General features: G+C 40.0%; 1 protein-coding gene across 4 annotated transcripts; it reads right to left on the bottom strand.

Moving 5' to 3' along the window:
• Positions 1-67893: 67893 nt before the first annotated feature.
• BACH1 (BTB domain and CNC homolog 1) lies at positions 67894-111048 on the bottom strand. Of its 4 annotated transcripts, XM_077878932.1 has the most exons (7): positions 110928-111048; positions 109832-110049; positions 88890-88977; positions 87597-87890; positions 84403-85749; positions 82545-82751; positions 67894-71813 (listed from the first exon to the last, which is right to left on the bottom strand). In XM_077878932.1, the coding sequence occupies exons 4-7, from the start codon at positions 87828-87830 to the stop codon at positions 71352-71354; spliced, it is 2250 nt and encodes a 749-aa protein (XP_077735058.1). In that variant the 5' UTR covers positions 87831-87890; positions 88890-88977; positions 109832-110049; positions 110928-111048; the 3' UTR covers positions 67894-71351. The 4 variants fall into 4 exon arrangements, with proteins under 4 accessions (XP_077735058.1, XP_077735055.1, XP_077735056.1 ...); XM_077878929.1 differs by lacking the exon at positions 88890-88977; XM_077878930.1 differs by lacking the exons at positions 88890-88977; positions 110928-111048 and adding an exon at positions 110327-110483.
• Positions 111049-144179: the final 33131 nt, after the last annotated feature.

The following is a 144179-nucleotide window of genomic DNA, read 5'->3' as shown; positions in this document are numbered from 1 at the left end:
AGTGAAAATTGCCATCCAGGACAATACTGCATTTCCACTTTGCTAGAGGCAGCTGATTTTCCTTTTAAAGGTAAGCCATCTCCTATTTCTTGAAAACAACTTTTTTTTCCTTCACATTCAGCTTTCACATTTGCAGAAACCATTCTTAAGCGGGTTTTCCCCCCTCTCCAAGTCTATTAAGAGTCAATTCCTGAATACAGAGCATCCCCCAAATTGAGAAAAGGGGACGACTTGTATTCGTGGCCCTCAGAATCACCATTTAACCCTTACTGGCATTCTTCCTCTCAAGTCAGCCCATATCCTCTGAAATGGCTTTTTCAATATGTCAACTGAGCTAAGCTAAAGTTCCCAGTTATTCAATCCTACACTAATCTAGGTGCTGCTGTGTAAAGATTTTGTCGATTTAATGTAAGTCCCTACTCAGTTGACTTTAATTAAGGGAGATTATCCTGAATAATCTGGTGGGTCTGGCTTAATCAGTCAAAGAGCCTTAAATAGCAGGGTCCTCTGATAGAAAAAGGAAATTTCACCTGTGGACCACAGTTTTGGCCTGTATTATGGGGATCCATCCTGTCCATGACCCTCCCTCTCTACTAGTACCAATTCTGTTTGAACGCTGACAGATAAACCCTCACGTTATGCCATTCCTGTACCCACCTGGGAATGTCTTTCTGGTGGCTCCCTACTCTGGACCTTTCTTTCCCTCCACCTTTACTCAAATTTTATTTGTATGCCATAGTGATGGTGTTCCTTAAACAATAACAAAAATGGGACCCATGGCCTAACAACAGACTTTTGATTGTCTTGGGCAAGCGTTTAAAGGAAATAGCTTAATAGTTATTTTTAAATTCTGTTTAGTTATGCATATAACAACAAACAGGAATAAACACTACTTGAAATTGGTATATCTGGGATAACCGGGGCATATGATGACACCTATACCCAAACCAGCTCTCTTCCAATTAGAAATGATTATTATCCCATTTATGCTAAGGTGTCAGATATTTGGATCTTGGTTGTTTATGCCATATAAGCATAAGCACTTAAGTGCAATGCATCTCATGATTTATTTCTATTTTTACAGAACTCTTCCAAAGTTACTACATCACAGATCAGTTTTCCCAAAAGTGTGGTTCTCTGATCAGCAACAATAAGCAGCATTTGGGAACTTGTTAGAAATAGAAATACAAATTTTCATGTCCCACCCTAGACCTGCTGAATCAGAGCCTCCGCATGGGGAGGAGGATCCAGGCAATCTGTGTTTTAATAAACCCACCAGGGGGCTTCTGATGTTATCTAAAGTGGGAGAACCTTCATCAAAAATAAAGGAGCACTGGACTGGTAGCACATGGGATATTTCTGAAAGGCAGATTTGTGGGGAGCCAATTTGCTAATATATAAAAGAAATCAACTGGAAATCACTTGTAAAACAACCAACAAAAAAAGAATTTATCAGGAGAGTAGTGGCAATGACCAGTAACTAAGAGTTTAACAGTCAGCCTCGGATGCAGGGGACTGGGGCTCCAACAGCTTTCACCCCAGTGTCTAATACCTCCTTCTAGAGCACAGCCACTAGCAACTCACTTCTTGTCTTCCTGCAGTTATTATGTCTTAGTTCAAGCTATGGAATTCCAGGTATTCAGGAATGGAGAGGCACATGCTGAGTCAAGGGTTCACCCAGTAGACAGATTGGGTCACAGAGCAGCAACACCACCATGGAAACTTCATTCATGGGTCAAAAAACCTTCACTGATGAGAAAGGCAAAGGCTTCTGAGCTGACCAGCCACCAAGAGCAGACCTACTAGAAGCCATCCTTAGGTTGCCTAAGGATACACCGTGTGGACCATAGGTATACTTTCCTCCCTTGACATGACACCGGGCTATGCTCCTCTTACTCATCCTCCGTAGCCTATTTCAAATGTCATTTCCAGGAAGCCCTCCAGGACCTGTTAAGTTGGAATTAGCTGCCACTTCTCAGACTCTCACAGCACTGACCCTGAGCTCACATCAGCTCCTCTCCCTCCCACTCTGCTTCTACCTCCAATCTCTTGCTGTACTATTCTATCCCAGGCTCTGCTTCAGAGTTTCTAACAGCATGTTCACACTGAAAGCCTTGAACACATCAGTAGATTCTTTTTTTTTTTACTTTTTTATTTTTTTATTTTTTTAAATATTTTATTTATTATTTATTCATCAGAGACACAGAGAGAGAGGCAGAGACAAAGGCAGAAGGAGAAGCAGGCTCCCCATGGGGAGCACGATGTGGGACTCAATCCCAGGACCCCAGGATCATGCCCTGAGCCAAAGGCAGATGCTCAACCACTGAGCCACCCAGGTACCCCCACATCAGTAGATTCAATAAACAAAAGTTATACAAGCTTCCAATTCTCTCTGGACAGAATTGAAATGGATAAAGTATTTGAAAAATAGTGTAAAATTTAGCTCTGAATACATTTACCCTTTTTATCTCAAAATTAAGAACAATGTATATATGGTGGGCTATATCAGAAAGTATTCTCATATTGTCTCTACACCCATCCTGTCACATCCTCTTCATTCAGGCTGCTAGGCAGGAGGATTCCAAGGACCATGTGCCATATATGCATCATAGCAACTCACCCAGAGGGTCACAGTTTAGCTTTTAATTTTAGAAAAGTTCCTTTTCTCTGTTACTGTCACCCATGCCTCCAACCTCCATTCCTTGTCCTCAGAGTAGAGGAAAACCTCTCTGTCTGGAAGGAAAGGAGAAAAGATACAAACATCATCAACAAAAGGAGTTTTAGTCACAGAAGACAACCTGGGAGGGATGTAGACAATCATACTCCACAGTGAAGACAGAGAAAGAGAGGGGACAAGAAAGAGGGGACAGGAGAGAGAAGGAAAGAGGAATGGAGGCATGAAAGAAGAGAGAGATGAGAAGTAAGAAGACAAAGGGACAGACCTGAACCCCCTCTGGACCCTTATCTGGGGTCCCGCACTGCTGCCTGGGAGAGCCCTCCCACAGGGGACAAAAAGGGCCAGTAAAGGCAGATAAGCTTTTCAGCAACTCTCCCAGTTACAGCAGTTGCTCTGATGTCCAAATACTCTGAGCAATATGGAAAACTGGAGGGAAAAGGCCAAATTCGGACAATTTGTGAGAGCGCGTTGACCTCAGAATCATGACCTCATACTTGAGATTTATTTTGTTGTCAGATGACAACAAAAATTTGATTTCCCTCTTTGAAAGAATATTATCTCTAGCCACCCTTGGGTTGTCTGGAATTTCAAGGTGTCCAGCACTCATTTTGACCCCATAGACTTGACAACACTCTCTTTAAAGTGGTGGATCAAATATCAAAATACCATAAGTGTTCTTTGGATCTTTCCAGTCCATACCCCAGGTCCTCTCTTGTCTTTTTCCATCCTTTTCTTCTTGCCCACCTCAACTGCCCTTATCTTCTGCATTAGGCATAGTTCCTTATTTCAGCCACATCTGGGAAATTCACACTGTCTGGACTCACCTCTCACTGAGGTAAAAAACAGTCTCACCTATGTTTCTCTCTTCTTTGTATTGATGTTCTAGAATTTGCTGTCAGGCAATTCTGTTGCCCATTTTTTCTGTACCTTTAGGAAGAATGCAAGGATGGGACCATTAGAATCAGAATCAGGGGACTTACCATCTAGCCCTACACTTCTCTTCCCTATGTAACTGAGAAAATCGCTTAATTTTTAGTCATTACTCTCATCTGGAAAATGAATGACTTAAGATAAATTTCCACTAAAGTTCCTTCCAGTTACAAAATGCTATGATTCTCGGTAGAGAAAGACCCATATCTAAACTCACGTTATTCAGGGGAAAGGAATTCATTTTGTGCCACCCACCAGGAAAATATTATTCTGTGTTATGAGAAGAAAAATATAAAATGCTCATATTGGGTATTCGTTCAGAACCACTACAACTACAAATACATTTTTCCTTATTTTCTTGTCTCACTTTCTCACTTTCCTCTAGTGTATTAATTTGTCCTCTAATGGGATTTTTCAACACTTTCTTTCCCCTTCCTGGCTTGCAAATTAGAATACTGGTTCAGCTAATGTTCAAAACTTGTCTCCTCCACCACACTGCTAGAGCCTCATATTCTGCTTCTCTGAGACATCATTTCACACTGCTGGCTCTCCTCATTGCCTCTTCTCTCCTTCCCTCCTACTCATGTGGCCAAGTCCCTGTTCAATCCCTGTCTCTCCACTAGTTCCCATGTGAACTTCATATGAGCAAAGCAGTTTCTTATTGGCCTTTATGTCTCTGATCCCAGCAGGTGCGAGACACGGGCATGCATCTAATAACTAGTGATCAAATTAATTCATCACAGAAATTGAGCTGTCAAGCTACAAAGAGGCATCAGGGAAATTTATATGCATTTTGCTAAATAAAAGAAGCCATTCTAAAACGGCTACATACTGTAGGATTTCAACTACATGGAAATCTGGAGGAGATCCCCAGTGGCTCAGAGGTTTAGCACCTGCCTTCTGCCCAGGGTGTGATCCTGGAGTCCTGGGATCGAGTCCCACATCAGGTTCCCTGTACGGAGCCTGCTTCTCCCTCTACCTCTCTCTCTCTCTTTCTCTCTCTCTCTCTCTGTCTCAAATAAATAAATAAATAAATAAATAAATAACTTAAAGAAAGAAAGAAAGAAAGAAAGAAAGAAAGAAAGAAAGAAAGAAAGAAAAAATCTGGAAAAGGCAAACCTATGAAGACAGTAAAAAGTTCAGTGGATGCCAGGGGCTGGGAGGATAGAGGAAAGGGGAAACCGATGGAACATGGGATTTTCAAAACAATGAAACTAATTCTGTATGATACTATATGGTAGATACATGGCATTATACATCTGATAAAAACCCATAGAATGTACAACATTTAGTGAACTCTAATGTAAACTTTAATTAGTATTATTTAGTTAGTTTGTTAGTACTATTTAGTTAATAACAAAATACTGATATTGGTTCAATGATTGTGACAAATGTATCACATCATTACAAAATATTAATAAGGGAAACTGAGATGGGGAGAGAGGAAGTATATAGAAATTCTGTACTAACTTCTCATTTAAAAAAAGATCCTATGACTGCTCTAAAAACAAAGACTATTAATTTTTTTTCTTAAAGAATGATCCTACTTCCAGTCTAGAATGTAAGGAGCTTGGATGTCATCACTCTGTCCCAACAAATTAAAAGCTAAACCAACTGAAAAATCAACAACTCTTCTTGGATCCATGGGAGAAGTAAGGTCACAGGGAAAACTGTTGCTCCCTAAATTGGAGAGAACAATAGACGAATACAGAAAATCACAACTTGATGGAGCAGAAACCCACAATAGATGCCTTTGCAGAAACCAGTGTCAGGGTAGGAGAAGAGAATCTGTAATGGCAAATTGTAGGAGGCTTAATCTGGACAAGTCAGAGAGTTAAAAACTCCAAGATGACCCAGTCATGGGGGCCCAGGAAAGACAGACACTTTTATCAGTTTTACTAGGAGATTCTCACAGAGAATATAGGAGAAAAATAGTGAATATTCTCACTATAGAAGAATATATAGGAAAAAAATCTGCTTCCACTGGGAAAGGGGGAAAGTAACTGTTTTGAAATACATCAGAGCATTCTGTTCTTCCTAACAGGATTTGTTCCCCTCACCCCCTCAAAAAAAAATTTACCAGAGCCTGAACTACTGAGATTTTTTTGAGAGCCTAATCAATCTAGGGAAAGAGAAATACCAAATTGTGTGTGCTCTAGCCTTCTGTGTTGGGGAGGGAAATACCCAACTGCAGCCATTCTGTCCCACCACAGGAGGAGACTGGAAGCACAGGCCAAACACACAGCTTGACGAGAAAGAGCAAGCATCAGGAACAGACTGATTTGGTAGAGATATTAGAATTATGACACAAGAATTACAAAACAATTGTAATTAATATGCTAATGATTCTAATGAATAAAATAGACAGCATACAAGAATAAATGGGAAAGTAAGCAGAAAGATGAAAACTCCAAGAAAAAAATCAAAAAATAAATATTGAAGATCAACAACACTATCAGAGAAATGAAGAATGCCTTTGGTGGACTTATTAGTAGACTGGATGTAGTGGAGGAAAGAATCTCTGAGCTTGAAGACATGTCAGTAGAAACTTCCAAAACAAAAAGATGAATCAAAAAAAGATAGAAAAAAAAAATGAAATAGAATATACAAGAGCCATAGGACAATGACAAAAAAAAATTATAGCATATACTTAATGGGAAAACCAGGAGGAGAAGAAAGCGAGGAACAGAAGAAATATTTGAAGTATTAATGATTGAGATTGTCCCCCAAATTAGTATCTGCTATGGTCTAAATGTTTGCAGTCCCCAAAATTCATATGTTGCAACCCAATCCTCTGTGTGAATGTGTTTGGACATGAGATTTAGGGAGGTTCTTAGGTCATGAGAGCAGAGCCCTTATGAATGATATTAGAATGCCTTATAAGAGGTCCTGAGAAAGCTCCCTTGTTCATTTCTACCATGTGAAGTTACAGCTAAACGACGGCCTCTAGGAAATAGGCTTTCACTAGCACTGAATCCACTGGCACCATGATCACACTCCTTGGAATTTACCCAAAAGAGTTGAAACTCATGTCCACATAAAAACCTGCTCAAGGATGTTTATAGGAGCTTTAGTCACAATTACCAAAACCTGGAAGCAACCAAGATGTACTTCAGTAGGTGAATGGATAAATAAACTGTGGCATACCCAGATAATGAAATATTATTAAACACTAAGAGCAAATGATCTGTCAAACCATGAGAAGATATGAGAAAAATTAAATGCATATGGCTAAGTGAAAGAGGCCAATCTGAAAAGGTTATGTATGATTTGCTTTAACTGTGTGACTTTCTGGAAAAGGCAAAAGTATGAAGACAGTAAAAGGATTGTTGGTTACCAGAAGCTAAGGGAAAAGGAGGGATGAAGAAGTGAAGCACAGAGGATTTTTTAGGATAGTGAAACTACTCTGTATATTATAAAGGTAGATACATGTCATTGTACTTTTGTCAAAACCCATAGAAAGTACAAAACCAAGAGTGAGCCCTAATGTAAACTATGGATTTTGGACTGTATAGATGTATCAATGTGGGTTCATCAGTTGTGAAAAATGTATCACTCTGGTTTGGAATTTTGACAGTGGGAGGAGGTTGTTCATATGTAGGGGCGGGAATATAGGGGACATCTCTGTCCTTCTGTTCAACTTTGTAGTGGACCTAAATCTTCTTTAAAAAATAAAGTCTATTGAAGAAAAAAAAAAAGAATGAACCCACATCATACCCTCTAGGTCATTTGGATTTGTCCACATAACACTGAATGTGAGAAAGGAAAGGAGAGCTCTTCAGGCCCATACAATTCATGCTGGTATTAAAACTAGATCCTCGACCTCCTCCTTTAAGTCCTAGGGAGTTTTTCTATCGTTCTCTTGCTTTTCTTTCAGGTCTTATTTGCCTTGTACTTGGTGTCTTTATCCTATAGTTTTTACCCTTTTTTCATAGCTTTGCCTGCAAACTGGGCATTGTTTATATCATTTGCTTGTCTGTGTCACTAATTAGCAATTGATTTCTAAAAATTCAGCTCATCATCAATAAATGCTGTTACTAAGTAGTCAATTAGAAAGAATGTCTCCTGGGGATTTATGGTGTTATTAAGTCTCAGATCCAGCCTTGGTGAACTCCTACATTAAGACTTCATACCCAAGAGGATTATCTGCAGTGACAGCAACAAGAGGTGAACATGCTTAGCCCAGCTGAGGAGTTCAGGATCAGGCTGGTGAATCTATCTTCCCAGGACTGCATGCTGTCGCAGCCAGCAGACTTATGCTCTAATTATGTGGCCCTCTTTGCAGCCTTTACAGTTTGCAATGAGCATCACATTTTCTTCCTGTCTAATGACCATTTTTAAATTGTCGTGCCATTAGCTTTCAGGTTTGCAGGACTTGCTTCTTCCTAGGAAGGGAGTTTGGCAAAGATATCTATCAACCTGCTCTTGCCTGATGCATTAAGGAGAGCGCTTCTTCAATCTTGTCTTCCCACAAATGGAGTAGCACTTAGTTCCCTTGGAGAAACTCTTTTTATGGAACTGCATTAATCAGCTGCATAAACCGACCTCCTTGTGCATCCCAGCCCTCAGCCCTGTTCCTCCTCTCTGAAGCCCTCCCCAGGTGGCAATGAAGGTAATAATGACAATGAGCTGTGGCCTCTGGAAGGGCAAAGGCGACCCCTCAGCCATGCTCTGATGGATGATGACGAGGATTCATCGTGCAATGTAGTGAGGAACATTTATGTTGATATGATAACTGGGATTTAAAATGAGTCCAAGTGCTATACACCAGGCCAAACTCAACACAATTAGCTCACAGGTTGAGCAGCAGCATTAGGATATTTGTTTTAAATCAGGGCACACTCTGATCCCTCCTTCCCTCTTTCTGCAAGCCTGTGAGACAGTGGGTAAGACAAAGGTAAAATATGAATGACTTGTTTTAGATAAAAAAAAAAAAAAGAGAGAGAGAGAGAACCTGTAGGCTATTTTCCCTGGCGAGTTAATAGCTCAATAATTGAGTACAGTGAACAAAGAATTATTGAGGAAAGATCCTTTAACAGTCAATAACAATTATTGGCTATAGTGGTATAGAAAAAAATCACCTATGAAAGTCTCAAATAAATGCTGGGGGAAGATAACCCCAGCACAATCCTGAGAATTTACCCTGGAGAAATAAAAATGGGATCACAGAAAAACCTTCATATGATTGTTCATAGCAGCTATATTTATAGTAACAAACAACTGGAAACTACTCAGATACTCTTCAAAGCGTTGAATGGATTAACAAACTGTGGTACCCCCTGCCCCACCCCCAATGCTGCTCAGCATTAAAGAGAATTAAGCTATTGATATATATACAACTTGGATGGATTTCAAAGGCATTCTGCTGAGTGGAGAAAAAAGCCAATTTCAAAGGTCATATGCTGGATGATTATAAAATGATAATATTATAGAGATAGAGAACAAATTAGTGGTTAGCACAGTTGAGAGATGGTGGGAAACTAACTGGTGCGACAGAAGAGGGACAGCATGAGTGAGATCTTTATGGTGATGCAATAGTTTTGATGATGGATACACATATTGATAGTATTGATAGTTGTGATACAATGACATATACGCATTGTACCAATGTCCGTTCCCTGGCTCTGACATTGTACTGTAGTTATACAAGATGTAACCATTGGTAGAAGTTGGGGGAAGGACCATTGGGACATCTCTGTACTTCTATGAATACTTATTTCAACATAAAAAATATTTTAAGGAATATTTAATAGCATAAGAAAATGCTCACTATAAGCAGGATAACTAATATATATGCAGAAAAACCATGCATACTTACATCCTACCCTCAAAAAATGGCTGAAAAGAAAAACACCTCTGTTGTAGTAGTGATTGTTCCTGGGTAGCAGAATTTATATTTTGTTTCTTCTTTTTACACAGCTTCAATGCTGAACTCCTTTTAATTTTATAATCAGCTCCTAATTCTATTTCCTTGTGCTCCCCTAGAAGGACAGTCATTTAAAAATGGTAAGTTACATATGCTCTGCTAAAATTAATGAGCTAGAACTTGTTTCTGGAAGGAAGCTGTAGAAAGAAGTCTTCTTCCAAAAGGATCAACTAGTTCCCCTAAATAAAAATCGAGCAGGGATCCCTGGGTAGTGCAGTGGTTTGGCGCCTGCCTTTGGCCCAGGGCGCGATCCTGGAGACCTGGGATCGAATCCCACGTCGGGCTCCCCGTGCATGGAGCCTGCTTCTCCCTCTGCCTATGTCTCTGCCTCTCTCTCTCTCTCTGTGACTATCATAAATAAATAAAAAATAAAAAATATATATTTAAAAAAAATCGAGCAGAATACCATAAGGGGCTTTAATATTTATAAAATATAAAAGCTTTTATATTTATATATTTCTAAGCTAGTATAGACCCAAAATTAATAAGATAACCAAATATCATGTCTCTAACATTTAAACCAGTTACTCTAATTTGAAAACTATTAAGGCGATGGCGTTGAGTTAATTGTGCTGTACTTCCCTGCCTCAACAAGGTAATAATCAGAAAACATGTGCTACTCATTATGCTTAATATAAATCACTAGTTACAGCCACTAGGAAAAGATTGGTCATGTGGTATCTGGTAAATTAACCCGAGATAAACATAAATGTTAAGATCTTTATTGAAGTGTCTTATAGTTGGTGATTACCATGATGCTGTGCTCCATTTCATGCTTGCCTCGTGAGCTTCTCTGGTGCTCATATAGAACGAATAAATTATTCAGACTCTCTTTATCTAACACTTAATGATTTCTCTTTGGGTAATCTACATTTATGAACTTATTTTCATAAGTATTTCTAAAGTATACTCCACACATCCCCAGGATGAGTTTAATGACAGGAGATAACTGGGGTTTATGATTTTTCCCAGCTATTTATGAAAACAAAGAACAGCCTATTTATTATTCAGATGTAGAACCTCTATTCATCAAAACGGCATTGATTTCACATTTTCAACTGAAAGAATCCTGAATTATTTCAAGTCATGAAACAAATGCCATCCAAATTGGAATTTCAAGATAAGCTCACAATCAAAAGGAGTCTCATGGAGTTGAAATTCAAATAAATGTTTAGTTTCATCTCATTTTTTTTAACTCGAGTACCAGGAATGTGAAAGAGAAAAATACACACACACGTACCAAAAAGAAAAAAAAAAATCCCTTAAACCAACTGACATTCAGAAGAAAAGCCTGCCTGCTGTTGTGTCGAAAATAGAAACAGACATAAATGTGAGTATCTTAGTTGAAAGGATAAAGCAAACATACACATGGATACAGGTAGTGTGATGTACAGATGAAGGACCAAGGAGCACAGACTGAAGTCTTGCTCCCAGGATGCTCACAGCTGAACAATGATCAAGCTCAGGGCCAGACCAGAGAACTTATCCATTTCTGGTTACAGCCTCTGTGTAGAGCTGACCTCCTCCTCCCCCAGTCTGCCCTACCTCTCCCCAGAGCAGAGATACCCATTTTCCTGGTGCCATTCGCCACATGCCACACTCTCACCTTCAGAGTTCCACTGAATGGTGTGGACTTTTCAAAACTCCTGACTCACATTTGCACCCTCACTTGATTCCTCCTCACATCTCTGCAGTGAAGTCAGTGGTGGATCCCGAAGCTGGCAGTCATCATAAAAGTCTTCTCTTTCTACTCCTTCCCTGACTCCCTTCTAATACCTGCCTAAGAGAGGTAAGTGGCCGTGCAGCCTCTGCTAGGGTTCACAGGTAGGAAATAGTCCATCCTCACCCATTCATTCTCTACTCACCCCAAAACCAATCCTGGGGACCTCCTGGGACCACGCAGAAAAAGCTAAATTTCTATGCATCATCAACATCCCCATTATTACTAACCAGACATTTTGCTAAGAACTTTTTTTAAATTTTATTTATTTATTTATTTATTTATTTATTTATTTATTTGAGAGAAAGTGAGAGAGAGAAAGAGAGTGTACACAGTCCACAAAAGTGAAGGGAGAGGCAGAGGGAGGAGAGGGAGAAGCAGACTCCCTGCTGAGCATGGAGCCATACACGAGGCTTAATTCCAGGACTCTGGGATCATGACCTGAGCCAAAGGCATACACTCATGCGACTGAGCCACCAGGCACCCCTCTATTAAGAACTTCAAAGGTGTTGCCTCACTTTATCTATCAAACAGCTTCAATCAGCAGGTATTAATATTTTACTCCATTTTATAGAAGAAATCAAAGGTCAGAGCCATTGACTAATCAGCCCACAATCACAAAGCTAGTGAAGGACAGGGTAAGAATTTGAGCTCTTCACTCTTAACCATACATCACTCTCCACCTATTAGGCAACAGCTTTGTCTGCTTCCTGCGATGGCTTTCATGGAGCTAGAACATTCTGGTTTGCAAGGCAAGAAATCATCACACTCTGTCCAATGCAGTGACATAAGGACATTGCTCCAGAGATCTTAGCTGTGATGTGAACAGCTCATCAGAATAGCTGGTCAGATTTAGAATATGGTGAAAATAGCATAAAGAGTGGAACTGAAAGGACTTTCAAGTTTGCAGTGTCAGAACAGAAGTGAAGATAGGTATGTCAAACTACCTGCAGTCTCATTTCCCAAAATGCTCATGGTGCATGGTGCCCTCGCCATTCCTCCTTCTTCTGAACATTTCAAGAGTTATGGAAAACCCTCGAAAAAATACTCTGTTAATATCTATGACAATAAGCCTTTTTGGATCATAAGCTTCTCAGTTTGGAAACTCTGAGAATAGGGGCAGTATTTTTCTTTGCTTTGTGCCACATCTGCATGGTTTCTTGTTTTTTGTTTTTGTTTTTTTATGAAATAAAGGGGGAAAATCAGTTAGCAACAATCTATATAGAACTAAGAAAAACTCAGATGTCAACACTGCTTTAACCTCACAGCCAAAAGTTATCCCAGCCAACACCTCACTTGTCTTAGTTTGGGGTCCCTAAGAAGAAAACCTTGAGACAAAGAATTGGAGCCCATCGTTTATTCAGGAGTTGATGTCCAAAAACAGAAGTAAGAGAGTGGGAAAAGTAAAAAGGAAAGAGAGAAAGTCAGTAAATGGTACCTTCATGAATTGGATAACACTGCGGGCTTCCATGGCTCAGTCTGACTAAGGATGCTCTGGGCAACTGTGCGGAATGCTCCTTAGAGTTGTCACCAATGAAAGGCTGAGACATTGCCCACCTTAGAAGACCACCTCCAAAGGTGCTAAATCCCCTGAAGTCCTGGACTGCACCTGATCAAGGTCTTCTACAGTCTTCTACAGCTCTGGAGAAAGCAACTCTGAGACCCCCTGGCATGGACACTTGGGAAAGAACCTTGGCAGCAGTGCCTGAGGCAGCTCTCCTGCACTCAAGTGGGCATGTAGCATGGCACATCACAGCATCTGCTCTACCGTCTTCATCCAGCCCTTCTAAAAGAAGCTTGGAATAGAATGTCTCCTGTGGTCTCAGATCTTCAACTGAAGCTCTGAAGGTTAAGACAAGAGGAGGCGTCCTAGAAAGAAACCAGGAAACTGACAAACACTTCCCAATTTGTAGAAGTGAGGTGCCTGTTCAAAATGGAAATGGGGACCTATATTAGTTTGCTAGGGCTGCCATAACAAGTACCACAGACAGGCTAGCCTAAACAACAGAAATGGGTTTTCTCACAGTTCTGGAGTTCCCACTGTCAAGGTGTCAGCCGGGTTGGATTCTTCTGAGGCCTTGGCTTGTAGATGGCCGCCTTCTCTCCATGTCTGTTCACATGGTCTTCCCTCTGTGTGTATCTCTCCTAATCTCTTCTTATAAGGTCACCACTCGTTTAACTCATATTGTCCTAATTACCACATAAAGACTTATCCTAAAGTACAAACACATCTTGAGGTACACATTTCAGCCCATAACAATTTCTCTCTCCCCATTTGCAGGCTTGCTAAGCTACAAATATGCCTGGAGAAGAATATGGTGGGATTAATCTCTGAAGAGCCTGAAGTGAGTACACTAGAGTATAGGGATGTAAATGAACATAATGTCTAGTGCCTGTTTCCCATTGGAGATTGTAGAAGATGGGGATGGCGGTGGGGAAAAGGCAAAGAACAGCAAAGGAAGCCTGAGTTTGGAATGGCAAGGAGTTATGTGTTTCCCATGGGTTCAGTGAGCACTGGAAGGGAGCCAGCCTTGAGCCTTGTTAAAATGAGAGGGAAGAGGCTATGCTGTACAATGCAGGGCAGAAGGTGATAGAGTGAGGGTTTGGGAGAGGCCAACTGTAGAGTGAATCTCCTGCCACACCTTCCAGAGTCCACAGAGAAAACACAGCCAACTACACCACACTCATAAGGAAGCCAGAACTTGGAGGCCAACCACACAAATCATTAACGGCCAGGAGAAACTTACAAATAACATGAACGACTTAAGATCCCTTTCCCTTTTCACTTGCATCCTCCTTCCCTATGTACCAACCCAGGAGGACCCAGTAGTGGGAAGTGGAAGAAAGAACAAAAACTAGGAAGGAATAGCAGAAGCTAAGGCCACCGCACGTTCCCAGATGATGGATCTGACCTGAGCTGGGGGAAGGAGAGGAGAACTGAATGTGAGACAGAAGTTTTCCTTTAGACTGGATGGGAAAGTTTAATGCCTGACAGTAAAACAGGAAAAAGGACAAGAAAGCTACGAGAACTTCCCCAGATTTCATCCAGGGACAAGCAAAGGGAACTGGTCAGAGAATATTTAAACACAGTAGATGAAGAAAAATAAAATCGTGCCTTATTTCTATCCCTGTTGAGTTCAGCTCCATCAATCAACCAGTGGTATTGCGTGTTCTCAGGTATAGATTATCGAAAAAATATTCTGAACTGGCCACTTACCCAGAAATCCTTCAAATTATTTTGTATCCAAATTCATGTTCTTTTAGACACCACTTCTATTCCATTAGTCCTCTGTCCAAAATTTTGCATCTACTCTCTGGCCTAAAGGATAAAGCCCAGGGTTTTTTTTTTTTCTTTTTTTTTTTTTCTTTTTTTCTTTTTTTAAGCCCAGGGTTTTCAATTTGACCCTAAAAGCCCTTCCCACCAATCCTTACCTCCAAATGTCTGATGATTCCTCCTTCCCAAGGAAAACTACATTCCAATCGTAAAGGTTGGAAGGGCTACCGCATCAGTTTCCTGGGGATCCTCCCATCGTGCCCTGAAAACATGCTAAGATGAAGATTGTTCTCAATGACATAGATCAGGGAACCCAAAGCATCCACCCCTGACTCAGCTATCCACAGCCAGGTTTGGCTGCCATGTGTCAGGAGTCTATGGCTCTCCTCGTTCCAACTTCCTTGCAGAGTCCACGTGACCAGTAAATGGTGCCCCATTATCTTCATCTCTGCCATTTCCCATTTTGCAAAATTGTCCATCAGGACCCGATCGTGAGTTCTATTTTATATATTTGGACCTTACGGAGGAGCCTAAAATCTATTTCTTTACATTTTCCTTAGTCTTTGGTACAAAGGTGAGGCAAAAGAAAAAGAACAAGATAAAGACTTTTTAAAAATGACCCTGAATTCCAAAGAGAACCCAAATAATCAAACAATTTAAAGGGCAGTAGATCTCCTTCTTCATTGCTCAAGAAAATACATTTTCAAAAATCTAGACTACAGTCTGGAATTCAGAAAAATTCAACATTTTTCTTTCTGGTCCTTTTATTTATTTCTTTAAAATCATTTTATCGTTACCACGCAAACCTGTGCTGGAATTAAAGCTTTTAATAAAAGTAGTGACAGGTTTATTTCTCTGATGCCTCACGACCATATTAACCTCTCCTCAGTGGAGTTATTAATTGCACGATCTGCCCACACTCCTCTTGGTGTGGCTTCCGAGGACAGAGAGTCAGAAAGCTTCTCTCCAAGGGAAGGACATGTTTATAGCCAGCCTCGTGGGAGCGTTTGCATAATTACCGGGATGATTAAGGAGGTGTTTTCTAAAATAGACAAGTGTACTAAGTTTTAATATGTTTCGTGACAATGCATAAGACGAGTGCATGTTGTACCTGATATAGGACCCTGCAGGTCGCCAAAATAAATAACTCTGGGTAGAGGCCCTGGGATGGATTTAGTCATGGGTATAAACAGAAACTTCAAGAGGAAATGAGCTTTGATTCTTGATGAGAGAACTGTTTGTGATCTGAATGAGGACAGCTGCCTAGGAAAGGTAACACAGAGCCCGGGGACATAAGTCTGAGATGGTTCACCCTAATCCCATGCTGTAAAGACAGCTTAATGCGGGGGAGGAGGGGTGACAAGGGGGGGGGCTTTGATGAATTCTGAGATTGGAGTTAAACCTTTTCTAATTTGACTCACCGATATTTAATCGTGTAACTGTGCATCCTTAATCAAAACTCAGAGGGAATCTCTAATCTTGTGTCTATAAAACAGAAGACGATTAGGGGCCTTTGACTCGCCTGTGCTTTCCAGCTGTTTTCCACTTTTTTATTTGCTAGGCACTTCTACTACTCCCCGTATTCCCTCAGTAGCCCCAGTTTTAGCAAAATGGTATTCTAAAGTTTTAGGAGAATGAAAATGTAATAGTCAATGTTCCATGTTCTTTTTTTTTTTTCTTTAAGATTCTATTTGTTTATTCATGAGAGACACAGAGAGGCAGAAACCAGGCAGACAGAGAAGCAGGCTCCCTGCAGGGAGCCCAATGTGGGCCTCGATCCTGGGACTCCAGGATCACGCCCTGAGCCCAAGGCAGACACTCAACCACTGAGCCACCCAGGCATCCCATGTTCCATGTTCAATCTGTCATCTATTTGTTCACTAATTCTTTCATTCTTTCAATGGTTAAACAGCATCTATCATGCGGCAGGCATGAATGTCCCTGCGTGGAGCCTGCTTCTCCCTCTGCCTACGTCTCTGCCTCTCTCTCTCTGTGTATCTCTCATGAATAAATAAATAAAATCTTTAAAAAAAAAAAAAGAAAACATACAGCACAATACAAAAACTGTGAAGGGCTACATATAGGCAGAACAAAAGCATAAATAAACTATTAGAAAAGGCAAAACCTAAATTCAGGACAATGATTACCATTAAGGGTGAAGGGAAGGTTATAATTTGGATGGGTAAACAGAAGGCATCAAATATAATGGATTTATGCTATTTTGTTTCTTAAACTAAGTAGTTTGTGCATAGGTATCTGTATTCTTATTTTTCTTTCTATGTTTTAAATATTGCCAAAATACTTTTTTAAAAAGATTTTATTTATTTATGAGAGAGAGAGAGAGAGAGGGAGAGAGAGAGAATGGGAAGAGGGGAGGAGCAGAGGGAGAGGGAGAAACAGGCTCCATGCTGAGCAGGGAGCCTGATGCAGTACTCGATCCCAGGACTGTGGGATCATGATCTGAGCCACCAGGGGCCCCAAAATACTTTTTTTTTTTAAGATAGAGATTGCAAGCTGCAAATTGCTTACTGAAGAAATTCGGTCATATGTCTGATAAAATGTTTAGATGCAATTAGAAGATTGATAACCAGGTGATAAAATTTGTCATTAGAGCATCACAGGATTTTAATAACCACACAAAGGCTTTAAATGTGCCTGATGTTTTGGTATGCACAATAAACAGAACTCCAGGGGTAAGCCCCCCACCCATGCCCCATCCTGAACACAGCTTTTATAAAGAAATGTCCCTGGGGACAACAAGAATGGTACTCACACTGCACCTGTCCCTTGACCCAAATCCTACCACATCCAGGCAATACCTGCCTCCTATTACCACTTTAGAAAGCTATGCATTTTAACAATGTTATTAAAACCTTTCAATTCTTCAGCATTCAAATTCCATTTCAGTCATGCAATCAAATTTGAATAACCAACAACTGATAAAAAACAAAGAAACAAAACATCTCCACAACAATGAAAGATACTACCATCCTGGGGAAGTATTTCCCTGTCACTAGGACCAAAGTAATAATTAGAAAATAAATAACAGATTTTCAGGGGAGAGAAAACATGTTTTCAGTTTTTGAAAGAATTTTCTAGGTTGGATCTTTCTACGTTTGCATAAACCAAGGAATGGTAAGCTGTTCTGCTTTCATTCCTTCCCTGGTCCTTCTTAATAGTAATAATGTTAATAATTAACTTTAGTAATGAGTCTGATATGCAAGATGGTGTAAGAGGGCAGCATTATTGGAATAAGACAAAAAAGTAGTAATCTGCACACAGATTTATTCTCTCCACTATACTACAATACTTGGGCAAAACTCACTGCAGCAAAGTATTAACTTTCAACACCCACAACCAAAATGATCTCCTCTGTTGACACTGGTGTATGGAAGAGCATAAGCAATAGCAAGATTGTTTATCAACTTGAGTGAAAAAAAACCTCCTCTTTTCAGCTGTTCTTTTTGGTTGAGACCAAATAGATTCCCAGAGATGTGCTATAAGCCACTCCAGAGGCACCAGACACCAGGCTCTTGATTCTTATTTATTGCTTGTCTAGAAGACCCTTCGGTTGCATAGAGGGGGAATATTAGCTGCATGTCAGTCACACTTTATTTGTGAGAGAATTTGCTCACTAAGAACACGTTAATAAAAAGCACACTAGAAAACATTAAATCAAAAATAGCTTGTCAAACACAAAAAAGACTAGAAACCACAGCAACCCGGCAAAAAAAAAAAAAAAAGAAGTACTCACTCTGAAAAGATATTTGCCTTGCCCAAATAGTACCCTACCCCAAACGGGAGGAAGTGAAAGGAGACATAGAATCTCAGACTGGGGAAGAAGAAAGATCCTTATGGCATCTCTTTTTCCACCATGGTTCCAGAATACAAGGGGAGTGAAAGAAAGCCAGAAGAAGCAAAGGTTGTGGCCATCTCCAGCCTTTTCTGATCTGTAGCCCCAACATTTGACATTCAGATGACTTGATTGCTTCTCACAGCTCTCAGTAGCTGCCAAACAATCTCTTCCTATCTTAAAAAATAAATGTATTTTGGGGTCCCTGGGTGGCTCAGATCATGATCCCACAGTCCTGGGATCGAGTATCGCATCAGACTCGCTGCTCAGCATGGAGTCTGTTTCTCCCTCTCCTTCTGCTCCTCCCCTCTTCCCATTCTCTCTCTCTCTCTCTCTCTCTCATAAATAAATAAATAAATAAATAAATAAATAAATAAATAAATAAATAAAATCTTTTTAAAAAAGTATTTTGGCAATATTTAAGACATAGAAAGAAAAATAAGAATACAGATACCTATGCACAAACTACTTAGTTTAAGAAACAAAATAGCATAAATCCATTATATTTGATGCCTTCCGTTTACCCATCCAAATTATAACCTTCCCTTCACCCTCAATGGTAATCATTGTCCTGAATTTAGGTTTTGCCTTTTCTAATAGTTTACTTATGCTTTTATTCTGCCTATATGTAGCCCTTCACAATTTTTTTTATTGTGCTGTATGTTTTTTTTAAGATTTTATTTATTTATTCATGAAAGATACACAGAGAGAGAGAGGCAGAGACACAGGCAGAGGGAGAAGCAGGCTCCACGCAGGGAGCCCGACGCAGGACTGGATCCCAGGTCTCCGGGATCACGCCCTGGGCCGAAGGTGGTGCTAAACTGCCGAGCCACCCAGGCTGCCCCATGCTGTATGTTTTAAACTTTAATATATTCTTTTATTTTTTTTGGCCTTTATGGAGTCTTCTTTTATTTTTAGACTTTTATATAGTCCTGTTTATATGTTTTTAACTTTTAGACATTCTCTGTGACTTGCTTTTTTCTGGCAACATTATGTTTAGGAGATCCTTTGGTGAATGTCGTTTGGCTCCAGCCTATTACTGTTCGGTGCTGCATAGTATTCCATTATATGAGTATACACTACATGTTTAACCCACTTTTCTGTTGATGGGCACTGAGGTTGTTTCCAAGTGATTGCTATTCAAATAATTTTGCTATGAACACATCTCTGTCTCCTTGACAAAACAGGCAAGTCTCCCCAGGGTATATTCCTGTGGATTGCTGAACGATAGGGCACAAGAATCTTTAACTTTACTAAATAGTCTCCAACTTTACTAAAATTGGTCTGCAAAGTGGCTACACCAATCTACATTCCACACCCCCCCCCAGCCGCCACATATATAGGAATTGCTATTGCTTTATATCCTTTTCACTATTTAGTGTTGTCAGATTTTTAAATCTTTGCCAAGATAACAGGGACACAGTTGTCATCTTTTTGTATAAGTATTAGTCATTTATGTTTCTTTATCTGTGACATTCCACGTTCTGTTTCTTAAGCCCATGTTTTGATTGTATTATTTCTCCTTTTCTTACTGATGTGCCAAATTTCTTATACACACCACAATTTAATCCTTGGTTAATTATACACGCCGCAAATATCTCTCTCTTTTTCACTCTTATTGTGATGTCTTTTAATGAGCAAAATTTTTACGGTAGAAAAAGCCATCAATGTTTCTTTTTTTTAATAATTTGCATTTTTCTCATTTTATCTGTTCCCTGCCCTGAAGTCTTGAAGAAACTCTCCTTTGTTTTCTTTTAAATTTTTGAGTTTTGATTTTCACAGTTGAGTTTTTAATGTACCTTGAACTGATTTCTGTATGGCGTGTAAAGCAGTACAGCATAATAATTAAAAGCATAGAGCCTTGAGCCAGAATGCCTGGGTGCACATCTCAACTTCACCACAATTTTACCCAATCACTTTACCTCGGTGTACCCCAGTTTCCTAATCTGTAAGATGGGTGTAATAATAATAGTACCTACTGATAGGGAAGTGTGAAGTCGCAACTAGGAAATGCAAAAACCCCCTAGAGCAGCACTACTAAATGCAATGGAAGTGAGGACTTTGTCATTATTATTATTACTGTATGAAGTGGGAATCTAATTTTATTTTTACATATTGACAGCCACATTTCTCACTCCTTTATATTAACTAATTTACCTCTTTCTCACTGATCTAATAATGCCATTTCTCTCAGACATCAGCTCTCTTATAGATGTGCACATTTTTTAGGTTCCCTATTCTTCCATTGGTTTATTTGTCTATACTCAAAGCAGATTTCAAGCCTATATTTAAAATTTCCTTAGTTCTACGAGTCCCCAAAGTTATCACTCTTGGCTCTTCTTCTTTTATGGATATTGCTACCTCAATAATGTCATTTTAGTCATTTGGTAAACAACTGAAGGAAAAGGGCCCTATTGCTTTCTCAGTGCTGCCATAACAAAGGATCATAAACCAGGTGACTTAACAGAAACTTACTTCTCTTGCTTCTGGAGGCTTGAAGTCCATAATCAAGGTGTTGGCAGGACCATGCTCCTTCTGAAAGCTGTAATGTTTCCTCTGGTGGTGGGTTGCTAGCAATCTGGTGGGTTGCTGGCAATCTCTGGCATTCCTTGGCTTGGACATGCCTCATTCCAATCCTCCATCCTCACATAGCAGTCTCCCTATATCTTTGTTTTCATGTGGAAATTTCTTTTTGTAAGGACATTAATCATATTGGTTAGTGACATACACTACCCCCGTATGTCCTCATCTTAACTAATTATATCTGCAACAACTCTGTTTACAAACCAGGTCCCATTCTGAGATATTTAATGTTGGCACTTTATTGTAGTGATACAGTTCAGAGATACAATTCAACCCATAACAATCATCACTCAAAACACTAATCCTGGGCTTCACTCGAAGCCTCTAACCCTCACCTGGACATCTCAAGCCACCTGCTGAGGATTTTGCCTTCACTTACAGTGATTTAATCCTCCTAGATCCAGTTGTCCTAACAGATTTTAAAGCAAATAATTTCAAACATCAAATAACCAACCACCTCAAAAGTTTGGAAAGAATGAAGATTTCAGAATCCTACCCCAGAGATTCTGACTCAGTGGTTCAAGTTGACTAATGTTAAAACAGGTAGTCAAGAGACCATACTTTGAAACACTGATTTAGATGATGGTGTTAAATGACACGTCCCTAAGGAAGAGGCAATTAGTAGAATAGCCAGTCTCATCACTCAACATTCAGGCAGCGGCCCATCAACCCAAAGGTCTTAGAAGAGGCTGTTGGCAGAGAACTGGAGTTTTCTTGATAAATACTCTGAAAAGTTAAATTAATACTACTTCACAGTTTAAATCCCATTTTTAGAGGATCATAGAATTGAACTGGTTCCAATTCTAAATTAGCAATTCAATTGTGTCTTCAATTTTCACAGGCTGCAGATTCCCCCAAGGCCCAAAGTAGGACACTGCAGGAATCTATTCCACATTAATGAAGCTTGGACTAGGGGTTACTTCTTCATTTTGAAAAATAAAATAAAAAGACAACAGCTGGTATTTGTTGAAATCCTACTATTTGCCAGCATTCTTCTGGGCACTAGTGATACAGCCTTGAACAAAATAGACAAAATCCTTATAATCACGGAGCTTTTATTCTAGTGGATGGATGAGGAGCAAGATAAATTAGTAAAACGTGTAAACTCCATGATGATAGAGATTTTCAACTATTTCACTTCATGCAGTATCCCAAGTGCCTGGAACAGTCATTGGCACATAGTCGAGTGTCAAGAAATATGTATAGATTACTAAATGAGGATGAGTAAAATGCCAGAATCAGGGTAGTGAAACGGAAGGAGTGGGAAGGGTGCATTTTTAAGTCCCTCTTCATTCTTTTAAACCAAGAATCAAGGAAAGTCCCATAGAGAAAGGATCCTCAGAATAAAGATCTGAAGGAAGTATGGTTAACTCCGTTATGTATCTGAGAAAGAAGGGGCTGAGAACAGCTGTGCCAAGGGAGCAAACTTGGTGTGTTCAAGGAATAGCATGGAGAGAAGGAAAAAAGGGAGAGTGGTAGAAAGGTGGGGATGGCCAGATCAGGGAGGGCCAAATGTGCCACTATACTGACCTCTGAGAAAGGAAGCCACTGAGAGTTTTAAACAGTAGTGATAGAAACTGCTTATCTTTAACAGGCTTATTTTAGCTGCTGTGTTTTGAAAACACTGAAGGGAAACAAGGGCTCAAGCAGGAAGCTATTGTAAATATCCAAATAGAGATGAAAGTACCTTGGACCAAAATGGTAGCAGTAATATGATGAGAAGGAATGGGATTTTAGGTGTATGTTGACAGTTTGGGGAACAGGATTTGCTGATGGATGGGATTTCAGATGTGAGAAAAAGAGAGCAGTTGAAGCTTTAGCCAGGCAAAGATTTGAGTAACTGGAACTGTTACAGTGGGAATATAAAATGGCACCACCACCCTGGAAAAGTGTGCCAGTTTCTTTAAATGTTACCCAACATACCTACCAAACCAACTGGACCTTCTACCCTTAAGTGATTTACTCAAGAAAACTGAAATCACGTGTCTACACTAAGACCTCTCTCTACTAAATATTCAAAGCAGCTTTATTCATAATAGACAAAAACTGGACACAACCCAAATGCCCATTATTTGGTGAAAGCATAAACAAATTGAGGTGTATACATATAATGGAATATTAATCACAACAAAAAGAAATGAACTACCATCACACACAACATGAATGAATCCCAAAATCTATATTCTATGTGAAAGATACAGACACAAAAGTATATATTTATTGTTTAATTCCATTTATATACAATTCTAGAAAATGTAAGCTAGTCTGATAGTGACAAAAAGAAGATCTGTGTTCTCCAGATGAAGAGAGGCGTGAGTGGCAAAGAGAGATGGAAATATTCTGTATACTGATTGTGGCTGTGCTTTCCATGGGTCAGTCAGAACTCATTGAATCATATACTGCAAATGGATAGAGTCTACAGGACATAAATTATATCTCCAAAAGTTGATTTAAAACAATTTTTAAAGAGGATGAAGCCAGAGTGTTTAGCCTGAATGACTGGGAAAATGGAGTTGCAATTTACATAAATGAGAAAGACTCTGAGAGAAGCCAATTTTGTTGATAGGGAAATATCAGAACCTCCGTTGCAGACAGGCTAAGTTTGAGATGCCTACTGGAGCTCAAAGTTGAGATGTCAAGTGGACAATCAGATATAAAAATCTGAAGTTTAGGAAAAGGGCCAGGCTGGAGAAAGTCCTAACACATAGATAAAGCCAGAAGGCTTTATCAGACCATTACAAGAATGAATATGGATTGAAAATAGAAGCACTCCAAGGACTAATCCCTATGACCCTCCACGATTAAGAGCCAGCAAAGAAGGAACAGGCAGGAATCAAAAGAGAAGCAGCAGTGATTAAAGAGGAAAAGACATAAAGCCTTCTAAAGGAAAGTAGAAGGAAGAAGAGAAGATGTAGTAGAAGAAACAGGAGTACCCAAGAAAGCAAGTGAAAGCAGGGTTTTGTGGCAAGGGAATAATCCTGTGGCACATGCTGCTGATAAATCAGCATAGATGAGGACTGAGAACAGGGCCCTGGAGGCCATTACTGACTTTGATGGGGGAGGGTAAAGAAAGAATGAGAAGATGAGGTTGGAGTTAGCCCGCCATAGCTCATGCATTCATGGATATCTGCAAGAAATGGGGAGTAAGCGATAAGTAGAGGAGAAAGTGGAGTCAAGGGAGAGATTTAAAGGTGATGGGACAATTATTAGAGCAATGTTCCTGAGTAAGTGGGAGGCCATGGGATCTAGCGCACAAAGAGAGGAGCTGGCCTTCATCAAGAGCCCAGAGAGCTCCTGTAAACAGAGACAAAGGAGAGAATGTGGGCCTGATGAAGAAAAGGGTGGCAGGGGAGCTGGAGCTAGGTCTTTTCCAATTACCTCTATTTTCACAGTGAGAAAAAAAGCAATCTCCTCATTGAGAGGGGGCATGAGTGACAAGCTGTTAGAGACTGGAGAATAGAGAAGAAACTACATGGTAGTCAACCAGCACAGGGGTTGGCATACTCCAGACCACTGGCCCACCCACTTTTGAATGGCCTGCAAGCCAAGAATGGCTTTTACATTGTTTTCAGCCTATGGACTCAGGCCCCACAGCATGACATGCCAGGCAAAGGAGAGCAATGGGCAGGAGCCTGACAGAGTGTCAATCCACTTAATCCTCATGTGAGGGCAGCCCCCATGGCCCAGCAGTTTGGCGCCGCCTTCAGACCCTGGAGACCCGGGATCAAGTCCTGTGTCAGGCTCCTGCATGGAGCCTGCTTCTCCCTCTGCCTGTGTCTCTGCCTCTGTGCCTGTCATGAATAAATAAATAAAATTGTAAAAAAAATCCTCACGTGAGTACTGCAAATTAAATATTAATAACCCAATTTTAGAGATGAGCTAATTGGTTTCAGGGAGGTTCGGTAATGCTCTCAAGGTCATACGAATAGTAAGCAGTAGGATAAAGACTTAGTTAGCAAATATACATGTACCTCAAATTCCTATTTCCTTTCCATTCTGCCACACTGTGTTGCAAAAGACTGTGGCCTCTTTGTCTTTACCTTAAATCCTGGCATCTGCAGCTGCGAGGTGATGCATATGGAAGCAGCATGTGAAGCAAATGAGCCACCTTCAAGCCAGACAGATGTGAGTATGGACCTCAGTGGGCTCTGGCTGGCTTTGTGGTCATAAATGAGATATGTAACCTGACCAAGTCTTTAATTTTCTCATCTATAAAATCAGGTTAATAATAATCAAACCATTTGAAATTGCTGATATTCAACTATTTTTGTCCTATAAAAAGACAATTTCGTATGGTTCAAACTAATACCTACTATCCAAAGGTATTGTGTGGATTAAAGTTAATATACATGCAGAACAAGTACTTTGCAGATATTTAATGGTAGTTATCCTGTGGACAATAATAATTGAGGCAAACTTATGCCTAAAGAAGTCTTTATTTTGAGAGAACAGGGACTGGAATGATCTCAGTTCTATGCATGTAACCCAGAGCCACAAGGGGGACATGTAGACACTCAGTGTCAAGTCCCAGGAACCCTAAATGTAAAGCATCTTAATAACATTTGGCCTGAAGGAGCCCTGAGAGCCCCTTGATGGCCAAATTCCATTACAGAATGTCCAGAAGACATTTTTTTTTAAGATTTATATATTTATTCATGATAGACACAGAGAGAGAGAGAGAGAGGCAGAGACACAGGCAGAGGGAGAAGCAGGCTCCATGCCGGAAGCCCGACACAGGACTCGATTCCGGGACTCCAGGATCCCACCCTGGGCCAAAGGCAGGTGCTCAACCGCTGAGCCACCCAGGGTTCCCCTACCCAGAAGACTCTAATGGGGAGGACAGTTTCATTTCACTCTGTTTGGCTGCAGAGGATAGAAGCAGGTCTAGAGGGTAGAAGTTATACAGAGAGAGATTTATATAGCATTAAGCTAAAACTTTCTGATAATTAGAATTATTAACCATAAATGAGCTGTAGCAGGGAGCAGGGAGTTCAAGGGGAAAGTAGGAAAAGTATTCGGTAACATATGATAAAAGGAATCACCTAATGGGTAAGTTCACCACACAGTGAACTAAGTGACCTCTGAGACCCTTCCCAACTCTAAAACATTATGAGCTGGTAGGCACTGGCTCTGGGCCAGTAGTGATCCTGAGCTAGACCAGCTAGTTAAGCATCTCATATAGTGCCCAGCACAGAGCAGGCATTCAGGGCACGTTTGCCGCCCTCCTTCATGGCTCCTCTGCCCCAAAATGCACGAAGTCCTATGAAATTGTCCCATTGCCAGCAACTGTGCTATACCTCCCCTTTACCTCATTCATTCTGATTGATCATCTGTCTACTAAGAAAGACATAGAGGAGGAAAGAGCTAGTTTTAAAAGTAACAAGTAAAAATTCAAATTTGAATCCAAGGGTATTCTCGTGAAACTATTATCAGATCAGAGTCAGTATTTTTATGCTTAAATTGGTTTTTCCAAGAATAGATCATGGGGATTTATATGGCTAATGGGGGAAGAAATTGTTTTCAGAGAAGACAAGATTAAAAATAAGCAGTTGGCATTTGAGAACGATTCAGATCCCTTCCCTCACAGGTGGATGGAATAGAAATGCTACCTACTTTGGTTAGACTGGCCAGAAAAAGGCATCAACTTGACAGTATTTAAGCCGATTTCCAACAGATAAGTCACACATGACAACAGTGAAGAGAAAAAGGCAGAGTAAGTAGCGTTTATGAGACTCTTGAGAGAGGAAAGACTTGGGTCTTTCTGAAAAAGAATGACTTTGGTATAGTGTGAGAGTAACACCCTTGAGTTTAGAGAGACCAACAGAGGCTGATCATGTAGATCCATATAGCCGCCTAGTCCTTGTAAGGAGTCTGGATTTATTACAAATATATTGAAAAGCCACTGAAAATTTTTAAGGAAGGTTTTATTTGTGTGTTCTAGAAGATGATCCCTCTTGTTTATAATGTGGAATATAGATTATAGAGGACTAGATGGGAATTAGACCATTAAGAAGATGTTAACATAATCCACAAAGGATGGGCCACCCTAGAGAGTTAGCTGTGGAGATGGAAAAAATTTGGCAGTCAAGATAATATTTGGGGAGGGGAGAGCTATCGATGCTTTTGTTATAGGGTTTATGGGAAGGGAAAATCAGGACTGACTCTTGGTTTCTGGATTGAGCAATTGGAGGACAGTGGTGCCATTTACTGTGATAGGACAGATGGGGGAGGGGCTCATTTGTAGAGAGGAAATGAGAAGTTTTGTCTTGGATAAATATGCTTTGAAATGTCTGTCAGACACCAGGGTTGAGCTGTCAGGTAAGCAGAGTTGGACATGGTGCTCAGAAAAATTGTCTGGGTTGGACGTGTAAACTTTGAAGTCTTGAGTCATAATGACTTTCAAAAGGCCAGAATGAATAAGATCACCCAGGAATAAAGAGTAAAATGAGAAAAGAAAGGGATTGAGGACTTAAACCGGAAGAATGCCAACATTTAGGGAACAACAGGAGCCAGCTAGAAAAGGAAACCAAACGGAAAAGCCAGTGAGTTTGAAAAGCTAGGAAACAACAGCACTATGATAGTCAAGAGAAGAGAGTGTTTCAAAAAGTGAATGGCAAATTCTCTCAAAAGCTCAAAGGAAGAATAAGAAAAGGACAGAGAAGTGCACATTACATATGGCTGCCTGGGGATCACCAGTGATCCTAAGACAAGAAATTTCAGTAGAGAAGGGGGCATGGGGTTGGAGGCCATATGGGAATGAATGAAAGAAGAGTTAAAGACATGAAAACAATATAGTTAGCAACTCTTGAGAACTTCAGTTATCCAGGGAAATGGAGAAATGGGTAAAACCTTCAGGCAGATATGGAACCAAGGAAGTGATTGTTGTTGGTATTGTTTTAAGATAGAGTTGGAGGGGGGCCTCGGTGGCTCAGTCAGTTAGATGTCCGACTCTTGGTTTTAGCTCAGGTCATAATCTCATGAGTTGTGAGACTGAGCCCCACATCTGATTCTGTGCTCAGCAGAGAGTTGGCTTGAGGATCCTTTCTCCCTGCCCACCCCCACTCTCTCTCTCAAATAAGTCTTTAAAAAAAATAATAAGAGTTGGAAAATTAGGATATGGTTACAGAGGAGCACCTGGGTGGCACAGTCAGTTAAGTGTGTGATTCTTGGTTTCAGCTCAGGTCATGATCTCAGGGTCATGAAATTGAGCCCCACATCAGGCCCAGCATGGAATCTGCTTGAGATTCTCTCCCTCTCCCTCTGCCCCTCCCACTCCTCCTCTCTCTTTCTAAAATAAGTAAATAGGGATGCCTGGGTGGCTCAGTGGTTGAGTGTCTGCCTTTGGCTCAGGTCATGATCCTGGGGTCCTGGCATTGAGTCCTGCATCAGGCTCCTTTGGAGGAGCCTGCTTCTCCCTCTGCCTTTGTCTCTGCTTCTGTATGTGTGTCTCTCATTAATAAATAAATAAAATCTTTTAAAAAATAAGTAAATAAATATTTTTAAAAAAAGAATATGGTTACAGAAAGGATCCAGTAAAAAAAAAAAAAAAAAAAAAAGGAAAAAAGTCGATACAAGGAGAGAAGATAATCAATGTAAAGTGTTTTAAAAGGTCTGAGAGTACTGGATCCAGAGGACTAGAGGACTAGAGTTGACTAGGGTGACAGAAGGGAAAAGTGAAAACTGCTGCAGATGAGGATGGTCTTTGTTAAGTCTGCATTCAGAATTTTAGAGTTATCATCTGAAGGCTTTATTTCACTTAAATAGAAAGCAAGGTCAATAGCTGATGGAGGGACAAAGAGCTAGGAGCTGTGGGTGGTCTGAGGAGAACATATGAAATCATTCTGGGAAACAGGTGGGTTTCTGAGTCACAATAGGTGCACAGTAGGCTTTAGGTCATCAAATTAAGGAGACATCAGTTCAATTAGATATTCTCTAGTCAGCTGCTCAGACACAGGTGCAGAGAAGATGGAGGGCTGAGATTTTGCCAGACACATGTGAGGAAGGTGAGGGGTAGAGGCGCAGAAAGCACCTGAGGGAAAGATTATAATGATGGACCATAGATATTGAATGACGTGCTGCATAAATGCAGAATGAAAGAAATTCAACAAAGCATTTAAAGGGGATATTTCTGAATGGGGAAAATACAGGTGATTTTCATGTTCATCTCAACAAAGACATGAGTCTTTATTCTCTAAATTTTCTACCATAAGCATATTTTAGTTCTAAGTACAGTTATAAAAAATAACCAAAATGATATGGAAGTAGTTAGGTACTGAGTTTAAGAATAATCCTCTTAGGGGATCCCTGGGTGGCGCAGCAGTTTGGCGCCTGCCTTTGGCCCAGGGCGCGATCCTGGAGACCCGGGATTGAATCCCACGTCGGGCTCCCAGTGCATGGAGCCTGCTTCTCCCTCTGCCTGTGTCTCTGCCTCTCTCTCTCTCTCTCTCTCTCTGTGACTATCATAAATAAATAAAAATTAAAAAAATAATAATAATAATCCTCTTAAAATTAAGACAGAAACAAGTTGAGCATCCATTACAAACCATTGTAATGGGTTGACATATATAAAATAGTAATTAAATACTTCAAATACATAAAATCTTTAATATATGCACTTATAAAATATAGACATCTATAACATTTCAAAGTTCCTAATGATATTTTGAAAAATGAAAACCTCATTGGTCACATTTGGAGTTGTTGGGCTCATCCTTCTGAATTAGATAAAGGTACAGAATCAAGCGTTTATCTTGCTTCCCCTTTATAAACTGTGTTTCACGTTAACCAAATAAAAGCCCAACTATTCAAAAAGAACGACTAACTTAGAAAAAATGTCATTTCACAACTCCAGTTAAATAATGAACTTAGTGATAATCATCAATGGCTGCTAAGATCATTGAGTAAAAGGTTGACAACACCTCTAACCACACATCGATCTTAACACCATCAAATGTGGGGCAAATAGACATTATATTCCTCCTGATGTGATGCAATAGTAAGTGCCCAACACTGGCCTATGAAATGCTCTTGCCCCCCCGCAAAAAAATAACTAAGCCTAGATTTAATCATGTGTTTAGATTTCACTACCAGTTAAGAAATACAGGGCCTATAGAAACAAGCTAAACAATACCACAAAGACGCAACTAAGCCAGTTCCAGATGTGGGAAGTTCAACAGGAAAAATGACTCATCCCTTCAAAAAATAAATGACTGAGGGAAAAAAAGGGAGAGGAACAATAATAAGTACATAAGAGATATAGCAGTCAAATTCTATTAAAAAAAAAAAAAACTTGTGGGTTCTGATTTAACAAACAGGACTACTAACAAAAAAAATGTTTGAGACAATCAATTTGAACATGGCCTGGAATAATATTTCAAATAATTTTGTTAGGTGTGATAATACTATTGTGGTTATATTATTTTAAAACCCTTATCTAGGGATCCCTGGGTGGCTCAGTGGTTTAGTGCCTGCCTTCGGCCCAGGGCCTGATCCTGGAGACCCGGGATCAACTCCCACATCGGTCTCCCTGCTTCTCCCTCTGCCTGTGTCTTTGCCTGTCTCTCATGAATAAATAAAATAAAAAAAAAAAACCTTATCTATTAGAAATTAATACTGAACTATTTACAAATAAAATTAATGTGGCCCAGGAAAGCAGACCGATTAAACATGATCAGCAAACTACCGATAATTATGAAGGCTGGATGACAGTACCATCAACATTCATTGTACTATTTTCTCTAATGGTGGCTATGTTTGAAATTTCATAATAGAATATTTAAAACAGTTGAAATGGAAAAGACAATGTGCCATTAAAGCCTAGGAGAGTGTTGAGACTTGAGGCTTATAAAGCCCTTTGAGAACCTGAAATCACCTGCAATTTTGTATCACGCAACAATGATCCAAATATCAATGAGTACCGTTATTCTGTTAAACTGACATTTGCCTGTTTGCAATGTCTATAAGAATGTATAATAACTGGAACCATCTAGCAACCTGTGAAGAGCTTCTTGTCTTTACTACTTGGCAGAAAAAGAAACAGGTTACAGACTCGCTAAAGCACCCGCCCACCCCAGTCTTTAAGCAGGTGAATGACCATGAAGATAGGATTAAAATTCACAGCCAATTACCTCATAGGCAGCAATTTAACTGACTCACAGATTCCTGGAGACAGAACAGAACAAGGAAACATAAGTCGTAGCTGTGTGCAGTCAAATGCGCAAATATTTATCTAACTTACTCTGCCAGTGCACAGAGTTTTAATATGTAGTCTGAGAGCATAAAATGCAGATACCAATACTGTATGTGAGTCTGAGATGTGACAATTTAGCAGCCCCTCTGGGGAGCTCAAACTATCTAGGAGTTTCATTTCAGTGAAATCCAAACAGGAGAAGCATCCAGCTATTAGGAACACATCAGGTTTTCTTTATCTCCCCTTCCCCCTCACTTACACCTTTGGGACCTGGGCTCATTTCAGAACCTCTGCAGCTATCTCACCATCAATTCCACCTGCAAGCTCTCCTGTCTCCAGGTCCTTCCCTGGTCAAACCCACCCCTACCACCTCTGCCGCCAATGTGCAGTGTGCACCATACACACAGGGATTCCTATTTTGCGCACAAGGCACTGTAGCAGTAGATCTCAAAACATGGTCCTGAGACCTGCAGCACCAGCCTCACCTGGGAACTTGCTAGGCACATACATTGCTGCGACACGCTCCAGACCTATGGAATCAGAAACACTGGAGTGGCCCCAGGATCCCAAGTCTTTGATAAGTTCTTAGGTGACTCCTGTGCGCCTAAAAAGTAGAGGAGAATCACGGCCCCAAAGGAGGGGTGGACTCGGGGAAACATTGCAGCTCCTATTCTAAGTCTTAAAAACTTAGGGCTAGGTGAGTATAGGGCATTTTTATTCTACACAGGAGAAAAAGGGAATAAGAAATCAAAATAGGGACGCCTGGGTGGCTCAGTGGTTGAGCGTCTACCTTTGGTTTAGGGTGTGATCCTGGGGTCCTGGGATGGTGTCCCACATCTGGCTCCCCACAGGGAGCCTACTTCTCCCTCTGCCTATGTCTCTGCCTCTCTCTGTCTATCATGAATAAATAAATAAAATCTTAAAAAAAAAAAAAGAAATCAGAAGATATATATAGTTGATGTGAATTAATTGTAGAAAATATGGGAGGGGCGAAATAGGCCAGATAATGCAAATCGAGTGTTAACGAGGTAAGTGTTAAACAATCATCATTGTTCCAGCGCATCTTCCAAATTGAGGTTAGTTTAAAATTGGTTTGCATTGAATCAATTTGCCAACCAGTGTTAATTGAACACCTTTGATGTCCATTTCCTCAAAATACACCAACTGATATAGATAACCAGAGAGTATTTGGGGAACTCTCTGAAGGATTTACTTTTTTTTAAGATTTTTTATTTATTTATTCATGGAAGACAGAGAGAGAGAGAGAGAGAGAGGCAGAGACACAGGCAGAGGGAGAAGCAGGCTCCATGCAGGGAGCCCGACATGGGACTCGATCCCGGGTCTCCAGGATCATGCCCTGGGCTGAAGGTGGCACTAAACCGCTGAGCCACCCGGGCTGCCCGGATTTACAACTTTAAAAGCATATTATGAGCCATGTGTATGTCATAGTGTTGTAAACTCTACAGTGATTCCTAGAAAGTTAGAAAACACAACAGAGCCTCAAGAGTAGTCACTCCTCTGACTCTGTCAACAATATAGAAGAAAAATCTACATTTTTAGAGGAACAAATACGAAGGAAGCAAAATCCAACAACTATGAATTTCTATTCTATGCACAGAATAGAATTTCTATTTCTATTCTATGCATCTCAATCCAAACGTGAAGTAAATTGTTGCTAAATTTGGATTATGAGATGTGCCTCATATTGAGCTTTATGTTTGCGAGGTCCTGTAGAGATGCAGGCCTATGGGATCCACTTTTTTGGACAATCTCCAGGGAAAGAATGTCTACAATGAGGATTCTGAAGTGTGAATATGTTGGTAATGTTTCTAATTTCCCAGAATGCGTATGATTTCTCATAATTAAAATGCCCAGGGATTTTCTTTTACTTTGATTTTTATTAGGTTATAAAACTGGTGGAATAATTATTCATGTTAAAAAGAATTATTTTCACGTTTTAAGCTATCACCATATTTCAAACTCTTTTCATTTTATCTTAATTATGGTGAGACTGTATTTATCAATGTAGAATAAAGTCACCCAGATGATAATATTTCAAATACTCCCTGCATTCTTTTTAATTAATAAACCCAGAAGCCATCTTTTTGCAGAAATAACTGCCTGAAGCTTCAAAAAAGTTTTCAGCTTAAAAGTAACAAAGTTCGACATTTAAAGTGGGCTGTTTTATTACAAATTTCTGTAGTGGCAGGAAAACTCAGAAAATTGAATCAAGAGGCAATTCAAAATGTCCTAAAAGAAAGATCCCCGCCCTGAGTTAAACTTTTATAGAATACAAAAAAAAAAAATCTTATTTTTCCTTTCTACTGCATTTTGTCATTTTAATGAAGGCCTTATTATTATTTTGATTTTGATTATCTAAGTAGTTAGAATTGAATTTACTTCTGTGGCTATAAGTGGAGACCAACCAAGTGAGAACAATCAAAGGCTATTTATTAGGAATTAGGAGAAGTGAGTCAGCTATAGTCACTTGCATTTTGGCAAAGACTCAAAAGCAGGCAGGGTAGTGAGAATGCTTTAGAAGTGAGAAAGGAAGACTTTTGGTGTGCTCTGACTGTGGCTGTGGGCACAGGGAAGCTGGAAGACAGCAAACTGGGTAGCAAAGTATCTTCTGTGACTGATGACGGATTGAGATTTGGCTTTCTCTGCTTAGTCCTCAGTTGGAAGCAGGGACAAAAATTCAAGAAACTGTCAGTTGTTAATCCAGTCCTGGCCATTTGTGGCCAATTTTTACACACGTTTTTTTCAGGCTCCTAGATCACTAGAGATAATAGTCTGACTTACAGCAGGTTGGCTTCCTGGGCTATTTATTGTAGATAAAGGGGATTGGTTTCCTGGGAAGGTTGCTGCAGGTTGTGGGTCAGAGTTGTATTTCTATATATGGTTTTCCCATTGTCTTTTTGTACATTTAGTCTCACATTTCCAAGTCAGAAATAATTTAATGGGCAGTTGAAATATTAGTGTAATTCAGATGCTCAGTGGCATGCCTGCCCCACTGGAAATTTAGACCCAAGTTGAGGAGGCTTTGTGTAATTCCACTTGGATGAGGACTCATCTATGTGGAGACAAGCTGGGAAGACACACAAAGAGATAAACCAGAGCTATTAGCTATTAGCCCCTGGACAGAGATTGGACCCCAAGGAAAAGTTTGAGGAGAGTCTGGCACAAACCGATGCTTTTCAGGAAGTCAGGGTAACAGATATTAGCAAAGCTAGCAAGCTCTAAGACCTGGAACAAGAGGGGAAACTGGGAATGAGAGAGTGTGTGCCCAGCTTAAAGGCTCAGAAACGGATTTCAAAATCATTCTGGATATTGAACAAAGATAACGTACTGGCAATGAGGCCCAGGGGCTTGCCTGTCTGGGACCCCTGCCCAAGCTGATATTCAACCAGTATGCACTGGTTTGGCCATACTGACTGGTCAGTGCTTGGTTCCATCATGGTGCCCAAGCCAACTGGTCATTAAATACACCTGTTAAATATTATCCCTCTTGGAAGTGAAGCAGTTGGAGTCTGCCCTCAACTGGTGGTTGCCAAGAACAAACAATTGGGGATGTAGTTTCGCAGGTACGGTCTTTTCTTACAGTCCAGGTGCTAGCTAGGTAACTTGCGTCAAGCTTTCAAGCTTTATCTGAGTTGGGAAGGCACAGGAATCTGAAAGAAGGAATCAAAGAAAAGTATCCCTGGTTGAGAAGTGGATACTCTCCCCTTGATTGGTGAGAGCCACAAGGAAGCTGTGAATCTTGAAATCACACACTTATGTCACCTGGGCAGACTGGAAGGCAAATCACTGGGTCCTGTAGCCGTGGCAGGAATTATGTCAACATGGCTGTTGAAGCCACTCCAGGAGCTGCAGGAATGGAAAGCCTAGGACAAAGCAGAGGACAGAGAGGATAAAAAAAAGAATATTAATTCTGATAGTTTCAGCAAGAGAACTGCTAACCCCACTGGTAATGTGAGAGTTACCTCCCATGACTCAGCCAAGAGGCCATGGGGATGGAGTTTCCAGAGGCTTTTCTGGGGGGTGCTCAGAGCAGAGACAATCCTTACCACTTCATGTTAATTTGCCTCTGAATCCTTCCTAGGTAACAACTGCTTCAAGCTAAAAGAAGGTGGGAAGAGGGGTAGCATTTAATTTACCATTTTTACCACTTGAATTGTTCATAATAGCTAAGCCTACTTCTGTGATGGTAAATTAAGATGCTATTTGGGGGAAAAACATATCAAAAAATTCACATTGCCATACCACAAATATTTATTATTTACTATCACAAACTATTTACTAAAATGACCAAATACTATAGAGGCACTTTTAAATGACTTTTTTTTTTTTTCTGGTCAAGTTTAGAAATCCCATAAATTCTGTAGTTTCTGAAAATAAAAGTTTACTGAGAGTAAATGTGACACGAATTTTTTTCTAGTTACTTCTCTTTAGTGGAAATGCGTCATAAACCAACATATCTTTGCTCATTCTGGAAAAGAGAGATTCCTCCTCTCTCTTTCTGCATTTTTAATATTTCTCATTTTGATTCTGAAAAATATCTGCTGGGGGACTATGTTGCAGCTATAACATAGATGAGGTCCACCCGCTAGTCCACGGGGCTTTGTCCAATTGGATAGGCTTTTCTTGAGACACCATCTCTTGGTAGTGTGCTCAGGCACATTTACAGACATTTCAAATCCTTAATCTCAGAGCCTTCTAACTTAACCTTTTCAAGTATGGATAGAGTAAGTGATATGGATCTCTTGTTCCACAGGCCACGGGGTGTTGATGGTATTATTTCTCTTGTCTCAAGATTGGTGACCAAGACCTGGGGCAGAAGGCAAAGACACCTCAAGAACTCACGTTCTAAAGAGAGCTGCCACACCCGGAGGCTATGAACCTCTCCAGAATGTTCTAATAAGCTGGACCTCAGCAACCCTACCACTCCTAGTCATCCCCCGGCCCCCCTAAGGCCCCCACCCCAAATACGCAGAAGGTTGAGAAGAGCAGAGGAAGGAGGGATTGCTAGTTGTGAGTCATCCATGGAGAGTAGAGAGTTCTGATGGTTTTCATAAATACAGGGGAGCATTCACAGACACTGGAGGTGTCAGAAACAAGTGGGAATGGTCATCTTGATCTACAGGGGTACATTGGCTTATGAAACAGACGTTGGTGATCTGCCCACTCTCAGAACCTCTCTGAGCCAGACAGAGCATCCTTTTCCATCTCCTCTCTGAAGGAAAGGAGAAAGGTGCCAACAGAGGGAGGCCAACCAAGCCTTCTCCCTACTCTGAGTCACCATGAGAAGCATGGCCAGTGCTGGGAGGAGGGGAGGAGATGGATAGCATCGGATTGGATCTGAAATGAGTATTTTATTTTATTTTTTTTAAGATTTTATTTATTTATTCATGAGAGGCACAGAGAGAGAAAGAGAGAGGCAGAGACACAGGCAGAGGGAGAAGCAGGCTCCATGCAGGGAGCCCGATGTGGGACTTGATCCCAGGTCTCCAGGATCACACCCTGGGCTGAAGGTGACACTAAACCGCTGGACCACCGGGGCTGCCCTGAAATGAGTATTTTAAACTGACTGGCCTTTTTTTTTTTTTTTAAATAGAAGCAAATAAGAATGTATAGAACTCTGTGAGGACCAGATAGAATTTTCCCTCCAGAAAATGAATAAATATTTGCAGATTTAAAATTGGAAGAAGAGCCCTTCTTTGGTGAGAGATGTAGCCCTGAGGTCAGGGAATCACTACGATAAACCAGAAGCATCTAGGAAGTGACCTCTGCACAGGATCTAAATTCCAGAATGCTCTTTCCTTGGACTTCAAGAAAAGCAAAATTAAGCACCAAGGTTTCAATGATTTCTCTCCTAGTTTCTAGAGCTTGTTGATAAAAAAATCTGGCACAAGTATATCAAACTTTATCAAGTTTGAAATAAGTGAGGGGCTGGGCCATAGAAGCAAAAGGAAGGGAAGCAGATTGCCTCCAGGCTCCATCTTCACCTACAGGGTTTTGCAAAGGCAGCCACACTGTATCCGAGAGGGGCATGAGCTCCAGCCGGGCCCGCTAAAAGGGCAGCAACCAGATGCCCAAAAGCTGGGGAGGGAAAGGCACCTGCAGAATAAGTAATCGAGAGGACCCTGCCTGCGCAGACACAAGAGAACTTCATACCTCAGTGAACACAGCAGAGCAGTGACTTTCAAATCCTTGTACCAAGACCCACGGTAAAAAAAATACGTTTTCCATCATGACCCTGTACACGTGTACATGCACGACCAATTAAAGTTTTATAAAACAATATTTACTCCCCATGTGCAATGGACACTGATATTTTATGTTCTGTTTTTTTAAATGCTGGTCACAGCCCATGTAAATTGATTTCTGGACACTTGCAGTCTATGGCCAGCAGTATAAATAACTCTCAGCAGAGGGAGATGACCCTTAAGCGGGAGAGAAAGTTAAGGGCATGCAAGCATGGACAACATCATTTGTTCTCTCTGAAATACACCTGGTGTTTCCACAGTTTCCCTTCTTTACCACCAGACTGGAATCACGTATTCCTGATAACCTAGTTTCCAGAAAGATCTCTCCTCCAAAGATCGTATCTTTCTACTGCTCTTTTGATGTCTTTCTAGCTCTACTCATTATATGTGGATTGGACCTCTCAGGACTATCTCCACAAATGAAATACTTTCCAAGCCCTCACTACCCATCAGATACAAATCATCCCCAGAACCCTTTTGACACACATGTCTAAGCAATAATGATAACAAGCTACCTTTGTATAATGCAAGGATGTGTTGATCATTGCTCTCAGCTTTACCTACCTATATGTGTCTATCTGTAATCCTTAATAACCAACCCATAAACAAGGAAACAAAGGCCCAGAAAGGTTAAGTAAGGTCACAAAACTGTTATTGTCATGAGATAAACCTCCTTTGAATATAGGTGTTTTTGGAAAACTTGCAGGTCATAGAGAAACATTAACACAAAGGCTAAGTGTGACCTTCCAATGAGGGGAAGATGGTCAGGAGACATGGACCACTCATGAGTCTTAGGCAGGGCCTCTTCAGGGCTCTCTTCTAGATCAAAGGGTTCAAATCAAGAGACATCTTGCTGTCTCACCAAGACACACATTTATTCATTGAACTTCCCCATTGAGTGACTGGGCTTCCTATAGACCCTGAGGGATGAGAAACTTTTGAGGGGCTCTTGTTTCTAAATATAGGAGCAGATGAGAGATTGGAAAACATCTGGCACTCCTGGCTGCCTCGTCCTATAGACAAGAGGGATCATTTAATAAGTGCCCGAATATCTGTCTGAAGGTTTCAGTCATGACCCCTACTTTGTAAGTGAAATCTTAAAAAATTTTATTCCCACAAAACAGAGAAGGAAGGTTCACATCATGATAGCATTTGGATATGTTAACCATGTTCTCCCATTTTCACTTGTTTTGAGAACTTTAGGTCTTGGGTCACTTGGAGTACTACCTAGGAAAAAACTTTCTCAAAGGCAGGCCTCACAGAGATCAGGTCCTCATAGGTCCGGGACTGGTCCTCAGGTTTTCTGGCTTAGTGATGAGAGGAGTACTTTCTAGGGGGGCTCAAATCTTGTATAAACAACAATCCTAGATCATTCATTAAGATGGATGGTATTCTTTTCCACTCCTCCAGGGGGCACCATTTACATAGACTTCAATAGGAATTGGGTTCACAGGGATTATGCAAAGCAGTAGTCCTGAAAAATAGTCCTACTTGCAAACTATCCTTCAGGTATCAGATACGGGAAAAACAAAACAAATTAATCAAATAAGTTAATCAAAATCATGTTCATAAGATTCAAAACTGACCCTTTTGTCACTTCTTTCTTCCTGGAAACTGTCAGATATATTTCCTGCCCCATGATAAATGCTCTTATTCTGACCACCTGTGATAGACATATTTTCTTTAGAAAGTATTAATTTTATCATTGGGACTCATTTTCAACCTTCTCTCTATGCTGATTGTGCAGATTTCTGATTTCATTCCCATTAATGTCAGTTTTCATATCAAACTTGGCTCTTTGAGTTCACCTGAATGCAGTGGAAGTTCTCCAGTATGGCCCCAGACCCCAGCATCAGCATCACTTGGGAACTTGTTAGAAGTACAAATTCTTGGACCCCAACTCAGGCCTGAATCCGACCCTCTAGATAAGGTGCCAGACATCTATGTGTTTATAAGCCTTATAGGAGAGCCTAATGTATGCAAAACTTTAAGAGCCAGAACCTAATGTACAGTTTCTAACCCCACTGATACTAGAAACAGCCATGGAGCTTTTTACAAATATAGGTGCCCTGGATTCTCCCACAGTCACTGAAAGAGTGGGAAGAACTTTAGAATCAAAAGGATCTGGGTTCAAATTTAGTTTGTCATTCAACAATTGTGTGCCTGGTTGTGATTCCATTTTCTCACGTCTAACATGAAGGTAGTAGGACCTCCCCTGATTAAAGGGTGTTGGGGATGAGATGTAGCAGATGCCTCATAAACAGATTCATCCTGCCATAACAACTGGATTTGCTTTGCCTGTGAGGATGCAGTTCTCATCTTATTCCAGAATCACAAAACAAGTAAGAGTCACTAGAAGCTGCTTTCCAAAGTTTCACAAATAGCCTAACATTTTCACAGCAGTTATTGGGGTTTTGCCGTGAATCAGTGGGAACAACACAGCCCTGAGATCTCACAGAGCTATTTCAAACTCTAGATTGATGAGTAGTGGAGTTCCTGGGAAGCAATATTTACCAACTGAGAGCATTATAATTGTCAGAGTAGCTCTTGTGAGCCAGCTCGCATTCCCGCTGGCAACAGGGAGGCAGAGAATTAAAATGGTTGCCTAGAAAATTTAGTGGAAGTTCCCCAAGTTACCTGCCACACACAGGTTTGTTTTTCCTTAATTACCTGGGTAATTGCTTTGGTTCATCTATTTGCCCTCACCAAGAGATACCTGGGCAGAAGAGCAAGTGTTTATGGGGGTCGCCTGTTGAGTAGGCTTCAGGCTGCTCATCCTGGTGCAGTAGCTCCCCGGTTGCCAGTGGAATGTTCCTATCAACTCTCCCTGTACTGGAACTAATGAGGCCTTTCTAATTAATCTAGGTCTTTGCTCCTCTGGAATTGCATGGATTGCTTTTAATGTATTTGAAATTATCAGCTTAAAATCAATTCATTTCATCTAAAAACATAATACTCTGATGGATATCCTAGTATACAAATTTGAAGGACAGTTAAGACAGAGACCCTCAGGTTTTGTCCAGGGTCCAATAGTTTTCTCAAATATAGTTCTTGACAATTCTGTACAAATCAAAGCAAAGTTTATCAAACACTCTCTCTGAATTAGTTTAAGTACAGTGCTAACTAAACAGCTATTACTAGAGTCCCTGGACATTATATAATGGGAAAAAATTAAGGGGAAAAGTTGAGATAGACTCTGGTGAGAAAGTTAACCAGTATGCCACTTAGGTAGGAGACGAGACATTTTGGAGTAAAAATATATTCCTTGCCCTGAATGTGAAAATTCAAGTGCAAATCAAAGAGTCAACCAAAAAGCTCATAGGTCTCCAATCTGCACATACGACATAATCCAGAACAACACTCCCTACTGGATGGCAACGGAAGTTCAGTCTTTCATATTCTACTGCCTTTGTGTTTATGAAAAATCCCCATGTATGCATCAAGATGGAATAAATTTTGTTGCAGTAACAAATAATCCCAAAGCCTCACTGGCTGATAGCTATAAATGTTTACTTTTTTCTCAATGTATTAGGGTTCTCCAGGGAAACAGAGTAACTTGTAGACAGATAGATGGATAGAGAGATGGATGATAGATGATAGATGATAGATTAGATAGATAGATAGATGATGATGATAGATGATAGATAGATAGATAGATAATAGATAGATGATAGATAGACGATAGATGATAGATGATAGATAGATAGATGATAGATAGATGGTAAGATAGATAGACAGATATATAATAAATTGTATCAAGTGACTATGGAGTCTGAGAAGCCCCATGTTCTATAAGCTGGAGATGCAGGAAAACTGGTGGTATAATTCAGCCTGAGTCTGAAGACCTAAGTACCAGGACAGCTGATGGTATAAATCCCTCTCCAAAGAGAGGATAAGATGAGACAAGATGTTTCAACTGACACAAAAAAAGAGGAGATCTTCATTCCTCCTCCTTTTGTCCATCCAGGCCCTCAACAGTTTGGATGATACCCACCCACTAGTGAGGAGGGATATCTATTTTACGGAGTCCTCCAATTCACATGCTAATCTCATATGGAAATACTCTCACAGAGACACCTAGAAATAACATTTATTTAAATATCTGGGCACCTTGTGATCCACTCAAGTTGATACATAAAGTTAACCATCACACCCACACATGTCAAATGAAAATTGGCCTTGGCTTTTTTCACTGCACCTTCATTCCAGGACCCAGATATTGGAGCAGTATAGCTGGGATGTTATCAGGCCCAGGGTTGAGAGAAGGGAGACATGGAGAAACATGCACTGGTTCTTAATGCTTCTGCCCAGAAATAGTCTTTCCTGAGTTCAGCAGAGTAGGAAAGTAAAATCCTTCCACAGGAAAAAAAAAAAGGAAGAAAAATAAATATTTGCCAAACAGAAACACCATCTACTATACCAGTGGAATTCTTATATGGTCCACAAATTAATTCTAATTCTAGACCATGCTCTAGGGACTTTTACTCGGATCAGCATTCATTTCTTACCACCTTTCCATGCAAGCCAGAGTCTTCCTATATTCAAGGAGAGTTACAAGCACCTCCCTTAATTCCTAAAAGTGTATCAAATACCTGGATAAGCATTTAAGACAATTTAATGAAGTCTTGAGAACAATAAGGAAATTGTAATGGAGAAAAAGAAAACAATAGTACTGGATAGGAAATATATCACTGCTTCTTGAGTTGAGTCCATTAGCCATATCAGTCCTCTTGCTTTCTTTCTTCTTGGCCTCCTCCAGCCCACCTATCACCATGAGCCTCTAGTCCCTAGAGTATACTCTCAACTCTCCTTTTCCTCACTGAAAGAAGAACATAATTCACCACATCATCACCCACAAGCAACATCATCATAATCCCATAGCAATTCAATTCTGCTCACAATGATCTTAGCCTCTAATAATTTTATTCAGAATTGTTTAGTACATGTGGTTTAAACAGTTTGATTCTAGGATAGGATTTTGATTTTATATAAATGAAGAGCCCATTTAGGAATAATTTTACTGAAAGATAATGAGTATCTACTATCTGAGCAAGAGAAATTACAGGTAGATTCAAAATGCAATTTGCTTCCATTACACACCAAAAGAAAGTATGTGTGTGTGTGTGTGTGTGTGTGTGTAGTGGTGTGTGTATGTGTGTATGTTTAAATTGGGTACTCCTGGGATAATCCTATATACGTAGTGTAAATATTCATGTATATACTATTTTAAACTCAGCTTTTAAATTTATGTCTTAAATATATTTCAGTATTTTATACAATTGTCTTAATTAATATAAAGAGTATATAATATTTCATCTTGATAAATTGACATAACTCAATAAAGCATTATCTTAATTTACTTTGCTTTATTTAGTGCCATGAATGAAGTTGTCATAAGCTGCTTCATGCATATGGATCTTTACTTCTGTGAAATTATTTTATTGAGGTTAAGAGATAAAATTTTTGAGTCAAAAGTGTGAATATTATCACCTCCCATGTTTTTATATTTTTTCTCAATTGACAGTGATTATAAATAATTTTTACCACCATATTAGGTAACATTTTAATTTGAAACTTATATAGTCCAATTTAGTCTGATAAACCAGGAATCTCCTGTGAAACACAGATATCAATGCTTCTAACATGAAAAAAATTCATCCTTCCCCCAGAAGTAAACAGAACTTGCATTGGAATTTAAAAAGCCTCCTTTTTACATAAAATCCCTCTGATGCAGGAAAACAGTATGTGGATCATAACCCCTTGTCTACAAGTAACAGAAACCAACCACATACTAAGTTATGAAAGAAAGGAGAGTTTGGGGAACCATGGAGTAGCCCACATCACAATAAAAAAAAAGTTAAGACATCACCAGAGACCTGGTGAAGAACAAGAATATTACCAGAACTCTCTACCATCCTTTCCCATCTGCTTCCATCTAGAATTTGGCTTTGTCTTCTTCTACTGTAGGCAGATGTCTGCACATGGAGCTCATTCCTAACCACTCCATGACCAAAAAGGAAAGGAGCTGTGGTAAATTGGAGGACTGGTCCCAATTCTTCACTCCTCCATGTACCCACAGACTAGCCATGGTCCCTTCTGCCCCAGCTTTGGGCTTGTCCATGGGACTGCTTTGGCTGATAGCATATGGGCAGAAATGACAATGTGCCACTTCTATGCCTTGGTCTATGAGATTTTGCATGTTCTCATCTGTTGTTCTCCTTTGTTCTCTTGTGGAACATTCCCTAGCTAGTCTGCTGGAAGGAAATAGACATGCAACAGACATGCACCTGTAGTGTGGACTAAAGACACCCCAGCTGCCACAGCCTGAATCGGTCAACTCATTTCCAACCTAGAGACATGTAAAGAAGCTCAGCTGAGATCAGCAGACCTGTAAATGTATGAGCTAATAAATGTTTTAAGCCACTTTGATTTTATGGTTCTTTGTTATGTGGCAATAGCTAACTGATACAGATGGCTTCTCTCTTCTGGCTCTAGTTTGAAAAGTTCCAGAAAAGGATGTTCTGGCCCTGCTTATTTCAAAGGTTTGTGTCTATCACTAGGCAGTCAGGTACCTTAAGAACAGGGTAGTGGTGCTGGTTGTCAGGCAAAAATGATAACTTTCTATTCAGAGTCAAATTTCAAATATTTCAGTCATCCATCTTTTTAAACTAACATAAAAAGTGAGTTTAGTTGGGGCACCTGGGTAGCTCAGTTAGTTAAGCAACCAACTTTTGATTTCAGCTCAAGTCATCATCTCAGGGTTGTGTGATCCAGCTCCACATTGTGGTGATGGGGGGGGGGGTGGGCGCGTGGATGTCCATGCTCAGCAGGGAGTGAGAGACTCTCTCTCCCTCTGCCCCTCCCTGCTGCTTGTGTTCTCTTCTCCCTCTAAAGAAATAAATAAAATATTTTTTATTATTTTTTTAAATATTTTTTAAAAGCGAGGTTAGATAATACAGTAAATAATAAGCCATGTGTCACTTAAATCTCCACAGTCACTAAAGAGAAAGATAAAAAAGAAAAAACAAGTAATATTCAGCAAAACTCTGAGAAACAGCAATCTTTCTTTAGATAAAGAATATTAAAAAGTGTATTTGCTAATAGATACATCTTAAAATCTTTTTTTTTAACTTGGCCACAGCAATTTCTTGCAAGATACATCTATGAAGGCAAGGGAAACAAAAAAAAAAAAAAAATGAATTATTGGGACTTCATCAAGATAAAAAGCTTCTGCACAGCAAAAGAAACAGTCAACAAAACTCAAAGACAACCTACAGAATGGGAGAAGAGATTTGCAAATGACATATCAGATAAAGGGCTAGTTTCCAAGATCTATAAAGAATTTATCAAACTCAACAGCAAAGAAACAAACAATCCAATCATGAAATGGGCAAAAGACATGAAGAGAAATCTCACAGAGGAAGACATAGACATGGCCAACAAGCACATGAGAAAATGCTCCGCATCACTGGCCATCAGGGAAATACAAATCAAAACCACAATGAGATCCCACCTCACACCAGTGAGAATGGGGAAAATTAACAAGGCAGGAAACCACAAATGTTGGAGAGGATGCGGAGAAAAGGGAACCCTCTTGCACTGTTGGTGGGAATGTGAACTGGTGCAGCCACTCGGGAAAACTGTGGGGAGGTTCCTCAAAGAGTTAAAAATAGACCTGCCCTACGACCCAGCAATTGCACTACTGGGTATTTACCCCAAAGATACAGATGCAGTGAAACGCCGGGACACCTGCACCCCAATGTTTATAGCAGCAATGTCCACAATAGCCAAGCTGTGGAAGGAGCCTCGGTGTCCATCGAAAGATGAATGGATAAAGAAGATGTGGTCTATGTATACAATGGAATATTCCTCAGCCATTAGAAATGATGAATACCCACCATTTGCTTTGACGTGGATGGAACTGGAGGGTATTATGCTGAGTGAAGTAAGTCAATCAGAGGAGGACAAACATTATATGGTCTCATTCATTTGGGGAATATAAAAAATAGTGAAAGGGAATAAAGGGGAAAGAAGGGAAAATGAGTGGGAAATATCAGAAAGGGAGACAGAACATGAGAGACTCCTAACTCTGGGAAACGAACAAAGGGTAGTGGAAGACAACGTGGCTGGGGGATGGGGTGACTGGGTGACGGGCGCTGAGGGGGACATTGGACGGGATGAGCACTGGGTGATATGCTATATGTTGGTAAATTAAAAGAAAAAAAATAATTAAAATTTTTAAAAAAAGATGTATCTTAAAATCTAAGGAAGAAAAAAAATGGAATTTTAAAAAATAGCATTTTACTTCAAATTAGAAAAAAAAAAAGAACTGTTTTTCTGGGGAAGTAAAGAGTATTGTCTCTCAATTCACAGGTTCAAAGGCCTGCTTTTAACATCTTCTCGTTGCCAGCTGGCTGCCAGCATCAGCTCCCAGCAAGGGATTAGAGCAAACTCCTATTTGGTGCCAAATGCAGAGCGCTGGGAAGAACTGAACCAGTATGAGTAGATGGAGAAAGAAACTTGCCAGAAAAGTGAGGCAGAGGAGAAAGGAACAGGAGGCTCAGATCAGGAAATTAAAACTCACAGCTAAAGGAAGTACAGAGAGGCAAGAGAGTCTCATGCGCATTTTGAATCTTTTTTTTTTTAAGATTTTATTTTTTTAATCATGAGAGACACAGAGAGGGGCAGAGACATAGGCAGGGAGAGAAGCAGGCTCCATGCAGGGAACCTGATGTGGGACTTGATCCTGGGACTCCAGGATCACACCCTGGGCTGAAGGCAGGTGCTTAACGGTTGAGCCACCCAGGCATGCACATTTTGGCCTCAAGGAGCTAGGAACCACCTCGGGGCAGGTATAATGTGGTGAGCAAAGCAGAATGCAACAGAGCAGAGGGCCCCAGGACACCAGTGGAGGCTTCCACGGGAACCTGTCCAAAATCAAAGAAGGAAGGGGCACCTGGGTGGCTCAGTGGTTGGGCATCTGCCTTTGGCTCAGGACGTGATCCCGGGGTCCTGAGATTGAGTCCTTCATTGGGCTCCCTACATGGAGCCTGCTTCTCCCTCTGCCTGTGTCTCTGCCTCTCTCTGTGTCTCTCATGAATAAATAAATAAAATCCTAAAAAAAAAAAAAAAAAAAAAAATCAAGCAGGAAGAACAAGAACAGGGTCCATGAGAATGAAGTCTGCAGGAGGGAAGGAGATGCCAGCTCCTGTCTATGGAAAGGACACAATAGCATTTGAAACCCAAGCACCTAAGAGAATCAGGCAGAAAGAAGCCAGGTTTATAGCCTGGCCTCCCTGGGAAAAGCCTTTTGAGGATCAATAGCTTTCATTTATGAAGCAGCCAAAAACTATTTCCAAATTTCATTATTCCCAAGCAGTTCTATTAATATACTGCCCCGGTGGCCTTTCCTTGGACCCACGATGAATTGAAAACAGTCTGCAGATAATTGAGCACTTAGTAGAAACAGCTGGGATGGGACTAAAGTAGGGTGAAGACTGGAGTTTGGGGGCCCGTTTGGATTCTTCTGCTGAAGACTTTAAAGATTATGTTTATGAAAAAAAAAAAAAAGATTATGTTTATGTCTTTTTATCCATGGGCATATGTTGATCCAACTCTTGATCTGTGAGGAGGATTGGGGTAAGTGCTAGAGGTCTCCTCCCTTGCCTTACATCTTTTTAAGCATTTTTGACATCTGTAAAGCATCAAGTTTTCCCTTGCCATGAATTAGAAAGAGCAAAGGGTGTATTAGGGTTCTCCAGGGAGACAGAACCTATAGGAAGTGTGTACGTGTGTGCGTTGTGTGTGTGTGTGTTTATACACATTAGGGCCCATTTTTAGAGATGGGGGTGGGATCTGTGTCACCCATTACATGTGGTTTGTGAATGGGGGAGGGGATACTTCTGCATTGGCTGGAGAAGGATACCTTTCATGCTGGAAGGCTGACCCATAGCAGCCCACTACAGCCAGGTGGCCAAAAAAAAATGCCAGGGCCCTACCCACCTTCCTCATCCCCTTCTGTCAAGCTGGCAACCCCAGATAATTACAGGGAGAAGAACTCAAAGTAATTTGGGGGACATGTCATCCTATAATAGTACTCCAGCCGACCTTAAGGGTTAACTTGCTTCAAGCTTGTGCATTGCTCAAATGATGACCTAAGCAGAACTGACTTAACTTTCTTTGAGATTTGCAGACCCCTGGCTTTGAGGGAAAACCCAAACTCTCCCAGCAGGTAAGGCCTGGGAACACTTGAAAACAGCAGGTCTGTTGCATCAGCAAGGTGGTGCTGACTCCATGGGATGCCTGAGTGGTTGAGCGTCTGTCTGCCTTTGACTCAGGTCATGATCCATGGTCCTGGAATTGAGTCCTGCATCAGGCTGCCGGCAGGAAGCCTGCTTCTCTCTCTCTCTCTCTCTCTCTCTCTCTCTCTCATGAATAAATAAATAAAATCTTTAAAAAAAAAAAAAAAAGGTGATGCCAACTCCTGAAGAACCGCCTGGCCACCTGCCTCTCCTGCATGTAGCCCCACCCACAGCCCCTTCTTCCCATGCTGTTCCCTCTAAAACCCTCCAGCTTTGCCTGGATGGGGAAACAGTCTTTGAGACATGCATCTACCATCTTCCCAGGTTTCCGGCTCCCTGAATAAAGCAACCTTTCTTTTTTGACATCGCTTGTCTCCAGAGTGTTGATTTTCACGGGGCGACCAGCCGAGCCTGAGCTCAGAACTGGCTCTGTCCGGTAACACTCCCATCTTCAAGGGCTGACTATGTGCAAGTGAGATACAAAATACTCGTCTCATCTATGTGGTTAGTCAGGGCTTCGAAGTCCTTTCTTGGTCAGCACTTGGCCCCACAACAGCAGCTCCAGGGGACAACACAGTGGACACCACCACCACCACCCCCATTAGGGGCCTGAGGCCAATCAGCCTTCTGCTCTCGTACAGTGGCCTGTAGGCCCCAGAAGGAAGGTTCTAGGAGAGTCTGCTGAGAGACAGCACAGAAGAAAGAGCAGGAAGAGGAGGAGAAAAGACTCAAGACAAGAAAGGAAAGCTACAGAGATAAGGAATAAAACCACAACTACCAAGGAAAGGAACTATCAGCTATCGTGGATTTGTTTCCTCACACTGACACAACAAAGGACCACTAAATGAGTGGCTTCAAACACCGAGATTAATTGCTTCACAGTTCTGGAGGTTAGAAATCCAAAATCAAGGGGACAGCAAGGTGGGTTCCTTCTGAGGGCTGTGAGGGAGAATCTGCTCCCGGGCTCGCCTCCACCCTCTTGAGCATTCTCTGGCCCGTGGACACATCAGCCTCATCTCTGGGCTCCTTGTGTGTGTCTCTCTCCACATTTTCTCCTTTGACAAGGATATCAGTCATATTGGATTAGGGTCCACCCTAACGACCTATTTTTGACCTGGTTAAGACCTATCTCCAGGGAAGCTCACATTCTAAGATACTAGAGACTGAGTCTTCAACATACAAATTTTAGAGAAATGCATTTCAAACTATAACAGATACTAAGACTTTAGAAATGAGCTGGACGTTACAGTGACCCCTGGCCACACATGGAAACTGAGCCCTTGAAATGTGGCTTGTCTGCACTGAGATGAGCTCTGGGTATAACATATATGCCAGATTTCGGATATTTGGTGTAGAGAAAAGGAATGTACAATATATCAATAATCTTTTTTAAAGTTTTTTTAAAGATTTTATTTATTCTTTTGAGAGAGAGAGAGAGAGAGCACCAGCAGGGGGAGAGGCAGAGAGAGAGGGAGAAGCAGACTCTCCGCTGAGCTGGGAGCCCGATGTGGGACTTGATCCCAGGACCCCAGGATCATGACCTGAGCCGAAGGCAGATGCTTAACCATCTGAGCCACTCAGGCACCCCTCAATAATTTTTACATTGATTACCTGCCAAGTATTTTTGGATGTATTGGGTTAAATTAAATATAATCCAGAATAAGATTAATGTCACCTCTTTCATTTCACTTTTTTCAATGTGGTTTCTGGGAAACTTAAAATACACAATGTAATACGACTAGCAGCTCACACTTGTGCTTTCCTTTATATTTCTATTGTACAGCACTGATCTAGAACCAGACACCCGGTCCCTGACAACTGGTCACGTCGTGAGAGAATTTCTGAACTTTTCACGTAGGTCCTTGACAACGATGACAAAATTAAGCATGTCACATGCAACATACAGTAGCTGGTAAACATCAAGTGTCATACCTGTGCACTCTAAACGTTAAACAAGTTCTCTAACCTAAGTGGTAGGCATATTTGATTGATAAGGATCCCACTTCATTTTTATCACTAAGAACTCAATTTGGAACAGGCCACCCGATATCATCCCGTATGAGTGGCTTCTGTTTAAGGCAATCAGTTTTTCATTCACCTTGTGCGAGAAAAATGAGGCTACATAGCAAAGGTGACTTTTATTAATAGTGACATCAGAATAGTACCAATCCTTATTAAGGATGGTTTCCACGTGAAATTGCGCATATGCTTCCTGCAGATAAATCATGGGTTCCATAGCGTACTTAGAGCAGTGGAGATGGATTTTGCTCTATGAAATGCACCAGGTTATAAATACTCTAACCTTGTTTATAAAGGGAGCCAAACAGTTCACTTAATGAAGACATTAATTTGCCATTCAGCAGTAGCTGCTCTCTCCTGACCAGCAGCTCTGACTTACAAACTCAGCCTGTTTATCTGATGGTAGGTAGTGGTGTGCTGCCATCTATGGCTGGGAAAAAAAAAAGAGAGACGATGTACAGTGAGTTTTGACAAAGTCAGAATAATCAAAAAGGGGGAGGGAAAAGCTGGAACAAAATACATTCCAAAGTAGACTACTGTGGACCTCTCCTCACGTTAAAGTCACTGTAAGACACCGATTGATTTACGAGCAAAATAAAACCTAGATAAAGCAAGCCATATAATATCACAGCTGCAGAGCCTTCACCTAATTCTTCTTGGGGGCGGGGAGGGTGGGGGCAGGTGCCATAGGATCACCAATACACGTAAGTAAAATGGCATAAGATCTATTATAACCACTTTCCACGCAAGCCACTGCTCACATTGCCAGAGCTCATCTCAGGATTTTTTTTTTTTTTTCACTCTTCTTCCTCTCTCTCATCCAGGACACCACTACCAGTCACACTCAACAAACATTTTTGGAGATCCTCTGATGTCCCAGACATTTTCCTGGGTACTTGAGGGGCGTGTGGCTCACTCAAATCTCCTGCCCTTGAAAGCTTACCTTCTGATGGAGGCAGACAGATAATGAACCTTAGACAAAAGAAGCAAGCCAAATCTCTAGTATGTTAGAAAGTGGCAGGTATTATGGAAAGAGAAAATTAAGACAGGTATCACAGGGCCATTGGAGGTAGGATGAGAGGATAAAGGTAGGGTGCAGCCTTAGCTAGGAGATTCTCACTGAAAAGGCGACTTTGGACAAATGTCATCTGTCAGGGGGTTAGGGGTATCTGCAAGAAGAGCATACCAGGAGGAAGGACCACTTGAGCCAAAGCTCCATGGAGTAACAGCACCTAGCATGTTGAGAAAGAACAGTCTTATGGGACTGGGGAGCCAAGAGAGGAAAAAGTCTAGAGGGAGAGATAGGAGAGAAGGGACCAAAATCCATCATGGCAGGGCTTGGAGGCCACCCTCAGGATTTTGGCTTTTAGCCGAATGAAACATAACTTCTTGTTTTGGGCTTTTTTTTTTTTTTTAAGATTTTATTTATTTTTTCATGAGAGACACAGAAAGAGAGAGGCAGAGACATAGGCAGAGGGAGAAGCAGGCTCCCTGCTCAATCTCAGGACTCAATCTCAGGACCCTGGGATCACAACCTGAGCCAAAGGCAGACGCTCAGCCACTGAGCCATCGAGGCACCCCAACTTCTTGCTTTTAGATTTCTGGTGGACATACCCTAAAATTTTTCTCTTTCATGTTTTTATGCTTTAAAATCATGTTTAATAGTTTTATGGCAGTGGTGGGTATTGCCTTAAAATTCATGTGTACTGACAAAGACAGATTTGAATAAATAAGAACAAATGTTCACCTTTGATGGACTTCTTTTCATTATTTTTTGATCCACAGGTAGATTTTAATATGCATGCTTATAGTAATACTGGACTGATAGTGTGTTGCCTTTATACTTAGCATTTGCCAGAAGCATCTCTCAGGTTTATCATAAACAGTTTATTAGCTGAACAAAGCTCCTAAAGGAGGATAAAAATAGTATCTGCCTTTTGACGTTATTGTGAGGATTAAATGAAAAAAAATGCGTGACAAGCACTAAACATAGTGTCTGACACCAGATACACCCTTGATAAATCCTAGCTTTGATTCTATGTATAGGGATTTCCTTTTTTCCATCTCTACAAGTTTATTCACAACTATTCACTAGACTGAATAACACTACAACGAAATCTGGATACATAAAGGAGTTTTTAGGATTATTCCTCAAAATGAATTCCTAAGAGGACCATTACTGGGTCAAAACTTATGGCTAATTAAAGTACAGTGAAGACAAATTGCTTTCCCAAAGCATGAAATGTGTTTTCCTTATTTTTATTTTTAAAAATCTTTTTGTTTGAGTAGAGCTGACACGTAATGTTATATTAGTCTCAGGTGTACAGGATAGTGGTTCAACTTCTCTATACGTTATGCTGTGCTCACAAGTGTAGCTACCATCTGTCACCACACACCACTGCTACACAATCACTGGCTATACTCCCTATGCTGTGCCTTTTATTGTGGTGACTTACTCATTCCATAACTGGAAACCCGTATCTCCCTCTCCCTTCACCCCTTTTACTCACCTGTACCCTTCTCTCTGGCAACCATCAGATTGTTCTCTTTATTTATAGGTCTGGCCTGCTTGTTGTTTGTTTATTCAATTATTTTGGTTTTTAGATTCCACACATGAGTGACATCATATGGCATTTGTCTTCCTCAGTGTGGCTTATTATTTCACTTAACATAATACCCTCTAGGTCCATCCAATGTTACAAATGGCAAGATCTCATCTTTTTTTATGGCTATGTACGATTCCACTGTGAGTTTAGTATGCTTGTGCATAAGTATATATGTTAATGTGTATATTATATATATATATATATTCTCCTGAAATGTATTTTAAATCCTACTTCTGTGTGAGCATCCCAATTTTAGTACCCCTCATTGTTTCTATATTTCTAATTTAACAGAACATTTCTATCCATTGTTGTTCTACTTAGCATTTTCTACTTAGCATATTTTACATTTCAAATGAGATAACAATAATCACCATAGTCTGTATCACTTATGTAATGTATGTGCCAGGGATAGTCTTAGAGCTTTACATTCATAAAATCATTTGGTACTTGAAACAACCATGTGTGGTAGATGCTAGTATTAATACTGTTATTATTAGTACCATCACCATTCCCATTTTACAGATGAGGAAATTGAAATAAAGGAAGATTAACTAACTTGCCAAAGATCACAGGTAACAAGAGACGATGGCAGAATTTTAACCCATGTTGTCTGGCCCCAAAGTCCGTGAATGTGTATGCTTGTTGAGCATCCTTGCTTTCTTTTGTACCTTGCTTGTTCATATCTATTGCCTGTTCATCCTTCAAAGTTTGGTGTTCTTTTTACTGAGTCTTGCCAAATGTTTAGAGGAAGGATATTAGCCCTTTGGTTTTTGCCTGGGAGACTGCTTTAATCTTGCTGCCAAACTAGTTTTAACTTCTACCCATACTTGCCATCACCCCCAAAGCTCCCTTCCTGCACCCATCTATGAAGAAAAGGGCAAAAAAAGTGACATGACCACAGTGGTGAGAGTCTTCCGTCTCCCCTGGGTCAGGATAGAGTATCAGTGCATCTCCCAGGACCAGTCACTCCAGCAGGAAAGCGTAAGAAAAGAACAAAGTGAGGGGACAAAGTTCAAAGGGCTCATGGAGGCAGTGGGAGTGAGAAGATGGGAAGGAAAAAGAGTCCCAGCAACTCCAACAACTGTCATAGGAGAAGACAGACCCAGTCTTTATGAAGTGGGCTCACACCCCACTCAGGTCCTGATCCTTCTCAGCTGACTCTGCAATCTAGGTAAGACATGGTGGTCCTCGAAACAGTTTGGCAGGAGAAAATAATATGTGATCATACTGTATAAAGAGCAAATACACACACACACACACACACACACACACACATGCAGCCACCACTCCACACATATGAGCACACACGCACACGCACACATACATACCCTTGGATCCATGTATATTTTACATAATTCAGGAAGATAGAAAGTAATCATATGGCCTCCAGCCAGTGCAAAGGGAGTGCCCTGCCTATAAATCAAGATAGTTCCTTATATGCTGCTATGACATCATTCATTCAGGCAACATACATTTTTGATTATTTTTTGTTATCCTTTTGATTATTTTTTGTTTATCCTTTTTAAAAGTTTTGCACTTTTATCTACTGAAATGTCTCTTCCATATACTTTTACTCCCATTACCTCTGAGTTTACAAAGTACTGCTATCATCAAGGCTCACTTGCATAAAGATTCACTTGCATTTTATCTTTCTATGATTTGATTTATTATTAAGTATATCTGGAATTTTTTTTATTATGATGTGAAGGAATTTTTCTTCAATTGCCTTTTTTTCTAGCATCATTTTTCACATACATTCATATACACACACATAAACTTCTTCTTTCCTGAAGCCTTACATGTATATTTTATACTATGTAAACAGTGAAATATATATTTCATGTGTATATGTTTATATATAAATTATAAATATATAATATATACATTATATTGTATTATATATAATATTATAAACATAATATAAAACTGATACACATTATATATAAATAATAATATATAAATATACTTATATATCCTTAAAAGTGAATATTTAGGGATAGCTATTCTGTTCTACTGAGATTCTCACCTCAGCCCATTTCTATATTTTTAATTCATGAAACTTTGTAATACTTTTTCAATATGGTGTGAATAATCTTCCCAACTTCACTCTACTCTCATTTATATTTTTTATTCAGAATACCCTGTACTATGTTGAAGTATTTATCCTTTCAGCTGAAAGGAAGAGTAATTTTTTTGAAGTTCTCTAACTCTGCAAAACACACACAAATCTTATTAGTATTTTAAATGGAAATTCATGGATTTGGCCAGAGCCAATATCTTCACGTTTTCCTTTTGCTCGGACTGAATTGCATCCACTCAAAATTGATACACTGAAACCCTAACCTTTCAGTGCAACTGTATTTGGACATGGGGCTTTTGGGGAGGTAACTAAGGTTAAATGAGGTCATAAAAGTGGGGCTCTAATCCCATAGGACTGCTGTCCATATCATATAAGAAGAAAAGGCACAAGAAATCTCTGCATGCATACAGAGGAAAGTCCATGTGAGGGCACAACTAGAAGGTGGCTATCTACCAGCCAAGGAGAAAGGCTTCCCCAGAAACCAACCCTACTAGCACCTTGGTCCAGCCTTTAGAACTTTGAGAAAATAAATTTCTATTGTTTAAGCTGCCCAGTCTGTGGTGTTTTGTTATGGAAGGCCAACCTGACGAATACACCCTTCTCCCCACTCAGAAATGTAATATAGTTCTCCATTTATTTAAATTCTCTATTACATCTCTCAAAAATACTTTTCAATTTATTTTAAGTAAGTTTCAGCAATTTCTCAATAGAATTATTTGTAGAAATGGCTATTTTGTTTTTATCATTGTATAAGGTAAACCTTTTATCTGGATTTTTTCTTGCTAATTATTGCTGATAAATAGAAAAGCTGCTCATTTCATATCTATATCTATTTTATATATTTATCTTATATATTATTTATTTTATTTATTTATCTTATATCTATTTTATTGAACTATTATATAATATAAATTGACATAAAAGCTACAGAGGAACTGGAAAATAAATTAATTATTTAACAGAAGAAATCATGTTAAAAACATATTACTTATTAAAAAAATATTACTTCTATAAAGTTCTATGTAGTTAGAAGTGGGCTTCAAATCCTGTCTTCTAAGTCAAAAAAAAAAAAAAAAAAAGCAAAAGAAGAGACACAGTTGGTTCTAAGTTACCATAACTAGTTATTATTCACTTTTCCTACTTCTAAAGTCCTCCCTACTACTGAAAAGCAATTTCTTTCAAAAAGCTTCATAAAAAAAGGACACAGCTTCCTCATAAAAGAAACTACTGTGTTTTTTAGCATGCTATGCTTTAAACAGGTTAACCTCTCAAAAGAAAGGACTGCTGTGTTTTTGCAATTTTTACTTATCTTGGAGTTCCAGGCAAAAAGCTAGATTCAGAATCTTATTTCAAAAGGAAGTCATGGTATATGCACACATCACCCAGTTTTTCTGCAGTAACAGGTTTTTCTGTGACTTTGGCTCACAAATATCCAACTTACTCAGTTCCTACATAGAAAAGCTTCTAGAAATTTCAGCTAATTATTATACCAGACCAAATAGTTCATTTTTCAATTCTTTCCCCTGAAACGATGCAATTGGCAGACATTCCATCAACTCCCCAAAACCACATCCACACTCCCTCAATCCCCCAAAATGCAAAGTCCAATTCTTTGTAGATCATGGTCATTGCCTGGGGTTATTCAGCAGTCTTTCTCCTTCCAAAGTCATGATCCATGATAAGGAGGTGTTTCCATGGAGATGAGGAAGCCAATCAGTGAGCAGTCTTCCTATAGAAACTTGTCTAGGTTTTCATTAGTTGTGGTGCCTAAAGGTAGACATTAATCCCTTCCTTTAAAGTATTCAGGAGTTAGTAGATAAGAATACAGAGCAATAAAAAAGTCAGTGTAGACACATACATAACTTTTTCTCCTTATTTTAACTCAGTAACTGACTCTATATAGTCATTAAGTTTAATATCTATTGTATTATAAAATATATATTTATATTATATATCTAATATATATTCATTTAATTACATTCATCTGCATCCCACATTTCCCCTCCTAAAACCAAATTTTTATTATATGTATAATTCCCTATTAAAGACATGCAAGTGTTTTTGCTTGTTCTCTTTACTTGTAATGGTCAATACAATATGATTTTTAAAGTAATTAATACTAGAACTACCATTATTTTAAAACTCCTTTGAGAATATAGTCAATGATATTGTAATAGTCAAGTAACGGGATGGATGATAGCTATTGCCGCAAACGCAGTATAACTATAAACTTGTCAAATCTCTAAGTTGTGCACCTAAAACTAATGTAACATTGTGTTTCAGTTATACTCAAAACAAATAAAAAACATTGAAACAGATGAATGGATAAACTAGATGTAGTATATAGATACAATGGAATATTATTCAGCCTTCAGGAGGAATGAAGTTCTGAGACATGCTATGTGGATGCACCATAAAAAAAAAAAAAAAAAAACATGCTAAGTGAAATAAACTACACACAAACAGATAAATATACGATACCACTTATATGAGGTACCTAGAATGGTCAAATCATAGAAAGAGAAAGTAAAATAGTGGTTACAGTGGCTGGGAGGAGAGAAGAATTGTGAGTTATTATTTAGTGGGTGGAAAGTTTCAGTTTGGATAATGAAAAAGTTCTGAAAATAGACAATGGTGATGGTTGCATAAAATTTTAAATTCACTTAATACCCCTGAATTGTACACCTGAATATGTTTAAAATTATGAATTTTGTTATATATATTTTACCATAATAAAAAATAAATTGAGAAAAACAGACGCATAATAATACACAGGGAGTCCCCTACCCTAAGCCTTTGGCACCAACCATTCAGTTTTAGCCCTATTTCTCCAACTAGACCATAAGATCTGCAACAATCTTGTGAATAGATCTTTAGATATTATCAAACCACCATGAGTTAGTTTGCACCAATTTAGTTCTCAACTGATGGTGCTCATTCTTCACACACTTGTTGACATTAAGTTTTGATCATCTGGGATCCCTGGGTGGCGCAGCGGTTTGGCGCCTGCCTTTGGCTCAGGGCGGGATCCTGGAGACCCGGGATCGAATCCCACGTTGGGCTCCCGGTGCATGGAGCCTGCTTCTCCCTCTGCCTATGTCTCTGCCTCTCTCTCTCTGTGATTATCATGAATAAATAAATAAAATCTTTAAAAAAAAAAAAAGTTTTGATCATCTTTTAAAACTTTGACTGTAAAACCTTAGTTTTATTTTTTTAATATTTATTTATTTATTTATTTATTTATTTATTTATTTATTTATTTATGATAGACATAGAGAGAGAGAGAGGCAGAGACACAGGAAGAGGGAGAAGCAGGCTCCACGCTGGGAGCCCGACGCGGGACTCGATCCCAGGACTCCAGGATCGCGCCCTGGGCCAAAGGCAGGTGGTAAACCGCTTAGCCACCCAGGGATCCCCCAAAACCTTAGTTTTATTTCAGCTTCCTTTATTACTGTGTTCGGAGAATCTTTTCCCACATTTGTTTGTTACAGCAGAGCAAGTGTTCCCTACACGCACTGTTTTTGCCTTCCATTTATCAAATTCCCCAGTCCCCCTAGACTTGGACATGGTCAAGCTCACCCTGAACGCCTCATCACCAGTGGCAATGTTCAGTCCCCCCTAACACCACTTTTCTTCCTAACACCCGTCTTCCACATTATTCTTGTCTTCTGATTTTCCCTCCCACCTGGAGCTCTTTTGTGGGTTCTTCTTTCCTAGCCATCAGTACTCCTTGTGGGGTCTGCCCTAGGTTGTCTTCTCTGCTCACTGTACACACTCCACACACATGGCTTCAAAAGTGGACCGTATGTTAACGGCATAAATATGAAGCTTTGACACAAACCTTCCTCCTGAGCTCAACTCTTTTAAATCAACTAGCAAACAGACATGTCCACATACAAGCACACTGTGCCCTTTGTGTGCTATACGTTCGCTAAATGCAACATCTGTTCCTCAAATCTGCTTTGATCTTGTGTTTACCACCTCATTGAATACCAACATTTTTTACTCTGTTATTCAAGAAAGAAATCTGGGAATTGTCCATGATTCTTCTTTCACTGGTCCAACTCCCCACCTCAAATCAGTCACCTCTTTCCCAAATATTATGTGAATCCGGCCACTCTCTGGCTTTCCTGCTAACATTGCCACCAAGCCCAGTCTCTTGTCTATCGCCATGGTCTATTATGAGCTTCCCAATTCCACTCTTTCATGCCACATGAAAGCCATTCTCCTCACTAGAGCCAAAGGAGTCATGAGACTGATCATATCGCATCTTTCAAAATTTCCCACTGTCTTTGGGATGCATTCCAAACTTCACAATTCACCTAAGAAAATCTGGACCCTTCCATCACCTGTCCCAGCTCATCTCATGCCACTCCTCCCACCTGGAGCCGTCCTCACCCTTCCCACACACACCTAACATTCTTCATACTAAACCCTTTCAGTTATACAAATAAGTTAGGCCCTTCCTTGTTCTCAGCTTTGCCTCGTCGCACAAGAAGGCACAGAACACTCTTCCCCAGGCCTCTTTCCCCGCATCCTGCTCATCGCTTGAATAGCCACAGGTTGGCTGCTCGCCATTCCTCCTCAGCTTCTGTCCCAGAGAGGGACTCTCAGCTGCTTCTTTTCAAAGCTGCCTCACTGCCTGGTGGAAGCCGTCTTGTATAGGATCCCTTTGGAAATAAGCCCAGGAAAACCACCCTCCTTTAGATTCCATACCTAGTGGCTGGACTCCTATAGCTCTGACCCACATCGGACTCAATTTCACTTCCTCTCAAATGCGGCTCTCTCTCTCCTGCTGCCATAGGTGTTCTTTCCACCTCTCACCTTGCTTTTGCTTTTCTGTTTTCATGAGTTTGGCACCAGCCCTTTGTGGTCCCCACGCTCTAGGTCACTCACGTCCAAGGCTTCTCTGGAGAGCTTCTCATAGTGCCTCTCCCTAAGCATAAGGTTAGGGTCTCAGCCCCATGACCACGTTTTTCTAAAGTGATTATCTTTTCTAAAAAGCTCCTCTCAACCTTTTCAACCACCTTTGCAGGTTGGAGGTGACGGGTCCCTAAAGATCCCAAACCAAGTTCTCGGCCAGCTCCATTACAAGTGCTGTGTAGGGGACGAAGGAAAACTCTGGCACATGGAAGGAACAGAGAAGACTTCTGACCGAAAGAGAATAACAAAAGAGAGGAGTGATGTGAAATGTAATGGGTGGGGTAGGGAGGCTAGAAAGCCATAGAGAAGAGTTTGTACTTTGTTTTTTTAAAAAGGGAAACCAATGAGGTGTTCTAAGCACAAGAGAGAGGTGACCAGCTCCTCGTGTCATAGAAGTCACTCTCTTTCCTTTGTGTAGAACGGAATGCAAAGGGACAAGAGGAAAACCAGGAGAAAGTTAAAAGGTGTCTTAGCTGCTCGGTGGAGAGATGGGATGTTGGTTTCAGGCAAGGACACCACTCACTGGGATTAAACTGGGCTTTGTGGTCAAAGCAGCAGGCATTGCTGGTGGATGGGATGTAAAAAATAAAGGGAGAAATGAGGGATGATTCCAAGGATTTTGCCTTGAGCAAAATTCCAATTTACTGAGATGGAATGACCAGAAGGAGAGCAGGGTTTGGATCAGGAAAGAGTATCTGAAAGTCTCTTTTGGTTATATTAAGTTTGCAGTGATTATTAGATATGAAAATGGAGGGAAGGCAGTTGGAATCTAGAGTCCAGATGTTCTAGTGTCCTGGTTATCAATTGCCATGTAACAAACCATCCTCAAGATTCAGTGGCATAATCATAATTTTTTCTTTATCCTCATGGATTCCATGAATCAGGGACAAGAATGGTTTATCTCTGTTCCACAACATCTGAGACCTCAGCTGGAGAGACTCAAACAGCTGGGCACAGCTTGCATGACTGGGAGCTAGAATCATGTGGAGGGTTCTTTACTCACATATCTGGCACCGAGCCTGGCGTGACTTGAGGGCTGGGCTCAGTTGGCACTGTCAATGGGAGCCCACACGTGGCCTTTCTGTGTGACTTGGGCTTTCTTTCTCACTTGCCTGATGGCCTCACAGTATGTGACTTGGATTTGTTCGTGGTGACTGAGGGGTCCAAGAGCAGGTGTTCTCGAATTTTTTTTTTTTTTTAAGTGGAAAATGCTTGGATATTTTTGGCCTAAGCCCCAAAGTCACATAAAATCACTTCTGTGGTGTTGTATCTATTTTTCTTCTATTGGTCAAAGCAGTCACAAGCCAGACTCAAAGAGAGGAGACACGGATCCCACCTTTCAATGGGAGGAGTGCCAACAGAATCTGTGGCCATACCTAGAATATTCCCAGATGCCCTGCTTGATGGTGGGCATCTAGAAGAAGAGCACAGAAAGGCACTTCACTGCAAAGTGAATTTTAGAACCCAGTTCCATGAAAGACAGGGAGAAAAAAGTCAGTTCCTTAAGTAGGAAATAGAGAAGAAAATGTGCACGTTTTACTAGCAAATGTCCCAGAGCCACAGTAGTGGATCCTGGAGCCTGAAAGAAAACTAAACCTAGAGATGTCTCCGTGTTAAATGGGCCAAACTCTGAAGACATGATCCGATCGTGGTTTGATTTTTCTTCCACCACTTCTGCTACTCCGTCCACGTCTCTTCCCTACCCCCTGGTGGTAGCTTGCTCAAATCTCAAAACGTTACCATTGTTTTTGACTCTAAGGACAGGTTTTATTTTCAGGTATTCAAAAACCCGGAACAGGGTCTGTTTGAAATGTATATTATTTTTGGAAATCGGGGGGCTTCACACAAAAACCCAGCAGTGTGGCTTCCCTTGAAAACTCACAGATCTGGTAACCCTGGACCTGCACAGAGCAAATGTCAGGAGCCCGGGAGCAACTGCCACTTGTGGAAAAAGTGAGCCCCCTGTGGCCCCCAGCCTAGCTCCTCCTGTTCCGGCTCTGGGACCAGCCCCACCCCAGGGGATGGCACAAGGCCTCTCCCTTCACTGCCCAGGCTCTGCATCCACCCTCCTCATCGGCTCCTCTTTAGAGTTCTTGCTTTGCTGTTGACCCTTTTGTCGAGGCTGATAGCCAACGAGGGGCCCTATCTGTGGGCTCCCCAGAGGTCCTCCAAAGGGACATGGGTGAGGCTCCTTCCAACCGACATCTGACAACTACTGCTCCACCCAGACACTTGCCCTTCACCTCACATGGACTCTGTCCCTTGTCATTAAGGCAGGTCCTTATATGGCTGTAGCCTACCAACCCCCTATGACACACACCTGGCACTATTGTGGGCTCCTGTGTGGTGACTACAGGTAACAGGGCAGGCTAGTCCCCTGCTGCTATCTCTCCTCAGCCTGTTTCCACAGGCAGCTCAGCCAGCCTTCTGACCATTAGACTTCTGCACTGAGGAGCAGCTACTTCTCCACCCTTCACACAGACCTCCCCCCTTTCAAATTCCCGAGAACACACATCATTCGCCCAACCAGCAGAGGGGGAACATATGAGTTTCTGCAGCCTAGACACATCTGGCAGGAGTGAGAAGTCAGCCTCCCTTCCAGGAGGCAACCCCATCTCTATGTGAGATGCTCCTGACGTCCCTTCTCTTGACTTTAGGAATAGAAGCTCACCCTCTGCTCCCCACAGCACTCTCTACTTTCAGGAATTCACTTGAAAGACTCTAATCTCTCAATGAATCATGAACTTTCTCTTATCTAACCTGGAAACCAGAGGTGGTCTGGTTAAAGGGCAGATTTGGCAACTTTTAGTAAGTCCTGCATGGATGTGTCCATGCCGGCATCTTTCTAGTGTGTGGGCACATTTGTCTCCTATTTGTCCTCAGTTTAGAGGCTTGAACCAAAATTCCGAGACAACAAAGTCCCACTACATTCCTGTTATGCTTTCCTTGATTTATCAAGTGTTAGACATTCTATTTAGCCCTATCTAATAGAACTTTCTACAATGATGGAAACAGTCTATGTCTGCGTTGTGCAAAATAGGAGCCACTAGCCACATGTGGCTATTGAGGACTTGAAATATGGCTGGTGAGATAAAGAAACTGAATTTTTCTTTTAAGATTTTATTTATTTATTCATGAGAGACACAGAGAGAGAGAGAGGCAGAGACAAAGGCTGAGGGAGAAGCGGGCTCCCTGCAGAGAGCCCTATGCGGGACTGGATCACGACCTGAGCTGAAGGCAGATGCTCAACCACTGAGCCACCCAGGCATCCCAAGAAACTGGATTTTTAATATTATTTTAAGGAATGTAAGTTAAAATAGCTTCTTCTGGCTAGATGGCACTGCATTGAATGGTACCATTCTATGTAATGAGAAGACCAAGACTTATCACATGTAAGCCAAGTACTATCTGGTCTTCTGATAGGAATTTTTCCATACATTATTTCATTTGATCTTACAACCATACAGAATTGGTATTTTCTCCATTTCTGCTTACAACTTAACAAGGAATAATTGGCAAATCACTTCACCTCCTTCAGTTCTTTATTCAAATGTCATTTTTGCCAGATGGCTTTCCATGGTCATCTTGGTTAATGCTGCCATCTCATCCTTCCATGCTTATTTTTCTCGTGTCTCTTTTCACCAACCAAAATCCTAGATGCTTTAACATTTTATTGTTCACTTACCATAACTAGAACATAAACGTAGGGAGGGCAGAGATTTTGGGCCCTTTCTTTTTCTACCGGATCCCTGGAAGCCAGAACCATGTTTAGTGGCTCCTCCTGGAGCTTAGTTTTGTTGAATGAATGGATGAGTGCCCTTCTAGACAGGCCAAGTCTTTCTCCCTGAATGCCCTCTGTTCTGCTGAGCCCTTGCGTGGGTTTGTAAGTGAAGACAATCGAAAGCCATCCTCAGAGGCTGAGACTGGGGTGAACTGTACTGCTCCACACATTTAAGAGAGAAGAATGTGGGTCCCTCAGGCAATCAAGGAATAGAAGGGAAGAGAGGAGCCAGTGGGATGGTATGAGGTGGAGACACAACATGAGTTTGGGCAGCCTATGAAAATTCCCCAGTGAAGGGGAAGATCTTAAGACAGGGCTAGTAGTGTTCTCTTTGCAACCATTTGCATTGCTATTAGACGAATACAGTATTTCCCAAATTTTAATTAAAGCCAACTCTATTCATAAAAGTCTAGAGCTGTGGGTATATTAATTATTCATTTTGGAATTAAAAGAAGCCTTTGAGTTTAATGGCTTTATCGACAATGTATAAAACCTAGCACAAAAAAAAAAACAAAAAAAAAAAACCTAGCACACAACTGGTAAGTTCAACTAATTTGATGGAAGTAGGCACCTCAGACAGCGTGACCGTGAGACTGACTCTAAGGCAGCCCTACCACTAATGCCCACACTCACTCTCCAGAAATCCAGTTCCCTCCCCAGTTTAAGGACAGCATTTAATAAATGTGTGCTGAAGAGTTGATTTGGATTTTCACAGTGTGAATGGAGGTTTGGGTCCGTCTTACTTTGACCTCAAGGGCCCGAAGACCCAATATGGAAGATGTACAGGTAAGAAACTATGTCTAGGAGCAATCATTTTCCTATGACTCTGCCGTGATTAAGCGTCAAAGCCAGGTTTCAAAACTAGGTCTGTCTTAACTCCAGGTCCATGCTCTATTCGTCCCCACAGCACTTTGTGAAAGGACCTGGAACTGTGCCCTGAGTCATTGCCGACATTTGTGCAATTCCTTTAGTCCTTAAGTGCATACTTCATCTTTACCCTATTTAAAGTATGTTTGCAGCTGTCTGCTCTCCCAGACCCTAGTGAACACAAGGTCAAACTATTAAGTGCTTCTATGAGCCAAATTCTCCTACCTTATCTTAGCAACTTGATCTCCTTAATTTACATGTGCACCACTCCTCATTCTTATAAATTCCAAACCCCATCCTTGATTCCACATTAAGCTCCCCTACCAGATGCTACCTCTTTTATCTGTCCAGCTGAAACAAAGCTGTTTGAGTAGATACCCAAAGTTTTAGGAATGATATGGTAGACTTTTTGGCAGATTCAGTTTTCCACAATGGATCTCTCAAATGTCAGATGCTGGGCACAGTAGGTGAGGTCTTCTAAAAAACCATGTAAGAATCTCAAACAAGGCCAAAACAGGGTATTTACAAATATTTTCTCCTGGAAAAAAAAAATGTATTTTAAAGGTACTATCGTGGTCCTGTTCACTTGAGGTGATCATTTAAATCAAAGCAAGCAAACCTTAGTTATTTTACAAAGGATAACTCATGGTGATTAATTCTCCAAAGTACAAAGTAAGTTTCCAAAGTGGACCAAAGAGGTGGGACTTTACCAAGATTACATTACAGTGGATATTTCCATATTTACTAGTGCTCTGGGTATTAACAGGATCTCCTGGCAAGAGATTAATATCACATCAGGAACCTACCTGCGTATCAACATGGTAGCTAGACAATCATTTAGGTGCAGTCTCCTGAAAGAAGGAAATTGGCTCTTTAGGAAACAGCTGGCCTTCTGGACAGTGATTAAGTGTGAACCCAGAGGGGAGGGTGGAGGAAGACAACGTCTGCTGTAAAGACAGCTACCTTGAAAGGAGAAAGGAATGTGCTGTGCTCAGTCTTTAAAATCTTTTCCATTATCTTTGCATTTATACTTAAAGAGCAGGGTAGAAAACAGAGGCGAGGGAAAGGAAAAAAGAAGTGTTTGGGGTTAATAACAAGGTCACACTTTGCTCGGAAACCTGAACCTTGGTCCCCGCAGGGGCTAAATGAGAGGGTGGCAGGATGGATGACAGATCTGTGACCTTTAGTGGGGCAGGCTTCTCTGCCTATAAACTTTTCAGAGTCCCCAGCCTCACTGCTTCCACAATTCCCCTCCCCAGCCCTTGTCCTTCCCTTAACCTCCCACTTCTGGGAGATCAACCCTTAACCTTCTTACTCATCCCCTCCCTGGCGAGGTGGTAACCTCGCTGGTTGATACATTTGGAAAGAATAACTGGTTGTCCTCTGCTCAGCATGGTCAATCTTCTTGGGATACGCCCATCTCAAAACCACAGTGGTTGCCTTCTGCTCTCCCCACCCACACACCCATGCTGATGAGCCAGGAAGTATATGTGGGTGAGCAGCGGTGCTACTCAGAGGAGAGTCTCTTCCTGGGAACCAAGAGGGGGGAAAAGTGACTTCCTGTTAGTAACAGGAAACAAACTGACAGGGCAAACTGGCTTCATTCTGGACTTCCCACTAGGCTCTCACTCTAAGTTCTTCCTTCAACTATCCTTGATCAGTACACTGAGGTTTTAATTTGGTTTTCCATCCACCATTCCTTCATTTGATTTCTCTAATTGTTCATAATTCAGGAAGAGAGTAAGAAATCCTCCTCTGGAAGCCTGTGAGCAGTAGCGTTAGAGACATGAAGAAATCGGAATAGAATACATGATCTGGAATCTTGTGGACCCATGGGGTAGAGTGGAGGTCAGGGAATTTTAACTTTGGTGGCATGTGAAGGCTTATATTGGCCAAACGGGTGTTTACAGTAAAGTAGATAGCCTAGGTGACAGATTTTGGACCAGCATGTATTTTGGATCTGGGGGGGTCATGGAGCTTATGGTGCTTTACTCACAAAATGTGACTTTCTATAGGGTCCCAACAGCCCTCGTTGGCCTTCGAAAAGGCTCAGTGACCCTTTAAGCAAAAGGCATGAAGACCTCAGTAGACGCGTGGGTCATCCCTCGCAGAAAGTGTCATTCCTTCAGTGACTCAGAGTTAATAATGAGACACACAAGATTACCACAGCATTTGCACCACCTGTTTTGAAAGTCAGCCAATCTCCAGCCATTAGAGTAGTTATCCCAGGGAAAGTTCTATTCCCAGAACACAGTACGAAGCGTGCCCAAAGGCTGTGGTTGGCACTCAGTGGTTTCTGATATAAGGAAAGCAGATGGAGACTCCTTGTATCCATTTCCCCCCAGTGCCTGTTAATGCTCACTTTCTAAAATCCGCTAGCTGTGAGCTTAAATTCAATTGGCAGGAATGTCCCCAGTAAGGCCTCCTTTGGTGGACTGCAAGAAGCTATGAAGCTATAGGAAGTGAGTGTAATGTGGCATAAATTAAGTGAAGCAGCAGGCCTGTAGATGCCCTAACGCCAGCGGCAGGACCTCAGCCCAGCAGGCAAATTCTGGGCACCACTGCTAGTTTCCAGGGGAAGAGTACTCTTCACGGGGCTTTTAGGCATGCCTGGGAAGAATAGGTGCTGCTTTTCAGCTATTTCAAGGCAGCTAGATTCCAATGCACTAGAGTGCTAGCAAGCTTCTAGCTCTTAATCAGTAGTGCCAAGCCAGTGTCACCAGCACCACACCCACCCACGCCCCAAATGCCATTGTGTTCAGGACCAAGGTGGAGGGCCTAGTGTTGGATGCACATGGCTTGTCTACAGTCGGCACTGCAGAGCTTAAGTCCACATAAAAAAGAAACCATCCCTCAGAGGTGGCTTTCTCAGGCCTAACCATGGCCAGTGTGCCTAATTCCACAGTTCACTTTTTGCAAATTCACTGGGCAAAGCAGCTATAAAGCTGTGTCCTACAACCCGGGCTCCATCAGCAATGTGGATTTCACCTACCACCTTTTTATTTCTCAAATGGTCCAGGCCATGCTCTGGACTGCCAGTAGCTCTGAGCAATTCCTCAAAGTTGGATTACAAGGCCTAATTAGAAGTTGAATGGCACCTGGGACGCCTGAGTGGCTCAGAGGTTGAGCTTCTGCTTTCAGCTCAGGGTGTGATCCTGGAGTGCTGGGATCGAGTCCCACATCAGGCTCCCTGCATGGAGTGTGCTTCTCTCTGCCTATGTTTCTGCCTCTCTCTCGGTGTGTCTTTCATGAATAAATAAAGAAAAGGGAGAGGAGAGGAGGGGAGGGGAGGGAAGGAGAGGAGAGGAGAGAAGAGGTTGAATGGGACCTAGTAGAGGTGACTCAGCAGATAAATCTTTAAAAATTAAGAGTATGAACCAGCTGGGTGGCTCAGTTGGTTAAGCATCTGTCTCTAGATCTCAGCTCAGGACTTGAGCTCAGGGTCATGAGTTCAAGCCCCACATTGTGATCCATGCTGGACGTGAAGTCTACTTTTAAAAAATTAATTAATGAATGAATTAATTAAAGGATTAACAAAGACAGTACCCCCTTAAAAGCCCTAGCACTCCCTTAAAAAAAGCCCTACATCTCTATCTGAAGATGGAGATTGAGTAAATCAGTAGCCAGGATAAAATCTGTGCTTCCTCAACCATTTGAGTGCTGGGAATATTTTTTTTCAGGCATAATAAACGATGGAAGAGTCTCTCATAGAAATTCCGTTCGTCCACTTGACGGGATGAGGACTGAGTGTTATGCTATATGTTGGCAAATCAAACTCCAGTAAAAAAATATACAAAAAAAAATTCCATTAGTCATACTGCTTTTGATCAAAACCTTTAAATTAGTAAATTCACATAAAAAGTGAGAAAATGGAAATGGAATGTACAACTCTATTCAATTAAGAGGCAATTTTAGATCATTTTATTTAACTGTCAATTTATCGCCAAGATCTAACATTTATGATTTTGCTACATTTGGATGAGCACATGAGAAAGAATGTAAATTAAATACTATGAAAGTTGCCTTTTAATGAATCATGATCTTAACAGGAATGGATATATAAATTTAGTGGTTTTATTGCATTATTAGAAAATTATATTATGAAAGATACAAAAAAATCAATAGATGTTATTATTTGTTTATTTCACCATCAGTATGCCAACTTTTACCATTATGGCTTTAAATTTTCAAACTGCCCAATAATAGATTTCAAAGAATAGTTTATTACATGCCTAATAAAACACTTAAAATATTTACAGATTCAAAATAGGTGTTTCAAAACTGAAAAAAGTTCACCTGAGAATTATAGCATTGCCATTTGTTTGATTTTTTTTTTCCCCAAGTTGTTAATGTGGCTAAGTGTCCACATGCAACCTGTATCGTCTACTGCATCAAATATATTTAACTCCTTATTTAAAAGTGGTTAAGTATTAAGCTATAGTAAATTATGTTATAAAATTTACAGATGGAGAACCAGGATTTAATTTATAACCATGTTTGTTCTGAATGTAACAATTTAACAAATGATTATTTGCTATAGCTGTAGAAGTCAAATAATGAAAGCGATTTTAAGGTATTGTTACTTTGCTGAGTTAGACGTAACTGTCTTTTAAATATCATCAAGCACTGAGAAGGCCAATTAATAAAGAACAGTGATCATGTAAATATGCCATATACAAACTGAAAACGACCTTTCCAAAATTCTGCATGAAGGAAAAGATATACACTGTATATACATTATCCTGTCATTTGTCTTCTTCGGCGGCCTTAAAAAAAAAAAAAATCAAAACAAACTTTCTTAGAAAAAAACTTCCTTAGAAGTTAATGTTAAAATAGGCATAAATGTATAATGCTATGCAATATATAGAAAACTTCCCCACCTTATGGCCGAAAAACAAAGATAAAATCTTTTCTCTCTTTGTCCCTCTGTATTACAATTTGAAAATCATGTAGGTATGAGGTAGTGTAGTTACTTGTATTACATGCTGGCTATTAAAAGTAATGCTATATTTTACAAAATATTACACTTGGCCAATAATCAGAATATCATTAAAATAAACCCTTAATGCTAAACTGTTTATATGTAGAGAGAAATTTAAACCAAGTGTCTTAAAAATCATATTTAAATTCTGGAGACAACTAGGTTGTATCATAAAATATTAAGTAACCTTTCAAAGCAGTTATTTACAGTAGCAATTAAAGCAAAAGGTTATGTGACATTTGCACATACACACACTGATATGACAAACAGTTGAGTGTACACTGAGGTAGGAAATCAAGGATTCCATTGGTTTGTATAAGATTTTACATTTTGTAAACCAGAAAAGTTTTTATATTATTTTATACTTTGAAGTTAAAATCTAAAATTACAAGTATCAGAGAAACAGCTACGGGGGGGGGGGGGAAATATTATATATATACACACACACACATATACATAATATATATGTATGTATATATGTGTATATATATATGGTATACACACACAATTCTTTTGTAGTTATGGGATGCATTATCATAGAATTACTCTCCCTGACAAGTTCTTAAGTATACTTATAAAAAGCCTCTAGAAAATAAACAAGCCCAACAAGGTTTCTCTTACAACTAAGTCAGTAACAGAGATAACATACAACCACTGAAAATATGCTAGCAATATCTCCCCCAGCCACCCCACCTCCCCACTGAAAAGGGTAACATTTGATAAATAATTCTGAAATATTAAGACTGGTCCCCATATGCTGTTAGGGCAAAGGTCTACTTGCTTCAGACTCGCTCCTGCAGGATGGATGCTTATCTCCCATGTTAGCTACACAGGTCCTCCACTAGACTCAGGATGCAAGCGATAAAAGTCTCTCAAGGTCTCTGATCTTGATGAAATTAAATACTTTCCAATCCAAACACGATCCACCCTTTAACACCAGGCTCTCCAAATGTTTCTGCCAAGGTGAATACATGTAATAAAAGGTTCATAGTCTATCGGTTTATTTGATTCTCAAACAAGCCCGTAACACCAGAATAGCTAAGAACCACTGAAAAAGTTATGGGGGAGGTGCTGAGATTATAAAAGCTTTATTTTAAAACAGGACTGCATGAACACAAAGATCGATTACAAAATGCCCAAGTCAAAATGACTGGTGTGCCCTTATACACCAGATTTGGGGAAGGGAGAAAGATTAAATCTGGTTTCCAAATTCCAACCTGCAGTGGAATATGATTGAGTTTCATCCTATTTCACAAACCTGCACGGTCGTTTGTAAATACATTTTTATCCACAATAATGCTTTTTTACAAGTAAACCACAGGACTTCAAAAATAGGATGAAAAATGAACTGCCGCTCCTGATAAATGTTAGCAATTTTCTTTCCCCGTGGTGGAAAGATGTCTGGTTTTCTTGCACGGCTGACCTGTGGTGGGAGGCCAACAACCTTGGATTTTGGGAAATTCTCAAAGAGTTTGGGGAGGCTACAACAGTGCTGCCAGTGCATCCCCTCACGCCACTGTATCCCAAGTCCTATTTCTTCCAAAAGGACAAGAATGTCAGGAAACAGATCATGAGGGCCCCGGATGTGGTAGAGAGACTGCAGGGAAAAAAGAAAGGAGGGAAAATGACACTTATGTACTGTTTACAGGGCCGGAATTTCTGAAGCCAACACAGGAGCAGGAGCGTCCCCCGTGGGCCAAGCACGGGCCGCTCCCTCCTACCTACCCCCAAAGGAGCTTAGGAGTCGCAGTCAGGCCAACCAGTCCCTGGTTCTAGTGGGAGAAGAGCAAAGCTCCAGGATTCAGGCAAGACAGGTCTTTCTCACACTGCGATTCTACACAAGTTTTCCCAGCTAGCTGACATCCCACTGCAAGGTAGAGCTGAGCTCTACCAGCATCACGCAGGGAGGCATCTTCTTTTAAACCAGTGTAGTGCAAAAAGGTCAGATCCCGAGACTGTGACGGGAGACTTCTTCAGTAGGAACTCTGCAGACGCTTCAAGCCGTCAGACTGCTGTTTGATGGGCTGTTTTCATCCACAAATTTATTTTGCATACCGGGAAGAGTTATTACTAACAGTTGTTATTCTTTTAAAAATGAGCTTTTTAAAAGCCTTATGACATTTTCACATGTGGTTTGTTTTGTTTTGTTTTTCCTGGGATCCAGGAGGCATGTAACTTCTGCATCTCATGGAAATCAAGGAAAGTCAGGATTGGCTTCAGAGGAATTCCCTTAACAGAAAACTACTGGGGGCAAAAAAAAAAAAAAAAAAAAAGAACCAAAACACAATAATGTCAAGAGACAGAAACTATATTATGCTTTTAAGACGTCACAACTGCAGTAGAAAATGAGTGGTGGGAAGGAAGTGAATGCAAGTTTACTCATCAGTAGTACATTTGTCGGTCATCTGCTGGCAGAAATCAGAGATGCCCACGCCCTGCCGGCAAGGTTCCACGAGGCCGGCCTGCTCGGGGGCAGTGCTGGCAGCAGCCCGGGGCTCCTGGCCGGGCCCACAGGCCGCCGACCCGCTGCCCTTGGCGCTGGGATGGCGAGGGCTTGGCTCGCAGGCCGGAGTCGGCCCCGCAGGAGGCCCCTCAGGTAAACTCAAAAGTGACGGTAACGCAAGCTCACCATCAGGAGTACTTTTTTCTTTTTCAGAAATTAAAAATGAGAGGGGGCAATCTGAAGCCGAGTACTTGGCGAGTATCTGTATTTGTTCTTGACTGAGAGCTGCTTCTTTACAGACTTGCTGGCAAAGTCCAGTTAGGTTCTGCTTCGTCTCACCCAGAGTTGACAAAATGTGATCTCTCTCTTTCAACAAGCTCTCCTTTTCATTTTGCTGTGAGGTGAGAAAGAGAATACAATGACTTGTGTTTAGTAGCTCAACCAACATTTCTAAGGTAACCAAACATTCCTATCTACTGGGATCACCTGGAATTTTTACTTTCAACTCAACTCAAAAATCTTATTTAGTACCTCAGAGGCTCATAATCCCTCATCCAGAACGCTGCGGCCTAAGATGTATCTTGGGATTCAGAATTTTTCAGATTTTATAAAGACAATACAGATGCACACATAATCCCTCTAGCAGGGTCTGGGCCGGTACCCGACTATCAAACATCTTCACATTTCTAAATAAAACACATTAAAATATCAAATCCCGCACGAAGTGGGAGAAAGAAGGACATAGCCCAGTGTCAGTCTGCTTCAGTTTTCTGGTCAAAACAGTTCATGACAAACTTGCGAGGTTTTTGGAGCTTTTTGGATTTGCAGATGGTAAACAAATGTGGACCTGACATTTGAAATGGAATACAACCAAAAAAAACTACAAGTACACTAATCATAACTACTGCAACTCAGATCGTTGCAGGACTCTAATGATGACTAACACTTGTTGAGCATTTACTTTGTGCCAGATATTGTACTAAATGCTTTCAGATATGCAGTCTTAATTATGTCATTGACACAGTGACTGTTGACTTAAGTACTAACAAACCCGTTTCATAGATGGGACCTGGAGTTCAACATGCCCAGAGTGAGAGAGCTAGTGAGTAAGTTACTAAAGTATGAAGAATCTGGGGAGACATTCTGCATTTCTTAATTATTCTTTTAGTGGGGGGGCCCCCTCTGGGGTGGCTCAGTCAATAGTGCGTCTGCCTTTGGCTCAGGTCATGATCCTGGCGTCCTGGGATGGAGCCCCACATCAGGCTCCTTGCTCAGTGGGGAGCCTGCTTCTCCCTCTTCCCCCTGTTCATGCCCTCTCTTATTATCTCTCAAATAAATAAAGTTTTTGAATCTTCAAAAAAATTATTTTTGGTAGTTATTATTACTATTTAATTTTTTAAATCCCTACAACAGGAAAGTCTACCGCAGAATGTTTTCAAAAGTTTTCCTGGTTCCTGCCTTTCTGTCCATCATCACTTGCTGCTACTGCTGTCTCTTTCCATCAATGTCTCACCTTGTCCTTCCTGTTCTACTACCACACTGCTTCTAACCAAGCATGAGCCAGGAAACCAAATAATCAAGCTATTTATAAATTAAGAATAAATAAACATTGATAGAAGGTCAAAGGTTTGCCCTGTGAAATTTATGACAACTCTCTTGGCTTTCTGCTTGTTGGCAGGCTCTGTAGAGCAGAGGTTGCAAGCTAACATTTAGATGGTTTATTTCAGAGTGATAATCCACAAAGACAATCTTTTAAATAGATTCTTTTCTGGAACAAAAATAGTTAAGAGGGTAAAAAGAAAATTTACTTTATACAAAAGTGCTGCTACTTTTAGGAAAAAGTTTTTCTAAAAAAAATTATACATGAATCCAATTATTGATAGTTTTGAAATATTTTAAGGCCATCTAATATTTTGAGAAAATGTACAGTGAGCATCAAAGTACTAAATTTAATGTTTTAAAATTTATTTTATTTATTTATTAGAGAGGGAACATGAACAGGGGCAGAGGCATTGGGAGAAAGACATGCAGGCTCCCCACTGAGCAGGGAGCCTGATGGAGCTCAATCCCAGGACTCCCGAGATCATGACCTGAGCCAAAGTCCCATAGACCTAATTTTATATTGTCAAGTATTCTCCAATTTGTTCAGATTTTCTTATAGAATTGTTCTCTTTTGAACAGATAGGTATAAATCAAGAAAATTTTATATATATGAGAGTAAATAAAACCGATCAATGTTGCACAGTGTATTTTTGGTTACAAAAAGTTTGTCAGTTGTAGGCTCCTGATTAAATGGGTCCGCAGGTGCCTAGAAGGTGAGAGCAAGACCTACTACTACCTGCCCAAGAAAGAACACATTTAATGCGATCAGCACCCACACCTTTTTACGGCCTCCCAGAAGCTAATCCAGAAGACAGAAACAAAACTTCCAGAAGAAAATTAGAAGTATCTTTTCTGGGTCACAACAATACTAACCACGAACTCCTCTATCAAAGTTGGGATGAGTCTCCTTTCTAAACAGCAACAAATGAAATGTCAACTGCTAATTGTTTTTTTTTTTTTTTTTTTGGAGTTCGATTTGCCAACATACAGTATAACACCCAGCGCTCATCTCGTCAAGTGCCCCCCTCAGTGCCCGTGGTCCTTTTAAATTAAACATGGTTAAGCAAAATGATAAATGCTTGAGCTTCCTCCCAGAAATCAGAACTGCTACTTAATCTACACATACTATAAAGATGACAAGTATTTTATGACTTCTATATCTTTAGATAAACACCAGTATGACCTTAAATATTCTCCCTCTCCTACCTCACTAAATAAAGGGTGACACAACTATTTTTTAGGTTAAAGACTACTCACTACTAGGAATAGTGATTTATGGTTCCTTATGATATAAAGCCTCTAAACTGACAGTTCCGGGAAATATACAAGTGGCCCTTAAAAGTATGAATAAAATGCTCAATTTCACTAAGAGAAATAGAAATAAAAGCCACCATGAGATACCAATTCTCACTATCAGGCTGGGAAAAAAAAAAAACCCAAAGCAGTTTACAAAATCCTTGCTGAGGCTGTGGGCAGACAGATACACAGATACAGCTGGTGGGAAGGCAAAATGCTACAACCTCTACTGAGCAGAATTTATTAATATCTAACGAAGTTACCTATTTATATACCCTTGATCCAATAATCCTACTTCTAGGACTCTATCCTAAAGACACATCTCCTTAAACATGAAAAAGCAACGTACAAAGTTACTCCTTGCAGTGTCCCAAATGTCCACCAATAAGAAAACAACGTGGATACTGTGCTACAGTCACAGCTGAATATACGGAGCTGTAAAAGGAATGAAAACCTCAGGGCAACTGGGTTGCTCAGTCGTTCAGGTGTCCAACTCTTGATTTAGGCATAGGTCATGGTCTTAGGGTCATGGGATCCAGCCCTGCAGTGGGCTCCATGCTCAGCATGGAATCTGCTTGACATTTTCTGTCTCCCTCTGCCCCTCCCCCATCATGCTCTAACTAAATAAATAAAATCTTAAAACAACAACAACAAAAAAGGAATGATAACCTTTTTGAACTAAGAAAATTATTTCCAGGAAATCACTTCCACCCCCCACCCTCTGCCGGAAATCACTTCTTAAAGTGCAAAGAGTGAAAATACAGAAAAGTACACACAGAATGTTTATGTAGCAGAAATAATAATAAGAAAAAACATAAAATACTAAGCTGTTTTTAGAAAAGAAACATAAGGAAATAACTCAGAGACTAACAAAAAGTTACCCATAGGTAATAGCTATGAATAGAGAAGATGGGATCAAGACTTTGGATATAATTTTTTTAAACAGTTTTAACTTTTATTTTTTTAAAAATTTTTTTATTATTTTTTTTTTATTTATGATAGTCACAGAGAGAGAGAGAGAGAGAGGCAGAGACACAGGCAGAGGGAGAAGCAGGCTCTATGCACCGGGAGCCCGTTGTGGGATTCGATCCCGGGTCTCCAAGATCGCGCCCTGGGCCAAAGGCAGGCGCCAAACCACTGCGCCACCCAGGGATCCCAGTTTTAACTTTTAAATCATATCAATGTTTTATATATTCAACAATTACACAAAAAAATGTGAAGAGTAAATCACAGTAATAAATACAAACAAACTAATTTCATTACATATCAAATTGCTGGCATGGACAAAAAAATTACTTCAAATAAATTCTAAACTTTAAACTTCAATACTATGGAATATATTTAAGGACAAAAAAAGGCAAACAAATTTAAATTTTACTCCATCTGCTTATTGTTAATAGTAATATTGATATAATTTTGTGACTATTATAATTACATATTTTTAACAAATAATAACTATCATAAATATATATATTTATGGTATATTTACTATTAGCTTTATACTAATACATACATTTACTATTACTTTAACAACACATTTACTGCTTGTTTTATAGTTATAAATATGTAGTCATTATATTAGAAATATATGTTTGCATAAAGCAAACAAAAAATACATTAATATAACTGGTAGCCAAGATTTTCCCTGTAATGGAAGGAGATAAGATACAAACATAGAAGCAAAGGCAAAAACTTTATATTGCTAAATTTTGATTGAAAATATCTACATGGACTCATGATTTCTATTATTCTTTTTACTTTTATTTATCAAAGCATGATACAGAAACAGACTATACTCATGATTTCACACACACACTCACACACAAACATTTCTCAGCTCTGTCCCCGGAAAGAGCCTAGAAGGAACAATACCTTAGTAGGTAGCATGCTTTCTTAAGCTTAACATCTGCTAAAAGAAACCAGGGAATTTTGGAGAAAGAGAGAATTCCAAATTTTGGACATACAAGGTACAAGGTAAGCCTTGACATATTACTCCAAGGTGGCACAGAACCACCGATGGGGTTGTGTCAAAACAACAGAGCAGCTGGCTTGAGGGGGCTCTCTCTGGCCAAGACTGACAAAATATCAACATCAAAAAACAAATGACAATTATGGACTGCAAGAAATTAAATTAGGAAAAAAATTAATCTGAGTCCATAGTGACACTAAAAGAGTGTGGTAGGAGGGAGGGAAAACAGGAGGAAAGAAAAGTTCTTTTTAAGAGAGGAATACCAGGGCAGCCTGGGTGGCTCAGCGGTTTAGCGCTACCTTCGGCCCAGGGCGTGATTCTGGAGACCCGGGATCGAATCCCACGTCAGGCTCCCTGCATGGAGCCTGCTTCTCCCTCTGCCTGTGTCTCTGCCTCTCTCTCTCCCTCTCTCTCTCTCTCTCGGTCTCTCATGAATGAATGAATGAATGAATAAATAAATAAATGTCTTATAAATAAATAAATAAATCCAAAAAAATAAATAAAAATAAAAGAGGAATATCAATTAAGCACGAGTGTTAAGTAGAATGAACCACAGAATTAGAAGAGTCACTATCTTGCAACATGTATTATAAAGACCACCAAAAAAATAAAAAATAAAAAAAAAAAATAAATAAATAAATAAATAAATACCACCAATATACACCATAATACAAAAAAATGTAGTAGTGGGAACAGGATATTCCTAAAGGACCTCAGTAACACTCCACAGATTACTGAAGAGTCCCAGAGGCAAAAGATATAATCTGGAAAATGATCTACCAATTTCCATCTACTCAGGTGGACACACGGACAGGGCATGCCCCACCACGCAATGCAACAGAAAGGACACGACACCAATGCACATTTCATTTCCATTCAATAACTTAAACTTTCATGATTTATGTGATATGGAGGAATGAACTAAAACCAAGGGGAAAAAAATCAGACAAATATTAAAAGTGGGGCATTTTAAAGAAATCTGGCCTGGACTCCTCAAAAAGTTACTGTGATTTTTTAAAAGGGGTGGAGGGGCCCCAAACCAAGAGACTAAAATGGTATAACCCAAAGTGTTCTGTGATGATTGGATCATAGTTTGGCAGACAAAAAAAGTGTATATATAAAATATATTTTGGGAACAATGAGGATAACTTGAATAGGGAGTAGATATAATATTGAGGATTTCTTAATTTTCTCAGGTGTGATCAAAATACTGGTAAAAATATGTAAGAATGTTTAGAAGATATATGCATGTTTCAGCATTTAGGGATGAAATGTCATAATGTGGTAGCTTTTAAGTGATTCAGAAAATAAAGGAAGAGCAATAGAGTCCAAGAGAGAAAAGACAGTGAGACCAAGATCAATCAACTGTGGCTAAAAAGAGTCCCAAACTGACCAGTAGAGAGAGACAGACCAGCCATCTGGAGCAGGAACACACACCTACACAGAAAGACCAACAGAGAAGCAAATGTGACAAAATGTCAATAATCGTTGAATCGACATGAGGTTGTTTATCCTTCATTTCACTTTTCTAAAAGCTTGAAATTTTCAAAATGCAGGGGAGGAAGACAAATGTCAAGAAAACCTGAGAACATAAACTTGGCTCCCTATGAGAATATAAGCATTTTATTGGCAAGGACTAGATCTCATTTATCTCTGATTTCCTGGTACCCAGCACATTTAATACGCTTAGCAGACGCTCACAGAAAGGAGAGAACTAACTACTTTTATTTAAAAATACAACTACTAAGATTTATTGATCCCTGAACATGTACTGAGCAATACAAAAGCTTCCCATCCCTGATGTCATGTGATCTTTGCACCCATCCTGAGGGAGATGCTACCCTTATTCCCCTTATCACCAATGAGGGAATGTGGGTATTAGAGGCAAAAAATTTCCCCAGGCCATAAAGCTACCAAAGTGGCCAGGCAGACTTTCCAGCTGTTTGACTCCAGCCTCTGTCTGAACATTCTGTCCCAGTCCAACAGGCTCTCAAATTTTAATGTGCACAAAGATTTTCCCTGGAAACATTTATAAAATACGTGCATCTGGGGCCCCTCTCATGGGTCTGGGGTAGGACTAAGAAATGTGCGTTTTACTTTCTTATTTTTTTATTTTATTTTTTTTTAGGAAAGTGCATTTTTTAAGGACATCCCCAGATAACTCTGATGCCAATGGTCCACAGACCACATTTCAAGGTGTGCTGCTCAAAGGTATCACGGAATGGCAACGGGCAAATTCCAGAAGGGCCCAGTGGGTGTGTTTGGAGATGGCAGTGTGCATATGGGTAAGCAGCCAGTAGCATGTGGTTTATTATTAACCTGTGCTAAACAGGTTTATTTTTAATGAAATACTGCAATCTTCCCCACAAGATGCAAAACACTAAGGCCAGATGCGGTCTCTGTACTCCTATTCTATCACAATAACAAGGACAATCAAACAAAATGTCTGCACATCTCAATATGAGTTCAAGTGCTTTTGTGACTATTCGAACTTCTGATCACTTGTAAGTTGATATCAATCAATATTTGATGCCATCTAAGAAAAATACACTTTGGTCATTCTTTTTTTTTTTTTTTTAAGATTTAATTTATTCATGATAGACGGTGGGGGGGGGGGGGCGGGGGGGCAGTGAGCAGAGACACAGGCAGAGGGAGAAGCAGGTTCCAGGCAAAGAGCCTGATGCGGGACTCGATCCTGGGACTCCGGGATCACGCCCTGAGCCAAAGGCAAAACCCTCAACTGCTGAGCCACCCAGGCGTCCCTACTTTGGTAATTCTTTGCTTTAAAAAGTTAAGTTCCTTTCATTTCAGAGTTGCCTTTCCTTGAGGCCAAACTGGTATAGAAACCTATTGTTTCCTAACTTCTGAATTAATGTTCCAGTAAAAAAAAAAAAAAAAAAGAAATATGGACCTTGTAAAGAATTCTATAAAGATAAGAGTTTCATAAGCCAAACACATAACAGAAGTTGAATGAGTCTTGAACTTTATTGGTTAAAAAAAAAAGCCATGTACTGGTTTGTAGATTATACATATTCAAAATCCTTATAGTAAATGCAATGCTAAATCAATGCCTAACTTCTAATATACTATCAAATTTTAAATAAATGTTAAAAGTAATTACCATCAATTTACCCATCAAATAAATGTCTATTTATTCTTTCTTTTTCTCCAAAGGTTCTAGTGAGATTCTGACAGAACTTCTTGTTGAGAAATACAACTCATTAATTTACTGAATTCGAGCTAACATCACTCTTTGGCTTTCCCAGCACATTAAGACTATTAAAGTCTCTTTTATACATGATCATTACTCTACAGACCTACCTTGAAGACATTTTAAATCACTATTCTTACTGTAATCAAAACACTTTTTTTCATGTGTTGACCCATCCAGTCTATTATCCTATTCCTCTTAGAACAAACTACAAAAATTATATAGCCAATAGCCAGAGGCTAAAGCTTACTAAAATATGAGACCCTTCACCTAAATATTACCAGACCATGGCAACCTATAGTATGCATTTATTTATATGTTAACCTAATCAGTTATTGGCGATATTTACATGGCTGTTTAATTTTATATTGTCTATTGTCCCTGTTTCCAGGAGTGTCATCTCAAATTAAAAAAAAAAAAAAAAATCTGCCATAGTCCTCTATATTCTTAGCTCTCCATATACTAAATATGAATCTGTGATAAAAGTATGGCTGTCTCTCTTTGCAAAAGACAAGACCCATAACATCATCCAATAACCAGGGTCTAAATTCCAAGTAAACCTCTTAATGTAATAAAATATGTTAAGGCTCAAATTATTTTCCTTCTAGGAAAAGGGCCAGCTTTCTTATTCCTCTAAGCTAATAAATAGCACATACTCTGCTTATTTTCACCTGAGACATCTGCAGCAAGACTGAACTTTACAAGTGCCCCTTACCCTTTGCAACTAGAGTGTGCCTGTATAAATCACTAGAACTGCAAGCAGTATGATGGACTTGGGCAGAGTTCAAGGAAACTAAAACACAAAGTAAGTCACTCTGCTCAAGAAAAGAAAAGAAAGAAAAGAAAAGAAAAGAAAAGAAAAGAAAAGAAAAGAAAAGAAAAGAAAAGAAAAGAAAAGAAAGAAAAGAAAAGAAGAAAAGGAAAAGGAAAAGAAAAAGAAAATTAAAAAAAAAAAAAAACCCAAACACAAAACCTAGCATGCCTTCTCCAGTGATACTGGGGAGGACAGAGACTGGGCTGAGCTCAGACTGGTGCACATCTACGTACGTGAGCAGATCCCTGGCAGGCTATCTGCTCTGCCTGCCCAGAGTGGGCTCTTGGCAGCCACCTTGCTCTATTTGTCCTTGCTCTCTCGTCACAGAAGAAGACACTGAGCTGAAATAAGCCAATTAGATGCTCACTTCCTTGGGAATTTCAAACTAAAACCATAGTGTCTGTCTGGACTAGACCCTAGAGGAGAGTGAAACTATTTAGGAGCCACACTGCAGCCACTCTTCCCATACGCACTTAGTAGCACAGAGAGTCACCCTGTGGAGTGCAGTGTGAGCAGGTGCATCAGAGATAGGCTAAGAGAGAAGATTCTCTGGGTTCCTGGTAGTTTTCTACTCCTTGTTCCTTGTTCTAAGGCCTGCTCCATTCTTTGGCTTCTACATGAGACACACCTGTATCCTTACAACAAATCCACTGATTCATTCATTCATGCTTCAGATGGTTTCTGTTGTTTACAGCCAGTGTCCAAATTAATATAACAGGTAAACAGGGTACCAACCACAATATATGAAAAAGTTTTTAATTTTCCACTTTTCTGAAGGTAGATAAAGGCACAGATTGGCTTTTTTTTATTTTTCTGTGATGAAAGGATTCTGTGTGAATCCTTTCTGGATTCAAAGGAGGAAATCACAACATTATCATAACAGCCTGGATAAAAAACAACAGCATTAAATAAGGATATGCACCTCCTGGACATTTTTTCTAAAATGTTGTTGTATGATTGCTATCCGTTGCTAGAATGTTTGTGTTTGAGGACTTGCTACAATCACAATTTTAAACTTTCACCAATAATTAACAAAGACTCAAAACCAAATATTCAAAGAATGTTTTTACTACTTCTAGGTGCTGGGTCCCTGCTGTCTCTAACCACAGTGGTCTTGTTTCATGATACTTCCTTCCGCCAACCCACTAGGGGAACAGAGAACATGGGTGCAAATTAATCCATTTTTCACTTAATTTGTGTTTCGATGCTGGAATAAATAACAAGATTCAATAGAGTAAGTATTCTTCTCACTTAGGGTCTCATTAGATCTTAAATTTTCTATTCATACCAGCCTATGAGTTTTTTCCATAGATGAAAGATCCATGTTGTTTATTTGCTCTGGTATCAACTAAAACAAGTTATTTAAGTCTACAGTTCGTTTAAATGAACAACTAGAACATTAGCTTTTAGAGACACCAAACACAGCACAAAGAGATTAAAGTGTTTCATTATTTCTCTAATCTTTACTTAACCACTAAGAATTAGGTGGACAATGGGGGCTGGGTGGTTCAGTTGGTTAAGCATCTGCCTTCTGCTCGGGTCATGATCCTGGGGTCCCAGAATCGAGCCCCACGTTGTGGGTCTCCCTGCTCAGGGGGGAGCCTGCCTCTCCCTCTCTCTCTGTGGGCCCTCCTCTCTCCACCTCATGCTCTCTATCTCACGCTCTCATGCTCTCCCTCAAATAAGTAAATAAAATATTTTAAAAAAAGAATTAGGTAGAGGGCAGCCCCGGTGGCTTAGCGGTTTAGTACCGCCTTCAGCCCAGGGTGTGATCCCGGAGACCCCGGATCAAGTCCCATGCCAGGCTCCCTGCATGGAGTCTGCTTCTCCCTTTGCCTGTGTGTCTCTGCCTCCCCGCTTCGGTCTCTAATAATTAAATAAAATCTTAAAAAAAAAAAAAAAGAATTAGGTAGACAGTAAGATTATCCTTAATTTGTGTATCATTTTAAAAAAAGCACCCAGAAATAGTTCTCAATTTACTTAATATAGCATATCACACTAAATATGTAAAGTACTCATACAAGTAAAATAGTCTACGAAAACGCTCTTTTTTATTATTTCCTAAACTTTCTCAAAATGTCATAGAATTTGCTTTCTTAAAATGGTAATTGGTAAATTTTGAAATTAATGTATACTTGAGCATTATATCTGACTTAGGAATTGAAATAGCGATTTCCTTTATAAAAAAGAATGAATGTGTGGAATTTAAGTAACAAGAAACTTATATACTTACCAGCTTCTCAATTTCTGATTCAAGATTCTGTATGCAGTCAAGTTTCCTCTTGCGACAGCGCTGTGCAGCAATTCTGTTTTTACTTCTTCTTCGAATATCATGGATACAATCCAGTTGTTCTGGAGTCAGTTTGTGCATTTTCAACAAGGATTGAAAATCATTTCGAGAGAGTGAAATTATCCGTTGTGCATTAAATGGCAGTTTTACCTAGAATGTAAAATAAACATTAGTAATTGTTGCCGCACTATGGAGTTATACTTAAATCTAGGAAGAGGAAGGTATACATCTATATTTTCCAGAGAACTTCATTTAGACTTAAAAAAAAAACCGATCTCTATTTCCAAATTCTATGTAATCACTTATAATAAAGACTGTTATTTGATATTTCTAGACTATTTTAGAAAGAGTTCAGAAGACAAGTAAATTGAAGAACACTTTTTTTTTTTTTTTTTTTAGCAAATCAAAACAACACAAATATTCGTGTATTTAAAACAAAAAAAATAGAATTTATTTTACTGGGGTATGTTAATAACCCACAGATACCTTTAAGCTTCTTTCTAAAGTGTTTTTAATGTGTTTAACCAAACAAACAAACAAACAAACAAAAAAGTCTGTTTTATACTTTGATTTACATCACCATGCAGCTGATTTAACACTGGTATAATTATACTAATAATTTCTAAAGCATTTCAGAAAATTAAGTTTTCTGCCAAGAGAGTGGTAGTTTCACATAACTCAACTTAAAAATCTACACATTTCACTTTTTCCAATATAGAAATGGTTAGAAAAGCCTTATGAATATTTTAAAGTCATTTCCAAAATACTTAAATTTGGAAAAATATAATTTTTTAAATAAATTGTTTGACAATTATACTAATCATCAAAAATGCTTACAAAACATTGATCAGTTTCTCTGAGAACATACTTAATTTCTGTTTCAAACTTACAAAAACTAATTATATACAATGTTTTTCAATGTCTTAAATGCTTTGTTTTTTAACATTCTTTTCATAGTTCCAAACATTGGATTTATAAATGCCGCATATAAATCTGTAACTATAACTCATGCATACATTTACTTCTTAAATTAAATCACCAATAACCTCCTTTCAAAGCCAAGGGGACAAAAAAAAAAAACAAAAGAAAACCTCTGTCCCTCTTTTAAACCCATGTCACCCAATAGCTAGGAACCTAAAGAAAATGATAACGAACGAATAAGCCTTTATTATCACCAGAATTATGGTAATGTTTTACAGAAAAGCAGCTATCAAATACAAACATTTGTACACAAAGTACACAGATCATGCTTGGTGGTTAATCACCACACCAGGTACGTGTCACTTATGCTAAATTATTATTAGCTGAAATGGCTAAGGGAAAATAAGAAAAAAAGTTAATTGGCTCTAAAAAACTAAGGCAAAGAAAACTGCATTAGAAGCCACATTCCTACACCTAGTCACTGCTAAGTCATTGCTAAGTGACTAGTCCCAGGCCCAGAGATCCTGTGGCAATGAATAAGATTGGAATATATGTTGCATTTTTCCAGGAGTTACCATTTGCCAATCACAGAATCATTTTTTTTCCCCTCCTGGGACATGGTATTTGATTTAAACAATTCAACAGCCCAAGTGTGAATCCTCTCCGGGGCAAACATAAATATACCTGCTTGAAATAAACAAACACGTCCTTCAAACTCTGTCACTCTTTTGGTACTGATCACGCGGTTTTATAACTGTGGGTTTCCTCCTCCCTCCCTGAGCCTGCTCATATGTCCCTAGTGGTGCAACAGGAGCTGGCACAGAGTGAACCCCGATTACTGGTGGTAAAGCAAGGACTTAAGAACACATTTTCCCCTCACCTCACATTCTTGTTCTCTGGCTGAACAGGGTTCGCTGTCACCTTCGGTATCGGTCTCGGAGTCGTCCCCCAAGCTAATCACACAAGCATATGGGCAAGGCTCCTGCTGGGGTTCTGAAGCATACTCATCGTTTCCAATTTCCAAATTGCTTGAACAGCCTTCGGTACTCAGAGTACTTATAAAAGGGCAGTTGACAGAACTCAACGTTGTAAAAGTCCTCTGTCCCGGCTCGGGGCTCTCGCTAATCCGGATACCTAACCAGGGACACTCTGACCGCTTCTGTGAGTAGATCTGTTCAGAACTGTCTTTGGCCACAGCAGGTGATAACTGCATTTGGCAAGAAGAGTCTGTGCTGCCAATGTCACTCCAGAAGCCTTTTGCTAGATGTTCTGCGACTTCGCGTTCCACACTACTCCGATCACTAGAGGCAAGGCTACTATCTTCCCTGGGGCCAGAGTCAGATTTCAAATGTAAATCCTGACTTTCACCAAATGTTTTCTCCTCTCGAACCTCTGTACCTGACAAAGGCTTTTCTGTTAACACTGCTGTGTTTTGCATTCCAGCAAAATTCAAGTCACCATATTGGTCATAGGTGTGTAAAAGGGACAGAGAATAGAGCCCGTGAGGGTCTGCAGACGAGTTGTGGGGGAAAGGAGTCACTTCTGATTTTTCTGACGGGCACTGAGAAGCAGGATCTTTCTTCTTGGTTTCTTCATGTTCTGTTGCTGATTTACTTTCTTCACATTTTAAAATCACCTGCAGATCTGCACAGTCCTGGATTCTTCCCAGACACTCATTTTCAGATGTCTCATTCGGCTGAACAGAAGAAGCATGAACATCTCTGACGCTGGATTCCACAGTGCGGACTCTGTCAGTTCCAAATGCTTTTTGGAATTTTCTGTATTTGGGGCATAAAGATGGCAAAGCCAGAGCAGCATCCTTTTCTAAACACATGGATTCACAGGTTTGACTGGCACTGTCTTGTAGAGGAGATGATACTTTTGTATTTGCTTGATACCGATGCAGTTTCCACTGAGGAGTCTGGACATTTTTATTTTCCAAAAATTCCTCCACTTCGTCAATTTCTAAATCCCTCTGGTCCAAAAGTGAAAATTTAAGGTCTGATTTTTGACAGTGTGATGGCATGCATTTCTTTTTTAGGCATTCTTGCTGGTCAGCAGTGGAGTCCAAAAACTTAAATCTGAGAAACTGAAAGCAGGATTCCTCAATGTCACGTACACCTAAAAATTCCACACACTTGCACACTTCATCCACATTGTCCTTACTTAAAATCAGCTTGGCAGTGTAGGCAAACTGAATTAAAGGTTCAAATCCTTTAACTGTCACCTGTTAATATACAAAATAAAAACAGATGCATCACTTGAAAGTGGTCTAATAGATAAATAAAAGTAGAAGGGGAATAGAGAGATGAATAACTTATTTGTGATCATTACACAACGGGTATTTTTAATTTGGTATGTAAAAATATTCTTCCAGAAAACGTAAAGCTACTAGGAGTCTGGAAAAGCATGCTTATCACACCCATTCATTGGAACCATAGCCTTTACTTTATAGATTCCACTCTTAAAGATGCATGAATTACAGTTCTATTCACATGAGGTAAAGACATTAAACTGCCATTATGACATGTGCTGCTACTTTTAAAAAGTAATGGCTAACCTGTAACTGGTCATTATCATTTTCTTGGTATTCCCTTATTCACTGACCTCTGACACAGAACTGATAATCTGTTGATTCCCCAAACTATAGCTAAAATTTCACAGAAGGATGGTGGCCAGCATAAGCTAAACTGTAGGCTTAGTATCCATCACAGAGTATCTCACAGAGATCTGTCATAAACAGAACAAGTTCTACAAACTCCTCTTAACAACTTCTGATTTGTGTCCCAATTCCACACGGCTCAACGCTCTTCTAGTTGCAGTTACTAATTAAATAAAAGCAAGCTATCCTAAGAAGAGTGCTTTCCAGTCCTGTGAGAGGTCTCCTGAGGCAGGACATAACAAGGATAGAAACATTTAGGTGCTTGAGCTCCACAATAGGCTGATGGGAAACAGATGCATAAAACCAAGCTTTATGACACAAAATCATCTTTTGTTTACCAATGCATAGAAACAAACTCAAGAAAGAAGAAAGGAGGAACAGGACACTTATGGAGTACCTACTTTCCATGAGGCCTTGTCTTAGAAAAATGGAGGATTCCTAGAACCCTAAACCCACTCAGTTTCCCATCACAGGAAAAGATCCAAAGGGAGAGAATATGACATAGGGTGGCCACTCTGAGCATGACCTTTCCCAATATCTATAATCTACTGGCTGTGCCTTGCTTTGGCCATTTTATCAAAAAATAACACAGGGTGCCTGGGTGGCTCAGTCAGTGAAGCATCTGACTCTTGATCTCAGCCCAGGTCTGGATCTCACAGTTGTGAATTCAAACCCCAACACTGGGCTCCACACTAGGTGTGGAGCCTACATTAAAAAAAGAGGATGAGGGCAGCCCGGGTGGCTCAGCGGTTTAGCACCTGCCTTCATCCCAGGGCGTGACCCTGGAGACCCCAGATGGAGTCCCACATCGGGCTCCCTGCATGGAGCCTGCTTCTCCCTCCGCCTGTGCCTCTGCCTCTCTCTCCTCTCTGTGTATTCTCATGAATAAATAATAAAATCTTAAAAAAAAAAAAAAAAAAAGAGGATGAGGAGTGGTGCCTGGGTGGCTCACTCCATTAGGCGACCAACGCTTGATTTCAGCTCAGGTCGGGATCTCAGAGTAGTGAGATCAATCCCTGCCACAGGCTCTATGCTGGACAAGGAGCCTGCTTAAGATTCTCTTTCTCCCTCTCCCTCTGCCCCTCCCTTACGTGTATGTGCACTCTCTTTCTCTCTCTCTCTAAAAAAAAAAAAAAAAGTAACATAACAATGGGTCAAGTTATTCAACTGCTATTGATAACTAACATCCAAAACGAACAATTCAAAAAACTAAACTAACAATTCTACATGTGAAATGTCATAATTTCCATGAGAAAAGTTAAAGCAATGAGTTGCAGAATCAGGGAATGGCTCCTCAGCCATATGACAAGAAGGACATTTTTATTTTTAATTTTATAACTATAAAGAGATTTAATTAGGTTCAATTAAATTAAAATCAGGGTGACTTCCAGAAACATGGACCCCTTTCCCACCTCTTCTGGTAGAGTAATGTTAAGCTCTGCATCGGCCTGGCCTACAATTCTCGAGTGGAGGTAACTGCTACATGCCGCCAGCACAGACCGGTGGGCGCGGAACCGCTGGCCCTCCACGAGGACAGTGATGTCGCACAGCACGTCCTTCTTCCGCTGGTCGTTGAGGCTGAGCAAGACATTGGTGCTGTGCACCGAAGATTCATAGGCAAAAACCGCGCTCTCACTCAGAGACATTCTGCATAACAAATGGTGTCGGGAAGTCCAGTGAAAGCATGCTTCTAGTCGTCATCAATCCTGCAAAAATACATGTAAGATTGCACTTAAATAATCGTTAAAAGTATTTTTAAATGACAGTGTCAAAGATAACTTAAAATACTCATCTCAAAAACGAAATGAAAACAAAAGCCTCTAGAGAACCTAAGACACATTTATCATTTCGTTTAAAATATGTTCTTCACAGCAAGTTTTAGTTTTTCTAATTTTAGGAAAAAGGATCTCAGGATGAGGGAGGGAAGAACTTTTTGAACCAAGGATTTCAGAGCTCTCTGAAAGTGAGACATTTCACATTGAGAAAACACCTCCAATGAGCAAACAGACCAGGTCCAGGAAATTTCTGGGTGGCATCCCAATCCTGTTGCTTTATGACGTTAATGGCCCTATGTGCGTAGTTCCCCTGACCCTTGGGATGGGCCTGACAGTGGAGCAAGCATATGGCATTCCACCATTTCCCTACCCCTTTCCCCAACATTTGACAGCTGGTAGGAGGCTTTGGTGCTTTATAAGAAGAGACACACTGTACATAAGGTAAAGTTCCTCCAACATAAAGAAGAAAATGGCATGAGAAAAAAAACCTCAAATTTGTCAAGCCAGATCTTAACAAGTCTTTTTATGTAATAAGTCTTACTTTACACTACAAAACAGAGGCAACAAGTACAACTATTTCACCATTAAGAACATGCTTTACCATACACAGAATCTCTTGGTTTTCTCAAAATGTTCAAACATAAGTTATCAAAAACGTATATGCATTTTAAAATACATTTTGAATTCGTTTTCAGTTATGACATATAACTGCCCACCATTTTTTGAGCATGTACCAACTACTAGCAAAAGAGGATAGCCACAATATATGTATGTCTATATATTTTTAATCATGTACTACTACTATTCTTATATATTACATATTATAAAACACACAGAGACTGAAAGTAAGAGATTAGAAGTTAAGTTCTGGTATTTTCTTCCAGAGCCCAATGGGCAGTGGTGAGCACCCCCCAAGCTGTGTGTGCATACCCCACTATGGCATGATGACCAGGCTGAGAAACTCCTCACAGGTATCAATCCCGTCATTGACTTTTGTTCTTCTGAACTAAGTCACTGCCTGAAACAAGAAGGTTCTCAAAAGTTCAGTGACTGAATAAACGTTATTGTTTCCAGACTCTCTATATGCCAACAAAAATGAAAGGAGACAAGAGGACTACTAAAGTTCAGGCACACCAGGCCCAGATCACGGGTGACTTCTGCCTCAAAGACGGGCGGTTTTAGTCACAAACACATGAAATGCATCTATAAATTCTATCCTACTTATGTGTTTATCTTTGAAGTGCTCAATATAGCTAAAATGTTAAGTTCCTCAGAAGTAGTCAATGAAAATAAAATGTCTCATTATGTGGTTAAACTCTACCCCAGGTTAAGACTCACAACCTATCATTTACTGATTCAGCACACCACATAAAATCATGGCAGCTTCAAAGTTAGATCCTAGAACTAACTCGACTTTTGGGTGGTGCCCTTTCGAAAGAGTAGTAAATTCCCCTTAGTGATTGGTCTTAATATTTCAGTTATCAACACAAGGAATTAAAGTTAGGAATAGTAAGGAAGAACTGTCATTCAGAGAGGTCATGTACACTGTATGTTGTGACAGCACACAGACCACTGCCCTCCACTGTCTCTAAGACTGTGTACCTTCCCCAGCCAAGCTCGACTCAACAGCTTTCCATACTCTGCCCCTGCACCCAAGTCCCCCGCCTCTTTATTCTTTTCTGGCATCTGCCTTGCAAACCCTTAAAACTTGACTAATCTTACTTTTACATCTTGTCATTCTGCCAAACACCACACAGGCAGGCAAAACTATAAAAACCTATAGGCTGGTGTCACCATAAAATTGTGGTGTGCGATTTCAAGGATTCAGCATTGTTATCCAGTACTTTTGTGTACCCTGATATCCCCCTTCTCGACAACAGTCTTCCTTTTTTCCTCAATGAGTGTCTCTCCCAGTAGACAACCATAACTGGGATCCAATCTCAGAAAATACTACCCCCTACCACCTCCACAGTTCCCTCTCACGTTAAAAACAATCCTTGATGTCTGCTCCTAACCTCATGCCATCCTTGCTTCTCTGGAACCCAGTACCTTCTCTTAACACTCTCTTCTCACACTCTCTTCTCACCTACATCCAAATTCTCTCTTTATGCTAGCTTCTTCTCATTGGACTTTGCTAATAAATACATTTAAGTCTCTCAAGAAACTATCCCAAAGACACTAACAACTAACAGCAAATATCCATTAAACTATCATTCTGTACCAGGCACTGGCCTGAGGTGCTGACATAGCTCATCTTATATACTCTCCACCATAGTCCTATGTCATGGATGCTCTTATATCATCCCAACCTCACAGAGAAGGAAACCGAGGCTCAGTAAGAAATATCTTGGCCGCAGTCAAAATGAGGATTTGTACCAAGCACCTGACTGCTCCATATTTGTCTCCAGTTAGTATCTGCTGAACACACAGAATAGAAAGTCACTGCAGTACTGTGGGGAGCCACGTATTACTAAAAGGCTGTGCACAAAAATAGGGAAATGGGCCTCCGAGGAAGCCAAAAGCAAATGAACTGGGCCTGAACTTCAAAAAGAGGATTCTGGACTCTTTAACACTGCAACCTAAAGGTACTCTGGATCCTCAAGGAAACTACAGCCCAAACAGTTCCCATACCTTCACTTTGGAGCTGCCGTCAGCCCACCTGTGGCCTCAACTGCTACTACGCACCTCGAATTCCACAAAGGATATTCTTGGCTCAACCCTCCTGTTTAGGCAGTTCGGGGTGACCGGTCCACTTCATAAGTTCACAGCCAGCTTACAGATTTGCTGTGAGATACAGCTTGGGTGATATGCCAACCTCAAGCCCCATCAGCTACAGCTGAGAGAAGCCAGAGATCCAGGTAGTACAACAAACAGTCACTGAAGAGGACCCCTCTAAGAAGTGTCTCACTTGGAACACCTGGGTGGCTCAGTGGTTGAGCATCTCCCTTTGGCGCAGGTCATGATCCGGTGTCCTGGGATCGAGTCCCAAATTAGGCTCCCTGTAGGACACCTGCTTCTTCCTCTGACTATGTCTCTGCCTCTCTCTGTGTGTCTCTCATGAATAAATAAATAAAATCTTAAAAAAAAAAAAAAGTGTCTCACTTAAAGGCATGTGCATATCATGACTGGTCTTGCTCCCAGAGACTCATTTGGATACCTTCTTTAGCCCCTGTAGCCAATCTCTTACTGAGACCTGCTACCCTCTGCCTCTAAACACTGAGACCCACTTCTCTCCATCTGCACTGCCACAGTTCTGGTCCAAGCCATCACTGGCTCTTGTCTAGACAAATGCTGCTCAGCCTTTTGTAATGGTTTATAAGCCCACACATGTACAAATATATTAAATAAAAGTGAAACTAAGTTTCATATATCAATATTTTATCCTTGCTAGTGCAAAGTACTCTCATTTCTACTCTGCTCTATTAAAAAAAAAAAATTCTAGTTGTGATCCACTCAATTTCAAGAACCACTAATGACCATCATCTCAGGCATGGAAAACACAGTCCAGTGGCTAATACACAGTCTAGAATCACACATTGTCTAAGTTCAAATCTCAGCTCTGCCATTTCCTAGCTTTATGACCTTTCGGCTAGCTGCTTCACCTTGCTAGGTCTTGGTTTCCTCACCTGTAAAACGGGAATAACACCACCATCTCCTCACTGGATTGTCGTGAGGTCTACATGGACAATGAGGGTAGAGTTTAGCATAGTGCCTGGCCTATAGCAAACAAATAGTAAATACCAGCTGCTCTTAATAATGATAGTAATAACAAAAGCTTCATCCCCCCCAAGCCCCTCTAGATCCTCTTCAATTCTCCCACAACAAAGTGATTTCTCCCTTGCCACCTAACGTGTCTTCCAAATTCCTTAAGATCAATTCTAAATCCTTAGCCTATCCTCCAGACCTGAATTAATCCAGCCTCATCTCAAGCCTTTGTCTCCCTCTCTTGCTATTCTCCAGCCTCACCATCCTTCCTTCCATCCTGAAGAACCAGTTCCTTTCAACCTCAGGGCGTCTGAACATGCTGTGCCTGCCACCTGCACTCCTCCTAATCCTCAGCCGGCTAACCCCTCACCTTTCAGATCTTAGCTTAAATGTCAAACTCTCCCTTGACTTGTTTACTGCCATAACTCAATCACATGACATAACCGTACCTGACTCAATGTAGGAACTTGCTTTTGAATGAATGAATTCACATACTTACTATAAATACAAAACCTGGATCATCTACATGGTCTCCCAAACACTGTGCAGTTATTCTAGCATATATAGGAGCAGTGCCCCTAAGCCAAGCACTCAGAGAAAAGTCCTTGGATAGCTTTTCCAAGAATCAGGAGCAGCAAAAGGGAGCCCACCTCTGGGAGCTAGAAACAGATCTATAGGACAACTGGCCAAAGAAGAACAAGACTTGGCAATTATAAACACAGCCAATACAACAGACTTGCATGAAGAACGATGCCATGACCTTGGCCTCATCAGTATGGGGTGCTACAGGAAGTTAATCTGAAAATCAATTTTCCTAATTCGGAAAGCGATCTAAGAGGTCAGTAATCCCTTTTTACCCAATAACATAATGATTAAGGAATGGCACAGAGCCGTCTAACATCTGTTAGTGATCTTCTAACATTTCTCAAACCTAAAAGGCAACACTACCACACAAGGAACCTTCCACATCTAAAATTCTGTTAATTTATTAACATCAGATTTAGATTCCTATGTTATACCTGAATTTTGCCATATTCTTGGAAATACATGCTGTTGTTGTAATTCAAAATAAAGGTTTGCTGACCTTTGCAACTTGCTGATTCATTCAGTAATGCTGATAAAGGATGAACAAGCATTTTGAAGCTTCCTGTACTTCAATTTGGAAATAACTTCTGCTCTCTGTTCAACATGTACAATTTGTTTTAATACAGTTACCATTTGATGTTTTTGCTTTCAAAATGTTAAGGAAAATAAGATGCTACGGCTCTATCACATTTTCATAACTTCAAGGATAATTTCCTTTAAAAGAAAAACTTTTAAAAACCTAAAGTGAGTATCCAGTATCCGATCATGGGCTAAGTACAATGCTTCAAAACAAAACTTCAGAAAGTAACTGTATGAGGATTAAATCTCACACATACAAAAAATGGAATTTCGTTTCCCTCAAGTCTCACAGAACTTTTTTTTTTTTAAATTATCAATGTATAAGGGCACACAAAACAATCTAAGACCAAGAAATCACTTAAAAGAAAAAAACCATCATCCAAACATCCTTTATCTTCACTGAACAACGATGAATGTCCTTTTACAAGTATTCTTAAGCTACCCAACAGATTTAGTGCCATGAAAACACTAATAAAAAGATAGTCCCTACATTCAAGAACATAACCTACAGATGTTCAAAGTGAAAATGATGCCTTGGGGCAAAGGAGATGACAAATATCATTATAATCAACTTACACAGGAATGTGAACATTCCTAAAGGTATTTGTTTACAGTAAGTCTTCTAACAAAAACTACTTCCTGGTCAATTCTCATTTGACCATAATATTCAATTAATGAGAACAATTATTTCCAATTATCAGACCAAGTTCTGTTAGCCCAGGGCCCCTGGGGGTGTGTGCATGCATGTATGTCTATATATATGGTTGGGCATAAGTTGGACATCTGATAAAGCACATGGGCAACTGAATTGGCCTTTATATAAAAGCAATGTTCTCCATCTGAAGCCTGGAAGAATTCCTTAGAACTGCCTTCCCTTTCTCTCTAGCAGCCATTTGGAATTTCTACCTTTTCCTCCTTATTGCTTCTGTCCACCACCAACTCCATCACCCTGTCAATCAGCTTTGCCTCACTCAGTTTCAGGTCAGTCTTTAATGGCTCAGAAGACAGGAAAACTCCTCTTCGCACATCATCCTTCTTGGCTCCCTCCTAAGCTTCAAGCTCCCCTGAGCTAGTTTCTGTTACAATTTACCCAAGATACCAGAGTTTGAGTGTTCTTCTGATATTAGGTAGCCTTACCTTCTACTGTTCAAGAGGATGCAAAAGCCTCAACAGTATTGTGTGTGTACACCTTTAGTCCTTGGTCTTTTCCTTTCAGAGCCCTTACATGTATTTATATAAATGCATAAATATACACATAAGTTTGTTTTTATTTTTTTTAAGTTTTTTTTAAGTTTGTTTTTAATATAAGGTAGCGATGCCCACAGGAAAATGTCTTTTTAAAAAGAAGGACTTTTCCTGTTACCAATCCCAATTTGAAAGAACCTTAACATCAAAAAGTCTGTGGCAATTTAAATCAGAGATAATAATTTAGGTCTATGTTCTTCCCTACATTCTCAGACCTGACTCACCTGCCAGGAAGAATAACTCAGTGACCAAGATTTGCTATATTCTTTAAGTTTTCGCAGATTTTTTAAAAAATATTTTATTTATTTATTTATTCATGAGAGACAGAGAGGCGGAGACCCAGGCAGAGGGAGGAACAGACTCCCTGTGGGGGAGACTAATGTGAGACTCCATCCTAGGACCCCCCATCACATCCTGAGCCAAAGACAGATGCTCAACCACTGAGCCACTATGGTGCCCCTAAGTTTTTGCAAGTCATAAATATCATACTTGTTTAAACATCATATCTGATTATCATTTTTTAAAGATTTTATTCATTTATTTAACAGAAAGCACAAGCAGAGGAAGTGGCAGAGGGAGAAGGAGAAGCAGACTCTGCTGAGCAGGAAACCTGATGTGGGGCTCAATTCCAGGACCCTGTGATCATGACCTGAGCTGAAGGCAGACACGTAGCTCACTGAGCCACCCAGCTGCCCCTTCATTTCCTAATATATTCCTCTTATGAAAAAACTCTGAAGTATGGCTAGATAAGGTAGATAAATGTATAGATTTTAAAAATCTAAATGAAAACAGAAAACTTGAATTAAGTAGAAGACCTTACAGAAGCAACAAAAACAAGAACATTGTTTTTAAAGGACTTTTTTATAAGGACATATGGGAAAATGACTTGGAAATCGATGTCAAAACTATGTGACTGAAGATGCCACACATCTTCATAAAAATGAGATCTTCATCTTCTCATAAAAATGAGAAGTGGGGAATGGAGAAGGTGAGCAAGTCACTACAATTTTTGCACCTCATGGTTCATTCCCTGCTTCCATACATGGAGATCTGGACTTTTTTCCACTTATTATTTCCTCACATGCATTTAATCATGCATCTTTTATTATATTTACTTGGCCTGATTCCCTATCTGAAATGATAAAGGGATTAAATTATACACAGAGGAGAGAAATCTGAATGGTCAGAGAAGTTTGAAGACTTTATTTACAGACTCACCAACTACGAGGTCAGAAACAGAAGGTTTTTTACTTTCCAAGTCAACAAACCCAACTTTGATGATTCTGGATAGTACATTTAAGATAGCTTGGAGGGGAACAAAGGAAGAAAAAAAAAAAAAAAAAAGAAGGAATGTAGGAAACTAGAGCTCCAGAACCCAAACAAGAATAACGGATTCCACTATTATACCTTCGTACTGAAAAGAATTTAAGAAACAAAGAAGTCTTTCATTTGCTTAATGTATTTGGCAGCTACTTGATCCTTAATAGGATTGTTATATCTCAATCGAATTAGTTCATGTTATGAAAATATGAACTGGCAACTAGACTTGGCCCACAGCAATAAAGCTAATTTACTGAATACATATTTTTTTTATCAGGCACTCGTCAGCCACTACTTTCTGTATCAACATTAAGGGATGATTTACACAGAACTGTACTATTTAAAGTATATAATTCAATGAGTTTTGACACTTGTATATGTGCCTGAAACTACTACCAAGATCAAGATACAGAATTTAAAAAAAAAAAAAAAAAAAAGACACAGAAATTTCATCACTTAAAATTCCACATGTCCCTTTAAGGCCTCCTCCTTCCCTGTCCCCCTAGCTCCAGGTAACCAATGATCTGCTTGATGTCACTGCAGATTAGCAGGCATTTTCTATGATTTTTATAGAAATGGAATTACACATTATGTCCTCTGGCTTCAGGATTCTTTCATTCAGCTTAACGGCAATCATACTGCATACATCAGATACTTCTCCATTGCTGAATAATATTTCATCATAGGGCTATACCACTATTCGAGTAGCCACTTAACTATTGATGGACTATTCTAACAAAGATGGATACAATTGCATAGTTTCCAGTTTGGGATTACTGTAATAAAGCTTCTGTGAAAATCGATATGGACATATACTTCATTTCTCTTGGGTAAATAAATACCTAGGGATAGAAGACTTGAGTGAAATGGTAGGTTTATGTTTAACTTTTCAGAAATTGCTGAACAGTTCTCCAAAGCAACTGTATCATTTTAGACTGCTACCAGCATAAGAAGTCTGATTGCTCCAGTCTCAGCAATCCGTGGTATTGTCAGTCTTTTAAATCTTAGCTACCCTAATAAACGTACAGTGGTATCTCACTGTGGTTTTAATTTGCATTTCCTGATGCCCACTGATGTCGAGCACCGTTTTTATGTGCTTATTGGCCATTTGTGTTTCTTCTTTTGTGAAATATCTGTTCAATTTTTCCACTCATGTTTACTGGGCTGTTTTCTTACCGAGCTGTAAAAGTCAGCAGAATTTTTATTAGGATTGCAGTGAATCTATGTACCAATTTGGGGAGAACCAAAATCTAAAATGAGTCTTCTCATGAACAAACATGGCAAATCTCATTTACTTAGATCTTCTTTCAATGTTATTCTGGTGTTTTTAGTAAAGAGGTCTTGCGTATCTTTTGTTAAATTTATTCCTAACTAGTTTATGTTTTTTGTAGTCACTATAAATGAACTTGCTTGTTAAACTTCATTTTCTGGTTTTCTGCTGCTACTATGTAAACATAAAATCAAGTTTTTAAGTATTAACCTTGAATTCTGCAATGTTACTTAATTCACTTATTAAGCAACTTTTACAGTTGCTTTGCAGATTCCTTAGGATTCTCTATGTACATAATCATATCATCTGCAAACAGAGCTTTACTTCTTTCTCATCTTTACACTTATTTCTTTTTCTTCCCTTATTGCAATGACTAAATAGAGACACTGCTGAGAGCCAGCATCCTTACCTTATTCTGTTATAAGGTAAGTTTTTGATATTTCACCATTAAATATTATGCTAACTGTAGGTTTTCTAAGATGAGCAACTGCTGGGTAGAAAAGGAGGTGTGGTAGTTATTACCTCCAGTTAACTCAGGGTTCCTACTAGAAACTCAAAGGGGAAAAAAGCAAAGAGTGAAAATTCCCCCAAATTCCCCAGAACAGTGAAATTCCCAAATTCATTCAGCCTTCCCCAAGGGCACCCTTCATTCCTACACCACTTTCTAAGTACATCCTAAGATCCCCAAATCAGGAACTGTAGATTAGAAAGGCACAGAGTGTTTTATCAGAAAGCACACCTAAAACTGAAAGACTCTATCAGAACCACATAAACATAGTGCCTAGCTGCTCTAAAGACCACTAGAGTGGACGGCACAGAATAGCATTTTATATTTGATGACACACCCTGCCAGCTGAGCAACTTACTTTACATCTCTCTGACGTTTCCTTTACCTTTTGGTAAAGTAGGGACAAGAATAATACTTTCTATTGGGAGGATCAAATGAAATAAATATACATAATGTTTTTAGAACAGTGCCTGACATATAATGAGTGCTCAATAATTGTTAGCTATTATTTGAATTTGATGCTAGAAAGGTTTTTTGAGTAGCATAAGGCAACACTGAAACTCTAGTTAAAGAAGGGTAATAACACACTACTTAGCTTTCCCGGGCCCAATATCGACACAGGTATAATAGACCCCGTTAAATGGTTTTCAACTTTCAGAACAGACAAATAATGGAAGACTTAATACAGTTATAAAATGGGATAGAGATATTATTAATCTTGACAAAATGAAAGTAAAATTGACAGGCTGGGAGATGTAATCAGAGAGAACTGAAAGGAAAGCTAGTATTTCTGTATGACTTATAACACTGAGTCAAAAGATACTTCCTTAGATTAGTGAGATCAAATTAAGAAATAAAACAAAATGTGGTGCTGCAGAAGTGACCAAGAACAGAAATGAAACAACAGATTATAAATATACTTATAGTAGAAACAACAAAATTAAGATCCATGGTAAAAAGGCAGTCAACAGACAATGTCTTAGGTTCATAAATAAACTGAGGTATAAACATCTTAGAGACAGAGAGATAACTACCATAAAAATTAAATAGCATAAATAAGTAAAGATGAATATTATCTATGAAACAGAATTAGGGGTAGGGTGGGGGGGTACAACAGATAGGGTAGCTTCATGATACATCTTTCTATATTTTTTAAACCAAAAATGTATTACTCTGATTAAGAACATAAAAGATATTTAAATAGTAAATAAAAAATATTAAAATTAGGTTAAGTCTAAATTGTTGATAATTTGGTTGTGAGTCTTAAATTTTTTGAAGATTTTCCAAATAGAAAAAATATTTGATAAAGAGAAAAATCAACCTTTAACATTTTATATTATTTTGACAAAACTAGGAAGTGGGAAGGTAAAGAAATATAATAAGATTCCTTATTTAGGAGCAATGTTATACATATGGTTTAATATTTTATACTGACAATGATACCAATTCAAATAGCTTCTTTTAAAAATTAAGGGTATCTTCTAAAGAAATGACCTATTGAACTAACAAACCACTAGAACCTTACAAAATCTGATGAAATCTATATTTCTACCAAGAAAACCACTCACATAATAAAATTCTGCATTTGTTTTTGGTAGAACTGATAAATTGAACCACAAGCTGATGCTCTGAGACCTGCAAAATTGACAAATTTCTGCAAAGTCTCACCAAGAAAAAAAATATGAATACACAGCATTCCCATTATCACACAAAACATACTGTAATGACTCTTCTCCCAATACCCTTCCATCTATAATAAGATTCTCTACTTGCCTTAATAGTAGAACTCCCAAAGAGCCATTTACATACACTGTCTTCACTTTCCTCTCTTCCCAATTTCACTTGAGCCCACTAAACCCAGGCCTTTACTCCTCCATTCCATGGAAACCACTGCTAACTGTCAAATTTTCAGTCTTCTAATACAGCATCTCAGCAGCATTCAACAGGTTGATCATTCTCTACCTAAAAGCCTTTCACTTGGTTTCCAGGATACCACAGTCCTGATTTCCCACCTTACTGGCAGGGACTTGTCCATTTTCTTTGATGGATTATCCTCCTTTTGCAAATCTCTAAACACAGGAGAGCCCAGGGCTTAGTCCTCAGATCCCTCTTCTTCTTTGCACACATTTCCTAGGTCACCTCATTCAGACCCAAAGCAAGGACAGGATCACATATGGACTTACTGTACATTCTCATGAGTATATTTGGTCTAATCCCAGCAACTCTCTTGAACTTTATACTCATGTACTCAACAGCAGACTCAAATTACTACTTGTATATATAACAGGCATCTCACATTTAACACACAAGAAAACTTGTCTCCCCACCTCTAGTTATGATATATGTCAAAACGTTAATTATGGTCACATCTAGGTAATTTTTGTTTGTTTCTGCAAATTCTTAACTATAAATACATATTACTTTATAATCAGAAAAATGTTAAAATAGACAACTATAAACAAAAAAATGCAGTTCACATTTATTTCAATTGAAATTGAAAGGCTCCTTTCATTGAAATTTGAAGCCTCCCAAAGAGTCAATTCCGAAGAATGCCAAATACTTTTTCTCCTTTATAATGTATATTTCCTCTAGTCATCCATGGTACCGGTTTGTCATGACAGTGTATGAAATTCATGAGCAACTCTAAACACAGTAGCCTTCATTGATACCTTTGCAATAATCATGAAAGAATAAAAGAAACTGTATAGGACTCTAAAATAAAGAATGACTTAATGTGGAAAAAAGAGAACTCAGTTACAAGAAAATAAGGGGGAAGGATCCATCAAGTCAGGTTTAACTATTTAAACAAGGGCAAATGTGCAACTATCAGACTTACGTAGCTCAGTAATATCTCCTGACCTATTTTTTTTGTCTCACAAAAGCCTTTAAAAAGGGTAAAAAGCTAAAAAAAAAAAAAAAAAAAAAGGGTAAAAAGCTAAACACACAGAATTATGAGATGCAAAAGAAAAGACAGTTTAAGCTATTTTAACACTACCAGCAGAATAATATTGGAAAGAACAGCAGTACTGGGATACAATTAGAGCTTTGCCAGTATTACCAGTGGGATCTTCTATGAGCTACGTGACTTCATGCTTCAAGTTTCCCATAAGAAAAACAACAGTCTAAGAATCGAATGGTTTGGTGCATTTAATATCATAGTGTTTGGCACAAAACCATTAATATTTTATTATTATTATTGTCATCATTATGCAAGTGACCAACAGAAAACTGTATTTTAAGAGGTTCTACAGGCCCAGGAATTAAGTTACAAAATGCAGAGGCTCCTAAATCTTTAAGAATAAAAATTTAGTAAGCCTAAGATCTCAAACAAGGTAAAAAGAAAACATCAAAACTGGCCAGTCTGCTCAGGAGAATTGCTAGTTTCACAGAGCTAAAGAATTTCTAATTAAAAAAACAAAACAAAACAAAACAAATTCATCCAGTATGACCCACTTCCCTACTTCTGTTATAGATGCAGAAACTGAAACCCTGGGGGGTTTAGTAACTTAAAGGTTGAAGAGGTCTTCTGCCCCAAATCCAGAGAGTACGATTTAATTCACACACATGACCTAAGAGGCACATATGTGCAGGTTTTCTTGGGTGAGGAGGATGGCAGGGCAGGTGAAAGAGGGATGGAAGAATTAGGCACAGAGAGAAATGTCTCAAGTACCTTGTCTGTTAAAGGACATTCAAGGAATTGCAAATTTCCCTTTATTACTCAATATCTGATTGATTAATTTCTGATTAACATTTCTTGGATTACATAAACAATCTCATATATCATTAAAATGAATTTAACATTAAACCATGCTGAACTTAAGTCAAAATCTGTAGTTATACTCTATATACGGAAAATTTAAGAAAAATAAAAAGAAAATTTAAAAACAGAATACTAGGAGACATTTCACTAAAAGCTACTTTCAATACAGGGTATTAAAATGTTCATGTCCTATATTCAAATTAAATATTATAAATTCTTCCTATGTCATTTTGTTTTCAAACTATAAAAAGTATAATCATGATCCAAATTATTTATTTCTGATTGCCTAGAGGAAGTGAAAGTCCTAAAACTACATCAAACTATAACAAAACTATAGATATAGGGATGTCTGGGTGGCTCAGCAGGTGAGCCCCTGCCTTTGACCCAGGGCATGATCCCAGGATCCCGGGGGTCGAGTCCCACATCCGGCTCCCTGCAGGGAGCCTGCTTCTCCCTCTGCCTATGTCTCTGCCTCTCTCTGTGTGTCTCTCATGAATAAATAAATAAAATCTTTTTAAAAATAAATTAAAAAATTTTTAAAAACCTTACAGATCTAAGAGTTAACACATATAGTATGCAAAGTAATTGGAAGGGGGAGAGGCAGGAGACAAACGACAATGAAGAAAAAGTGCCTTCAAATTCCCAAGCCCTCCTTATATATCATCTTGCTCCAACTCATAATAAATTTGAGTTAAAAAAAGATTTAAAAAGTTGTGTAATAATTTTAATTAAATAAGGCAGCAATTATAGGCGAATAATTAGAATACTGAATGAATCACAGATCTGAAATTTTTAAAATTAAGTAGAGGTATGAAATTGAAATGCTTTATTTAAAAATAACCTGATCCCCTAACCCCTGAGAGTCACCGTAGTGCTGCAGTATCTCAATATACATAATATACATAGCTAAAACTAAAATGTTTAAATCTCTTTCTTGTCATTTTATTAAGTTAACTTGGAGGTCAAAATCACCATCTCTAAATAGGGATTTCCAAGCCGCAGACTTTCCACCTAAGCCCTCATAGCCACTTTCCCAAATACAATAATTACAAGATTTTGCTAAATAGGTAAATATGAGGCTTGTAAAAAAAAAAAGCTGAAATATTTCTCAGTGCAAATATTATTCAAGGATCACTGAGTAGATAAATACTATTGCTTTTTACCTGAGACAATTATTTTGGCAGTATAGGCTTCCTAAATTCTATTAAAAAAATTAATACCATTTCAAAACCCTACCTTAACCATCTATATCACGGCCTCCTTGTTATTATCAAATAGGAAAACCTATTAGCAAATAATTTCTACTTTGTGAATTTACAACACTGTTTATGTACTTATATCATTTGTTTACTTTTCACAAGCATACATGGCACCAAAACCTGGCACTGAAAAGAAGGAACAAGAATGACAAGAATAAAACTCCTTTAGTATTATCAAAGTACTCTAAAAAGTTTGGAAATGTTAGAAGAATGCTATATAAATTTAAAGTGGCATTATTCTTGAAGTCTGAAAAGAATAACAAATAAACTGACCACAGGACCACTTTTCCTCCCACTATGGGAATGTGTGTGTAGAGAGAGTGCGACGCTCCTGTTTGTATCTGTAACTCAAGACTTTGAGTTCCAAAGAATCTTGCCCATCCAAGTCAATGAATCAAGCACTCTATTCCAGCCAACCCAGTCTCACCACTCAGGAGAGCCACAGATATCACAGGTGTGCGTGCCCTGCAGATTAAGAGAGAAAGGGGGATTCTCTTGGTATAGATATAATCAGAAGCTACAAAATATAATTATACATTTTCCTTACCCTGAAAATATTAAGAAAGGACATAGAACTTTTGACCTGTTTAGAGTACTGAGAGAAATACACTCCTTCCATAGGGTTTTTTGGGGGGGGGGGGGGGGGGGGACAGAACAGGCATTTTCAATTTTAAAATATTTTTAAATGAAACATGTATCTAATCTGACTGTTAAAGTAAGACTTGATCATGGCAGGAAATATAATAAGATGGGGGGGGGGCAGTCACCTAAAATTCCCAATCAAAGAAAACCACACTTTCTTTTTCTACTTAGAAGTATATGTCTGTGTGTAGTGATGGTGTAAATAATAGGCAAGGGCGGTACTGCTGACCACCCAACACCATTCACTCCCTCATTTTCTAATCATACCCTGATTGTGTTCACAAATCTACTCTCTACCTAAGGCCATGTGTTTCTGGGGAAGCAGATCCTGGTCCCAACTGAAGATGAATGATGATCCATCAGCTAATCACAGTGGTCTCATCTCCCTTGATATTGACTCATTTAGGTATGGACTTATGTAAAATATTGGCCCAGGAACAGAGAGAAGAGGGTCAGGATGGCATCTATTATGATGCTTTGGGGAAAGGTTTTACTTACTAAGAAACATCCTAAGGGGAGAAAATAAATAGTCCTCTCCCAAGAAACTTAGTCACTGACTCCTGACACTTGAGCTCACAGCAGCCATCTTGTAACCATAAGAGGAACCAGCCAAGAACAAAAGAAAGACACATCCTGCTTCTTCAACCTTTTCCCACTGACATAATTTTGTTATATACGTACATACACACACACCCTTCCTGACCCAACTTCCCCCTACTAAAATCCCTCTTCTCTACTGTTCTTCCATGCTAAACTTCTCCAAAGAAATGTCAAAACACGCTGTTTCCTCTGCTCAACTATGCATTCATCATTGACTTCACTAAGGCTTTCCTGATTTCTTAAAACTTAGGTTTCTTATATTCTATGGTTCCCAGGGACATTTCACATGTTGCTGTTACAGCAAGTAACACATGCTATAGTAATGGTTTGTCTCTTAGTAACTTCTAAAAAGTTTTAGATTCCCAATATCTACAAAAGTTCCTGGCATACAAAGGCATAAATATTTCTTTCATAAGTCAAATGTAAACCCAATACCTAACAAAGGCATACCACAGATGATGAAATGAGTTTACCAACCCTACTATCTATACACACCAAAAGCTGATTGTGTGTTTGTGTTTAAGTTTGGGGAGAGGAACAGCATGCAAGGGAAGATAAGAGACCAAAGTGCCTTGAAACTTAAAAACACAATTATTCTTTACTCTTCAGAGATAAGATAGCTGCTCAAAGTTAACTCCGTGGAGGGGCAGGGCCAGGGCCTGAGAAGCAAAGGCAGGGAACCTAGTCTCTGAGCTCCTCTGCCACTGCTGTGCAATGCCACCAACCTGCTCCGGAAAGGTGTCCCGGCCCTCCTGAGGTCTGGAATAGACAACAAACCAGGCCAGTGACAATAGACATGCCAGGAGAAGCAAAACACATTTTTTTAAAAACCCCAAGAAATGTATCTGAGAGTTTGAAAAGGACTTATGACCATCCTTTACCCAGAGAGAGACCATTAAGTAGGCCAAGTTATAGTGGCTACAGACTCATCCCTATCTATCATTTCCTCTGATTTCTCGGGATAACGGCTCAGAATGAAAACATGTAACCCTATTCAGCTGGGCAAAATGCTTTTCTACTTCAAAAGTCTTTTACTAATGTGGAAAAAAATGATTAAAAGAGCCAATGGGTATTTTTCTTCTCCTTCTAATTAAGTGATAAATCCTATCTGTAGGAGAACCCTGAGCCATGCTGGGAATACGCCTCAGAAAAACAGAGTAAATAAGGAAACGTTAGGTTCTTTGAAAATGAAAAGTGTCTTGGGCCAAGATTTGATAACCACTTTACATTTCTGAAAAACAACATTTAAGTGCAAATACACACTAATGAAATTACTGATCTTACTGAAAACCACTTACTCCAAAATGACAACCTAATAACTATAACCTCATAAATTTATTCAAAGGCTAATAAATCTTTTATAGACATATTTTATAATAAACTCTCTGATGGATCATTTCCTTCACTGACTTAGCTGACTTCCAAAAGATGCTGGTACACTTTAAATGAGGAATAAGGCATAAAGACAGGAGAGAGGGGCAAAACATTATTACCCTCACCACACTATTTAGTCTATTACCATGCAAGTAGGATATTATCAATGTCCAGGCTACAAAGGGGTTGAAAAATGACTTCACGACATACACTTTTTAGTGTAATTCCACTTTAATGGGGATGGGGAAATGGAGTATAACTGTCCATTGTGACTCTAAGCCAATCTAAAAAATAACAACAATAAAAAAAGTGAAATAACTTTATCAGATAGACCTGGGAATAACAACTTTATAACAAAAATATTCTTTTGAATGAGTTTCCTAAGGCATTAAGAAATGATTTAAATTTATTTTTACAAGAACATGATTTACACACAGGTTCAAATGCATTAAGGTAACGTTTTCAAAACTGTGCCAGTACTGAGAAAGGGACCAGCAGCCTTGCCAACTTCACAGCATGCCCACTGTGCTCCTACAATAGTCATTAACAACCAAGATCCTGGCAACTACTGTTTCTTCCTTATGTTTGCTTTGGAGTAATTTTTATTACCCTATTAATATTCTCTAAACTGTCCCTAATCCTAAATTCAACAAAGGATCTGTTCTAGAGAAGGAGAAGTATTAGATACATGAGAGGTCTAACATCTGGCCAATCCAAATTACATTTTGCTCAACTCAATCCTAAATAAATTACAGGTGAAAAATTTTTGTCACAAGACAATTTTCTCTTAAGAGATGAGCTAAAAGAATGACTTCAATCCAACTGCTTCCTCAATACTCATACCAATAACGAAAACAGAAAGCAGAATTTTAAATGATCAGAAGTTTCTCCCCGGTACACATTTAACATAACTGAAGAGAGATACAGCACATAATGTCCCCTCCTTCACTCTTCTAAAAAATTCCCAAGTTTGAAAATCACAGAACTAAAATGAATCCATACCATATCACCAGTATGGCAAAAGTTTGCAGAACAAACACAGCCAGGACACACTCAATGTCCCATGGGAGGTAAAACAGAAAACATGTATCTTCATCATCAAGAAAATCACACTCTGGAGCACCTGGGTGGCTCAGTCAGTTAAGAGTCTGCCTTGGACTCAGGTCATGAACCCAGGGTCCTGGGATCAAGCCCTATATCAGGCTCCCTGCTCAGTGGGATTCTGCTTCTCCCTCTTCTCTGCCTGCTGCTCCCCCTGCTTGAGCTCTCTGTCAAATGAAGGGAAAGGGAAAGGGAAAGGGAAAGGGAAAGGGAAAGGGAGAAGAAAGAAAAGAAAGCAAGAAAAAAGAAGAAAAAAGAGAAAAGAAAAGAGAGAGAAAAAAGAAACTCACACTCTGGGGAGCTTGGCTGGCTCAGTGGGAAGAGCATGCAACTCTAGATCTCAAGTCGTGAATACAAGCCCCATGTTGGATGTAGAGATTACATACATACATAAACAAATAAATTAAAAAAACTCATGTTCTCAAGGATGGTCAGAATGTTTGACACAACCTTTCTGAATGCCCTACAGGTACAAGAAGCCATATGATAAACATATCCACTATTTATTACGGCTAATTTTTCTATCTTGGCATAGGCATGTCATTTAAAGAAAGTACAATACTCAGGAGTAATTGGCAGGTATATCTAACATTCCAAATGTTCCCCAAACACTGCATGGGAGAACTAAGAAATTAGTCTGTCCTGATATTAATGCAGAAGGAAGCAATAAACAGGTCACTAAACCTGCCAGACCACTATCACATACAGAATGGACTAGATGCAGAATGGGAAGTATTTATTTCTTCAAAAGCCAATTCCAATTAACTGGTGATGACCATCTCCCGGCCTTTGTTGAGGTGGTTAGATCCTTTTAGTAAAAAGCCATATCCTGTGTTCCTTGACCTCAGAAGTTGGATGTTTGAGTTGCCGCTACTGACCTAACATCAGAATGTTCACTGGAGTTGTTTTTCCAGTAACAGCAATGTGCCACACATCTGCACACTGTCTCCAGTCTCCCTTGTGATCAATGGTTGCAATTCAGTACAAAGAGGCTGCAAAATGTGGCTGTGTAATGGAGCACTTCCCTGATTTTGAACAGATAGTAATACCTAACATGTATTAATGTTTAAGATAGAGCCAACACTTAAATATTAGTGCATTTAATGTCCAAATTGTCTCTATAATATACATTCCATCACCATCACTCCCCTTTTACAGATGAGAAAGAGGCACAAGGAGGTGAAGTAACTTGCTAAAGGCTGTAAAACAGGCAAGAGAGCCAGAACTGGACCACAGACAGTCTGGCTTCAGATCCCCCAGTTTTTTGTTTTGTTTTTTTTTTTTAGATTTTATTTATTTATTTATGACAGACAGAGAGAGAGAGAGAGAGAGAGAGAGAGAGAGGCAGAGACACAGGCAGAGGGAGAAGCAGGCTCCATGCAGGGAGCTGGACGTGGGACTTGATCCTGGTTCTCCAGGATCACACCCCAGCCGAAGGCAGAACTAAACCACTGGGCCACCGCTGGGCCACTGGGGCTGCCCCAGATCCCCCAGTTTTAACCACTTCACTTACTGCCTCTCTGTCCATTGCACTCACCAAACCTTCAGTTCTGTTAATGTTATCCAGCGAGTAAGCCAGAAGTCCAGGTTTCATGGTGGTGTAAATCTATTTTACCTGCAGTTCAGAAATGTTTACTCTCTTCAAGGGGCCTGGATTCTGGCAAAGAGTGCTCAATTTACCCATACCTTGGGCTATCATTGGGTATTTTTTTTTTAATCAAACATTTTATAAATCATTTATTCCGCCACATAAAGTACACCCTCCATTTAACAGAACCCTCAGGAAATGCGAGTTTTCGGGTTAAAGCAATGTTCCCATGAACAGAACATTAGTCAGAAAATTGGAAGAAGCTGATTCCTAAAATACAAGTCTTGGAGAGATATGCACTGTGAATGGAATCTCTGACAATTAGTCATTTTAAAGAACTTTACAATCATTATTCTAAACATCATTTCTCACGGTACAGGAGTGTGGAAGGCACATGGCCTATGACATTTAACTGAATGGTAAATACTAACCATCCCTCCTCAGCATACTTAGACGTTGATTTTCTGAATATACACATCCCCCTAAGGGGAGGAATTCCACTTCCCAAGTGCTTTGCTGAATATGTAGTCTTATTAACCCTTAGTAAAGCAGATGTAAACTTGGCCCCAAAAAATGACTTTAAGGAGTAACAGAAGAGAATAACTTTTAAAAGAATTTGTTATAAACAAGTCATACTCCAGTGTATAGATTATTTTCCAGTGCTCCCACTGCACCCTTTTCCATATTATTATACTTCAGATCATACGCATTAAACGAACCATCTTGGTTGTCTCCAAATTCAAAATACATGGTATCATATGTAATGGGCAATTCTGTATTTTTTTTTTTTTGATTTCCGTTCCTGATATCAACAGTGTAATGAGAAATTTACATTCAAGCTTCCAATCTTTAAAGTACAGCATAAAAAGGACTACGTATGCAATAAAAATTAAATGAATATTAACAACATTTTGAAAGAATGCTAGCTCTTAAAAGGAAATCAGAAGTTTAAAAAAGAAAAAATACTCCAGATGCTGGAAGAATATTACAGGCAGTGGTTAAATTCTTCATGTTCCCAACAGAAAAAGAGGAGCATGTACCCACGTTATATAACGTGTATGTACTACCATTAATCTTTATATTGAAGCTTTCCTATTTGCCATAAAATTAAAATCTCAAAAATCAAAGTTTTAATATTTTGTTCCATATGAATCATCTGGCACACCATATCAGAGAACCTAATACCTATAAAAAAAAGTTCATGATTTCTAATCTCCTATAGTCCCAAACTTAGAGCAATAAAATTAACCATTTTTCCCTCTATAAAATGTTTTAAGTGAATTACCATCAATAAGAATTAGTCATTCTTTGGACCACAGGTAAGGGCCATTCTCCACACCCCATTTCCCAAACTTTGTTAACAATGGGGGCTGGTTGGTGAGCTTGGGTCCTTTTTAAAGCAAGAAGTAATGACCTAAGACGTAAAGACACTCTAGCACCGTAACTGAGAGAATGAGACACGTATACGGTTTACCTTCCCTTAGACAGCTCTTTCTAGACTTGACCCAATGACACCTGCCAATTCCACTCATGTTCTCCTTACCCTTGTCTCCGCCGCTGGAAACTAGGGCTGTATGCACCAAAAAAGCCAAGGGCCGTGAAAACCGAGAGGAAGTCTCCTTCTGTGCTCTCATAAAGAACTTTTTATGAAGAACAAATTAAGTTCACTTTTTGAAACGTATAAACCACATAACAACAAAACCACAAGAGGGAAACAAAAAAAAAAAAAAAAAAGTCCAGTAAAGGCAGTAAATTATTTTTTATGACACTCCTGCTGGTAGGTTACTCCTAGCTGGAAACGTCTTCCTCAGTTTCAGCTCTCTCCAGCACAAATGTATTCTCAATCTGTCTTTAAACACCACCTGGCCACTTCCCTTAGGAAGTGCTCCTGCACTTCACCCGCTCATTACCTGTATCAAAACAGACGCCCCTGGCTGGGTCCCCTTCAGCCCTCTGAAACAACCCCTCTGGAGCACTCCTTGGCCTTTTATGGTGGAGGCATGTGATGAGAGTGTCTGCACCAGCTGTTCTTAATTACCTCTCAGGCTGGGGTGAATGACTCAGCAACCTAACTTTTTTAAGGAGTCATCCTACCTTGTTATCCCACCAACACACTGCACAATGGTAAACCACTAGACACAGCCACGTTAGACAACAATAACACACCACGCGATGCTGTCACTGAACCGAAGCCATCCCACTCCAAGCTGACTCAGGAACAGCCCTTTTCTTCCCCAGGCTTCTTCAGCCAAAGACAGAAGTGGCAAGTGCCTTCAAGCCCAGCCCAGCCCAGCCCTTCTGCACCACGACCCAAGACCAGGAAGCAGCCTGCCTACCTCTTCCCATTTCTCTGCTTGACCATGTGAAGCGCTCAAGTGCTCAGTCACCAACACGCCTGGTGGATTCCGCCCCTGATCTCTCTGGACTGCTCTAAACGCAAAGCCTCCGGACATCAGGAGCCTTAAAGTACGTGCATGCACAAGGGCCCGGCAGCGGCATCCTCCGCGGGTCACGGTCCCAGCACCGATTCACGTCTCCAAACAGATGAGCATCCCTGCAGAAAACAGCCTTTGTTCCTTCAAGCATCACACAGCAGCCTGCTTTTTGGTTTTATCTCCCCCCCCCGCCCCCCGCACGCGTCTTTCACAATTACTACTACGCTATACCTGCATCAGCCCAAGTTGAACGCGGAGGGCTCGGGGCACAAAGGCCCCCGCGCAAAGCCACTCGGTGACACGAAGCCGCCGCGCAAGGAGCGGAGAGCGACGGCCCTGCCCACCCCCCCCCGCCCCGGCGGGCGCAGAGCCGGCGCCTCCGTAACCCGCACCCACCCCCACGCCGGCGGCCGGAGGGAGCCCGAGCTCCAGCGGGTGGGCGCAGCCCCAACAAAGGGAGCTCCGGGGCGTCCGGCCCTGCGAACCCAGCCCTGCAAGGTGGGGGTGTTTTCGTTTGTTTTTGTTTTGTTTTTGTTTTTTGCTCCAGCCACCCCCTCGGCCACTCTTAAGGCGACTCCCCGCGCGGCAGGCACCCGGCCCCGCCGCCCCGAGGCAAGCAGCTCGCGGGACGCGGCGGGAGGCGGCGGGAGGCGGCGGGAGGGCGACACCGAGCCGGGCCGGCCGCGCGGGCGCTGCTGATGTGTCACAGTCCGGGCGGGCCGCGGCTACGAGGGCCGGGCTGGGACCCGCGGCGACCCGCGGCGACCCGGGGCGACCCGGGGCGGGGAGGGCCCGTAAACAACAGCGCCGGCCCGCGCGGAGCACCGGGTGCAGGCAGGTCGCCCCTCCCGGCGGCCGAGGCCACTTCCAGGAAGAGCCGCCGCCGCCGCCGCCGCCGCCGCCCGCCTCCCCGGACCTGCCCGCGGGCGGCCCCTCACCGGCGGGCACCCCGCTTGGACCCTCCCGGGAAGGGCGCGCCGGACGCCGAGCCACTCACCAGAGCCGAGGCGCCGCGCGGCCCGACTGACGGCAGCGAGCGAGCCCGGCGGGCGGCGCGGGCAGCGGTCAGGTGACTCACTCCCTCCCCGCGGCCGGCCGCCCCCTCCCCTCCCCTACCCTCCCCTCCTCCCTCCTCCCTCCCTCCTCCCCTCCCCTCCCCTCGGCCGCAGCCGCGGCCGCCGCCAACCTCCCGGCGCCGAAGCCCCGCCCTCCGGAGGCCCCGCCCACCGCGCGGCGCCAAGCCCCGCCCTCCGGAGGCCCCGCCCCCGCCGCAGACCCCGCCCCCCGCGAGGCCTCGGAGCGCGGGCTGGGACCCGCCGGAATCCCCGAGGCCGCCGCCGCCGCAGCTGCGGCCGCCGCCCCCGCCCGAGGCCCACGCCACAGGTCGCGGGGAGGGGACTGCGGGCCCGGAGGGGACTGCGGGGCGGGGGCCGGGTCTGCGCGCCGCTCCCCTCTGCGAGCGCCGCCCGCCGCCTGCACGGGAAAGCCACCGAGGACCCCCCCCCCGCCCCCCGCCCCGGGGCCGGTCCTCCCCGAGCGAGGGCAGCGAGGACAAGGCGGGCTGACAGCCTCGGGCCGCGCGTGTCGCCAGGACCCTCGGGCCCAGGTCCCGCGGCCACCGGGCGGCCCCCCCCAGACCCCTCCCTCCTGCGCCGTCCCTGGAGGGCGGCTGGGCGCCCCGGTTCGCGAGGCGGTGTTTGAGCTCGCGGGTCGGATCTGCCGAGCGCATCCAGGGTTTTGTGGAAAGCATCTGGCAGCCCTACTTTCTCTGTCTGACAAAGAAAACAAGGGCATCCGGGCTAACAGGTGTTCCCCTATAGGCTGTGGCTGCCAGGAAACTGGGAGCCAGGGTCAGCTGAGCCCTCGTGGGGCTTTCCTCCTCCGATGCTCATTCTGCTGTTTATCCAATTGTCAGTTTCAAAATTGTGTTCCCAAGCCATTTAGCACCTCTGGAGTGTAAAGCGCTGCCTCTGCGAGGAGATGCACACGTGGCAAAGCCCAAGCTTATCGATCTAGAGAGAGACACTGAGCGCGCGGAGTCGGTGCCAGCCGAACTGATTGGAGTCCAGGTGATCCGTGCAAAGGGATTTAGCTGTTAGCTGTGAGTTCAAGTGGAGAGAAAGAGGAGATGGAGAGAAATCGGTGGCTGAATAGCAGCTGCACCAGGGTGTGTGGACTCATTTTTAAACGCATATGCAGACAGCCCTGCCTGGAGCTGCCAGGGCAAAAAAAAAAAAAAAAAAAAAAAAATTTACCAATCTAATAAAGTCGGTATTCTCACTTAGCATGACTGCATTTGTACTTATAGGTTAGGGACATTTGAGTTACGTCCAGAATACATGAGAAAGTGACATGAGTGCAAGGAGTGAAGTGATTGACTCTGACTTCAAATCAGGGCAGGAGGTGACATTGCATTGGGTCTTAACTGGGAAGAACGGGGCCCTGCAGTCCAGGGAGGGAAGAGCATATGCAGCAGGCTGTTAGTCCAGAGGGCACTCCAGACTGCCAGGGTTCATGGTGGGGTACAAACACTGAGAAATGAGAAAAGAACACAGACCAGGAAAGGATTTGGATTCTTCCACAAAGGGACAGTTTTTAAGGCTTTATTCTTCCATCCTAAGCCAATGAAATTATATTCTTCTTTCCTCCCACACTTTTACAGTGTCTTCTAGATGAAGAACAGATCCTCACCTCTGAGAGGAATTCTTCCTTCTTCACTTTATTTTTTTTTAAGATTTTATTTTATTTATTCATGAGAGACACACGGGGGGGGGGGGCAGAGACACAGGCAGAGGGAGAAGAAGCAGGCTCCATGCAGGGAGCCTGAAGTGGGACTCGATCCCAGGACTCCAGGATCATGCCCTAGGCTGAAGGTGCTAAATCGCTGAGCCACCCAGGCTTCCCCCTTCTTCATTTTAGATAATGGTAGTGATATTTTCTAGCACAACCTCTGATATGCTTCATTGTTTGAAAAGTCTTATAAATGTGCTGAAGATACCAAGACAGCTAGTAATGACCCTCAAATTTTAGTGTATCTATGAATCTCTGGGGTGCTTGTTAAAATACAAATTCCTGGGTCCTGCCCCAAAGATTTTGACTTCATAGGCCTGAATGGTACCCACGGATGGGCATTTTTAATAGTGACACAAGTAGGGACACCTGGGTAGCTCAGTGGTTGAGCATCTGCCTTTGGCTCAGGTCATGATCCCAGGATCCTGGGTTGGAATCCCACTTTGGGCTCCCAGCAGGGGTTCTGCTTCTCCCCCTGCCTCTATGTGTCTGCCTCTCTGTGTCTCTTGTGAATAAATAAATAAATCTTTTTAAAAGAATGGTGACACAAGTAGTCCTCAAACCACACTTAAGAAGTACTGAGTTAGAGCTTATGGTGTGTAGCAGGGACAGGGTAAAAATTAAAGAATGAAAGAAAACGAAGTCAGAATGGGCCTCATACACTATGCCTAGGATTTGGCCTTTATTCCATGGCCCAACAGAATATAGAGATCTCCAAGTCATATGATTGTTTTTAGAAGTTAATTCTAGAGAACTTCATTCACTCCATTTCTGTTGCTTTAGCTCCTTTTGTCTTTAAAAATTCATGTGCTATCCAGTCAACAAAATTTGGGGGGTTGAAAAATAGGCTTTCAACTATGGGTAATTACCAAGATAAATAAACAGGTCTCACAACTCAAAAAACTGCCAGTTGACACTTCTTCCCTCAGAGAGGATTGTGATTGAAGCCATAACTCCCCTGCCCCCCAGTTGGAAGATTTTCATGGAAAATGAACATGTTTTTTTAGAAAACAATAAGGACTTCCTGGAATAGCATGGATGATCATGCCCTAGTGTTTACCTGATATCTGAAATAAAGGAGAAGTGGAAGGGAATGTAACCTCTGGTTTGAGATGTACACAAAGTATAAGATTTAAAAAAAAAAAAAAAAAAAAGAAGAAGACAGTATTGGAGAAGAATTAGAACTAGATCAGACAAGGGCCAAATTGGTGAAAGTGATGCTGCCCAGATACCAGATTTAATGACAACCAAAGTGGCTCTATGTAGAATCCCCCAGTTCCATGTAGAATTCAAAAATTCTTGTGACTCCAAAAAACAGTTGGAGGCCATGGTGAACTAAAGATTGCTGGGAAGTTTGTGTCACTCTCCTCATCAGGAAGAGGAGTTTCTTTTTCATCCCCCTGAATCTAGGCTGGCCCTGTGGCTGCATAGCCAAGAGAACACTGCAGAACTTATGCTATGCCAGTTTCGTATCTAGTCTTAAGACTGGCATCTTCCACTTACTCTTTCTTGAAATGATCTCTCTTGAGACACATCCTCTCAGAAACAAGTCACCATGCTGTGAAAAATCTAGTATGTATCTCTCCAGTCAGTAGCCCCAGCAGAGCAGCCCACCAGTAGTCAGCATCAAATGCATCCTGTCAGTGAGCCCTCTTGATGTTCTGATGTAGTGAAGTTTATATGATTGCAACCCCAACCAAAAGAAGCTCACAACTGAACCCAGCCAACCCATAGAATTATAAGAAATTAAAATGATCGTTGTAAGCTGCTTAAGTTTTCAAGTAGCTTGGCTAAAGAAAATATATCAGGGTGGAATAGAGCCTGAAAATGTAGTTAAACTTGTAAAAGGAATCACAACCCCAATGATCAGGGGTGAGAGGGAAGTTCAGATCCATAAAACAAAATATATAGAAAAGACTTTAATTTTAAGCCTGATCTGACACTTAAAATTTCCCCCAATTACAGCTTAGTTATACCTCAAATTTCCCTCACTCTTTCGCATGTATTTATTGAAGTAAAGAACATGTTATTCTCTCAGAAGCTAATGCTAGACATTGTATTTATTATATAATAAATAAATAAAATTACTACTAAAGTTACTAAATATTTGATGCAAGTGCCTTTCTGTGGAGCCAGTGATATTTCTGCTTGTTGCTGAGTCAGAAACGGCACATACAGAGCCTTCAGCCAAGGTCACATGTCTGCAAAGAGCAGAAAAATCCAGCCTGATAGCTTTGTTACATGTATTTGTTGATGTTTACAACAAGGATTATATAGCCTGCAGCTCTTGATCTTTTATCGAAAAATTGATGCACGTATTAAATTCTACTCCATATTTGTTTTAATAAAAATGTTCTCAAAATTATGTAATATCACATATATAAATATACATATAAAATACATGTGTGAGTATATAAATATATTTAGTAAAAGTGACACAATCAGTAGACGCACTATATTTTAACTCACCTCTGGCCTATACCTGTTTATTCACCTAGAGCAGTGGTGTCAACAGAGGCCAATTTTGCCTCCCCAGAAAATAGGGTGTTGATAAGGAGGGGAGGGGGAGTTAGAGATATCGAGTGGATAGAGACCAGAGATGCTGTAAACGTCCTGCAATGCACAAGACAGTCCCCATGGATAAAACACTTTGTGAATAAGCATACTATATTCCCCATTCACAAAGTCTCTGGCCCCAAATGTCAATAATGCCAAGGTTGAGAAGCCCTGACCTAAATGTACTCATGTGCCACTATGAGAAATGTGTATATATCTTTGATAAAGATGAGCTACACAATCTTCTGTAGCTTCCTAACAGCCAGGTCAAAAAGGAAACCTGATCACTCAAACCTGAGCTAACTGGGATTGGGCTCAAGTGACCACAGTTAGAAAAAGAAGTACTGAAATCCTTGAGAAGAGAAAATGAGTACAGGCTGTGAGGACCCCGCCCTACCTCTTACACACACACACACACACACACACACACACACACACCCCATTTCAACAACCTGTTCCCTGGACTGGGCTGCTGTAGGTAGGAAATACTTTGGAAATGGAGTAGAATGATGTCTGACCTCCGAGATTTAAAAGCTAGAAAAAGAGCTGTTGGATCAGAGGACAGATAGGCATATTACCACAAAGAGAACCATCACTTGGGGTTGCTAGATTTTCACTACTTGGCCACTCCAGAGTCCCTCTGGCCTTCTGCACCCTGCTCTGTGCTACAGGACGAAGGTCTATAGACACAGAATCCATTGGGTTCCCTGGCTCCCTCACTTCTGGCTTTATTTGGATAGTGGGAGTCATTACCAGGAACATAGCTGTTTCTCTGTCAGACCATAGTTTGGCTGTAGCCATTTTCCTTTTACCAAAAACTTGCACTTTTCTCAGGTAACTATCATCTAGAGCTACAGCCAAAGCAGCAGCATCCTTCTAGGAATGAGAGCTATACCTCCCCATCTGGGTTAGCCCCAGGGTGCACCACTGTCCCTTGGCGGGTTACCTGTCCTCACCCTAGTAAGTAGACCCATATGTTTCTTGCCAGTTCCCTGACTGATTCAGCAGGCCAAGACTTGGGGGTAGCCAGAGTGAACATATGTACACATATAAGGAAAGTCAAAAGGAGGAGTTCTTCAAAATGTGAAGCCAAGAAAAGGGAGAACCAGAAGCATAAACACAGACACACATCTCTTGTGCTGCCCAGGGGGAGGGTGCAGTGGCCAAGGATACATATTTTCTTCCTGAGTACTATTTTAGTCCTGAGGACATTGGGAAGAGAGGAGCCACAGACTACTGTGGTTTGGTTCCACTAGATCAGCCATCAAGGTCACCCTACTCACATCCCTCTTTGATTTTTTTTCCGATGATTTGGCTACACATACATTTGCCTGAGATTATTCAGTTGGAGAACATTTGGTACACTTGCTGGCAATATTCTCATCGTAAGCTAACACATTATCTTTGCGGTTTTCTTTCTGCCGCTGCAGCTTTGGGTGAGTGTGCATCCGAAAGACAGATTGACGCCAATGTATCAGCAGTTCAGGTTCCTGATTTGCAAGTTTAGAATGTGGGAACTTACATAAGGTAAAGCCCAACATGGCTTGGTCCAGGTGGTACCTACTTCCTGGAAATGCTCTGTATATTCATCATTAGTGACTTCAGGACTGACCTTTAGACCAGGAACAGTGTATTCCCACTCACTTCCCTTTTCCTAAATCCCCTTTTTGGCAGATGCTCCTAGGTGTCTACCCAATCCCCCTTCTTCTTTTCTAACATAATTCTGATTGTGCTCAAAAACACTTAAAAACACCATCCCAGACTCCATGAGCCATCTGGTCAACCAGATATAAGCAAATATGCATTCTATGGAACTTCCAGGAAAGCTCTAACTTTCCTGATAACAAAAGACCAAATCAGCTGGTATGCACTTTTATACTCTGCCCTCCCCCGTCAAAAGACTGGAGGTGGAGCTCTTGAAACCATAAGCTAAGGATAGCAGAACAGGAAGCCAAAAGGAAGCTGAAGTCCTTGGTGCCTCCTGCGAGCAGTTCACCAGCTCCTGGTTGTGGGGTTCACTTTCTAATCATCTCAAAGAAAGAAAACTCTATTCAGTTAAGCTTTGGAAATTCAGTTTCTATTACATGAAGCCAAATGCAGTCTCAACTGATATCCCTTCTTCATCTCAAGGCTTCGACCCCATATCATTCTGTTTAAATACATGTGCTGAGAACCCCTGCAGACATGCATCCTAGGTTATGTGGGAACAAATGGATTGTTAACAACACACCCAAGCTGCACATATGTATGACCCTGAAAGCTGGCAAATGAATGGCAGTCAATAACAGTATAATAGTGTTGAGAGTAGAAGGGCAAAAAAAATAATAAATATTCTGAAATTATGAATTATTATTTACTTCAGGATTGCCATCTCCTCTTAGATATAACTAGGTCACAAATAAGAAAACAGAGATGTAGGGAAGCTAGTAAAAATACTCTGATAAAATTCCAGGAAATGGCTCTTTGAAACATGGGACAACTGCCAAATGGGGGAAAAAAGGAAGTTAAAATCTTTCAAAACAATTTCATGGATTTAAGCTCTGCAAAAACACTGGGAGGGCATAAGAAATTACATGGAATTATTCTAATTATTTAAATTCTTCCTCTGTTATTATGCATTTTATAACTGAATAATCAAAAATCTGCATCATAATTACAAGATTACATGAATTGAAAGAGGCAGATCCACTTAATGCAACCAAAATAAAGAAATATATGTTAAATCCACATCTATGCAGTGAAGCAATAGGAATGAAGAGATGTTGAATTCCATTTAGTAAAAAGAGGTATCTTCTTTCTACTAATAATTTGAAAAGTTTACCTAAATAAAAGGCAGCTTTAGAATTAATAATAAGCTTAGAGTTCTAAAAGCATCAATTTAAATTGATTAGAACACTAGAAAATTGCCTTCTGGCTAAATACAATTTCCAGAAGAAATACCATTGGGAATTTTTTTTATATCCCTCAGGATAAACAAGAAAAGGAAACCTAGGGCATATCTCTAATTAGCTACAAGTGCTGCTTGGGTTTCTAAAAACAAGCTCTAACATAATTTGATTCTTTGTCCTTAGCAATGAGAAGTCAAGCATAAAGCCATTTGCAAGCACCACATGATGTGCCATAGAAAGGAACAAAAATAATCATAGACATTTCCAACAGTCTGTCTATTTAAAAGACAAAAGTCCATGTTTCTGTTATCAGATCCAGACAAATCAGGCATTGCCTTTTTTCTCTATGTGGTGCCTGAAATCCCTCGGAGATTAATTTTTGGGGATGAAAGTTTTGCATGTTCAGAAGTTCTCTGTTAAAGTTCTTTTGAAGGACAAAAACATTAAGCCACATTCAAGGACAATCACAATCACTCTAGAGAGAATAAATTTATAAAAATACAGCAGATAAGGTTCAAATACGTTTTGATGGGAAAATGGAAGAGAGTATCTAGAATAGGAAGCTATAGCTGAGAGCCATGACACTTTAAGGGTCTTAAGACGGGGAGGGCAATAGAAGAATAAGGACTGCTAAGCAGTAGGACACCAACAGAGACTAATTTGGAATTATTGAGAAGAGTTGGCACAGCTTTTGGAAACAGTGGTATCTATTAATTAAGGTTTTTATTAAAAATCCATCTTTAAATATGATGTTGAGAATAAGATCTACACTGGGGTGCCTGGGTGGCTCAGTCAGTTAAGCCTCTGACTTCAGCTCAGGTCATAATCTTTGTGTCCTGGAATCCAGCCCCCCATGGAGGTCAGCCTGAGGTTCCACACTCAGCAGAGAATCTATGCCTGCCCATCTCCTGCTCAGGCACAGGCACGCATGCGCCTATCTATGCGTGTGCACAGTGCTCTCTCTCTCTCTCTCTCTCTCAAATAAATAAATAAATATTTTTTAAAGATTTTCTAAATCTTTAAAAAATAAATAAATCTTTTTTAAAGATTTTTTTAAATCTTTAAAAAAAAAGAAAAGAAGATCCTGAGAAATTATAAATTCATCATTATTAGTAGAAAAATAAAGTACAGTAAATATAATAAAAGTACAAGCAGCAGGAGAGTTTCGGATATATCTATCGTGATCATGGTCAATATGCTAAACATGTGAGTATTTAATACTTGATAATTTATAAACCATTTTCATAGATTTTGTTTCATTTGATACACTACCCTCTAAGGTAGGTAACACAAATTATCCCATTTATAAAATAAGGAAGCCGAATTTTTGGCACAAAAGCTAGCAAAGGTTGCCACGCAGCTCTTTGTGTTCTTCGACCTTTCTTCTACTTGAAACAGTTTTCCTGCGGATCCCACAAATAAATACAGATAAATAAATAAACTTGAATCCATGGATCTCAGTATTGTCCCATCATGTTGAATTATATGCTTGTTGAAGGCTTTATATTGCACAATGTGCAGTGATACCCTTTATTTTTTATTAAGTTTGATTTTTGATACTTATTCACAAATTTCTACAAACTTTGCCTGTCAACTTTCTCTTGCAGTATGACTTTTAGGGGATTTTTTAAATCACTTTTACCTGTAATGGTCAAACACGGCAAAATCTTGGCCTCTCTGGCCAGAGTCCTGCTGGGAGGGACCACAGAACAAGCCAGGGATGGCCTAGAATAGAAGCTGCTATCTAAATCAACAGGTCCAGAGACTAAGTGTTTATATTAGTCTTGGTACTTATTAGTCCAATTCAAGCTGACAGGGAGTCATTGATAAGAACGTGGATGGAACGCAAATTAACATAGGCTGCTCTGGGAGGGAATTCCGTCCTCTTGGAGAGGCATTTCAGCATAGTGGTGACAAGCATGGGCTCTAGAGCCAGATTCCTTAAATCCAGTTCTACTACTTTACTATTTGGGCTTGTTTCCTCAACCATAAATGAGGATTATGCTAATATGCATCACTAGCCTAGTTGTAAACATTACATAAGTTAATATACAGACAGTATTTACAACAACACATAGTATAAGTTGTATAAATAATCAGCTTTATTATTATGGAAGCCAAGAATATTTTAGACATGCAGTCAAAATTAAAAGCGATGGAAAAGCAGAGATCAGGTCCTGCCAGCACCAAACTTGCTGATTCTGAGAAGGGACTAGAGAGCAGAAGAGAAAGATGAGGGCACCTTGGATTTTGTAGTTTTGCACTTAATGTCATGGGAAGGCTAATCATGTATCCGTGTGAAACTACCCAAGAACTCTTTACCCTAATTTAAATTTAAATTTTAATGATTAGCATAATGCTAGGTTTCAGAAGAGAGAATGTATGTGTGCTTTGAGACGAGCATCTTCTAAAGTGAAAATAAAACCATGGGAACAGCTTGACAAGGAGAAAGCTGGGGTTACAGTGGACCATGTCGGTGTTCCTATCTGACCCTTCAGACCCCTTTGACCATTTTTGTGCCCCTCTATCCTTTCATGTGCTTCCCCTCCCAATGGCCAGCACCTGCTGCTCTTCTCTAGAAGACTTTTCAGTCTGCTGAAGCTACTCCCCCCCACCTCCACCACATGCACAGATCCAGAAATGCCTGGGAATCAACCTGCCCTAGTTGGTGGTTGTTGGTAGGCTCAGAAGTATAAAAGCCAACTCCCTTGCCTCAGGTCAGCCTAAGTTTTTCTGCAAGTTACCCTGGGAGATCATGCTAAGTCTACCTTCTGTAGGACTCCCTCCCCTTCCCTCTCCTTCTTCCTCTATTTCCTTCCTGGCTTCCCCAAGGAAGAAATCATAAATAATAAGTAAATCATGGGCATGTGAATCTGTGTCTCAAAGTCTGCTTCTGGGGAGCCTGACCTAAGACAGAACTAAGGATACTTTTGGTCTTACTTTATAATTAATGACTGGTATTAGGGAAGGCTCCGGGGACAGAAGATCTGAGTTCAAGTCTTGTCTTACCACCCTCTCTGTATCTCCTTCTCATCTGTGAACATTTTAATTTAATTCTCCTTGAAACAACCAAGAGCTATCTTAGATTGAGTCACCTAGGTAGAGGAACAAACCAACATTTGATGAATGCTGGGCACAGGGCTAGATATTATCAATATAATCTTCACAATGACCAAATGGGACATATATGCCCATCACTATTTCACGATGAAGAGTTTGCCCAATATTACACACAGTGAGTATTTAAGTTCACGGAAGCTAATATAGAATGTACACTTATAGGAAGGAATCACCAAAACAGGTAAAATTCCATTGTGTATAATGTCCTTAGTTCTATAAAGATGCCTTCCGTTCTGTTCTATAAAAGGTATCTGCTTGCACATCTTCCATAGCAGACTCCAGGAGGTATTGAGACAGTGCAAAGATATTTGAAACAGACCTTACTGAACAATACTGGTGAGAGATGGTGACTCGAGGTTTCCAGGAGCAGAGAGAGAAAAGGGTGTGGCTGAAGACTGATCTACTAACCATCACCGGCAAGACAGAAACTAGAGAAGGGGCAGGGGGCTCTCATGTTCAAATATGGTGGGAAATCCAATGAGGTCAAAAAGGAACTGCTGGAGAAATGGAGACGGAGACTTCTGAGAACAGTGGTAATCATCATTTCCCCTGAGATTGGCGCCAGGAAGAACTCTCTGCAAGTTGTGATTAGCATAATTACCAGGGTAAACCAAACAAGAACTCAAGTGTGTTAGGCCAGGTCCTCCAAAAGGCAGACACCCAGACGGGATTAAACATTTGATTAGGAGGAGTGTCGATGTGAAAGGAAGTAGGGAGGGAGCCAGAAAAGACTGACAGAACTGTAAGACTCCAATACAAGTCTGACCTCAAGCAAAGGAGAGAGGGGAAGGAGGTTGCATGAAGTGTCCTCGAAATGGGGTTCAGGCTAATGAAGGGTCAGCGAAACCACCAGGAAGTCCTTGAGTCTGTTCTGACACTGGTAGGAGTCCTGTGGCTACATGAATGGGTCTTCCTTAGTGTCCCCCGCTGCATTCCATCTCTGACAGGGAGCAGCCCATGAGAAGTGTGGACTTGAACAAAGATACCATTGAATTTCAAAGTTTAGCTGCTGTGACCCTCAGTCAATTACAACTGTGCCTTGCAGTGGAAGGTCTAGGAGATGCATTCTCGTGGCTGCTTTATCAAGTTCCCAAAAGTCTCTGAACGCTATAAAGCTACATTCTTTTTATTCTCAGTGTTTCCCAGAAAAACAATGCAACTAGTCACCTTTTTTAAAAAGCACTTATGGGCAGAAAACCCTATGCTGAACACCTCATGCATTTTTTTAAAAGATTTTTTGTTTATTTATTTGACAGAGAGAAAGAGAGACTGAAGAAGCAGGGGGACTGGCGGAGGAAGAGGAAGAAGCAGGCTCCTCACTGAACAGGGAGCCCATCATGGGGCTCAATCCCAGGACCCTGGGATCATGACCTGAGCCAAAAGCTGATGCTTAACCAACTGCACCACCCAGGTGCTCCCTCACATATTTCTTCTCTTGTAATCTTCACAGTAACCCTGTGAGAGAAAAACTATTACTTCCCTCCAGAGATGAGGAATCCAAGGCTTGGAGAAGTTAAAGAACTTACCCATCAATACAAAGTTATTTAAGGGTAATACCAAGATTCCACCCCAGCATTCTGACTTCTGGTGTTGGTTGTCATACTATAAATTGTAACAATAGTACCAACTTTGGTATTAGATGAGGTTGTCCTGAGAATTTAGTGAGCCAGTATATATAAAGACCCTTATCATAGTTTCTGGCCAGGTGGAAAGAGCTCAAGGAATGTTATTTGGTAGTTGAGCTAGGACTCACATCCAATTTTGATCAATGTTAACATCTGTACTCTTGGCCACTGGCAATGAACAGTCATCCGTATAAAATCAGTATTTTGATCAGATAGCATTAGAAACGCTGAAGAAGACATTTTAAAAAAAGAGAAAGGAGAGCTATAACTAAACTTTCTTTCAAGAAATAGTATCAGTCACACAGATAGAATTCAATGATAGCAGATACTAGAAATGTAAGTCACGCTTCCTTTGGTTCCCTAGGGAAGAAAGTCATGCAGGTGTGGCCTGTCTACTACCTATTCATAAATAGAAAGCGGTAAGATTTATGAGACTGTCAATGGAAAAGGTTGAGACAAGTTACTCTCTACATTCTTTTATAAGAAAGGGGAAAAAAATGTTTGCAGGAAAAGACATCTGGACTTCTGCTTATGACCAAGATGGAGTAACAGGGACAAGATTTACCCTCTCACCAGAAACAGCCCCCCAAATCAGAAAACAATATGAAACAATGGCTTTTAGACGTTGGATTCTGACAACATAGGTCAATGCTCCCTGAGAGAGGGGAGCTGAGTCCTATGAGTGCTCCAGACTACTGCCGGGAGGGAGGGAACCCAGGTGGAGCCTAGTGGTCAACTTGAGGAGATGGAGATAGGGCAGACACTGTTAGTCTAGAGAAACCAAGGCAATTGGAATTCACAGAGCAGAATGCTCCAGAGAGGGAGCTACACAAAAAGAGAACTCTAGCAATCTGCAGAGGGCCCCCCTCAGTCCTCAGTTTAATAATGATCAATGCATGTCTGTGAGGAAAATGCTGGAGGACAGGGAAAGAACCACTCAAAAGGAGCAGAGGGAGCAAATACTGGCGGCTCATAAAGCCTGGGAATAGTTCAGGTCTCTACAAGCCAGGGTGGAAAAATCTCATCATCCATGAGGTATTGAGCAGAATAATCAGAAGGTAATTACTTCAGTAGGGGGGCAAAAGTGGCCCTAAACTAAAGGGTGCTCTGGTCTCATTCAACGAAGGTTAAAAGTAAGCCTTGAAACAATCATACTGTCTTCATAGCTGCATCTCAATAAAACTCAAGAATATTTATGAGAATAAAAGATATGCAGCACCCCAACAGGTAAAACTCACAGTGAGTGACATCCAATCAAATATTACCAGGTATATATAGAAGCAGAAAATAGGACACCAGTAATGAAAGAAAAACCAATCAATAGAAAAACATCCAGAAATGATAGGGATACAAATGATAGAATTAGTAGATAAGGACATTAAAACTGTTATTGTAACTATATTCTGTATGTCCAAGAAGATAGAGGGAAAATTATATGTTGTAAGTGGAGATGTGACTTATTGTTATGATCCAAATCCAACTTCTAGAAAAAAAAAATGAGGTCTTAATGAAAATTCCATCAGCGGGATGGCATTAGCATCAGATTGGACAATGAGAAGAAACAAGTAGTTAATTTGAGGACACAGCAACAGAAGCAATCCAAAATGAAATGGAATAACCCACTGGGAAAAGAAATAAACAGAGCATCAGTTAACTGTGGGACCTCAGCAGTAATTGGAGATCCTGAAGAAAAGACAGGGAAAGAAAAAACAATAAAAATTTTCCAAATTAAAAAAAAAAAATTTTTCCAAATTTGATGAAAACCAGAAACATATACATCTAAGAAACTCAAAAAGTCTCAAGGACAGAAAAAAGCATTTTAACTGTAGAACACAAAACAAATCTCAAGTGGACTGACTGCAGAACCATAAATGTTGTCAAAATAAGGAGAAAATACCTAAAATCATATTCAAAACAATTAAAAGTTTTTATTCAGGAAGGCAGGTAAAGTAAGAAACCTCCACCCAACCAATACACAAACATATAAGGTTGTATATAAGGAAGGAGCGATCAGAAATGTCAGAGATAAAATTTATATACATTAAATTGTAGAATGAAGTCAGGATGAAATCCATAAAAAGAATGGCTTAAATATCTCCTATGATAATGGTAAAAATATCACTATCCCTGACCTCTTTCTAAGCTTTAGACCTGTACTTTCAATGACCTCCTGGCATCTTCGTGTTCTCAGAGTTTCTTAGCTCAGTACTTGCATCATATTATCATACTACCCACAATACCCCCTCTTACTCCTCACCTCAAATTCCTCCACTAATGATATTTCAATCTCCATAAATGGTATCAACTGCCTTTTTCCAGACTATCTTTTCCCCATCTTTTACCTCTGGCTTCCTCAAAACCAATCACCAAAGCCTGTGGATTTTATCTCTGAATTATCCTTAATATCAAGTAGTTTTCCCCCTCATGTCTATTCTCACTGCCTTGGGCCTTCATTAGTCCTTTTATTTTAATGTAATATAAACTTTTTATTGAAACAAAACATACAAATAGAAAAATGCACAAATCATAAGTGGACAATTTAAAAATTTGAACAAAGTGAAAATATACCTGTTTAACCACCATCTAGATCAATGTAAGAATTTTTCCATTTCCCAGATGACTCCTTGATATTATCTCTCAATAACTACCCATTTCCCCCCAAAATAACCACTATTCTAAAACCTCACACAGCAAATTAGTTGTGCCTATTTTGTAAACTTCTATATAAGTTGAATTATGCAGTCTATGATCTTGTATCTGGCTTCTTTAGCTCTGCATTATTTTTGCAAAATTCATCTCTGTTTTTAGGAGTAGGAATCATATGCACATCCCATTGCTGTGTATGAAGAATGTACCACAATGTATGCATCTATTTTACTGTTGGTAGGCATGTGGATTATTTCCAGTTTTGGGCTACTATGGATAAACTTGCTCTGAATATACCTGTAAATGTTTTCTGGTGAGCTTACCCACATATTTGTATTGGATATAAAACTAGGAGTGGCCTATTGCTAGGCCAAAGGGTATTAAAAAAAAAAAAACACACACATACAAAGGGTATGCAGAGGTTCAGCATTAGGAGATACTACCCAACAACTCTCCAAAATGGTTATTGAGTTTACCTTCCTGCTATTGGTAATGAGAGTTCCAGTTGTTTCACATCTACCAAAACATTTGGCATCATCAATTTTTAAAGTTTTTCCATTCTGGTAATATGTACTATTTCTTTATGGTTTTAATTTGCATTTCCATGATGTTAAACCCCATCTAATAAATGTATCAGCCGTTTCAAAATTCTGTTATGTGAGGTCTTGCTTGAGTCTTTTGCCACTTTCTATTTTATTATCTGTATTTTCTTTTTTTTTTTTTCAATTTTTATTTATTTATGATAGTCACAGAGAGAGAGAGAGAGAGAGGCAGAGACATAGGCAGAGGGAGAAGCAGGCTCCATGCACCGGGAGCCTGATGTGGGATTCGATCCCGGGTCTCCAGGATCGCGCCCTGGGCCAAAGGCAGGCACCAAACCGCTGCGCCACCCAGGGATCCCTATTATCTGTATTTTCTTAATGAGTTCTAGGAAGACTTTTTAAAAATATATATTTAGGATGCATGTCCTTGTCAGTTTTCTCTCATCCCGTGGCTTGCCTTTCAATCTCTCAGTTGGATTTGATTTCATTTAATTAACTGTCTAGCAATATAATCTATATACAATTAACTGCACAGATTTTAAGTGTATAGTTCTGTGAGTTGTGACAAATGTATACCCATGTCCTCCTCCCTGCTCTCTCTTTCTAATTACAATCATTTGGGGAATTGATATCTTAACAATCTTGAGTCTTCCAATGTACAAATATGACATAGTTCATCATTTACTTAGATGTATTTCAGTTTCTCTCAGCAATGTTTTTGTAGTTTACAATATATTGGAGGTTCAGTTCACTAGGACAAGAAAATAAATAAACAGAATGACAAATGGATAGAACCAAAACTTTATATTTAAACAGCTGGTATGTTTTTATGTAGAAAATTGTAAGAAAAAATTTAACTTACAAGAATTAGTAAATGAATTTGGTGAGATCACAGAATATAAGATTAAGATACAAATATCGATTATCTAACACACATTTGTTACACTTATTCTTACTATATTATGATAGTTGATGGCATTAGAAATGGTAATGTTTTTAAATTTTATTTTCTAGTTGTCTGTTGCTAGTATAGAGAAAATCAACTCTTTGTTTTCCTACCTGCTATTATCTCACCCTTAAGAACACCATTCCCAAAGCCATCCATTTACTTATTTTTTTTCTGACTACTTACTTTTAAGACCCAGCTTGAAAAACCATCTCCTGACTGGAAATTTCCCCAACCTTCCCAGGAAAAATGAATGGCTCTGTGCTACATGCTTCTGAGAATATCCAACATGAAAAATAAATTTAGGGATGCCTGGGTGGCTCAGTGGTTGAGCGTCTGCATTTGGCCCAGGGCATGATCCTGGAGTCCTGGGATCGAGTCCCACGTCGGGCTCCCTGCATGGAGCCTGCTTCTCCTCTCTCTGCCTGTGTCTCTGCCTCTCTCTCTGTGTCTCTCATGAATAAATAAATAAAAAATCTTAAAAATAAATAAATAAATAAACAAATAAATAAATTTTAAAAAATAAAAATAAAATTTTAAGAATTAGGAGACTTTTGTTAAAATGATGTTAACAGTCTCAATCTTTAGAAATTATCTAATGATTGTTAGCCAATTATGACATTCAACATAGAGTTATAGCTCTTTTAAAAATAGAAGCGTTCAATTGAAAAAATATAAGTGATTAAAGAGATAAAATAGTACTTTAAACTTTCGAAGGCAGATTCATCTTTTATAATTCTTTTATTTTCATGATAAAGTTGCTCACTAGTGAACCTAACATTAATTACCAAACTCCAATTTTATTATATACTATGCTAAAAAAAACCCTTAATCTTCCATTGTGTATTTAAAAATATTAACACTATAATTTTTAAAACTTAAACTACAAATTACTTCTTTTTAAGGTGAAATATTTTTTAAATTTAATGGGATGGCAGTTAAATGACAAAATGTTTTAATTGCCTCAATAAGAAAAATGAAATATAGAATAAAAAGAAATATTTTAGGGGCACCTGGGTGGTTCAGTCAGTTAATCATCCGCCTTCAGCTCAGGTCATGATCCCAGAGTCCCAGGATTGGGTCCCAACCCCAAGTCAGACTCTCGGCTCAGTCTGGAATCTTCTCCCTCTCTCTCTGTTCCTCCCCCAACTCATGCTCTCTCTCTCTCTCTCTCTCGTTCTCTCTTTCTCAAATAAAATCTTTTTTAAAAGAAATATTTTAATGAAGGCTTATGAATGCTCTTCAAAGAACCATCAAGAAAAAAGTAATGTCATTTTGTATTTCTCTCTTTTACTCTTTGTTTTTGGTCCTGCTTTCTGGATAAAATCTATTGCTGGTGATTGCCTTCCTTTATGTAGGTTAAGCTCTTCTAATTCTTCTAATCTAAATGAAGGGATGAACAGAAAGGGCTCAGCACAATCATTAAGTGCTCAAAAAATGGCAGCTATTTATTCATTATATAAATAATTTCTAGAAATTAAGGCTTCCAGTAAGACATAGCCATAAATAATTTAGAGGTTTTAACTGAAACAATCAATTCAAAAACTGAGAATTGGGAAAATCTTTAGAAGTAGAGTACCTGAGTGGCATAGTCAGTTAAAGCATCTGACTCTTGGTTTCAGCTCAGGTCATGGTCTCAGAGTGGTGGGATCCAGCCCCAAGTCTGGTGCAGTGCTCAGCAGGGAGTCTGCTTGAGACTCTCTCCCTCTCCCTTTGCCCCCCCCCCACCGCCGCTCTCTCTGTAAAATAAATAAACTAAATCCTTTTTTAAAAAAAACTTAGAAGTTTTCACTAAAAATATAAATTCAATAATTTGTAGTCATGCTAAGTTTAAGTCTTTTGCCATTTTTCTAATGACACTTTTAATATGCCTAAAGGAAAGCTACTTGTGTCTTAATTAAATGTTTAATCTAAGCCCTGTCGTTTACATTATCTGGCATATGGAAACTGCAAAGCTCTTGGTCCTATTGAGATATCTGAGGACCGTTTATATCAAACAAACAGTGAAACATAACAGAGCAAAGAGTTATTTTGGAACAATTTATTATTAACACGTGAACATTAAGATGCTTGATATGATGAAAATAATCACCGGAAGCATGGCTTTAAAGAACAATAACCAATTAACTTTGTATTATGTATCTGTTGCCGTATAACAAATTCCTGTAAACAATAGCAGCCCAAAAAAACAATAAGCACTTATCTCAAAGTTGCTCTGGTCGGACCATATCTATTTTGTGTTAATCTGCTCCTCTTAGTATATCCACAAGAATGTAAATTTTGAGAAGCACAGTTCTAAGTGTGGAGGCTGAGAAAATTAAGGCCATTCCACCTTCAGGTCAGCGTTAGCACAAGTACAGCCATCCCAGGCCCCTGTGAATAACAGCTGAAATTTTACATTACTTCAGTTACAGGAAAAAAAAAAAAAACAGTTTATAGCTTAACACCCTAGAAAGCCCCATATTAGAATGAGAACAGAGCTCAATGCCCTTGAGATCCCCATATCATGCCCTTGAAAGCCCCATATCAGAATGTAAACAGAACTTGAGAAATTCCTCCCCCCTTTCTGGAGGTCCCCTAGACCAGCCCATAAAACTCAGCTGAAACCCACCTTGGGGTCCAAGTCCCTGCTCTGCTGTCAGGTATACTTGGGCCCAAGCTCGAGCTTGTAAATAAACCCTGTGTGTTTGCATCGGTGTCGGCTCCTTGGTGGTTTCCTGGATGCGTAATCTTGGCACAACATTAAGTGATGAATATATCTTAGATTTACTTGCACGATGTCAATATCCATTTTTGGAATAAAATAATTTCACATTGGAAATATTTTTAAACAACTGTTTCAAAAAGCTTTTTACATACCACAAGTTTCTTGAAAAATAGGTGCTTTGTTATGGTTGAAATGTCATATTTATTTTGAAGGGACAAAGTAAGTGTGTTTATTTGTCAAAAATATGTGCTATATGGGATGCCTGGGTGGCTCTGTGGTTGAGCATATGGCTTTGGCTCAGGATGTGATCCCAGGATCGAGGCCTGCATTGGGCACCCCTGGAGGAGCTTGCTTCTCCCTCTGCCTATGTCTCTGCCTTTCTGTGTGTCTCTTATGAATAGGTGAATAAAATCTTTTAAAAAAAATATGTGCTGGGGGATCCCTGGGTGGCTCAGCAGTTTGGCACCTGCCTTCGGCCCGGGACGTGATCCTGGAGTCCTGGGGTCGAGTCCTGCATGGGGCTCCCTGCGCAGAGCCTGCTTCTCCCTCTGCCTGTGTCTCTGCCTCTCTCTCTCTCTCTATGTCTCTCATGAATAAATAAAAAACAAAAGCATGTGCTATACAGCATGGTTCTAACAATGGTTTATCTTTACAAGAAAAGTGAGCAAATCTGTCTTGTTTGTATGATGCATGCTATCTTTTAATGCATCTTGTGACTACTTTGGTTGAAATTAAGGCAGGAACTACTCTGCATTACAAAATATTTTCATGATTTAATAGTTCCACCTCTGTGATTGCTTGCCAAGTAGACGTAAATTCTGACCATCCCTGTAGTGTGGTTTTGCAGAATTTCCCATCAAAAGGCAAAATATTTTTCTCTAACCGTTGAAGCTGGACTTGGCCATATGACTTGCTTTGGCCAGTGGGCGATTAGCAAAGATGATGTAAGCAAAGGCTTAAAAAGTGCTTGTGCACTGAGCTTCCTCCCTCTTTTCTGCTCTTTACTCTTCACTGATTATGAGATGTACAAACTAATCTGCCAGAGGAGAGAGACCATGTAGAGCAGAGCCGGATCATCCCAGCTGAGCTGCCCCACTCCGCAGCCTGCCAGCTTGTAGGTGAAGATATCCTAAACCATGCAACTCCATATGAGTCAGCTCAGACCAGAAGAACCACTCAGCCTACCCACAGAATCATGAGAAAGAATAAAGGTTGCTGTTTTAAACCACTACGTTTTGAAGTGGTTTGTTATTCAACAAACGCTGCTTGATACACTCCATCTCAAATACAATGTATTACACACTCTATATTTGAAGGTCTTATTTTATAAATTAACAGAAAAATGACTTCCCGTAGCATGTAACTGATAATATGTCCCTAAATTCTCAAAAATAGACCAATGGTGGAAAGAAATGCTGTTGACCCTTCTTTCCTCCCAGTAGCACACATTCCCAGACTTCCTGAGCCACGGAAGACAGTAGTATTAATCTGCATATTACATAGCAGTAAAGCTTAGTTTATGTTTTTGAGGGTTTTTTAAAATAATTTTTCAGTATTAGTAAAATTAAATAAAAATAGAAACTCTAGGGGATCCCTGGGTGGCTCAGCGGTTTAGCACCTGCCTTTGGTCCAGGGCGCGATCCTGGAGTCCCGGGATCGAGTCCCACGTCAGGCTTCCGGCAGGGAGCCTGCTTCTCCCTCTGCCTGTGTCTCTGCCTCTCTCTCTCTCTCTCTCAATCTCTCTCTCTCTATGTCTATCATAAATAAATAAATAAATCTTTAAAACAAAATAGAAACTCTAATATTTTCTCCATTTACCTTTATTTTGGAGCTCAGTGGTCTAGTGAATAGTGAAAGTTACATCTGTTTTTCTGCTTTCTTTTCTTCACCTTGTCTCATGCTGTTGAGAAAAGCAAGAAGGGTATGGTAATTTCTATGTATCCTTTCACCAAATATCTGTCCCATTCATTTGATGCTATTGAATTAACATCTGATACTATTCAATATTGTGTTAACTATCTTTTGGAGTTTACATTAAAGTAGCCAAAGAGGGGAGCCTGGATGGCTCAGTTGGTTAAGCATCTGCCTTCAGCTCAGGTCACGATCCCTGGGTCCTGGGATCCAGCTCCACCCTCCCTGTCCCCCACCCCCCAATCAGGGCTCTCTGTTCAGCAGGGGGTCTGCTTCTCCCTCTCCCTCTGCCTGCTGCTCCCCTTGCTTGTGCTCTCTCTGTCAAATAAATAAGTAAAAATCTTTTTTTTTTTTAAAAAAAGGAGCAAAATAAAGTGCATTACTGAGCTCACAATTTTGTGATAATTATGTTGAGACTCATTTTTTCAGATTCATCCTTAGTGACCTAGAATGACCAACCCTTCCAGTTTTCCAGGGACTGTGAGGGTTCCTGGCATTTGAGACTTCCAGAGCTAAGCCTGGGAAAGTACCAGGCAAACTGGGATGAGTTGGTCGCCCTCACCAATGACCCTTCAGCTGGCTTTCAAAGGACTTGAGTACTTTGATACTTCCTTTTGCCCAGTGACTTCCGTTTGAATTTCTCTGTGCAAGAAATTTTCTCAGGAAAATGAGAAGGGCAGTGCAAAGTAGGGGAATGTTGGGTAGTTTTCAGTTTTCTAAATGATTTTAGGGAGAAACGTGCCATACCCTTTACTGAAATAATACCTCAATATTCTGAGCAGTAATTTCTTAAAGCTATAAGGTAATTGGGATGATTCTGAGAGGTACCTGTTAAAGGGAACTTTCCTCAGAGAGAAAGGTTAAATAAAATCAGATGGTTTATTAAGTGACCTGGATAATTGTGAATCTTCCCTTCAAAATGCAAAGACAATTATTTAATTAAATGTTTAAATAATGCTTGTAATTGCCATACTAATTTAAAGCAAATTTACACTGAGGTTGCATTTTTATATACTGTACCTATTTTTGCAGCAAATTTTAAAGTTCCTTATGTAATTAACCTCACAGTATATTTTGATTTGTTTTATTGGAGTTGAAGCATTAAATTGTGTATTTCAAAAGAGGATGTAGAAATCTTACTTATAGCTCTTCTTTTATGATGTTTTGGTCAGTGCAATGAATCATTTCATGGTGAATCAGCAGTATAACCCCCAATTATATCATTAGTCCTATGAGAAAATACTGTTTTTAAATGATGAAGTTCCTGAGAATACGCTGCCAATAAAAGTGGGAATGTTTTTATATTATATTTCAAAATGCAAAGTCTTTATTTTCCACTTACGTACATTTACTCAGTGTGTGTGTGAGAGAGGGGGAGACAGAGAGAGAGAGAATGGAAGGGAGAGAAAGAGTGAATCCCAGCCACTAGCAACAGAAACTTGGTGTCTGCTATTTCAGTGCTTCTCAAACTTTTATGTGCACATGAATCACCTGGAGAGCTTGTTAAAGTACAGATTCTGATTATGGGGTAGGTTTGAGGTAGTTCCTGAGACTCTGCCTTCCTAACCATCTCTCAAGTGACACCAATGCTCCTAGGCTGCCGACCACCCTTTGAGCAGTGAGTTCTAGTAAGTCTATCGGAAGCTGAACGTACCTCCCCACAGCCATTCTTATGGTTTTACCCTGTCGTACCTTCTTCTTTGTTTTTAAAATTCATTAATTCATTAATTCATTCATTCATTCATTTGAGAGAGAAAGAGAGAGAGTGCATGAGCAAGTGGAGGAGCACAGGCAGAGGGAGGAAGAGAATCCATGAGCAGAATCCCTGCTGAGCATGGACCAACGTGGGGCTCGATCCCAGGACCTTGAGATCGAAGGTTATGACCTGAGCCGAAACCAAGAGTCAGCCTCTTAACTGACTGAGCCACTCAGGGGCCCCACCCTGTCATATGTTCTTAATAACATCATTCCCTATCTTAATCATCCTATTTCTTTATTAGGTGTATTGTCTGTCTCTCAACCGGGCCCATGAAGGCAGGGACACTTTTTGGCTTACGTATCTCTGGTGGCAATGACATGATGAGCTACTATTTCTAAATTAGATCTTTTGGTTATGTAACATATTTTCATGAAGACATGATATATGTACCATGTATATATCAAGCAGGGTATTGCTGATTAAGAGCATAGCTCCTAAGTGTACTACCTGGCTGTGGGACACTGGCCAGTGACATAGTATCTCCTGCTTCTCTGTCACCATTCATAAAATAAGAGTAATAATAGCCACACTTACAGCACTATTGGGGGAAAAGATGCCTGGCATGCAATAAACATGTAAATATGAGCTTGTGAGCTATAATATTTTACCATAGGTAGGTATTTGTATTTACAAAACCTAGAAACTTCTGAAAGGCAGCAGGCATGTCCATGTTCTATCTGGAAGAGATCCAGACTGGATGGATGATTTTCAAACTGTGCTTCTCAGAGAAACAAGGGGTCTGAGTAAATCTACAAAGGCTATCCCCCAAGAGTGGGTAGACTGAAAGGCACACAGAACCCAGCAATCAAGATTCAGTCCCCCATCACCACGATCACTCAAGCAAAGCAGCTCCACCCTCTCTTACTACACACTAACATTTCAAATAGACTTCCCAAACACGTCCAAAGGGACGTGTTGCTTTTTTAAAAAACTAACTTGAAAAGCACAACACAAAGTAACCTCCAAATCTTTATTTGGCTCTATAATCTCATCAATTCCTAAATATCAGTTCTTAAGTAGCACTGCTGATGACTCACAGCACTGTTGAGGAGGTCTTTGGGTAAATCTCTGATATATTAAGATTTTTGTATATTATGCACTGATTAGGTTATGTTACTATATTATTATATAATAGACTGTGTATTGATTCTATATTAATATATATGACATGAATTACTGATTGAGGCTTAGTAAGACCAGTTTCAGGAAGGTAGAAACCATGACTGCTGACTCCAAGTGGACTGAGAATGAGGAAACAGCCTCCAATCTTCAGACAAGTGGCTCTGGAGCAAGGGGTTGGCCTCTCAAGTGGGTTCAAGTTCAAAGCAAGATTCTTTAGTGGAAGCTGGACAAATGCAGGCATTTACTTTTTTAATTCCTGTGTACTCAATTCACTTCAGCAATTGGCTTGTTCAGTTGGGTGTTCCTGCTCATTCTTTAGACCAAAATCTCAGCCATGGCTGCCGAACAGAGTCACCTGGGGAGTTTTTAAACAATACCAGTTCTCTGACCAGTTGACTTTCTTGGAAGGGAATCCCAGGCATGGGGTAGTTACTGATGCTGTTGTGGTCATTACTGTCTTAAAGCTGTGCAGGCAATTCTAATGTGCAGAAAGGTTTGAAAACTGCTATAGACTCTTAACGTTTTGTTTCAAATCAAATGTCTAGGATTTACATCAGTGAACTGTTAACTCAAAATATATTAAATCCAAATTTGTTAAATTTGCTACTTAAGTAGTTGTTGTTTTCAGTCCTGTTGTTGTTTGAATGGGATGTTTGTTAAATCTTGTGGCCAGAATATTCAGTGAACAGATTTCCAACTGTATAACGAAATTCCAGGAAAAATATACTTAGAGATGTGGGAATTTGCTTTAATAAAAATATACTTGCCTTTAGATGGGAAAAAGATATGTATGGATAAATACATACATGCAGGTATGCATATAAGTACATTTAATATGAACACCAGCTTGTTGATCAATTTACTTAAATATAAAAGCTAGAAACTGGAGGGTGAACAGAAGACTATTTTTCTAAGGTCCCCTCATACTAAACTTTGCTTAGCCTCTTTTGGAAGCACAGAAATCAGCAAGAGATGTGAAAGAAAGGACTCCAGTGCTGGGACACCCTGGCTTACATGCTGTCTCTGCCCTTCACTCTCTCGTTCATCTTCCTGAACTCTGCCCCCATTTCTTTATCTAGAAATGATGCACCTATTTCTTATGGACCTTCTGAGGTATAGATGTGATAATAATTATGAACAACCCAGCACAGTGTCTACTATATTGCAAAGACAAATACCTCTCCCAATAATGACAAAAGTAAGAGCAACTAATGTCCATGTATCACTTTCTATGTGCCATGAACTAGGTTATGGGATCTCTGTGCATCACCTCACTGAATTGTAATACAACTTAGCCCCTCTTGTAGGACTTGATCTCTCAGTCTCTTAGCAGGAGATAGAAAGAAGAATGAGATTATAGAGTAAGGTAAAGTTTATACAGGCTCCATGACACGGCAAGGTCTAGGGTCCACCTTACTACCTGCTGTGAAACTACACGATGTTTGTAATATATCACACAACTTTAAAAGAAACCCCAACCCTAAATAGCCACATGCACTTTAAACTTCCATTAAATATGAAGACATCAGATCACAATTATGACATGTGTAAAACTGAGTATGTTTACTTTGTAAGCTTACTATTATAGATATAGCATGAGGGAAGTTGGAAGTGCCCTCTAGGTCATTGGCTTGCAGGAGGACCCAGGGGTCCTTGCAGGGGCCATCAACTTGAGAGCACTTAAAGCCCATATACACTGCTTCAAGCAAGGACATGTTTCTTACTCATCCCTTCACGTAGTTGGTATTACATTGAACACTGTCTCTCTATCCAAAAATCTGTTTCCTACAGACAGAAATAAAGTGAAGTCCAAGAAAATATGATACAATATGATTTTCATTTAATTAATGTTTTTCTTAAAATAATGAAAATGTATATGCTTCAGAAGGTCACCTGCAAACATCCCATATCATCCATATCATTACCTTGGCATAGTTAGCTCAGTTACTAACCTCTAGCATTTCTGAATTGCTGCTTATTCTAATCTTGGTTCTCCCTCTGGTCTAAGTAATTTGAATTCATGCTGAAACTCCTCATTTGGAGGCTAAGATTCACAGAGCTTTTCTGGATTCTCAGCACCTTCGTGTCCAAAGATCCGGCAAGCACTTTCAGCTACATTTGATCTCCTTTAAAAGTGTGATTTATAGCCATACTCTGTGATTTATGATGAAAAATAATTCCTTCCAAGTTTCTCTGCCTCTCCCTCCCCTTTTTCCTTTCCATCCCTTTCTCTCTCTCTTCCCCTCTCCCACCCTGACTTGCCTCTTATTTCTGGACCCAGTAAATGAGAAATATTACTAACCACACCATCACTGTTGACTTGAGTGAAATATGATCTTCCTCCAATTTATGAGCTTCCAACAGCTTTCTTCGAAGTCTTCATCAGTGTTTTCTATTCTGAAAAATTCTATACCTTTCTCTAGCCAATTTCTGCTCAATGTCTCAAATATAATTCTCAGAGCAAGACCTTTAATATGGACTCCTTTCTGTCACCAAGAAGAAAATTCAGCCTGCAATAGATTCTAATTCCTTAAAACCTATTTACTCAGGACACAGTAAAACTGAAGCAAAGATATGAGATAGATACTCCACAATTATAATATTAAATTATAAGGTAGAATACTTATATCATACATTACAGCCAAAATCATTTGCAGCATAATTGTAGAAATCCAGCATTTCATAAAGTAATTCCTTTGAATTTTCTTAAGGAGTTGAGTGGACAATGGCTAAGAGACCAAATGCTATGCCTTTTACATTGGTTACTAAGTGGCCAGATGAAACTTTAGGCAGTAAGAAATATAAACAATTTTTTAAAAATTTATCATTATAATTTTAACTTTATAATAATTATAAAAGCTAACATGAAATGAAACTGTCACGTGCATATGCCATTCTAACTGTTCACATCTATTAATGTTTAATCATTACAGTAATCTAAGCAGATGTTTACTATTTATTATCTCAATTTCACTGATTAAGAAATTGAAGTGAAGTAACTTGCCAGAGGTCACACACCTAGCTAAGGGTGGAGCCAGGAATCAGGCCCAGGCGGTCAGACTCCCACTTCCTTACCCACTTGGCCACACTGCCTCAAGGAAGTGCCTTCATTCACTCACTCATGACACAAATATTTATTGAGTGCCACCTCCTAAGTCAGATCCCCTGCTCTGATGGACAGTCATATAATTAGAGAAGAGTGGAGTAACATGATAAGCACAACAAACAGGAGTGATAGAGGAGCATACAAACCAGACTCAAGAACATTAGAGGCCCCCAATGAGAAGGGACATCTAAATTGGGTGGATCAAATAATTAGTGGGATGAAGTAGACATAAAAAGGCTATGCAGTGAGGATGACCTTCCCAAAACAGAGAGAGTAACATCCAGAGGGCAGGAGGAACCAGGGAAAGAAAGATTTTTAGATAAGTCTTAAGCCAGCAATGTGATCAAGACATGGAGCAGGGGTAAGAGCAGATGAGAGGGACCACAGGGACAGTCTGAGGCCAGATCTTGCTACCCAGACCTGATGGTGCCCTTGAAAGATGCTAAGCAGATAGGATCAGATTTTCTCTTCAGAAAAAGATAGCTCTGGCTTCAGTGTGTTAGAAGACTAGAAATTGAGGGCCCAGAAGACCAGACAAGAGACTGATCTGGTTGCTGGAGCAAAAGATTTTAAGAGTCTGAACCAAGTTCATTGTGGCTGAAGTAGCCAAACGTTACAAATCATTAGTTTATAATATAAAGCTATAGTGCACAAAATAATGAAGTACAAATGTATGATGTATGATACATACTACATACACCCATACACTCATGTTGTAGATATTTTTAAAAATAATTATTCGAAAGCACCCAAGAAACAACCAAAAGCCAAGGAACTATAGTTAAGAATGAACAAAAAAAGATAAATCAGGAAGAAATCCTCGAGCATTCATTAAAGTGCAGTTACTGTAAATAATCATGTCCCACAGGAAATCTCAAGGGATAACTTTTTCCTGCCAGTGATAAAGCAAAGGAAATCTGAACAAAAACAAGAAAAGATTGCACAATTCGCTAAAATTAAAAAAAAAGAGAGAGATGATTGATTTGAGGTATGCAACAGGCAAAATCACGTAGGCACAGCCTCCAGAAATTGGAAGTACGGGATAAACACGTGCCAGGAGGCTGCACCCAAATTCCAACTCCTCCTGTTACATGAATTTTCCTCTACTTTTCCTTGGCTCGTTCCAGCAGAAAGCAGGAATCCTGCAATCAGTCACGAGTCCTAGATTCATCCCACCCTGTACCATCCATGTCTCTTCATGTCCCTTTTCTCCTGAACTTTGGAATTTTTCTTTTATATACCAATCAATAAATCATATTGATGGGAGGGGCTGTCCCATGTTTGTGAATACCACTGCACAATATTGCTTTATGTAGAAATGGTCTAATTCCCTCAAAATAGGGTTAGCTCTTAGCACCTTTCCTATGTGATCCATGCTCGGCCTTACTTAATGTCTCAGTGTTGGTGAAATAATTATAGCTACAAAAAGAAGTGGAAGCACCAAACATTTACTGAACATCTCCAACACACTAGGCTCCCAGACTAATGTTCTTCATATGTTATCTTACTGTATCTATCATCAAATCCTATGAAAGAGATGATAATATCTCAATTTTACAGTTAAGGCACTTTCCCAAATGTACTCAGAGCTTTAGTTGCAAAGTCAGGTTTAGAGCCTTGGTCTGATTCCAAAGTCTATACTCTTCCTACTATATCACATTCTAAAGTCCTCTAGTCTAAAGTCCTTGGAAAAAAAAGAAGGATACTTTCTTCTCTCATCCTTTATAAGGGCATCACGAGGATTGAAGAGAATTTTAAAAGAAACTGACCCCTCAAAAATGGCAAGATAGAAAATATTTTATGAAGGTACCTTCCTATGGAAAATCCTTAGAACCTTGCTTTTCATCCATGTTGCCATTTAAGTGAAAATGTATTTTTAAAACTTTCATTATGAATTTATTAAAGTATTTTAAAAACTATAACCCAGAGACAAGAGTGTTGCTTTGAGTTTCTTGAACAGACACAATGGGGGAGAGAAGTGGCAATGGGCTTGCCAGACAGACACCTACAATCCTGACTTTGTTACTTACAAACCACATAGCTTTGGGCAACTGATTCAACCTCCCAGACCATCAGTGTCACTGCTCTCTTGTATTTTCACCTCGAAAATCATATCTGGCATTACTTCTGTGGGGTTTTTGATAATTAAAGCAGTCACAAGTTCACCCAGATTCAAGGAGAATGAACAAAAAATTACAAGTCTCAACAATAAGAAGAGACCCCCGAGAATTTTCCAACACCTACATAGGTCTGACCTCATAGGCATGACAGGAAGTTAGAGACTCCGACCAAAATGTCAGTAAGAGACAAGATACCCAGCAGGAAAGGAGATAGTTAATATAATGTGGTTGGGGAGGAAAAAGTTATTAAAGCCAAAGTTCTGTGTTTATGGCCATATCACATTGAGAATCCTCAACAAACCATTTATAACAATTTTCCATATATAAAAAGAAACCAAAATCTGAACATTTATGTGAAGGCCAAGACAAAAAAAAAAAAAAAATCTATCATTTAAACATCACCTATTAAAAAAAATAAAAAATAAAAAAAATAAACATCACCTATTATCACATGCTTGCCTTCCTCAGACTCAGTTTCTTTTAAAACATTTGACAAGTAAGAGTATTTTGACCTGAGTATCTTTTCAACATTAAAATAGAAGGAATATATATTTAGTGAGAATTTTCACGTATAAATATCTTTATAAATCTTTTAGTACCTAATCCAAAAACACTGTAATGCACAAGGATAATTTATCCCTTCTCGACGATTTTTAAATACGAGCTCTAGGAAAATAGATATCTCACTCAAGATCATAAAATGAACTTAATGCAAGCCTCGTATTTTAGCATATGGCCCAAGGTTCCCAGGGCAGATGCTACCTAGAGAGCAATGGAAACTTCCTAAAAGAATATGTCTTGTTAAAATACACTTTCGACAGTCCTTTACAACTAAAATAGACAGGGAAAGCAAGTGATGGCGTGCCCTCCCCTACAGCTGGTAGCTCCAATCTGCTGCACTTTTTCCTAGAGAGATAATGATTGTGAATCATATCAGCTCTTGCTTTGAGAATGGTCCACAGACGCTGGGAGCAGATGGGCTTTTTGGCAGCGGAACACCTATTTCCTGTCAACCACAGGTGAGTAGTAGACTACCTTCTTAAATAAGCCACACCTGCTAATGCAGGGACTAGCAAGTTACAAATGTGATAGCCAACTCATGACAGCATGCTACATATATGTAAAGAAGGCTGACCATCTTTGGGCTTTACTTACAGGAGTTTACACCTATTTAAAAAGAGTAGCCGATCCATATATCAAAAATCATTCCAGTTTTCATAATTGTATATTATCTAGGAAGCAAACAGTGAACCTTTCTTTCAGTAGGCAAGCATTGCAAATGAGAGGATAAGATTTCAAATATAATGGTGGTAGCAGAAAACAGTGTGCAGCAATGCAATAGAGGGGGGAATCGGGAATGCGAGAAAACACGGAGCAAAGAGAAAAAATAGGGCACCAACCACAGCTCAGTGTGTGGGAAGAACTACAACCCACATTCAAGGAGGCACAGATTCCTCTTCAACATCCAAATTGCAGCCAGGGATCAAGTAGACAACTCAAACTACAACCATGGGGTATGTACATAGTGGGATGGAAGCAAAATGGGAAAGAGGAGATGGAAGAGGAACCATTGCTTGTGGGATATGCCACCCGCAGCCTGAAAGACTTCTGGAGGATGTGGGAGAAATGGAATCCTTGCACAAACTGGTGGGAATATAACATGGTTTGGCCACTTTGGAAAAACAGTCTTGTAGTTTCTTAAAAAGTTAAACATACACTTACCATAGGCCTAACAATTCCACTCTAAGTACCTACCCAAGAGAAATTACTACTTTTACGTGAATGTTCATGGAAGAATTATTCATAATAGTCAAAAGCTGGAAATGACTCAAATGTTCTTCAGGTAGCAAATGGATAAACAAAATTTGAGATGTTCTTATGATGGAATACTATTCAGCAACAAAAGGAATGAATTCCTGATACGTGAAAAACACTTGGAGAAAACTTAGAAATATTATATAAGTGAAAAAGTTAGACACGGGGCGCCTGGGTGGCTCAGTCACTTAAGCAGCTGCCTTGGGCTCAGGTTGCGATCCTGGGGTCCTGGGATTAAGTCCCAAGTCAGGCTCCCTGCTCAGTGGGGAGTCTGCTCCTCCCCCTGCTCATGTGCTCTCTATCTCTCTCTCAAGAAAATAAATAAAAAAATCAAGAAAAGAAGTTATACACAAATGACTACATATTCTATGATTCAATTTATATGAAATATCTGGGGAAGACAACAGACATGAGCCAGTGGTTCCTGGAGCTAGAAGTAGAAGAAAGAAATGACTGCCATGAAGTTTTTGTTGTTTGAGAAAAGGTGTTAAGTATCCAAGTTTCAATAAAACATTGCTGTCAGACTAAGAACCAAAAAGACCTCAAACTGCCTTAAAAAGGCCATCAATAAAACACTAACATGGAGTCTGATGCAGTCACTTAAACATTTCATTTATAACATACATTTTTACATGAGAAATTTGATAGAATGGTGGTTTGGTGGATTTAGACATTAATAAGTCACTTTGGATATATACCTCATGAACATCAAGCTTCTACCTTAACTTAATCAAAACAGTGTAATATCGATGTAGGAAAAGACATATTTTATGCTTTCTTATTTACCCAAGAGAAGTAAAAACATGTCCACAAAGTACATGTATACAAATGCTCATGGCTGCTTTATCTGTAATACCCAAAAACTAGAATCCACCTAAATGTCCATGAAGGGGTGAAGAGATAAATTGGGGTGAATCCACATAATAGGATGCTACTTAAAATAAAAAGGAACAAACTAATAAATGCAACACTGTGAATGAATCTGGAAACCGTGCTGAGCAAGAGAAGTTGGACATTTAAAAAATGCATATGAAGTAATTCTATTTATATGAAATTCTAGGACAGGAAAACTTATCTGTAGTGATAAGAGAGTATCAGCGGTTGCCTGGGGCCATGTGGGATGGGGGACGATTGCACAGAAGCTGGAAGACACTTTTGGATGTGATGGAAATGTTCTATATCTGACTGTGGTGGTCGCCTAGTTTGTGCCTAGGCCTAGTGGGTCTGCTTTGCATCTTGGCTCCACCACTCACTTAGGTTATTTCTAACCTTCCAATGCCTCAGCTTTATCATCTGTGAAAGGGGTATAATAATAATACCTATTTCATAAGGCTGCTGTAATTATTTTTAAAAATGAGTTAATAGGGCTGCCTGGGTGGCTCTGTCAGCTAAGCATCCAATTCTTGATTTCAGCCCTGGTCATGATCTCAGGGTTATGAGATCGAGTCCTGCATAAGGTTCCACACTGGGTGTGGAGCCTGCTTGAGATTCTCGCTCTCCCTTCGCCCCTCTCTCCCTTCCCTCCATCTCTCTGTTTCTCAAATAAATAAATAAGTCTTTTAAAAAATGAATTAATAAATATGAAGATGTAAGAGAGGCTGAGAGATAGGAGTTCCTATATGTGCAAACCATTATTATTGTTAGCAAAGGACAAAGTTATATACATGAGGATATTTGGTAAAGAGGTGGTTACAAAAGCAAAAACTGGCTTGTATAGAAGTGGAAGCTACAAGGCTTTCACCTGATAGAACATTCTGTCATCATTAACTGCATGGTTGAATCTAGAGCATCTATTAGCATAACTTCTGGTATTAATGATTCACATGAAAAAAATCAGGTAAACATCTCAATAAATGCAGAAATGACATAAAAATCCAACATCCATCCCTGATACAAAGTAAAATAGTTCAATTATTACATCTAATCACATCAAAAGCCAGCATCAACTTTGATGGTAAAACTTTCAACTTTCCATTTAAATTTACAAAAAAAAAAAAAAAGCAAAAAATAGTGTTGTCACTACTGCTATAATTCATTGTTCTAGAAGTAAAATCCAGTATAATCCAATTAAATAAATAAATAAATAAATAAATAAATAAATAAATAGTCTACATATTGGAAAGGAAGATGCATAATTGTCATTCTTTGGAGATTATATGGCTGTACAAAAGGGGGAATCCCTGGGTAGCTCAACAGTTTAGCGCCTGCCTTCAGCCCAGGGCATGATCCTAGAGTCCTGGGATCGAGTCCCACATCAGGCTCCCTTCATAGAGCCTGCTTCTCCCTCTGCCTGTGTCTCTGCCTCTCTCTCTCTCTCTCTCTCTCTCTGTGTGTGTGTGTGTGTTTCTCATGAATAAATAAATAAAATCTTTAAAAAAATATGGCTGTATGAATGGATTAAGAGGCTAATTAAAAAATATCATTTATAAGAATGAATAATTTTCCTACATACAAACCATAATAAAGGAGAAAATAAATAAAATCTTACAAAAACCAAAACAAATAATTAGGAATCATCTTAATGGTGAATGGTGCAGAATAAATATGAATAAAGTATCCCAACTTTACTAAGAACACATAAAAGGAGAGTTGACTA

Source organism: Canis aureus, chromosome 30 (assembly GCF_053574225.1).
Source record: "Canis aureus isolate CA01 chromosome 30, VMU_Caureus_v.1.0, whole genome shotgun sequence".
Taxonomy (NCBI): Eukaryota; Metazoa; Chordata; class Mammalia; order Carnivora; family Canidae; genus Canis; species Canis aureus.
This window is presented reverse-complemented; position numbering and strand designations above follow the sequence as displayed.

Excerpts from the sequence above, each read along its gene's own strand:
- BACH1 (XM_077878932.1), bottom strand. The coding sequence starts at position 87,830 with ATGTCTCTGAGTGAGAGCGCGGTTTTTGCCTATGAATCTTCGGTGCAC. Across the intron at positions 85,750-87,596 it reads ACATTACTCTACCAGAAGAG|GTGACAGTTAAAGGATTTGA; the intron begins GTGGGAAAGGGG and ends GTATATTAACAG. Across the intron at positions 82,752-84,402 it reads CCAGAGAACAAGAATGTGAG|GTAAAACTGCCATTTAATGC; the intron begins GTGAGGGGAAAA and ends TTTACATTCTAG.